Here is a 134,628-nt window from a genome sequence, read left to right as displayed (position 1 = left end):
AAATTACTGAGGAACACATGAAAAAGTTTTATTAAGTGTACTGCTTAGATATCGAATATATATATATATATATATATATCTGGGTTTTCAATTTTCCATTAAGAAATTGAGATTGTGATCGAGGTCTAGGCTGTCAAGTTAAGGCTTGAGCAATTGCTTTACTGCAATACACGATCAACAAGATAAAGAAACCTGGTGCCGTTTGATTCCCTTGTGAAGGTAGTGATCCTTTGTTTTTTCTTCCGGCGGTGGCATTAACTGAGAGCTCCGAATCTCATATCCCCATTGGATGCTTCTTAATCCTTAATGACAGCCTCCCTAGTCACAACTCACAAATGCCACACCAAACCCCAATTGAAACGGAAGTAATACTAGATAGTTGATACTATATTGTAGCATCTGGCCATAAACTCCCTTCTCATCAGACACTGGTTTTCTACATTTTGGTCTCGTGTTTCAGATTTCTTGATGTAACTAGAGACAGAATCTAGCTTTTGTCAAACTTAAAAGAAATTTCAGGTTGAAACTTAATTCTGAATTTTAGGTTTAACGAAGTGTTCCGAATGCATTCACTCTTCCTTCTACTTTGAAGCATCAAACATCCACTTGTATTCATATTTATATTTAGCTTTTTTGGGGGGTTAATTAGCCTGTTCTTGACAATTGGTTTTCACTTACCCTTGTGAAATACAAGCCGCCATCGGCATGCCTATACATTGGTATTAGAGGGTCGCCTCCGTTGCCAAAGAAAGGTGTCCCCTTGATCGCTTGGTGTTTTGAAGAAGAGGCCTATCTCCAAACCTTCCTCAATCTAATGAAAAACCTTCTTATTTGACCTATCATTTTCAAACATTCTTAAAGCTTTGTATTTGAATTTTGATTAATGCTTTCGTTGAGTATGTCTCAGGTTAAAAAACCAAAGCAAGGTAGCCCTTGGCTAAAGCAAGGGCCAAATTTTCCTTTCCCCTTTTCACGTAATTTGTTCTCCTTTGTTGAGAAATGGCTGGCTTCATTGGTACCCTAAAAAATAAGTTTGTGTTGCTTCAACGTAGAATACTGACGAAGTTGCTAGTTACCTCGGACCGTCTAGCACGTGGCATTATTAAATACTTCCGACAACTTCTTGGCCTCCAATTTACAGTGGGTCACGGAATGATGTTGTTGGGCCTGTTTACTGGTTTTTCATCTATTTTTATTAGTATTTGTTGAAATGGGCGTGGGGTTGCTTAAAGTTAATTATCAGTATTATAATTAGTTGACAGTTAATATTTTATAATATAATATAATTACAAGTAATATAATTATAAAAAAATAATATTATAATATTTAATATATATAAGTAAGATGATAATTAAAATATTAAAAAGATAAGATTGTAGCGTTTGATTTATAAAAATTTTGTTAAGAATGTAACATTAATTTTTAAAATTATTTTTATTTATTAAAATATAACTTTACTATACTAATATTTTTTAGTATTAAATTTTATATAATATCATCTTTTAAATATATTTTTTAATATCATATATTTTATTTTTAATTTTTAATATAATTTTATATATTTTATTTTTACATTTTAATAAAATTTTCTACATTATATATTTTTTTAATTTCTATTTCCTTCAAAAGACATTATAAATTTTATTGATTGTCACAATAACTACTAAGAATAATAAAAAGACATCCTTAAAATCTATAAAAAAAATAAATTATAATATTATAAAATTTTTTTAACCAAATAACAAAGTTAAAAAATAAAAATATCTTTAAAAACATTATAGAGTGTAATGTAATCTAATTGTATTGATTTTAAACTGTAATTATATTACATTATATCCATTAACTATAATGTGATTACATTAAAATAATATATTATAGTGATTTATTATAAAATAAATATTATAATATAATTTAATTAAATACATTAAAAAAATTATACTTCCACTAAACGTTACTTTACCGTTATAGTTACTGCTGCTATATTTTCCTTTATTCTCAGCACCCAAACTATATATTTTTTTAAATATTTTTAATTTATTTTCCTTAGGGCCAGTAATGTTGAAGATGGAGAAAGATACACTCAACTAGGAGTGTGCGGCGGTCGGTTGGGACCGCCCAACCGACGGTTGTTTTTTCAACAGTCGATTGTTTCGATCGACCTCGTCGACTAATCGGGTCGATCGTCGAGGGGGACTCCTTTCTCCTCGAATCGATCAAAAAAACTACTAAATTATTAATAAAAAAAATAACTCATCGAGCCCTCGCCAGCTCGCCCCGAACCTCACTAATTCCCCCCTTCCAAGTCTCGAACTAATTCCCCCCCCACCCCCATCGCCGCCCTAACTCCTTCCCCCCCTCGCGAATCCAGACTTGATTCCCCCCACCCTCCGCGAGTCTCGACCTGATTTCCCCTCAAAAATCAACCGAAATCAACCGAAACCAACTTCTAAAAAAAATCGACCAAAATAGACTTTACATCATTGCGGTTCGGTCAATTATATTGTAAAAATTTTTGATCGATTTTGACGAAAAACCAACTCGAAATCGACCAAAACCGACCCATGCACACCCCTACACTTAACACACATCAAGATTCTTATTAGCAAACAGTAATTTAGAGTGGGACATTGGGCTTTGAGCGTGTACGGCTATTGTGTCCTGTCTTTGGCTAATAAGCTTGTTGAATGCGTATATATAGAATCCTGCTTGTTTGCCCATCTTATTCTTTTGCTCTGATTTAATCCTCCCTTTTGAAGATTTCTTCAGTTGAGGGAAGGGTGAAAAAAAAATGAAATAATCCTGTTCTAAAAAAAAGTCAAATAATATAATTAGTTCTTATATTTTATCAAAATTATAGATTTAATTTTTGTATAATAATTTTCAAATTTTAAATTTTAATTTTTTTTAAAAGTGACAATGTTAGTTTAATATGTTAAAATTTTTTTATTATTTTATTGATATAACACTTGATTGTATTGATGTGTCATTTTTTTGTTAATATGATATTTTTTTGTTGATATAACATTGAATATGAGGATATGACAATGATAATATAATATTTTAAAAGTAATATAATAATAGTATTGATATAACGTGACTAAAAATTGACATAGATTTTATAAGCATAGTAATAGAATTATTTAATGTGAGCTAATGATTTTAAACAATATTAAAAAATAAATAAAAAATATGAATAGGTTTCTAAGATTTAGAAAAAGGATGTTGTGTTATTAAAAAAATTGAATTTTTGTGCTCTATAATTTAAAACAATGAAAAAAACATTGTAAAATAGATAAAATCATATCATCATTAAGAGATCATTACATTTAATGTCATATTAGTAAAAATATAGTATTTCAATATAAATATAAAAAAATTAATATTGTTAACAATTGAACTGATATTATCAATTTTAAAAAATATAAAATTTAATTTTTACAAATTATTATATAAAGACTAAATCTATTACTTTGTCAAAATATAAAAACTAATCGCATAATTTAATAAAAAAACTATATTGTACTATACATATCCCTTATTGTATGATATGTTTTTGATATTTAATTAAATATAATATAACTGTTAATACATGTTTTTTTTATTAACATCATATCATACGATATTGATAATTATAATAGTTAATTAAGATGTACAGGCAAAAATTAAATGGTCCAAAGAAAAATGTACATAACATATATGCCCTTAGCTTTTTAAATTCTACAAATGACATAATTTTAGGATCTAGATTGCATAAAGAGAGGATTAGAAAATATTGTCATATATCATGTCAGGTCTAGACTCTTGCGCCTGTTGCCCACTTGATTTAATTACAATTTAACAATAAATAAAAAGGTTGGACTCTGCATTAATTGGGCCTAGCCGCGACTATATATGGCACTAATTGTTTGGTAATTTGGGCTGCAGCACCCATTGGGGAGCCATCATATTTCCTTAATTGATTGCCCAACCTAGGCTAGGCTTTGCCAAATTTTCCTGTAAGTTGAACATTAATTTTTGTGTACATCGTCCGTAAAAAGGGGAAAAACAAGACCAAACTCATTAACTTATTAATTAGTACCTATTAATTTAAGAAATAACCACATTTTAAAACAAAAGGAGAACTTAAATAGGCAATTTTTTTTCCCCTCAAGTTCCAAAAGCACTGCCAGGATTCGGGAACCCGCTCTCTGTCTTAATTTGAGGAACTTTTCTCTCTTCACTGGAGACAGATGAGGTACGTGGACCGACAAAAAAACAAAAAATCATAAAATTTTACAAAGTTAACGAACTTCATCTTAGGTCCCCACCCGCACTCCACTCCCACTGCCAATGCCAAATCCCTAATCAAATTCTTGCCTACTTGTCTAGCTTTCTAGCTCTGTCCACCCTAAAGAGAAAGTGCCTTACACTGTTCTGATCTCTAACCCTGGTGGCGTGGGGAAACAGAATGATTGCGGTTGACCCTGCTCTATATCTTTTCTGCCCATATTTAACCGCAAAAAAATTAAAAGTAGTCGTGCTCCATCAGGGACACTTCGTAGTTCATGCATCTACTCTTTCTCCTTTTTGCCTATCATGCTCATTTTTTGGGAATATTGGATTGCCCAATTTTGCTTTCTGGATATCGTTCCTCCTCTAATTGTAGATGTTTTTCACTTGGACGCTTAGCGGTTGGAGATTGGTTTTGAATATTGTGGATTTTAGGTTAGCCTCCCTGCTATACTCTTCTTTTCTTTTTAGAAGTTCAAACATCCATTGTGAAACATAAAACACCCGTTGTGTTCAGGTTTTAACAGGTGGTGATTAATCCAAATGGTCGTAGTGATGACAACAAGCTCTCCTTATTACTGGCTTGATTTGATTATATGTGTTCTCTGTCTTATTCCCTGTCTTTTAACAGGAGGAAATGGCCAAATATCCATCCTGGGGATACAATAATTTACGAAATGAAAACTGGTCAAAATGGAGACAAACTCTTCTGGTGCGGCCAAAAGGAAAGACTTCGCCTCCCCTGTTTCTTATGTTTATGTTGGTAGCAATGCTTGACAACTATGGAGGTTAATGTTCAAGCCCAAGCCGGCTTCAAGCCCTCCAACAACATAGCGATACACTTTATAGTTATTCAAATACTTTTCGTAATGGTCCAGAACTCCACATCGATATGGAAATGGGAATATTGATCCCATCAAAATCCTCAAGGAATGGGACCATCAACCACTCAATCTATCCCTCAAGTGGTTGGCGGATGCCTTGTATACATTTATGCTTCCCCCCCTGTCCCAGCCTTTATTTACCATGCTATAACATCATTTTCATGACTTATCAGATCTTTTCTCATTTAATATAAAAAATATATATTTATTGTCTGAATTAAATCAATCATACCTGTTTTGATCTGCTGCTAACCAAGAATGATATATATAACAAAATTGTTCTTGTTGCCTATCAACTTGCCAGCGAAAAAGTAGAGTGTATAGTCCGAAGAGAAGAAATTATTATTTTTTATTTTATGGGGAAAGATAGTAAACCTCTCACATGACTAAGAAATTAGTAAGAATAATTCAAAGAAAAGGAGTGACATGTTTATACCTGTGAAAGCTTTAAATCAAAGTAGTTACGTAACAGTTTGTTCAAGCTGAAATAGTTTGATTTTTGTTACCATTTAATGGAAAAAAAATCTAGAAATATATGTGACCAATTGAAAGGATTTCATTTTGTTTGACTTCATATTCTTAATGGAGAAGATTTGACAAATCATGCAGCCAATCTGGTCTACATTTAAGCTTGACAATAACACTGAATGATATCAAACCATGGGATGACCAAAATGAATTGATTCAAATAAAGAAGGAACCCTACTTTTCAAAAAATTAATAAAGAAGGAATCAAAGATGCACTGGTCATGCTCTTCTTAATTTAATCTTTAAAATATTCATAATTAACGATTCATGAGGATTACCTTAGCAAGGTTGATTAGCTTACTCTTTGATCCAATTATAATTAATTTTATCCACCTTAAAAAAACTCAAAATGTGAGTCATCCTTTTGCAGTTTCTTGACTCCGTTACATATGAATCTTCATTTTTTTCCATAATTTTAATTAACCAAAATTAGAATGAAATTAGGGTCGTTGAACTGTAATCCAGTCTTCATTTTCAAGAGTAGATATTACTTTGATGAGGAATTCTCACCAGATCTACTCTGACCCCCCAGACTTCTCGTGAGAGTTGCATATAAGGCAACCCAAACACTTTCTCAGTTCTCCAACTCGATCCTCATAAAGCAGCACGTGAGCATATAATTTGAATTTCGTGGAAACTAGTTGGGCATCCCCAAAAGCAGACTCAAAAGTCAGACGTCGAATTTGACAAAATATGCCTTGGTCCAGTAATCTTTTAGTACAACCCCTCAGCTATTCTCTCCCTCTTCTGCCCATAAAATCTCTCAACCACTAATTTAGTACCAACAAAACAATTGGTTACTTATTTAAGTTTTATCGAGGAAATTAGTATCTTCCTGTTGCAGATACAAAGAAAATGGAGAAGTTGGCGGGCGGGCACTTTCCTTTACCTCTCTTGTCATCAGCGTCTGTATCACTCGAAATTCATTCCCCATTAAACATAGGAGACTTACGCCTCTTACATCAAAAGTCTGTTTTTTTTTTTTCCTGATTATTTAAGGCAATAATGTTTCAAAAGCAAAGATGGGACGTCAAAAATCTGATTCACATGTGTAATGATGGTGTTAATCTAGATTACTGCCTCAATTATTGTGGTCAAACTCATATTTTTTAGCTTTTTAAACAGGGAATCAGGCACTAGTTGCAGAGTCAAAGTCAAGAATATTGATTAAACCTGTTTCGGTGAACTAAAAAGAAATTGATTTAATTTCTTTAAAGATCTTTCCATGTGCATATTTTCAAGCACATAATAATTTGTAAAGTCTAAAATTTGAGAAATTGGATTTCAGTTAATTATTGCTTGTAAATTAAAGTTTGGATCTTCTTTTTTTGTTTTGTTTGTGTTTTTTGGACATTATTACGCTTTAATACTAAATAGTGATAAAATGTAACAAATCTCGGTTGATCTGGTCACTCAATTCAAAAGAGATGATTTAGCCTAACAAATCAAGTTGGTTTAGCCCTTGGCTCTTTTCTACATCTTTGATTCCTTTCGGCCGCTTACTTTATGATTGTCTTTGTCAGTGGTAAGTGATAAAACCCAGGGCTAAAGCCAAGCCAACAACCTAATAAAAAATTACCGAAAATATAGAATCGAAACTTCCCAAAAATTTCGAAACATTTTTTACTGTTTAACCTGAAAATGAAACAAGAAAAGTTGGAGGTCTAGATTGTTTCAAATGAAGGAAAATTTGGAAGTTGAAGGGTTAATATCCGAAGTTGCAATTTTCCGGTATAGAGTTTACGCTATAATAAATTAACATGGTCGCACGTATTCCAGGAAGATGCGTACAAATAGTTAAATCTTAAATTGTATATTGTATTGCTTCGAGAAGAGGGAAAAACAAATGAGATACGGTTGACAATGTGAAAACTCGAAAATTTTGACTTGGTTGCAGGCTAACTATTCTGCAAGGCAAAATGCTTGCTGTTCAAGTAAAGGCTCACCAACGAGCCATATAAATATGTTTGTAAACAGCTCAAACGCAAAGAGAGGCCAGAGCCGGCCACAAAGTTGGAATTAAGTGGACAACTCTGAATCACTGAGGGTGCTTCATCTCAACTACCCTTTTGAACTTTTGGTAGGTAAATGCTTCTCCGTGACTCTTTTCATTTTTTTTTTTTGAAAAGTATTAGATTTATTCGACTCTTTTCACTATTCTGTGCTTCTCTTTTTTCTTTGGTGAGTTGAGGGCCTTGTGGGATTTGGGTTATGCTCAAATGATGGCTTTGTCGATGGTATGTTCTACACTCAGCGTAACTATGATGAAGCTTTGTGTTGAAAACTTCAGCTTTAGCAGAGTTATTTTTATTTATATGGGAACTAGGGAGGAGTTGTTGCAGAGAAATTTTTTTTGTCAACAACAGGGGAAAGGTTTTAAGTCTTTTTTAGTTCTCTTCTTCTTACAATATGAAAGAACCTTTTCTCTTTCTTTCTCTCGTCCTCCTCTGCGATCTCTGTTGTCTGGTTTTTGCTGGTGGAAAAATTTAGTAGAGGTACTAAATTTCTACGTCCTCAAGAAAGTTTCTTGATTGTAAATTGATTTTCTGGGATTAGAAAAATGACCTTGATGGAGATTTTATCCCTTGGTTTACCTTTTTGGTCTGTCTGATTTTCCAGGACGTTGTAAAACATTGATTTCTTTTATCTGCTTTTGCTTTCATCTCTGTTACACATTTCAAACCTTGGCTGGTTAGCCCTTGGAGTTTGTTTGATGAATCCAAATCTGTGGAATTGAAAAACTGAGGTTGTTGAGTTATTTAAGTCAAAAGCTTTCAATACCAATGAACAGGGTATATATTTATTTATTTTTCTGAAGCAATTCTTTTAGCTGCTCATAGAATTAAAAATCCTTGAATCCCAAATAGCTAGTTTCATTCTGCCAAGAGTTTCAGATCCTTAGCTAGTATTTATGTAACAACCGTTCAGTTTTTCTGATTATTCTGGCTTTACTTTCACGGTTTTGACCATTTGATTCGATTGTTTCTTGCAGCCGCAATATATATCATATAGATTCTGAAGTTGTTGAGTGTCAAACTAATAGCAAGGGAGCCGCACAATGGCCGCTGAGAATGGCTTCAATGGTCATACTGACTTGCATGAGGCCAGCACATCAAAAAGCCAGGAAGAGCCAGAGAAAGTCTCTGGCGTGAATGGAGAAAATCAAGATTCAGAAAGCAGCAAAGGAGATGAGAAAACTAGCACGGTTCCGTTTTACAAGCTGTTTGCGTTTGCCGATTCAACGGATATCTTGTTAATGATCATCGGCACGATCGGTGCCGTTGGGAACGGTGTATGTATGCCCCTTATGACAATCCTGTTTGGGGATCTTGTTGACGCTTTTGGAGAAAACCAGAGCAACAACAAAGTGGTTGATGTGGTCTCCGAGGTACTACAACTTGTTGCATAAACTTAGCTTGTAAGATTTATAGCAATTTAATCTTTGCTTAGAAAGTTTTTTTTAAAAAAAATTATTTTAGTTTATTATTTTGTTGAATTTCTAAAATGAAGACATTAATAACTGGGTACTTGGAAAATCTTAGATTGCTTTGAAATTTGTCTACCTGGCTGTGGGGTCGGCGGCAGCAGCGTTTCTCCGTAAGTACAGACCTCGTTTAAACCTATGGCCTGATGTTTTATCACGTAGCTGAAGTATTTAATGTGGGCACACTCCGAGCCTGAAAAGCTTGTTTTTGTTATTTTCAGAGGTGTCTTGCTGGATGGTCACTGGTGAGAGACAAGCAGCACGAATAAGAGGATTGTACTTGAAAACCATATTGAGGCAAGATGTTGCTTTCTTTGACGTGGAAACAAATACAGGGGAGGTTGTTGGAAGAATGTCTGGGGACACCGTTCTCATACAGGATGCCATGGGCGAGAAGGTATCATGACTTTGTGACGATTAGAATCCTTGGAAAGTAAAAAGTACCACGGAAATCATCGTAAACATTTAATCATGGAAATATTTGCCTATTTTTTGCAGGTCGGGAAGTTTTTACAACTGATATCCACATTCTTTGGAGGCTTCGTAATAGCGTTTATCAAAGGATGGCTTCTTACCCTCGTCATGTTGTCCTCTATCCCTCTACTTGCAATATCTGGTGGAGTCATGGCCATTCTAATCTCCAAGATGGCATCCCGTGGACAAACTGCTTACGCTAAAGCAGCCACTGTAGTTGAACAGACAATTGGTTCAATCAGAACTGTATGTTTTATATCACAATATTTGCAGCAGAGTTTGTCAATTTTTGCCTTTTTTTTGGGTGAAAATAATATTACCAACTATTTGATCTGATTCCAGGTTGCATCATTTACTGGTGAGAAGCAAGCCATAAGCAATTACAACAAGTTTCTTGTTACTGCTTATAGATCAGGCGTTCATGAGGGCACTGCTGCTGGACTAGGTCTTGGCGTAGTTATGCTAATTATATTCTGCAGTTATGCTTTGGCCATATGGTTCGGTGGGAAGATGATTTTGGAGAAAGGGTACACTGGTGGTCAAGTACTTAATGTGATTATCGCTGTATTAACCGGTTCCATGTAAGTTAAACCTTGAATTTCGTTTTGTCTGATACTATTATGCGTGTAATGCTTTGAGGCCTAAATTCGTTTTACTTATGGATGTTTCAGGTCCCTGGGGCAGGCATCTCCATGCATGAGTGCATTTGCTGCTGGTCAAGCTGCAGCATTTAAGATGTTTGAGACCATCAAAAGGAAGCCAGAGATTGACTCCTATGACACTAGGGGAAAAATATTTGAGGACATTCGTGGGGACATAGAACTAAGGGATGTTTATTTCAGTTACCCTGCCAGACCAGATGAGCAAATTTTCAGTGGATTCTCTCTTTCTATTTCAAGTGGCACAACAGCTGCTTTGGTTGGACAGAGTGGAAGTGGGAAATCAACTGTGATCAGTCTGATAGAGAGATTTTATGATCCACAAGCTGGTGAAGTTCTTATTGATGGCATTAATCTCAAGGACTTTCAGCTTAGATGGATCAGGGGAAAGATTGGTCTTGTTAGCCAGGAACCTGTGTTGTTTACATCAAGCATTAGGGATAATATTGCGTATGGAAAGGAAAATGCAACCACAGAAGAGATAAGAGCTGCAGCTGAACTTGCAAATGCTTCTAAGTTCATTGATAAACTACCTCAGGTTTTAATTTCTAGTGCACATGATTATTTCTTATTTTATATCTCAACTCTTATAATTATATTTGAATTGTACATTTACTTTTGAACTTTAAACTCCATATATAGGGACTAGATACCATGGTTGGGGAACATGGAACCCAGCTTTCTGGTGGACAAAAGCAGAGAGTGGCAATAGCAAGAGCAATTCTGAAGGACCCACGGATTTTGCTTTTAGATGAAGCTACAAGTGCACTAGATGCAGAATCTGAAAGGGTAGTGCAAGAGGCATTAGACAGGATAATGGGCAATAGGACTACTGTCATTGTTGCTCATCGTTTGAGCACTGTGAGAAATGCAGATATGATTGCTGTAATTCATCGTGGAAAGATGGTTGAAAAAGGTATTGTATTGGATATTACAAAAAGGCATGCAGATTTTCATCATCATCACCATCATCATCTACAATAATTGGACATTTTCTAAATTAGAGTCTATATATTGAATATTATAAAACAAGTTTGGTAAAACAATCGACTTATTCTTAGTAGTTCTTAATTCTTTCTTGCACTTTGCATAAGCATAACCATACTTTGCTCCACATCAAAACCGTTGTTGACAGTTGATAACATTTTTGCCAACTGAGCAGGGTCACATTCAGAACTACTCGAGGATCCTGAGGGAGCTTACTCTCAGCTTATTCGATTACAAGAAGTAAATAAAGAGTCGGAACATGTGGCAGATGTATCAGACATTAATCCAGAATCGTTTAGACAGTCAAGCCTAAGAAGGTCATTGAGGCGATCAATCAGCAGGGGATCATCTATAGGAAATAGCAGCCGCCATTCTTTCTCTGTGTCTTTTGGTTTACCTACTGGAATGAATGTCACTGATCCCGCAACGCTAGATACAGCAGACCATGCTGAACTATCATCAGAACGGGCTCCAGAGGTCCCCATCCGCCGGCTTGCTTACCTCAACAAGCCAGAGATTCCTGTGATTTTACTTGGAACTATAGCCGCGGCTGTCAATGGTGTGATACTTCCAATTTTTGGTATCCTAATTTCCAGCGTAATCAAAACATTCTTTAAACCACCTGATGAACTGAAGAAGGATTCAAGATTCTGGGCACTGATATTTATGGTCCTTGGCCTGGCATCATTATTGTCAAGTCCAGCACGAACATACTTCTTTGCTATCGCTGGATGTAAATTAATCCAACGAATCAGATCAATGTGTTTTGAGAAAGTGGTCCACATGGAAGTTGGTTGGTTTGATGAACCAGATCACTCAAGTGGTTCAGTTGGTGCAAGGCTCTCAGCAGATGCAGCCACAATACGTGCCCTGGTTGGAGATGCACTAGCTCAGATGGTCTCAAACATTGCATCAGCAGTTGCTGGTTTGGTCATCGCTTTTGTTGCAAGTTGGCAGTTGGCTTTTATTATCCTAGCACTAATCCCTCTGATAGGGGTTAATGGATATGTTCAAGTAAAATTCATGAAGGGATTTAGTGCAGATGCAAAGGTATGCTCAAAACCAAGGACTTTGGTATCTAAAATTTGCTATTTGAATTTTACTATATTACTTTCATAATTTTGAAAAAAAATGGTAAAAGCAATATGTTATCAAGCATATTATTGATTTAGATTTAAATATAAATGGTTGCAGTTGATGTATGAGGAGGCCAGCCAAGTAGCTAATGATGCAGTTGGGAGCATAAGAACAGTTGCTTCCTTTTGTGCTGAGGAAAAGGTGATGCAGCTCTATAAAAAGAAATGCGAGGGTCCTATGAAAACAGGGATAAGGCAGGGGTTGATCAGTGGATCAGGATTTGGACTTTCATTCTTCTTGCTGTTTTGTGTTTACGCAACCAGTTTCTATGCAGGAGCTCAACTTGTTAAGCATGGCCATGCAACATTCACAGATGTTTTTCAAGTGAGTCTAACTTCCAGCTCTATCAAGTCTCTCTTAAAAACGTTTTAAGACCTTCAATTTACTATGCTTGTTCCTAAGATACTGAGATTAACATTATTTTTCAGGTTTTCTTCGCTTTGACCATGGCGGCTGTTGGAATTTCTCAATCAAGCTCCTTTGCTCCTGATTCCAGCAAAGCCAAGACTGCTGCTGCTTCCATATTTGCAATTATTGATCGTAAGTCTAAGATTGACCCAAGCGATGAGTCTGGGACGACGCTAGAAAATGTGAAAGGAGATATTGAGTTTCGTCATGTCAGTTTTAAGTATCCACTAAGGCCGGATGTTCAAATTTTACGAGATTTGAGTTTGTCTATTCATGCTGGCAAGGTAATGATCCTAATTTTGAATTAAATTTCTCTTCAAACAGTCATGTCAACATTTATCAGAGACCAATTCATGCTAACATCAATCCTTCTTCTTCAGACTGTTGCTCTGGTTGGAGAAAGTGGGAGCGGGAAATCTACAGTAATCTCATTATTGCAGAGATTTTATGATCCTGATTCAGGTCGTATTACTCTTGATGGAGTTGAAATCCAAAAGCTCCAATTGAAGTGGTTGAGGCAACAGATGGGTCTTGTGAGCCAAGAACCTGTTTTGTTTAATGATACAATCCGTGCCAACATTGCATATGGAAAGGGAGGAAATGCAACAGAGGCTGAAATCTTAGCCGCATCAGAGTTGGCCAATGCTCACAAGTTCATCAGTGCCTTGCAACAGGTTAGAAACTATAAACAGTTCCCAGATTGGCTTAATAATGCAACTCTTGTACAAAACTATCTAACCTCCGTTAAACCCTTTCTAATAGTACAGAAATCAATTTGAAAACATGCTATATTAGTTCCTAAATGCTAATCCTTTTTCCTTAAAAATCTATAATGCAGGGTTATGATACTGTAGTAGGAGAGCGAGGAGTTCAAATGTCAGGAGGACAGAAGCAACGCATAGCCATTGCGCGTGCCATAGTTAAGAGTCCAAAGATACTGCTATTAGATGAGGCTACTAGTGCATTGGATGCTGAATCAGAGAGAGTGGTTCAGGATGCACTAGATAGAGTCATGGTCAACCGCACGACCGTCGTAGTTGCTCATAGGCTATCCACAATCAAGAATGCAGATGTTATCGCTGTGGTTAAAAACGGCGTCATCGTAGAGAAAGGAAAGCACGACGCTTTGATAAACATCAAAGATGGTTTCTATGCTTCCTTAGTTGCACTCCACATGAGTGCTTCCACTGCATAAACTTCTTCTGTAATTTTTTTTTACTCATGTAATCATAAACTTCGGTAAAGGGTCCCTTCCTTAATTCTTTTCCTGCTCCAATTTATTTTGCAAACCGAATCTGTACTATCAATTATATAATAATAAGAGAAAAGCGAAAAGTATTTTAGCTTATGACGTAACGTTCAACATGTATGCTTTAAGCTTGACTTCAGCCTGATGCAGCAGACAGCATGATCGCTATTTGACTCATCTGATATTCTGCATAATTATCGAAAGAATATGCCAGGCAGGATAAAAACAAGATATTAATGCCAGAACCTGTTGCAAACGTCATGGATGATGGCACAGATGAGATATCCATGTTCCATTCTCACACGTACCCTTTTTCATATTAAATAGATTATGGTTTAATTAATACATGAATCCAGTTGCCGTAAGCAACGGCTAATTAGCTGGAAATGCTGGCACAGCCATTTGTCTTGTACTTTAGAAGAACGTATTAATTACAGAAGTAGGAAAGATTTGAGTGATAAAGTATTGGAAACCAAGTTAAGTAGCGCCGAAGCTAGATGTACTGAATATTTAAAACCATCGGCATCTATGGAGGTTGGGCAATTAATAAATATATTTTTAGAAGAATGTAGAGGCTTTGACTATAACTTTTGTGTCCTTAGGAAAAACGACAGCCATTGTAGGTGTTGACCATATTTGTCAGCTTACGTTAAATGCTGTAGTAATTCCTGTTTAGGGCCGATTATATTATCCTCTTATAACCTAAATTAATATCTTCTAGAAAGGCCCGATTCCGTAACAAATGTAGATCCATAATTAATTAATTTCACCTTCGAATAAATTAATAATTAAATATATATAATTTGTAAATAATTAAAATTTGATATCTTAAAATTTTTAATTCAGTAATTGATGTATTATTCTTCTATTTAAAAATTAAGGTTCAATTTTCTCTTTTTTCAAATCAAAAGGAAATTAAAATTTGATTTAGTGGTTTAAAATTTTGAATTTTTAAATATTGCTTCATTCAACATTGTAAATCTTCATTAATTTTCCTTATCATTATTAATTGGTAGATCTTCATAGTCTGCCTAAAGCTCAAAACTTTGATCCAATCTAAAAAAATAATCAAACTGATTATTTCATGTTGGTGTCACAGATTCTAAATGTGTTAGATTTTAAATTTATTAATAAAAATCTTTCTTTACTTATTAAAATTGAAAATGTAAATCAAAATATCCAACTATTCCCTTACTTGAGATCTCCAAAAGAAATATCATAATTGAATTAGGTCCAAATCAATATTATTATTTTTTTCTATAAATAAAAAAGCTCATGAAATTGGTTGAAATAAAATATTAAATTTTTCTCCATCTAATGAATAAATCTTTTAAATTAAAAGTGTAAATTCGTGAAGCCCTTAACATTGCAAGATTACCCCCTATGGCTAGTATACGCGGTTGGTTGTCTAACATAAGCACGTGAACAATCAACCACTTCCTTTTTATTATTTGGAAAGGAAAGAAAGAAATTTTGAGAGATAACTCTCTTCATAAGTTTAATTCAAAAATATCTTTCATTATAATTTTAATATTTTTAGCTAATTTTTGACATGACTTGATAACAATACCTTTTAAATAATTTTAAACAAATTAAAACGATTTCGATTTTAATTTCAAAATTAAATCTTGATTTCTCTTTCTTGCTAAATATTATCTATCTCACCATCTAATTCTTTCTCGTCATCTTAAAAAGCAGAGATGGCATCCAACTCTTTCTTATTTGTTTTATTTTTTTGGATGGTGGATCTTAGGGTTCTTAATGGCAATGAACAACAATTTTGCTCTTCTATGATGATTGCAATTAGCATGATGAATGTCGTAACTTGATGTTTTCTCATGATAACTTCCTTCAAAAAGTGTGCTGCGATGGAGATGCCTATGTTGATGAGTTAGATCGAGTTGGTTAAGATAAAAAGTTCAAGGAAAAGGAATAACTAAAACATGTTTGATGAGTTTTATTGTAATTCATGATTTTGTTGTGTTTGAATTAGGATGATTGTTAAGCATGGGGATTTTATTTATTTTGATGAGATTTTGAGTTGGAATTGTTTAAAGAATATTTTGTAACGAGAGTATATTTTGTTTTTACACAAAAGGAGTGAGCAAGGCCCTTCCAATAAGGATATATTTTATCTTACTTTGGAGGATTATGAAATTTTGTAACCTCTCTTTTATGAAATGCACAATTTCATGGCTTAAGTAAAAAAAAAAAGTGTTTTAGGTTATTGGTTTTATTGGTTTATTCATATAATTTCAAAATTGAGAGATTAAAATTGATTATATATATTTGTAAATTAGAACACTGTGTGACTTTGACAACTTAAAACTGACTGCGAGCAGACAAATCAATTAGTTATTAGAAATTGTATTATCAGTTTTTAAGCATTGTGTCACTAGTTTTTAGGTATTGTAAAACTAATTTTTAGACATTGTGTGACTAAATCATTACGTCTTTAATTTTTAGACATCGCATGATTAGTTTTTAAACATTGTGTGATTGATTTTTGACGATGCTTAAGTCACACAATACCTTGCTAACTAGTAACGCAATGTCTTACTAACAAGTCACACAATGCTTATCAACTAGTCACACAATATCATATTAATCAATCACGCAATATTTAAAAATTAGTAGTGCAATACTTAAAAACTAATCACACAATACCTAAAAATCAATCACACAATTCTTAAAAATTAATAACATAATGCCTAAAAACTACCAAAATTATTGAATTCTATTTAACAAAATTAACAACTTCAAACAATACACCATATTCCATTTGACAATATAATCAACAAATATATCTACTTAACGAAAAATGCTTAAAATGTACAAAAGTTTTTCTTTATTTATCAAAAATCACTCCGAAATACTTAAAAATGTTCAAAACGTTCAAAAGATTTTCTTTATGTATCAAAAACTACTCTGAAATACTCAAAATGTTTAAAAGTTTTTCTTTTTAATAAAGAATACTTTAAAAATGAATAATCTAAGAAAAAAAGCTCAAAGAATATGAATTAGTTTAAAATGCAGACTTAAACATATGGTCAATTTTATTAAAAGTAATTTTGTTCAAAGTTAATTTTTTTAGCTAAAATAATTAAAATTATAAACAAAATATTTTTAAAAATAAGGAGTATTTTTTAAAAGAACTCAAAAGAACGTACTTCTGGTTATTGTGGTCGTTCATAAGTTAATTATTCCACGCAAACAAGGACAAGTTCCAAGAGACAAAAGGAAAAAATGCCCACGGCCCCACGGCCGACCAACATGGAAGCCTAGCATACCAAAGCTTAAACTTCGGTTTTAGTTTGTTTTCTTTACTGAATTTCCACACCTTGCACGTCAAGGTAGGACGATTCAAAAAGCCTTCCTTGAGATATTTCTTGGGGATGAATTATAGGCGAATGGTCCCCGGAAAGAGATTGTTATAATCGAAGAGCGAGAAACAGATTTATTTCGTTTGCATTCTTGTGTATTGGCAGGAAAAGGATTTGAGGCGAACAGTCAATATCGCAATCAATCCTTAATCTCTTATACTCTAAAAATTAATGATCAAGAGCACTGTATCGACCCTCCAAGAGGCAGAAATACCATAACCAATTTGGCGGGTAAAAGAACTTCAGGTTTCAGCTCTCCTTGACGGACAACATGTTCATGCAATTGCAAGGATGAAAAAAAAAAAAGAGAGGAGAAATTAAAGAATATCAAGTAATTGCGACCATGACATTACACTTTGCCCAATAGATAAACAATAATAATGACATCACACTGTAATGATAAACAATTTAAGGTTGTTGCATACACATTGCCCTCTCTGTTTTGTGTCCTTTGCCCGATAGATAGCTAATTGGTTCTGATTTTTGGATGGTTTATTATCTGTCAGTAGCAAAAATTGGGTGCATATGGAGAATGAATGAGTGTCGCTTGGCATCAGGTATTTGTTTATGAAATAGTACATTTACATAGTGTTATGATGGAGGCTTTTGCCAAGGGGTGATTGACAATGCGTTTTGCTTTTGTCTCTGTTGTAAATTGAGTTTGTAGGAGCTAACGAATTCTTGAATTCTCAACGTGCTTTTGTTTGCTTCCTTGTCAGTTAAGCAATTTAGACCTTGGAGTCATCCTGTTGAATTTTCAACGATGATGCTGATAGCCTGATACCCTTTGTTTTGCTTTTGGGAGCTAACCTGTTGAATTTTCAACAAAGATCACTGCTGATGGCCTGATACCATTCAATCAAATGTTTTCATGGCCAATGAAAAGTCTTATTATCTTTAGATTAGAAATGCTCTTGGATTTATAAACCCTTCAACCGTCCAACAAGAAACCCTGAGTACTTGGTTCCATTTTTTAAAAGACTTTGATCCTTGGATAGCATTTTCCTACTGCCCGTTGGTTAATCTATTTTGACTTCACTGATAACTTGCTAGTTTTGGCGCATTAATTGTTCCTTGCAGACGCAATATTAGCTCTAAAGCTTTCGGAAGAAATTAATGATCGAAGTAGTATCTTGGGTGTCATACAATGGCCACTGAGAATGACTTGAAAGTTGACACTGACTTCAAGGAGGCGAGCACATCAAAAAGCTGCAAAGAGCCAGAGAAAGGCTGTAGGATGAATGGAGAGAATCAAAAGTCAGCGACGGGCAAACCAGATGAGAAGACTAACACAGTTCCATTTTACAAACTATTTGCATTTGCTGATCCAACAGATATTTTGTTAATGATTGTTGGTACAATCGGTGCCATTGGGAATGGTTTAAGTATGCCTCTTATGACGATATTGTTTGGGGAGCTAATTGACTCTTTTGGAGAAAACCAGAACAACAACGAGGTGGTTGATGTGGTTTCCGAGGTATTAATACGTATCATGAACTAAATTTATGAGATTTATTTCAATATTCAGCATTGCTAAATGTTTTATTTTTACTAATTCAAGTGTAAATTGCTTTCCATTTGTAAAAGGATAAATGCCATCTTAAAATTTTCATTTAGTGGAATTTAGTTTGTCAAATCAGGGTTTGCTCCTAAATACCTGTCTGTTTTCACCTTTATTGGGTCAACTTGTTGTATTTAATAGTTTTCTTCCTGGAAAAATGTTAGGTTGCTCTGAAATTTGTCTACCTAGGAGTAGGGGCTGCTGTGGCAGGATTTCTCCGTAAGTGCATCTTGCATTTAAAACCTCTGTCAGGTATTTTATTTAAGACATAGGTGCTTGTTATGCATTGAGAAACTGAGAAGCCTGTGTTTTTGTCATTTGCCAGAAGTAACTTGCTGGATGGTCACAGGAGAGAGACAGGCTGCAAGAATAAGGGGCTTGTACTTGAAAACTATATTGAGACAAGATGTTGCTTTCTTTGATGTGGAAACAAACACAGGAGAGGTTGTTGGGAGAATGTCTGGTGACACTGTTCTCATACAAGACGCCATGGGCGAGAAGGTATAATGTTACTGTGAAAACTAGACCCTGCAGGGTGAAGAACCACACTAAGTTTCATTCATCTTGTCTGTGTAATCATGGAGATGTCTGCTTGATTTTTGCAGGTTGGAAAATTTTTGCAGCTGATGTCCTTATTCATTGGAGGCTTTGTAGTAGCATTTATCAAGGGATGGCTTCTTACCCTTGTTTTGTTGTCCTCTATACCTTTTCTTGTAATAGCCGGTGCAGCGATGTCCCTCATTATAGCCAACACAGCATCCCAAGGACAAAATGCTTATGCAAAAGCAGCAACTGTTGTTGAACAGACAATTGGTTCAATTAGAACTGTAGGTCTTATAGCCAGAAATATATTCAGCATTGCTGTTATTTCTTTAAGTTCGTAAAAATATGACCCACTATTTTATCTGATACCAGGTTGCATCATTTACTGGTGAAAAGCAAGCCATAAGCGATTACAACAAGTTTCTTGTTAGTGCTTACAAGTCAGGTGTTTACCAAGGCTCTGTTTCTGGATTGGGTCTTGGCATGGTTATGTTAATCATGTTCTGCAGTTATGCTTTGGCTGTATGGTTTGGTGGGAAGATGATTCTGGAAAAAGGCTACACTGGTGGTCAAGTAGTTAGTGTGATTCTTGCTATTATGACTGGTTCCATGTGAGTTAAACATTTAATTATTTGTTGTTCCTAGTAAAATGCATTAATTTGCCAGAAGGGGAGTAATTCTCTGTATTTGCCTTCTATGATGATTCAGGTCCCTGGGGCAGGCATCTCCCTGCATAAATGCATTTGCTTCTGGTCAAGCAGCAGCATTTAAGATGTTTGAGACAATTGAAAGGAAGCCCAATATTGATGCGTATGACACAAAGGGGAAAATATTGGAGGACATTCGAGGTGATATAGACTTTAGGGATGTATGTTTCAGTTATCCAGCCAGACCAGAGGAGCAAATTTTTAGTGGGTTCTCACTTTCCATTCCAAGTGGCACAACAGCTGCTCTGGTGGGACAAAGTGGAAGTGGGAAATCAACTGTAATCAGTCTGATAGAACGATTTTATGATCCACAAGCTGGTCAAGTTCTTATTGATGGCATTAACCTCAAGGAATTTCAGCTTAACTGGATCAGAGGAAAGATTGGCCTTGTCAGCCAGGAACCTGTGTTGTTTACATCAAGCATTAGGGATAATATCGCGTATGGAAAGGAAGGCGCAACAAGTGAAGAGATAATAGCTGCAGCTGAACTCGCAAATGCTGCCAAGTACATTGACAAACTACCCCAGGTTTTAATGTCTTCTTTAAATGACTACTACTTATTTCATACCTTAATTCTTACAACTATATGAATTGTACCTTACTTATGCATTCTGAACTTTATACGTAGGGACTGGAACCATGGTTGGTGAACATGGAACTCAGCTTTCTGGTGGACAGAAGCAGAGAGTGGCAATAGCAAGAGCAATTCTAAAAGACCCACGGATTTTACTTTTAGATGAAGCGACAAGTGCGCTAGATGCAGAATCTGAGAGGACAGTGCAAGAGGCATTAGACAGAATAATGGTCAATCGAACTACTGTCATTGTTGCTCATCGTCTGAGCACAGTGAGAAATGCACAGATGATAGCAGTTGTTCATCAAGGAAAGATGGTTGAAAAAGGTATAATAAATCTTGGCCATATAACTCAACGTATTCATGTCTGGAGCAATGTAACGAGTGCATGTCACCCATTGCATAGATTGTTAATCAACTAAACTTGTCTTGTTATGCATATTGGGGCATATTCTCCAGATCTTTTTTTTTTTTTTGCCCAAAATATTTTGCAGATGATTGTGTGGGACCTAAGTATTTATCACAGATATTCTAAAATATTTTTGAAAAGCTCTGAATTTGTTCGAGTAGTTCCATCAGAATCAAATTTATTCTTTCTCGCACTTCTATCAGCATATCATACCTTGCTTTTCCAAAAGAAAAGCATTTTGAAATTTGATAACATGGTTGTCAATTGATCAGGGTCTCATTCAGAATTGCTCAAGGATCCTGATGGAGCTTACTCTCAGCTTATACGTTTACAGGAAGTAAATAAGCAGTTACAACAGGTACCAGATGACAAAAACGGATCAGACATTACTGAGAAATTGTTTAGACAGTCAAGTTTGGAAATATCATTGAAAAAATCAATCAGTACGGGATCAACTGGTTTACCTAATGGACAGAATGTGGCTGATAGTGTGCTGACAGATGCAGAAGCTCCTCCTACAATACCATCAGTACAGGCTCCAGAAGTGTCAATCTGTCGGCTTGCATCTCTCAACAAGCCAGAGATTCCCGTGCTTCTAATGGGAGCTATAGCTTCAATTGTCAATGGATTTATACTTCCAACTTATTCTCTGCTTCTCTCCGAGGTCATCAAAACCTTTTACAAACCACCTAATGAACTCAAAACAGACTCAAGATTCTGGGCTCTGATATTTATGGCCCTTGGCCTGGCATCATTATTGGCATATCCTACAGAAACATACCTCTTCTCTGTCGCTGGATGTAAATTAATCCGGCGAGTAAGATCAATGTGTTTTGAAAAAGTGGTTCACCTGGAGATTGGTTGGTTTGATGAACCTGAGCACTCAAGTGGTTCACTTGGAGCAAGGCTCTCAGCAGATGCGGCAACACTGCGTGCTCTAGTTGGAGATGCACTATCTCAGATGGTTCAAAGCATTGTATCAGCAGTTGCGGGTTTAATCATTGCTTTCGTTGCAAGTTGGCAGTTGGCTTTGATTGTCCTTGCACTTTTTCCTCTGATAGGGATCGATGGGTACATTCAAGTGAAATTCATGAAGGGATTTAGTGCAGATGCAAAGGTATGCTCAAAACTAATGACCTGCACCTAACATTAAGAACTGCAACTTGCATCACCAGACATAGTTGTAAATTCTCCATAAAATAAAAGCAGTATGTTTTCTCTTAATGTAAGTATAATTTGCTGCAGATGATGTACGAGGAAGCCAGCCAAGTTGCTAATGATGCAGTTGGGGGTATAAGAACCATTTCTTCTTTCTGTGCTGAGGAGAAAGTGATGCGCCTGTACAAAAAGAAATGCGAACGCCCCATGAAGACAGGGATAAGGCGGGGGTTGATCAGCGGAATAGGATTTGGGCTTTCATTCTTCTTAATGTATTCTGTTTATGCAGCTAGCTTCTATGCAGGAGCTCAACTTGTTGAGCATGGTCATGCTACATTCTCAGATGTATTTCAAGTATCTCTTCTATCTCTATCAAGTTATTTCTTAAATCCTTTTCAAGACTACCAAATTCTTTCAATATGTTTCGTTGATACTGAAGCTAATGTCCATTTTCCAGGTTTTCTTTGCTTTGACGATTGCTGCTGTTGCAATTACTCAGTCAAGCTCCCTTGGTTCTGATTCCAGCAAAGCAAAAACCGCTGCTGCTTCCATATTTTCAATTATTGATCGGAAGTCTAAGATAGACCCAGGTGACGAGTCAGGGGTGACATTAGAAAATGTGAAGGGAGAAATTGAGCTTTGTCATGTGAGCTTTAAGTATCCATTAAGGCCTGACATTCAAATTTTCCAAGACTTGTGCTTGGCTATTCCTGCTGGCAAGGTAATCATCAATTGCATATTTGAGCTCAATCTCTGTCAACTTTCAAGCAGTTAGCTGTTTCAAAAATTAATCCTTGGGTCTAAATCTTATGGTGTGAATCTCTTCTCGCAGACAGTTGCTCTGGTTGGGGAAAGTGGGAGTGGGAAGTCAACCGTCATCTCATTATTGCAGAGATTTTATGATCTTGATTCAGGTCATATCACTCTGGATGGAGTTGAAATACAAAAGCTCCAATTGAAGTGGTTGAGGCAGCAGATGGGTCTTGTAAGCCAAGAACCTGTTTTGTTTAATGACACGATCCGTGCGAACACTGCATATGGAAAGGGAGGAAATGCAACTGAGGCAGAAATTTTAGCTGCAGCAGAGTTGGCCAATGCCCACAGGTTCATTAGTAGCTTACAACAGGTTAGACATTCTAAAGCATTCTCCTATATCATTTTGGTACCAAAAGAAGCAATTCAGTTGGCTTCATGATGCAAAAACGGAGTTAAATTATGTAAATTACTCTTCAAAGATTACAAATAGACATAACTGATTTGCAGATGTGCTTACTAGTCTGCCTCTTTTTTCCCCCTTATGTAATACAGGGTTATGATACTGTAGTAGGGGAGAGAGGAGTTCAATTGTCAGGAGGGCAGAAACAACGAGTAGCCATTGCGCGTGCCATCATTAAGAGTCCAAAGATATTACTATTAGATGAAGCCACAAGTGCATTGGATGCGGAATCGGAGCAAGTGGTTCCGGATGCATTAGACAGAGTCATGGTGAACCGCACCACCGTTGTAGTTGCTCATCGGCTATCCACAATCAAGAACGCAGATGTTATTGCAGTAGTCAGAAATGGCGTTATTGTAGAGAAAGGAAAGCATGAAACGTTGATAAACATCAAAGATGGTTCCTATGCTTCCTTAGTGGCACTCCACCTTAGTACTTCAACCGCATGAACGACTAGAGAGTCACTTCCATCACTTTCTTATTCTTTTTGTTGTAATTAATTTGCAAATCGAATATGTCTAAATTGATTCATAGAGGGAAAGGGTATAATAGCTTTGCAATTGTAGCTAGTAGTTCTTTGTTTAAGCGGAAATCTGTTTTTGATTTTCAACTTAGTGTACATTAACTTCCTAGGTTTCAGACTACCTTGATTAAAGATGTCTTAAAGCATGTGTGGTGTGTTTAGCAGAGCAAGGCATGTGCTGTGCGTTCAATAGGCTAGAAACAAGATTAATGAACTGTATCAATAATAGTAACTCCAGAATAACAGAAATAGAAAGATTAATCATCTTCACTTTCATCACTGTATGAAACAAGACCTGTCTTAACAACATCAGGGGCCTTATCGGTATCACCATTAAATGTGTTCACTGAATTTGGAGTTTTCAATGTATCAACATTAGGTGCTTTCATTGTGTTTGGCAGTTCTTTCTCCTGGTCAATTTTCGCTTTTTTTGCTTGTGGCTTGACTTTTATGATCATACCTAGAGGGCGAGCTGCTGGATTCTTCCTCCCAACTGACTTTTGTTCCTGCCAGCAGAAACAAGAAGGGTTAACAAGCAGCTGAGAAGGCTAATAACTACTACACAATAAGGTAAAATAAAACTTGATTGGAGTCAGGCCTTCGACATTAGGGGCTTCACTGGGTGATCAATATATGACAAGAAAATTCAGGCAAAGTTGCAAAAGGTTACTAATCAACTTCAAGTCATAGAGAACAGAAAACAATGTTAACTGGATTTCAAGGAAATGAAACCTGGAAATTCATAGAAACTGATTACTCAACCATATGGCATAAAAGCTGCGTTAATTCCAAAGTAGAATTCAGGTCCAAATATAACGTTCATGAGATTAAGTACAAGCATGCTACTGGTTGACTTAAAACCAACCTGGCCAGCAGGAACAGGTGGTGCCTCTTTTAGTTCATGCACAATATTTGACTGTGCTGCCACCGCTGCCTGAAAACGAAAACAAGACACTATGGTCTGAGATGAAATATAAATCAAGTAAACAATTCAGAAAATGCTTTTACAAAAATCCGTATGGCTAACCTAAACAAGCAACATAAGTATTCACACTTCTCAAGAAGATTTTTTTGCAAGACAATAGCCACAGTTATAATCCCATATATTGTAACAGCACTCTGAAAAACTTACACTACATGACACTAGATTGTAGTTATCTGAAGAATACAAGTTATACAATTTAACATCTTAAATAAAGAGTACAATATAAATCTTGAGAATCCTTCAATCAAATATCATCATGAAATATTCAGTCTTTACTGACCTGAATGGAAAATATACAGTGTTTAGGTGAGCATATGGATTTTAAAATCTAATGGTCAAACATTAGAGATAATTGCAGGATTCTTCTGTTGAATATGATTGCTGTTTGAACTATAAAATCAACTCATCCTTAAGAATTGAATTTTAAATTGCAATCTTGTAAGTTTAAATAATTGGTAATCTGGCAGTCCTATGTGTGATCTCAGAAGAAAACTGTAAACTTCAAGACTCAAATTATCAAGGAGAAGGGACAGGTTGATCAGCTGAGTACAACAGGATTGCAGATACTTAGTTTTTAATGCTTCTTCATGGTTACATTTGTGACTCAAGACAGGCTAGAAATTACTTGGAAACTTCGCAACTGTTCAGCTTCATCATCTGCCACTTGTCGTTCATATTCCCTTCTTGACTGCATTAACAAGAAAAATATCAGAAAATTAGAAAGCATAAGATATGGAAAGTGATCAGTTATTCAGGAAGGGGCAGCAGCAAATAGAAAAAAGAAAATTATATTGTAACCCTTTAACAATTGGTGAACTAAAATTATGATTTTTCCAGCATTCAGTCGATACATCAAAATTAGAGGTCAATGCTATCAAAAGGAGAGAAAAACAATCAGCATTCATTGCCAAGGAAAAAACAAAAAAATTTATTGGCATCAACAGCTTCCATGGTATTTAATTAGTCATCATTGCCAACATCAAATCAGTCCTCACCGTCTCCAAATTATCCAGAAACTCAGTTTCGTCTTCATCCAAGGCTTTGGGTGGCCCTGCAAACGAAGAAATTGTCTAAAGTTGTTGTTCTTAGCTACATTATCAAACAATAGCAATTTGAAAAGTTAAGCACTCACTATGTTTGAACCGTTCATTAAATTCTGCATCTTTCTTGTCTTTATTCTCCTTCAAAATCTGCATTAAAAGGATTTTTAAAAACAATAAAAGAAAATACACATTTTTTGGGCTCCATTGGAAGGTGTCGAAAACAAAAACCTCGTAGAGAGGCCTATCCCTTTGGGCAGTGCCATCTTCAATTCGTTCACCTCTTGTTCTTTTTGCTTCATCTAACTGCCATAGTTACCCACCCAGACCAAAATTAAAACCGAGAAATTAGATTTTAATCATAATCAAGCAATATAAAAAATTAGGGTTTAGCATGAATGAGTGGTAAAATAAAATCACCTGTTGCTCCGAGACGAAGTTCATCAACTTTATTGAACTCGATGATTCGTCTGCCATTCCTTAACTTCGAGCTCCAACTCAACAGAAATTCAAATCACTACACCTTCTAAAATTTACTTGAATTTTATTTTATTTATTTTCCTTTCGAGGCAGTGAGTTGCTACAAATCGAAATCTGTTTTTCGCTCCCAGAGCTTCAACGATGTTTATATTTGAAACGTGGCGAAACACTATAGGCGATGGAATTGGCATCCCTGATGTAGAAACCGCATAATCGGTTTCACCTTTGGGCCTCCTGACATAATTGTTGGGCCAATTAAGCCCACAGATCTGGACCTTGGCGAAGCCTCTACCGAGCTTGCTTGCCTTCCCTACGTCGCTTGCTTTTATTATAGAAATGAAAACGAATAAAACATTATTCTAACAAATACTAAGCAAAATTATCTTTCATACACCTATACAAATAGATTTAAAGGATTATTATATGTTTATTAGACTATATATAAAAGGATTAATTAATATTAATAATTATTAAATTGACATGTAATAATTTTATAAATAGTGTTTTATTTAAAAATACGTATCGATTTTAAAAAATAAAACACAAATTGAATTGAATTTGAAATTCTTAAATATAATTTTGATATATACACCTTGAAATTGTGGATATGAAAATATAAAAAATAATTTAATGAGTAAATTATTATTCATTTTATATTATCTTGACAAATGCATAACAGACATTCTCAAATTATTTTACATGAAAAACAAAATCAATTTTCTTATTATTTCCATTGGATTTAATGATAACTTTAAAAAAGAAAATATATAATAGTACTTGATACCTTGGTCAAACAAATTAGTAGGGAGGTTGATTTAATGAACTAATAATAATTAGTGGATAGATAAAGATATTTAATTTATCAAACTAATTTTTCTAGATTTTTCCAGTTAAATATTAGAGAGACAATGGCAATTATTGAGGTAAAAAAAAAAAACAAATTGCCTTACAGTGTTGAAAGAGTTGTTTCATATTTAGGATACACGTGAAAAAGATGCGCTGCCCAATATTCCTTGGCCGTTTCTTTATACGAGAAGGACACGAAGTGCTCGCCTCGCGCCTATGTGGCAACAAAGGCTGAAGCATATTGCAGCGTGGCAGAAAAGAAAAGTTGAGCTGGCACAATCTGATCCATCGTTATTTAGACGATGTCATCGCACCGCTGATATTAAAAAGAAACGCATGTCAAAGACTCCGAAAAGTGTGGCAAACCGAAATCTTCACGAGCGCGCCACCGCCTAACGAAACCAACCGTCCACGTCAGATTTGGCTTTAAACCAACCACTCATAACCAGCCACGCATACTAGTTCCTTTCCTTCCTGGAAACTAAGACCGTTGTGGAATCGGTATTTGATGCTTCCCTCCTTATTTCTCTTGGCTGAACCGGAATTTGTAGCATCGGATTCATAGACCATGGAGACCACCGGCATCGTTTACAGGAGAGTTCCAAGGTTGGCGGGGATTAGGGTTGATTTTGGTGGTCGGTTTTCCAGGGAATTGAATCTTGGTGTTGGAGATTCCAGGGTTTCTGTTAGGCCCAGGAATTCTTTCGGGAAATTGAGTTGTCAGTTTTCTGATTCAGGGCATATCCAGTATTATGTATCGCCAAGGGCTGGTGCTGCCAAGAAGAAAGAGAAGGAAAAGAGCGGTGAGATTAAAAGAGTCAAGACGAAGTTGAAGTTTATTAAGAGATTGTCCAAAGACTTGTCTATGCTTCCTCGGATGGCTGATGGAGAGGATATTGGCATTGGATTGATGGGTGAAGTTAAGACGACGATGATTTCTGTAAGAAATTGATTTGGCGTTTCTTTATTTACTTTTTGTTATTGTTTTGATCTGGTTCATAGCCTTTTGCCTGATACACATGTTCCTAGTTGCTTTTAGCCCTTCGGTTTATAGCAAATATTGGTGCAGATAAACTATGATTCTTTCTTTTTATGGGAATTGAGAAATATATCTAGTCTTTCTATTTTCTTTTTTGGAATTAGGGTGTTTATGATATATTGGATTGAAAAACTTATGTGTGTTTTGTTCTTGCAGGAAGCAAGCGATGTTTTACTGGCACAACTGCAACAGTTGAGATCAGAACAAATAGAGTTGAAGGGAAAATTGAAAGAGGAACGAGCCCGGCTCAAAGCCACTCTGGAGAAATCAGAATCATCATCTTCCTCCTCTGAGTCAAGTGACAGCGAATGTGGGAAGGTAGTTGACATGAAAAGGCTGAGAAGCAATGTTTTGAAACCATTACAAGACATAGAAGCACCGAGTGACAGTGCTTTGAAACGAACAGAAGACATGGAAGCAGCACCGACGGCGACTGAGGAAGGAACATTAGCTAACTCAGTTATGGAACTAGGAAACAAGCATCAAGCACCAGCAGACATGGAAGCACCAATGGTAACAGAGGAAGCAACATTAGCTAGCTCACTCATGGAACTGGAAAACTCAGATTCAAGCCCCCAAATTCGGATACAAGAACCTTGCTCTGGATTTGGTAGTGAATGTTGTAGTTCAAATGGCTTCAAGGATGATATAAGTAACAGAATTGTGGAAGGAGCATCGACCAAGAAGATTGAAATTTGCATGGGTGGCAAGTGTAGGAAGCTGGGAGCTGCTGCCTTGTTAGAAGAATTTGAGAGGAAGGTTGGTGCAGAGGGCAGTGTTGTTGGGTGCAAATGCATGGGGAAGTGCAAGACCGCTCCAAATGTAAGGGTCTGTAACTCTCCGAGTGGAATTGAAGCAAGAAGCAATCAAGACTCAATCAGAATTGGGATTAACCCTACATGCACTGGTGTTGGATTGCTAGACGTGGATCTGATTGTTGCAAATCTTTTAGGCAAAGACATTGATGATGAATGCCTAATGCTCTCTCCTTGAGTCTTTGGTCATTTTGCTTTCTCCTTTTATAGGAGTCACATATTTGAGTGAAAGTGTTTGAATAGGGGATAGAGTGTCTGTGATATTGGCATAGAAGTAACGCCCCTGTTTCTAGGCTTTAGCTGATAATGTACATATAAATGTTTTATTTTTCATTTTTAAGGGAAATATTGATGCACCAAGCATCCAAAATTTTCCAAAACGTCAGTCTATCGAGATTGGTGCCAAATTTCATATTTAGCCTTCTTTCCTTCTTCTGTTAGGCACCTCAAGTTTTTCATCAGGGTCTCATACGCCATGGCTCTGCTAAATTCTAATGCTAGGTACTGCATTTTTTGGCGGTAAGCTCTTTACTGATTCACCTAGAAAGTTGGACTGGTGCAAATGAGTAAATGATGCCACAGAGCAGCTCATGCTCAAGGCAGAGAGATGAGATTGATATTTGATGGTAGCACATTCCACATCTTCACCAATGCCAACGTTTTGACCGATAATCAAAACACATTTTTACTACGCCTTAATAAAATGGTAAACCAGCTCGCTTTACGAAATCCGCATGAACTAAGGACAAACTAATTACAACCACATATCACTCAAACACTTGAGCTATGAATGAAAAATCATATTAGCTTTAGCTTTAAAGCAGGTTAACTGCTAAAAAAATGCCGGCATTCATAGATTTATTGTCATAACTACAGGGATTGAGACCACAAACTCACAATGCCCCAGACACTAGCATGTCACGCTACATTGGTTAAAGTTTCTCCCAAACGCTTTTGCAGTTCTAAGAAGTAAGAACTGTGCGGTGCTCTTTGCCAAATTTTTGGTACTTTAAACACTGTGAGAAGCCACATGCATCAGAAAAATGGCAAAACACAGATGTTATTCCATGGAAGGCTGCTCCAATCTTTATGACTACCTGCCCAACCGTAAATAGAAGTAAATTAAGATACATAATCTTCTGGATCAGAATAAGTTTCATACAAATGTAAAAGCACACTTAAAACTCAAGTACATTTCACTATTATTTGATTGAGATGGCATGCGGAGTTACTCAATTACACCTTAAAAGGCATGAAATCAACAAATGCAACCATAATTCATCAAAGACTCCTGTTTAAGGTACTACTGCATCTAGAGCATAGTATATTCCACAGACCCAGTTGTGTCCCCATCAACTGCCCCAGCTCTCCTTTGTCCCTCTCCTTTCACCTCCCATGAATTTTGGTTCCTAGAACTATCAATGGATCAGCACCAGTAGTACACTTGTGCATTCTAGAAATAACATAAAAGTTATAGTATTACTGTCTATTAATCTACTTCCATTCCTACATTAGTATTGTGATATGAACAATAACGTTGCCAAGAAATTATTCTAAATGATTTGGCAAGTTAAATTGTTTTATAAGCAAGACAATAACACCATATATGGTAGGAGTGAGGGATGAAGGCCGAAAGGGAGTGGAGGAAAAACTATATTTCTTTCCTCCCTTTCCTTCAATCGGCAGGAAGGAAATAGGGAGGTGAAAGGAAAATAGATAAATTTGCACATTTCCTTTCCCTTCAAATCTAATCTTTCAAAAGTAAAACACTCTTTCTACTTAAGTTAATCATTTTATTCAAAATTTTATCCCTAATCTCTTTATTTCCCTCTATTTTCCATCCTTCACAACAAACACAAGAAGGACAAAACAACTTTCCTTTCTTTCCTTCATCGTTTTTCCTTCACCTTTTTCTCTTCCCTCTGTTTTATTTCCTTCTAACCAAATATAGTGTAAGTTTCATCATGATGCAATTAAACTCACAATCAGAATAATTGATCCAGTATGCAACATTGAAGAAATATTGTTCTTCCCTAGCAATAAACTCAGCACAGAATTATCTTTCTACTGGAACAGAGGAATTAATAGAAGAACTACCAACTGGGTCTTAAGTTTCAAAATTATATGTTTCCATTGAAGTAAAAGGGCAACAGCAATCAGCTTAAACAAACAACTAATGCTTCTTAACAGAAAACACTGCATACAAAACTCCGACTGGCAACAAAGTCAAAAGTCATACCTCTTCATTCAATCAAAAGCATTTTGCAAGTTTTCCCATCCTCAACTAACCGATTAATAGCATCCCTAAATTTCTCATAATCCTGCAACGTATTATAAACCTGATGAGAAATTCTCGCATATCCTGTAATAAACCCGTCCTTATCCCTAACTGCCTCCTCCCCATCCTTCACAGCCTGATAAAAAATTGGAACTTCAACCTCATAACAATCCCGTAAATGCGACCTCAACCTCAAGGCATCCTCCTCACTATTAAGACACAACCTTGAAGGCAAACCAACCATAATCATCCCCGCACACATCTCTGGAGGCGACCCTAGATTTGTCCCCCAAGACTCTGCTAACATCTTTCCCATTTTCACCACTTCCTCATGGTTCCTCTTCATTATCCCCTCAATCCCTCCTTCAAACCGGTTGACAAACTCCAAAACTGCAGAAACCACCAACTGAGAACTATAATCCCTCGTCCCAATCCAGGCGCTTTCTATAGGCAATCCATTTCCATACTCATGTGAAACAACAGGGTGATGCATATCAGATGATAAATTAGATTTCTTACAATATAAAAATGCTACCGAAGGCGGGCAAAAAAACCATTTGTGTAAATTACTAACATAAAAATCAGCTCCAACTTCTTTAACATCCACTTTCACGCTCCCAATCGCATGAGCCGCATCTACAAAAACCTGCTCCACTCCTTCCGCTCTACAAATCCTAACTAATTCTTTTACAGGAATAACAACCGATGGCATTGATGTAATATGGTCGATAATAGCTAACCTTATCTTTCTACCGTTAGATTTTCCTTTCTCGATTGATTTTTTGAATTCGGAAATGATTTCTTCCTCAGAATTTACCGGGAATGGTAACCGTACCTCGGTGATGGAGCCACCGGCACGCGTGACGTACGCTTGGATTGATTTTTTAACGGCTTGGAATGCGCAGTGGAGCATTAAAACAGTGTCATTTTTCTGAAACTTTCCCTCTGCAAAACTACGGCCGATCTGTTGGAGGACGATGGCGGCTGCGGTTGTGGCGTTGTCCACGAGGGAAACCTCGTCGACGTGGTCGGCGTTGATGAGGTCCTTAATGATTTTTCGCGACGCCGTTATTCTGTTACGAAGGGTATTAAAGTAAAAATCATCAGGTTGTCGGAGGTACTGGAGCTGCCACTGGCGTTGGGCGGCAAGAACCGAACCGGGGCAGCTACCGAAACTCCCGTTGTTGATTCGAGCGACACGTGGCTGGTGGTGAGAGAACTCGTCTCGGATATAGGATTCCGATATAAACTTGGAGGAAATTTTGGGTTTTTTGGAGTTGCGGTGATTCGACTCCCCGTTTCGAGGGTCTTCGTGCTCCATGGGCTGAGATAGGGAGCGAATGGAAGAAAATGAAAGGAAATTAGGGTTTCGTGAGGAAGATGGGCATGATTTTTTGGAACTTCGACAGAGCTCACACGGTACGAACTCAGAGTTTTTAATTTAACAGGTTTTTTCTTTTTCCTTTTCGCCCCCTTTTTCTGCCTTTGTTTTTGCCTACGATCAAATGTTATCGCATACAGAGCAGTAAGTTGGACTGCGAATGAAATATGTCGTTATCGGCTACTTATATAGACGAGATAAAAGGGATCAGCGGCTTGAAACAATTTTATAAACATGGCCCTTCGATTACGAGAATATCCCTTTTAGGAATATAAAAACAGGAGTACGCATCCCCGAGGGTCGGCGCATGTTAGCTATTTTCTCACCGCACACGTTAGCAAGCCTAACATGCCTCTCTTGTCCCCTTTCTTTTCACCTTTCCTTATTGATTTCTACCGATTTTATTGTCATTTGGTTGGAAATTTTCATCTTATTCCTTCTTTTTTCTTTATTTTCGGTTTTGATTCCTGCCAAACTCTAAGTTGGTGATGGATGGGTCCAAAAAACCAATTCATAGTGGAGGAGATGATCAGAGCTCTTTAGTCAAGAGACTGTTTGAAAAAAGTGAAAAGAAAAAAGCTTGAGAGAAAAGAATATTTATTTCTAATGATGTGTTTAACAAATGAACATAAAAAATACTTATAGACTTGTTAGCTCCTTTATCTAACTTATTTACAATTTAAATTCAAACTAAATAGTTAAAAACATTCAAATTGAAATGTTTACCCTGTTTACATTTAAATTTAAAATTATTTCAATTTATCTACATTTTTCAAAAGAGTGTGCAGTCATTTTTACCACTTGGTGCAGGCCAATCAGTTGGCCTATTTAGGCTACTAACTTGCCTAGGTTACCAGCATGTTGGCTTGCTTGGTTTGTTAGTCTACTTGGGATGCTGGCCACTCAGTCCATGACACCTTCTCCCACTTACTTCAGCAATGCTTTCATTGCTAGGAAACGAGCGTCTTTGTGTTGTGCACTGCCACATTGCGTGCTATCATCTCACAAGACTTTGCCTCGAATGACCTTGCTCGGTGCACTTCTAGCCCAGGCTCTTTCGCGCTGCATGTTGCCTCAACATACTTCTACTTCGAACACCTTACCTTGCACACTATCTCGTCGCATGTTGATCCCTCAGATATCACTATTTTGACACTATTGTCCTACACACACTTCTCTCATATGGGTTATCTCTTTTGACACTTTTTGCAGACCAATCCACAATTGCCTCGACCTTTTGGTCTCACGAGTTCTAAATAGTTTCACACTGATATCGTGAGCCTCTTGGTTCGATTATGGTGGTCTTGTCGCCATTGACCTTGGTATCTCTCGAGCCCTACGACACTTTGTTGTTGCTCTTCTTGGTACAACATGATGTTATCCAATTTCAGTGTATCCCTAGACTCTTCTGGTCATAGACGGTGGCCTTCCCTGCCACAACACTGGCCCTTCCCTCAAGCTATCTAGGCTTCCTCCCTTATTGTGATTGCTTTTCAAGTCTTTCTACGCAGTAGTCACCACTTATGTTTGCCTAGATCTTATTTGTCCAACAAGATAACCACGAGCTTATTACACTTGGGTAATCCCTCATCCAATGCGGTCTCTTGCACAAGAAATATTTGGTCGACTTTCTTTCCTAACCCTTCCACTTGGCGGCTACCTTGGTCCAGTGGCATATCAACTTTTCTTCGACTTCGTCCTTTTTAACACACTATCTTTTTCTCTCCTACCGTTATCCTTATCCTCTGGTTGAGATGAATGGAACTTTATTATACCCTCGACTATCAACCATGTGAGGTGTTCCATGCTTTAAAATTAAAACTCTTGCTTCGGTCATAGCTTCAACTCATCCATAATGAAACTTGTTCATGAGTAAAAAGAAAAAAAGAAAAGATAAGATGAAAAAGGTTAAAAAGAAAAACACTAATATTTAAAAAAAATTAAAAAAAACAGTTAACTTTCACTATTTACATGGATGAATGTAAGAATTATATATTTTTCTCATGTAGCTGTTCAAAGCTTGTTGGGGCAAAAATTCCTGCATAATTCTACTATCCTAAGGGCTTTAGAAGGTTGGGAAGAGGAACTTGCTTGGACGGTTCTCTCTCTTTTCTAAAGCAAGCTTGGACAGTTTATATACTTTGTATTTAGAAAGAGCGTTATCCTACGAAGCATACTGTGAAGCAAAATCCCCAGATGTTATTTTGCAACAATTAGTGAGAGACATTAGTATTAGATTTATTACTGTATCTCTTGTACTGTCATTGATTTTTATAGAAAGTAAGGTCTGAACCAGTATGTTTAACTAGCTAGGTGCTATTTCCAGAATATCCCAGCTACTCACTAGCTAGGTGCTATGTCTGGAATCTCCTAGCTTCTCTCCTAGTAGTACAAGGTTTATACTGTTTCTTTGATGGTAGAAGTAAAAAATTTAATTAAAAAAAAAAAGAAAATCAGGGGCCCAAAAATTTGACACGTAGGACACTCAACGGCAACGTTTCGACAAGAACACGTCATAGGTCGTGCTGCCAACATCATTGAACCAATCAAAGGAATCGATCGATCCAGCAGTGCGAAAAGCGTTACCGTGGGTGGAGTGGGTGCGTCAATGGTTACTAATTACCAAGCAGAATACAGCAAAGAGACAATGGGCTCTTGTTTCTGGGGCTCGCCTCGCGTAGCCCGTGTCGGAAGCCTAACCATTACCCAACACAGACGAAGAAACGGAATTTAAAGACTTGATGATGAAAATGAAAAACGAGTCAAAGATTATTACTTCTATGATTCCAAGTCTTTGATAATTCAAATAAAAGACTCTTCCGTTCTATCTAATTTTCCTTTCACATCAGGTATGGAAATTTCCTTATTTGTCTATTCTTTTTTTATTCTTTCTCTATGTACCTTAAAACCCTAGATTTAATTCCAGTTGTTATCTTTTTTTTTCCCTTAATTTTGAATTTTAGATTGAGTTCTGGAAGAAGGGATTATATTGAAGCTTGAATCGAAGTGAAGATAGAGACCTAAGTGATCAAGTTCCTTTCTTTTTTTATCTGGGAAGGTGAGTTGTGGTGAATTTATGGGGGGTTCTTGGATCTTGATTGGCTTCTTGCATTTGATGTGGATATCTTGAATTGGGTTTCCTTCAAAATCCAATCTTGTTCATTATATTTTTATGGGGTTTTAAGGCTTTGATTGGGCTTTTGCTCTTGTGAACATTGCAATGAAGTTCTTGGCAAAAGCTTAAAACCTGCACCTTTTCTTCTCTTCCAAGAGCTGGAATTTGGTTGGCATTACTTGATATATCTCTGGTGTTTCACTGTTCTTGATATTCAATTAAGAAAAGTTTTCATTTGCAATGGCTACTCCGCCACAAGCTTCTCCTGGATACTCTAAGACTATTACTCCGCAGATTGATTCTCCTTCACCTAATCCTGATAGAAGTCCAACTGTTCCTGCCACTTCCACAATCTCGCCTGGAGCGCCTAGATTTCCTCCGCCCAATTTACGAAAAGATCAGATCCCTTCCCCTTCAATAAAAAATCCTACTGTGCTATCACCGGCAAATGGGGTCAAAACTGGAAGCCCTATTCCCCATCTGAGTACTCCACCTGGCCCTCCTGTATTTACATCACCTGTACGGCCTGCTGCTGTGCCTTTCCGGACCTCTCCCGCAACTCCTCAGCCAGTTGCTTTCTCATCAGGTTCATCTTTGCCCACATCTTCACCTCCTCACTTTTCAAATGGGTCAGTTGAGCTGCAACAGCAGCTTCCCAGTGCTATAGAGGAATCTTTGCCCAATGGAGAGTCACCATGCGTTTTATTCTCAGCTCAGAAGGTATCTTTCATTCTCTGTGGTAGGAAATGAAAAGCTAAATTATTTTTATTGGTCTATTTCTATGATTTTGATACTGAAGTCTCAAATTCCTTTTTCAGATTTTATGATGGTAGATAGTATTAAATTTTACAATATATTTAGCTTTGCAATTATATGCACTATTTCTACTTATTATTTATTTGTCCCCCTCTTCCTTCCAATTTTATATTAGGTGTTGAAACAGAAGAAACAAGCAAATGTACCTAGCTTAGGTTTTGGAGTATTAGTTTCTCCTGGGAGGGAGACTTCACCAGGTCCTCAAGTGATACAACGTGACCCTCATCGATGCCATAATTGTGGAGCTTATTCAAATCTCTATTGCAACATACTAATTGGCTCAGGCCAATGGCAGTGTGTAATCTGCCGGAATCTGAATGGAAGTGAAGGTGAATACATAACATCAAGCAAGGAGGATCTCCGTAATTTTCCAGAGCTGTCATCACCTTTGGTTGATTTCATTCAAACGGGGAATAAGAGACCAAGTTTTGTTCCGGTTACTGATTCAAGAACATCTGCACCGATTGTTCTTGTCATTGATGAATGTTTAGATGAGCCACATCTTCAGCATTTACAGAGCTCCCTGCATGCATTTGTCGATTCAGTTCTACCAACAACAAGAATTGGAATTATTTTGTACGGTCGCACAGTATCAGTCTATGACTTTTCAGAGGAATCAATAGCATCTGCTGATGTGATTCCAGGTGGCACTTCACCAACTCAAGAGAACTTGAAAGCATTGATTTATGGAACTGGCATATACTTGTCACCAATGCATGCTTCGAAAGAGGTGGCACACCAGATATTCTCTTCATTGAGGCCATACAAGTTGAATGTGCCAGAAGCATCAAGAGATAGATGCTTGGGTACTGCAGTTGAGGTTGCTTTGGCTATTATTCGAGGACCATCTGCAGATATGTCTCGAGGTGTAGTTAAAAGGCCAGGTGGTAATAGCAGAATCATTGTGTGCTCTGGTGGACCAAATACTTATGGCCCTGGATCTGTCCCTCATTCTTATACTCACCCTAATTATCCTCATAAGGAAAAGACAGCATTGAAATGGATGGAGGGTCTTGGTCATGAGGCTCATCAACATAACACGGTGGTTGACATTCTCTGTGCTGGAACTTGCCCTGTAAGAGTTCCTGTGTTGCAGCCTCTTGCGAAAGCTTCAGGGGGTGTTTTGGTTCTTCATGATGACTTTGGTGAAGCCTTTGGTGTGAACTTACAACGGGCATCTGCAAGGGCAGCTGGTTCGCATGGTTTGTTGGAGATACGCTGTTCTGATGATATTCTTGTTACTCAGGTTGTGGGTCCTGGTGAAGAGGCACAAATAGACACCCATGAAACCTTCAAAAATGATATTTCTCTCTGTATTCAATTGCTGAGTGTCGAAGAAACACAATGCTTCTCCATATCGATGGAGAATAAACATGACATCAAGAGTGATTATGTATATTTCCAGTTTGCTATTCAATACTCAAATGTTTATCAAGCTGACATAGCTAGAGTGATTACTATCAGATTGCCAACTGTGGATAGTGTTTCAGCCTATCTTCAAAGTGTTCAAGATGAGGTGGTTGCAGTCCTAGTTGCCAAGAGGACTCTCTTGCGAGCAAAAAATTATTCTGATGCAATTGACATGCGAACAACAATCGATGAAAGAGTTAAAGACATTGCATTTAAATTTGGATCTCAAGTGCCAAAGTCAAAGCTTTATCGGTTCCCAAAGGAAATCTCTTTACTACCAGAGCTTCTATTCCATCTTAGAAGGGGCCCACTGTTGGGAAGTATAGTTGGTCATGAGGATGAGAGGTCTGTACTGCGGAATTTGTTTTTGAATGCATCTTTTGATCTTTCAGTTCGCATGGTTGCCCCTCGTTGTTTGATGCACCGAGAAGGAGGTACTTTTGAAGAATTGCCAGCTTATGATCTTGCCATGCAGTCTGATACAGCTGTTGTTCTAGACCATGGTACAGATGTCTTCATCTGGTTGGTATGTAAATAACCCATCTTTTAGCTTTGCAATGTTCTATATCTGCTATATTTGCTTTTTGCCTATTTTTGTTTCTATGTTATTCATCTTTGAGCAATGGAGTCTGGCATGCATGTGTGTGCTATGTGGGGTCCATTTTTTGCCTTGTGATTGAACAGGAGATCCAAGGCAAGTTGCAAGCGAAGAGCTTAGCACATTTGTTCCTAGATATATGCAACACACACACACACACACACACGCACACGCACGCACACACACCCTGTGATAATCTGACCCTGGATGTATGCATTTTCTTTCGCAATGTTCTTCCGCCTGTATGTATTTGCATGGTATGTTTGTGTTCTGAGAGAAAGGGTGGTGGATTACTGTGTTTAAATTTGTATTTATAAGCCACGTGTATTTATGAATTTAGTTTTATGGGAATAAAACTGTGTTCCTGTCGACTGCTGGCTTCAGGGTGCTGAACTTGCAGCTGATGAAGGAAGAAGTGCAGCAGCTTTGGCAGCTTGTAGAACATTGGCAGAAGAGCTCTCAGAGTTACGATTTCCAGCTCCACGGATCCTTGCGTTCAAGGTTCTTTTTCCCTTGAATGGTCCCCACATTCTATTAATTGTGCGTTGTTGTGTTTTTATTTTGTTAGCCATCAGACAGAAGAACCTAATGATTTGGTTTTATTGCAGGAGGGGAGCTCTCAGGCTCGTTATTTTGTTTCTCGGTTAATACCAGCACACAAGGATCCTCCTTACGAGCAGGTAAGGAAAATGCAATGGGAATCCTCTTAGCTTTTAGCCCTAATAGGTCTATTTGTTTCTGTGTGTATTTACTGGAAAATTAAGGACTACATATTTTGAAAAGTTAAAGTAATAAGTAACGTATTGGGTGACACTAAATGCAGGAGGCAAGATTTCCGCAGCTTCGAACCCTGACAACAGAACAGCGGACAAAACTGAAAAGCAGTTTTATTCATTTTGATGATCCCAGCTTCTGTGAATGGATTCGGAGCTTGAAAGTAGTGCCACCAGAACCAAGCTGAGAGATTTTTTTAAAGTTTTTTGCAGTTAATATTCCTCCAAAAGGAAGCACCGGGGAGTTGCATCCAACCATCATTTATTGGAATCTTTCTACTCTTCTTTTTCTTCTTCTCCCTCTAAAGGGAATGTAACTCCGTTCATCTTTTCTCTTTATTATTATTTTTTTCTTGTCTAGCCCTTACTTTACAAAAATCCCCCTTCCCTCTTTTGAACTACAAAGAAACAGTTATACTTGATAGTAACTCCCCTCCCAAAATTAACATTGTTGTCTCATTCTTTAGTTGAAAATGCTTTGCTAGAGCAATAGTTTTAATTTAACTTTGTATCATTCCTGTATAAGTTATGCCCTTTTATAAACCTCTTCCAATTGGTATCCCTACTATCACTGCAACATATCTAGTTCTGGGCAAAGTCTAATACAAGGAAGTCAAGACTCAGTTTTTGCTCTGGCTTTGTGCACCATTGAGCCAACAGATAACAGATATTGCATTCGGTGCAGTCAAATTTGGTTTGATTGAGAAGAACTGATGAAAAGATTGACTGTCAAGTAAAATTTTGTGTCGGTGGCCAAGTTAATATGCAGATAATGCAATGGGAAGCAATGGAAGTTTCCTTGAAAAGAGTTAAATGTAAATCTCTCCATCAACTCTAGCTATGATGATAGAAAAATTAAGTGGGTACACAAAATTATTGAAACCAAACAATTTATTTTTATTTAATTAGCATTTTGACCACCATCCCACCGCTCCTAAAGAATCAGGTTTAGGATCGAACGGACCCGTAATGGGCGGCTGTGTTGTGGGTTACTCAGCTGGTCTGACTCGGAGTCACGACGAGTATTTGGTATTTACCAACTAAACGGGTCCCTCGTATCCCAAGGAATAAATTATTAAAAAACGAATATTGTTTCTTGTTCAAATCCAGGGTTTTACACACTCTATCAGCACCTTTCTCCCTCTCGCCCCAGCCGATCTTCTTTTTTCATTTCTTTTTCTTTTCTTCACTGTGTCGGGGGAAGAAGCCAACGCAACCAAAGAATCCAAACCATTCTCGGTAAGCCTTCAGTTCTTCCCCTGACTTCCATTTTTATTTACTTTCCCAGTTTTTCATTTCTATTTTTTGTTTTCTTACTTGGAAAATTTTATCTGCTCTTCTAATTCTAATTCTAAAATCTGATATAGTAAGCATTTCTAGTTTGTGGGCGATTTAGGGTTACCCATCTGAATTTTGATGAGAATGCAGGCATCCTGCTTATGTTTATGTTGTTTTGTTAGAAAGTCAAAGAGACTTCGGACAATCCAGGAAAAATTACTTTTAAATCGGCAGGTGGTAATATCTTCTTGTCTTGATCTGAAAGTTAGCCAACGCGGTTAAAGGATAATTGCTTGTTCACTAACAAGATACTTGTTCTGCAAGGATTTTATAGCATGTTCGGGACCCAGCATAAATAGGCTTAAACGGATTTTAAACTCATTAAGTTAAGAAAAAAGACTATAGTTATATGTGCAATTAGTAGGGCAATGGCTCTCTTTTCCCTTATTCGGGCTAGTAGTGTTCAAACTGATTGAGATGCACTGTTTCTAATTGTTCTAATTTAAGTTTTATTTTAATTGTACTTGAAGTTGATGATATGGCTGGACGGGAGCAGAAAAAGTCTGGCGGTGGTAAGTATTGTTTTGCTCAGATTTGTTAGATTTCATTGTTAATGCATGCATAAAAGTATGGCTGTTTCTAATTTTGCAAATGACGTGTTGTTCATATTTTAGGAGGGAAAAAGAAGGAAGTGAAGAAGGAGACTGGTTTGGGTCTCTCCTTCACTAAGGATGAGAATTTCGGGGAATGGTACTCCGAGGTATATTTTGTTGCAATGGTTTAATTGATTTGTGATTGTTATACTCATTTAGCGAGATCTTAGTATCTTATGATTATCAGAATTTTTTGGCTTTTGTAGGTTGTTGTCAATGGTGAAATGATTGAGTACTATGACATTTCTGGCTGTTATATTCTGAGGCCATGGGCAATTTCAATTTGGGAGAACATGCAAGTAAGTCATATTATATTTATGTTCATTGCAGCTTAATTAGTAAATAACAAATTTTAATTAATTACAAGGGAAAAAGGGCCACGGATGCCATTCCTTGATCTTTTTTTTTTCTTCCCCTTTACTTTCATCGTTAACTTATCCATGATGTTAAATTGCAGACATTCTTTGATGCGGAAATCAAGAAAATGAAAGTCAAGAACTGCTATTTCCCTCTCTTTGTATCTCCAGGTGTTTTGCAAAAGGAGAAGGATCACATTGAGGGTTTTGCTCCAGAGGTGAGAACTAAGTTTTTCAGGCACAATTGGCCTTGCGGAATGTGCTTCAGCTTGAAATTGTTAATTTCTGTTTTTGTTAAATTTTTTGAAGCCATTTGAAACTCTTTTTGTCCCTAAAATTTTCTGCCCTGTTTTTTAATGATTTACTTCATTTTGTGGAAATCCATACTATAGTTTTTATCTTGGAATTAGATTTTATCTAGCGCTCAAATTGGAGTTAGTTTTTATCTCGGCCTCAAAATTGGAGTAAGTTCTTCCTGATTTGAGCAAGATACTTTCATTAATATGCTGAAAAAATGGCAATATTTCAATGTTTATAGACTTCTTGGCACTGGACTGAAGAAACACTTATCTTTATAATTTATGCATTTTTTACTGGGAATGTTTTGTGATTTAATGGAAAAATGACCAGTGAATGGCTTTGGGATCCTGGTTTAATCAGGTTGCTTGGGTGACCAAATCTGGGGAGTCTGACTTGGAGGTGCCAATAGCAATCCGCCCAACTAGTGAGACAGTTATGTATCCCTACTATTCTAAGTGGATAAGAGGCCACCGTGACTTGCCTTTGAAACTTAACCAGTGGTGCAATGTCGTTCGATGGGAATTTAGCCATCCCACACCATTTATCAGGTAATTTGTCTTAAACTTGGTCAACTTTCACTTTCCAGTGTCCTTTTCCCCCCTTTCATTCCACCCAGTGGATGGGATACGTATGCCATACATTTAATGAGATGTTAATTTCCTGATAATTTTCTAATCTTGGACCAATTTTGTTAGCCTTATTTATTAATGTTCATAGATGTGCAAAATGTTTTCTCAATTCTTTTGATGTCAATTTAAAATATTGTTTTAAAATGATTTGATGGTAGATTGGTCACTACTAACTTGCTTATTGACTGTAGGAGTCGCGAGTTTCTCTGGCAGGAAGGGCATACTGCCTTTGCAACAAAGGAAGAGGCAGACACAGAGGTACCATAGACTTAAAATTTTTATTTCTGACCAATATCACTGCCTTGGAGAGGTGAAATGTGTCCATTTTACTATTGGTGTATGATGGAATAGGGTTTACTGAAATTTTGCGTAGCTGTTCCTTTTCTCTTCTTCCATATTTATAAGCAATTGATTTTAGTTTAAGTTGGCTGTTAGAATTGCTGAATTTAGCATTGAAGTAAATGTTTCAGAAATTTCACAGGTGATCTTATTTTGAATAATGTCAAAATTTTGTTGGTCTCTGCACTGTGTCAAAAATCAAATAGCCATGATTCATTGTCCTTCCAAATGTCACTCATGTTACCTTTTGCAGTACCATTGAAAAATGTGCCAGATCCTTAGAACCTTTTACTTGTGTTTCTAAATATGGATTTGTTGGTGAAAATATTATTAAAGGATGAGTGAGGTTCCAAAAATAACATACTGGGTAATGTGTACTTTGAATTACTTTGTGCGTGGTGAAATTTGGACTTTAGCTCCAACATCTAGTCCCTCATGCAATATTGTTCTGAAATATTTTACTTCTCATCAGCACATTATTTGTCATATCTTATGCTCTTAACTAACCAGGCCAAAAGGGGAATTAGTAACTAATAACAATGGTAGAGATGTCACCTGCTTTTTACATATATCTAAATTTCATTATATTTCAGGTTCTTCAAATATTGGAACTGTACCGACGTATATATGAAGAATTCTTGGCTATTCCTGTTATAAAAGGCAGAAAGAGTGAATTGGAGAAGTTTGCTGGTGGACTTTACACAACTAGTGTTGAGGTATAGTATAAACTTTCATTCCTTTATGCATGTAATAATGATCTTTACTCTTTGTCATGATCAAGGAACTCAAATTGTCTGCTTGAGCCATGTGCTTTAATCTAAATTAAGTACCTTTTAATCTGTTCATAATTTGATAGGCATTTATTCCAAATACCGGGCGTGGTATTCAAGGTGCAACCTCCCATTGTTTGGGTCAAAATTTTGCAAAAATGTTTGAGATAAACTTTGAAAATGAAAAGGGTGAGAAGGCTATGGTCTGGCAGAATTCCTGGGCATATAGTACTCGAACGGTAAAACTCTTCATCTCTTTACTTAGAACGATATTGGCGTTTATTATTTCAAGTCCTTTGTCATGTCATCCCTGTTATCCCTGTTATTTTGAATGATTACATGAGCTTGCAAGTCAAATGAATCATGAACTACTCGTATAATTCCCGTGCTATCTCATGCTCCTTATACCTGCTATTCTGCTTATGTTTTCTACTGTTTTTGAATTTTTCATAGATTGGGGTAATGGTGATGGTTCATGGGGATGACAAAGGCTTGGTGCTGCCTCCAAAAGTAGCAGCTGTGCAAGTTATTGTGATTCCTGTGCCTTACAAGGATGCAGATACTCAAGGGATTTTTGATGCCTGTGCTGCCACTGTGGCAAGCCTGTCAGAAGCTGGTATTTCTGCTGAAGCTGATCTTAGAGATAACTACTCACCTGGTTGGAAGTACTCAGACTGGGAGATGAAAGGTGTTCCCCTAAGGATTGAAATAGGGCCTAGAGACTTGGCAAATAATCAGGTGAACCCCCATCCCTTTCTTTGAATGCTTCTTTCCTTCTATTCTTTGATTTACTATTTTCCTATTGTATCTATACAGTTGAAACTGGAAAAGTGCTTTATTTGACAGGTGCGTGCAGTTCGCCGTGACAATGGAGCAAAAACTGATATCTCTAGAGTATTTTTGGTCGAACAAGTAAAAGGAATGTTGGATAAGATTCAACAGAACCTGTTTGATGTTGCGAAACAAAAACGAGATGCCTGCGTTGAAGTTGTAAAAACTTGGGACGAGTTTGTAACAGCTCTTGGTCAGAAGAAAATGATCTTAGCTCCTTGGTGTGATGAGGAGGTATGCTTTGAATTGGCAGAATCCATACTTTTTAGAGGCTTTATTATTTAGTATTTAATCAGTGTTATTTTACTGCTTTCTTTTTACCCTTTATCTCTGCATTGCATCAATCATTAACCTGAAGTGTTTTAAAAAGTCATTAATTTCCAAGACTCCCTGCCTGGTGCATCTGTTGGTCAGAATGGATCTAGCGCATTTTCTTAAAAGACTTTTTGTGTTTTGTATTTCCGTAGGATGTGGAGAAAGATGTGAAAGCACGAACAAAGGGTGAGATGGGAGCAGCTAAGTCTCTTTGTACCCCATTTGAGCAGCCTGAACTCCCAGAAGGTACCTGACTACATCTACGCAGGGATCACATTTTAAACAATAGGATGCTTTTCCTCTCTCATAATGCAAGGGTTATTCTATTTTATGGTAAACTGGTGTGCATCTGCATGCAGTGATCAGGAACTGACAAGAATCTTAATTTGTGAAAAAACTGGGAAAAGTTATTGGAAATTTAGAGAAATCATACTTTATAGGGAGGAATAGGAGATAATATCAACCAATTGTTCAATTAAGTTGAAGGATTAAGTAAAAGTCAGGGCAGCCAGTGAGCCTGGTTTAGGTGAGGATGTGATTGCATGTCTCATGTGAATAGGGATTAAAGCTTCCTAGTTCCTATTGTCATTAACATGCAGTCTTTTCTGACAGTATGAATTTTGTAAAGCTTGCACTAGTATGGATGAGAATCATGTGTAGATGCAATTTGATTATCTGTAACTTTACATCTATCAAAAAAGTAAAGAATGGGGGACAAAAAGAGAGCAGATTGTATGACTTCTGCGGAATTCTTTACTCATCTGAAAAATTAATGCAGGTACTAAATGCTTTGCTTCTGGGAAGCCTGCAAAGAAGTGGACCTATTGGGGCAGAAGTTACTAAGATCATTTTCTTTTACGACCATCTCCTTCCCATGGTCCTGTGGCTGATGTCAGCAGTGCTGGTGTGTCTGGACCATTCAAAACATGGAAATTTTCAATTTAAAATTGTTATAGAAAACTAATGAGAAGTCTCAGTTTTGTTATCATATTGTTAGAACTTCTGGGATTTTTGTTTTTGGCAAGGTTGTTTTGTTGAATTGTAGCTTTGCTGCCATTGATCTACTGCTTTATCCTGTGTTATTACAAACTGTTAGAATATGATTATGATTACTTGAAAGTCTTGATATTTAATCTTTTGCTTTGGCATTATTTACTAATGCTGCTACATAGTGGATTGTTCTTTAATTACGGTGTTGAAAGAGAATTCCACATAATCAGTTTGCAAGTACAAATGTATAACTGGAAGCATACATGAGGGTGGCAGAGTCAGATGCCATGCCCCACTGGCCTGCATTTGTGCTGTTGAGGTGCTTGAAGCAAATGTAACATGAATCATTGTATTATTGTAAACATCTTTGACCTTTTGGAGTAAGAAATTTGGATCGAAATACCATGAGACAGGGTATAAGTTGGAACCTCTCTTGCTTGCTTCATTTTAATGGCACCGGTGGCAACTCATTTTCGTACAGTTGAGAGGAAAGGAAAGAAGGAATTCCATTAAACTAAAAAAAAAAAAAAAATCTTTTGACAGTTATTCTTCTTCCAACAAGATGGGAGAAAAGAAAGAACCTTTAACTAAACTGCTTGCAACTCGATGTGGTTGTGTTAAAAGGGGAAGGGGCTTGACTGTTTGATTGATTGATGGTGGTACGCAACGCCACATGTTAACCATAAGTTTCAATGACTAGATTCCCCCATGATGCACCTTATCCCCGCAACCTCTCACTGTCTTCCTTCTCATCTTCTCTCAACAATTAAAGAAAAAGCAAAACAGAGCATGAAAACAGAGCACCCTTCCTCGCCACCTTCTCTAACCTCTCTAGTTCCTCTTCCTTCACACCGTCTTCGCTTCTCATAACTAAATAATCGCAAATCCACCCATTTCCCAGTAGTCGAATCTCTCCTCAATAATGGCAACACCCTTCTTCGACTCCACTCTGGTAAACCACCACTCTCCCTCTGTTTCACCATTTGCTTCCAAATTTATCTTTAACTACAGAAACAAAAACTACCCTCCAATTCTCCATGCGGGTTCCTCGTTCTTTACTGGGAAGCCCCTTAGAGTGGTGGAAATTGGAGCGGGAACACCCAGATTGGGAAGTAGGAGGAGGCGGAGGATGGGTGTTAGGGCTTCATTGGGAGGTCTTTTGGGTGGGATTTTCAAAGGTAATGATACTGGAGAGTCCACCAGGCAGCAATACGCAGGGACTGTGACGGCTATTAACGGATTGGAATCGGAGATGGCTGGGTTAACTGATGCAGAGCTGAGGGAAAAGACTTTTGCTTTGAAGGAACGTGCCTCTCAAGGCGAATCTTTGGACTCTCTTTTGCCAGTAAGTTTGAATCATTTTTAAGAAATAAATGTTTTTGAATGGGAAATGGTGGATTACAATTTCACTAGTATTTTAGTATTCTATAGTTAGATAACGTACAACGTTCAAAGCAAAAGTTTAAAAAATTTTCTTCTAATTTTCAGTCTCATTTCGTCACTTTGTCTTGGTTTTTTTGGTATGATACACTTTGGTTTATAATTAAATAAGTAATTTTGGTGCAGGAGGCATTTGCTGTCGTAAGAGAGGCATCCAAGAGGGTCCTTGGCCTCCACCCCTTTGATGTCCAACTGATAGGTAAAGTCTTATGTTCATATCTAACACCTGGTCAGAATCCATATATACTAATTTGACTCCATCTGACCTTCTAAACGGCAATGTCCAGTCCTTCTAAACGTGTTCAATTTGATGCTTGTTGCTGATTGCTATTTTGATTTCTGTACCAAAAGTTTTAGGTGCCAAGTAACTGTGGCAATAATATATCTGCTAATTGAAAACGTTATTGGGACATTGGGACTACTTCTACACAAATCCAATGTAAAGTGCTTGCTTCCACCCACATTTAGTTTGAAGCATAACTTGTTACTATCAATTATGTTTGAATTGCAGGTGGAGATAAGTGCCCACTTCATGTGTGAATTGCAATCTTGATTTTTAACTTATTTGGTCATGTAGGTGGCATGGTTCTTCATAAGGGAGAAATAGCTGAAATGAGGACTGGAGAAGGAAAGACCCTTGTTGCTGTCTTACCAGCTTATTTGAATGCATTAAGTGGGAAAGGAGTTCATGTGGTTACCGTCAATGATTATCTGGCCAGACGAGATTGTGAGTGGGTTGGTCAAGTTCCTCGCTTTCTTGGGTTGAAGGTTGGCCTAATACAACGTAGGTCTCATTCTTTTGCATGTATTATACTCTATGCCCCCCGCCCTTTTGCTTCCCTTTTCTTTTTTTTTCTGATCTTCACTTCATCTTTTACTGAAGGCAGTCAATCAGACCTCAGCAGATTTGAGCTGCATGTTGATTTGTAAATTTAATGATCATTGTAGTATAACAATTAACTATTTTTTTTTCTTTTGGCAGAGAATATGACTAGTGAACAGAGAAGGGAAAATTACTTGTGTGACATCACTTATGTCACCAATAGTGAGCTAGGTTTTGATTACTTGAGAGATAATCTTGCCACGGAAAGTAATTCTTGTCTTGCCTTATATGCTATTTTTATTTTTGTTTTTACTAGTGGTTGCTTCAATTCAATCAAGATATTACTTAATAGCATTTCGACTTTCTGAGTGGACTTTTTGCTATATGCAGAGTGTTGAGGAGCTTGTTTTGAGGGATTTCAATTATTGTATCATAGATGAGGTCGATTCCATTCTTATTGATGAAGCAAGAACGCCTCTTATCATATCTGGGACTGCCGAAAAACCTAGTGATCAGTATTATAAAGCAGCAAAAATAGCTGCTGCCTTTGAACGAGATATACATTATACTGTAAGGCTGCTAGCCTGTATTATTTTTCTTTAGGCTGCTAGCCTGTATTATTTTTCTTTAGGCAGCTAGCCTGTATTATTTTTCTTTTTCTCATAAAACTAGTACAATCTAATTACTAGGACTGTTTTTCTTCGATCAAACCAATCCTCTTATTACTGTTATTGTTACATCGGCAAAAATTATTATAATACTTAGAATATTGAAGTTGGAGTCTCGTTATATGGTTCTTGTAAATTTATTGGTGTAAGGGTGATTCTTAATCGTTTGTTTTGGTCAATATAAGCATGATTTCAAGTTGGCGTTGTGCTGATTGAGAATCACTGCCAACATAGATCCAAGGACATGAAAGAAATTAGAAAGTGGGATTTGAAAGGGAAAAAAATTAAAGTCCCCTTTTAGTAACAAGGTTGTTTTTGCAGGTAGATGAGAAGCAGAAAACTGTTCTTCTTACAGAACAGGGTTATGAAGATGCTGAAGAAATTCTGGATGTGAAAGATTTGTATGATCCACGGGAACAATGGGCATCGTTTGTTTTGAATGCTATTAAAGCAAAGGAATTGTTTCTTAGAGATGTAAATTATATTATCCGTGGCAAGGAGGTGCTTATTGTAGATGAATTTACTGGTCGAGTTATGCAGGTAAATCTATTTCTCTGGCTTGCTTACTGAATCAAGAAAATGTAGCTAGCAGTTACTTTTAATATCAGTTGCATGAAAATAAAAAATTTAGGGAAACAATTCAAATTTATCTATAAATTAGGACATTGAATTGTATATATAATGTTGTTGTCTTTCCATCAGGGGAGGCGATGGAGTGATGGACTTCATCAAGCAGTTGAAGCAAAAGAGGGTTTACCTATTCAAAATGAAACTATAACTCTGGCCTCAATCAGTTACCAGAACTTTTTTCTCCAGGTTGGAGAATTTGTTCTCTCAGACAATTTAGTGGAACTCTTTTGGAATTTATGTTCATTCGACTTCCTAATGCTTATGCATTTGCTCAATAGTTTCCAAAACTTTGTGGAATGACTGGCACTGCAGCAACTGAAAGCACAGAATTTGAGAGCATATACAAGCTTAAAGTAGCAATTGTCCCCACAAACAAACCCATGATAAGAAAGGTGCCTTCTAGTTTGCCATCCATGGTGTATATCTTTTTGAATTGTACTTCAGGTCCCTATATGAAAGAAAGGATTTTGAAAGAAAAAGGGGAAAAAACCTTAAATGTAATTTTTCCAGTTTGATCTGAATCTCAAAAGTCTGTAGTTTCATCCTAATCCCGTTGCACTTTAATGTCTTTCTCAGGATGAGTCTGATGTAGTTTTCAGGGCAACTAATGGAAAATGGCAGGCCGTTGTTGTAGAAATTTCTAGAATGAATAAGACAGGTCGTCCCGTACTTGTTGGCACAACAAGTGTTGAGCAAAGTGACTCCTTGTCAGAGCAATTGCAAGAAGCAGGAATTTCCCACGAGGTAAGGCCTTTTTTGAGTTGTCAATAAGGCTATTAAATTTGGGAGACTGCAGATTACTTAAACATTAAAAACAAAGACTTGTCTCTGAAATGAAGGGCGTTATTGAAGTCTTTTTCAACAGAGCTGTTTAACTTCGTCTCAAGCTTTGAGGAAAAGAATGTCAAACATAACCTAGCCACCATATTTAATGGATTCTGGGTGAGAGATTAATAGCTTTATTTGTAAAGGTTCTCAATGCGAAACCAGAGAATGTGGAAAGAGAAGCAGAGATTGTAGCACAGAGCGGTCGTCTAGGGGCAGTGACTATTGCTACCAATATGGCTGGTCGTGGAACAGACATAATCCTTGGTGGCAATGCAGAATTTATGGCCAGGCTGAAGCTACGTGAGATGCTAATGCCAAGGTTCTATCTGATATTCATTAAATTCGTTTTTCTTGTGATGGTTTCTAGGTTATTGCTGTGTGGCTCAGCCTCATAATGGCTACTTGCATCTTGGAAACCGGATTACATTGTCTCTAAAAGTGCATATATGTTGCAGAGTTGTTAAGCCAGCTGAGGGAGTCTTTGTCTCAGTGAAGAAACCTCCTCCAATGAAGACATGGAAGGTTTCATTTGTATTGCTATATGAAACTAACTTTGATTTTGGTAGATAAATTTAATTCATATTAAAATTGCTGCATTCTTGACTTCTAGCTTTCTTTGGATAGCTGGTGTTAATTATTACTTCATATTCCAGGTGAATGAGAAGTTATTCCCTTGCAAGCTATCCAGCAAGAATTCCAAGTTAGCCGAGGAAGCTGTAGAGTTGGCCGTCAAAACCTGGGGCAAGAAATCTTTAAGTGAGCTGGAAGCTGAGGAGCGCCTGTCTTATTCTTGTGAAAAGGTGTACTACGAATGAAAGAGATTTTTCTGCATATGTTATATGATTTGTTCACTTTTAAACCTCTTGTTACCTGTTAAGAATTATTGAGTCTATTAATATACTACCAAATAGTAGTCATTTTACTTTTATATATACAGGGCCCTGCTGAGGATGAAGTTATTGCCAAGCTGCGAAGTGCGTTTTTAGAAATTGTAAAGGAATATAAGGTCTACACTGAGGAAGAGAGGAAGCAGGTTGACTTTTCCCCACTGAATAAACTTATAATTGTTTTTATCTCTTAGTGTTACTGGTAATTTCCTAATTTCTATGTCACTGCAGGTTGTGGCAGCTGGGGGCCTTCATGTGGTGGGGACAGAACGTCATGAGTCACGACGAATAGACAATCAGGTTAATTTGAAATACATTTATAAAATTTAATTTGGCAATTTGATTGCTGCATTGTCCGTTTGACTCAAAGGGCTTTTCCCGGTTCTTTATTTTTGTTGTTTCAAAATGAGAGGGAAAAAATAAAAAAGGAAAACATTTCTGCTTTCTTGTTATGTTCAGTTTGCATAAAATAAGCTTCCGTAGTGTATTTTCAAATGTAAATTGCATTTGTCCATGCAGCTGCGTGGCCGAACTGGCAGGCAAGGGGATCCTGGAAGTTCTCGCTTTTTTCTTAGTCTAGAGGATAACATCTTTCGTATTTTTGGGGGAGACAGAATTCAGGTTTACCCTCTGTTGCAGTTTTCTAGTTTTTGTTCACGATTTGATATGCTTGTTAAACTTTTTGATGTCAACACTTGAAGGGCTTGATGAGAGCTTTCAGAGTTGAAGACCTACCAATTGAATCCAAGATGTTGACTAAAGCACTTGATGAAGCTCAGCGGAAAGTGGAAAACTACTTTTTTGATATTCGTAAACAATTGTTTGAGTATGATGAGGTCTTGAACAGTCAAAGGGACCGTGTCTATACAGAGAGAAGACGGGCCCTCATGTCCGACAATCTTCAATCTCTTATTATTGAATATGCTGAATTGACAATGGATGACATCTTAGAGGTGAACTATTTGTGAATTGGGCTAAATCTCTCTCTCTCATGTCTATCTAGGTTCTAATCAGGTCTCAAGGAATTTATTCATTTTATTCTTATGACTAATAGGCGAATATTGGTTCGGATGCTCCAAAGGAAAGCTGGGATCTTGAAAAGCTCATTGCAAAACTTCAACAGTAAGAGTCTCCTTTTGTTCTCTGCTTGATACTAAAAAAGATCCAAATGCACAAGCAGCTAGTGACAGGAATTCTGTCTAATTACTTGGAGCAATGTGCACTTATAATCCGGTCTACTAATTGCAACTATTATTCTAGCCTGCATCCTTTTCATGGTTTCAAAACAAAGATTTACACTTCTGCACTTAAAAGTAAAAATTGCCTGAAGGCCGTAGGATATCGTTCATCATGATAATATTCTGGATCTTTTCGTGTTTTATGTGGAAACATTATAATTTTTCTGGCAAACATACTGCCACAACTTTAGGTATTGCTACCTGTTGAATGATCTGACCCCGGATGTATTGAGAAGCCAGTGTTCAAGTTATGAGGAATTACAGGATTACCTTCGTCTTCGTGGTCGTGAAGCATATTTGCAGAAAAGGGTCAGTATATTAATCTTTTGCAGATATCAAGTTTCTGCTGAATTGTTGTGCATCGTGAACATGTGTAACCCTAGATGGAATTTGTATATTAGCACATCTAAGCTTCCAAGTATCAACATCTTTGCTTGGTTTGTGGATAATTAGGAGTCTTGAATGCTTAAACTGTTTTTTCTTGGGTGCCTACACAAGATTCAAGCATATATTATTCTGTATTTTGCTATTTCATGGTAGTGATTTCCCAAAAATTTTGGATTTAGGATTTCGTGGAGAAGCAAGCAGAAGGGTTGATGAAGGAAGCTGAAAGATTCTTAATTTTGAGCAATATCGATCGCCTGTGGAAAGAACATTTGCAAGCTCTCAAGTTTGTACAACAAGCCGTAGGCTTACGTGGATATGCTCAGCGTGATCCACTGATCGAGTATAAGCTTGAAGGCTATAATCTCTTCTTGGATATGATGGCACAGATAAGACGAAATGTAATATATTCAATATATCAGGTATGAAACGGAAACCTGGACCCAAAAATTATGGAAGCTCTACTTTTTCCATACATGGCACGTCATGTTAACTAGTTCTTTGTTCACAATTTGTCAGTTCCAACCAGTGATGGTAAAGAAGGATCAGGAGAAGTCGGATAAAGTTGTTACAAATGGTAGTAGTAGTCAGAGACCTGAACGAGTTGGTGCAGTTGAGTCATCTTCGTCAGCTGCGAGCCCCCAAGCCAGCGCCTAATGCTCGTTATCTAAGTACAAATCTTTGGATCATTCAAGGGGCATAGTGATAAATTAGAAGGATCCTTTTGTTCTAGTATATGATTGTGTCAAGGCTGCATAGATCTCAGTTGAAAAACGAAAAAGTATGTCCTGTTTATTGTACCATAGAGAACCACACCGCTCAGATTCTTAGGAAATGAAGCATTTTTCCTAAAGGTCATGTAACTCACAGTCGAAGATCAATGAAAGTTTTTTCTTTCCTTTTCCCCCCTTTTATTATTGTCAATATCACTGATCTACCATTTCTTTGAGGTGATTAAACTAGGCAAAATGGCAAAATAGTATCTATTTCTGTAAGTTAAAAGTTAATAATTCTAGAATAGACGCCTTCATTTACAACCGCCGTCAAGAATTACCTCATCAGACATCTAACCAGGGAAAATGAGCTCTCAGGATTTACAGCCAAGCATTTCCAACTTTGCCAAGTAGTGAACCCCTGGTTAAGTTGGGTCATCGATTCCATTCTACTCTGAGGGCAAGTAATTGGCAGGCAGGTTACTAAACATTGTCGCCAAGGCATCTCAATGGACTTCAAGCAATGCTCCATCATTCACTTCATCACCATCAAGAATTTCCTCGATTATCTGATTGATTGCATTTCCTTTAGCCTGCATTTAGAAGACAAATATTTCAGCAAATAACAAGAAATACCATGGGAATAGTAAGACAATCTGCAGATTAAAACCCCTAACCTTCACTCCAATTGCAATGGCTGTCTTTAGCTTGACGAGCTCACCCAATCTTAAAGACCCCTTTTTATTATCTTTAACAAAGATCAATGGTACCTTTCTTGATGAAGCCAAGGTTGGCAGGTGCTTCGTTAACCACCGTGGATTGCAATCAGCAGCTAACAAAATGGCCTACAAACTCAACAACAATAAACGACTACATACTGCATGTTCTAAAAACGTTGGCAGATCACTTAAATTTCAAATTTACAAACAGGGTAGCCAACCTGAAGCCTAAGGCAAGGGGCTTGAGCAGAGCTTCCCTTGTCAGCAATGGGCGCCATCCGTTCAAGTACACGTGTCACATCATTAATACCAATTGCAAATTGTTGCTAATAACAGTGACCCAAATACATATAATCAAATTTTAATTAAACCACAAAGTCAAAACAAAAAAATATTCAATAAAGCATTGAATAAGGAATTAAACCTTAAGCCATATTTTTTCAGGCAAGGAGTTTCCAGCCAATACTCTTGCTGACTCTACCCCTCTGTTCATAGTAATAATTTTAAATCATTAAATAACAAGTAGCTGAATACCCAAAAAAAGGGTATTTTTTTTTAATTATCGATAATGAGTTTGAATCATTTACCTTTGGATTGATTTAAGCACACGAACGAGACGTTCCCCTTCATAGCAACTGCCAGGACAAATAAATTAATTAATTAATTAATAAAGGAATTAAATCAAAGACCCAGAATTTGTATAAAAGCAATAAAAGCGAAGACAGACTTACTCTGGCCGCTGAGGAAGAGAGCCATCGACTATGTCTTTGGCAGCCTTGTTTCTAATCGGCATGCGTCTCTCAATAGTTCGCGACTCGTTTGATGAAAAGCTTGAAAGAATGGTTTTGAAAAGTGTAATTCGCCGGAGACGACTTCGATTAGCCCAAAAACTGAGTAAAAGCACATTGGGCTATCAAACTTTTTTCTGTATAGATGATGATAGGCCTGGAATGAGCCCATTTATTAAATTATCAAGTTATTAGGCCCACGGCTAGCTCCAGCTTAGAGCTCTTAGTTCATTTTCCTTTCTTAATGTTCTCCATTTCTTTTGGTATCATAAAAGGGGAAAAAAAAAGGAAAAAGAAAATACTAAACCCAATCTAATGACCTCCCAAAAAAGGACAAGTAAAAGTTCAGTCTTACGATACAAAAGAAAAGGGAGGAGAGGAATAAGAAAAGAGTTGGGGCTATGGTATCATCATCAAGTGTAAATAAAGTGTAAAGCAACAGGCAAATTTCATGTGTACGGACACATATATATATATTTCTTAAAATTTTGGTTCCAGGGCCCATCAATTAAGGAGGAAGGGACAATTTCCAGTATTGGTCCCATATCCTTAGCATGTTTTGTGCCCAATATGAAATTATTGGAATAAGTTCCCAAAAACATAAAAATCGAGTATCAATGCAGTAAATTATTGTGATTAATTCGTTGTAAAGCTAAAATAAATGAAAAATCAAGCAAAAAGATTGGGTGTGGTCCTCACTCGAAGATCTTGGATGGAGTCAAAAAGAACTACTATGAGGACACACTTGAGACAATACAGATCCAAAGGGACAAAAAAAACCAAGAATTTTAAAGTGATTCTTGTAGAGAAATTGGGATGGTCACTGCCTTTAATCCAATGTTATGCCAAGTGGGGCTATGCTACATCATAACCTTTTTTTAATCAATTAATTCAATAATCATCGTACCAACATATTAAATATATCATCATCAACAATGGGTCAACGGCAACGTTTCTTCTAAGCATTATTCATTTTTGATAATTAATTGTGTAATGCATAAATCCAGGCACATAGCATCTATTAGAAAATGGTCCTACCAACCAGCAACGTATTGGTGTTCTTGTTTGGTTTGATTTGTTTGTTTCGGGTGATGCTATAAGCCCGAGTCTCTTTGCTTCAGATGAGAATGAATCGTTTCGTTTTTGACAAATTCTTTACAGAAGAATATACCCATAGGCCATGGCAGCTCAATGAGCCAATGGGGTTAGATGAAATTCTCTTGTTTGTTTACATGTAAAGTCGATGTCCAAATCGTCTTAACTAGTGATGGTTTAACTTTGTATACATTTTACTTCGTATATTCTATTGTAGAGGACTATCATCAGCAGTGATTAATGACCATTAGTCTTGTTTCAGTTACTGCAGACTGACATGCATTGTAGATGGGGTGTAGCCTCGTAGATGAAACGATGTGTGAGGGTCTCTACCACATGGAAACGTGATGCTTTAGCCTGCATTATTATGGTGAAGTATTATTATTTATATACAACTGACAAGGAAGTGGGTGGGTTTGTTGCTAAAATGGTGGACCATTAAAGCTACCTGCCAGTCTACTGTAGAGAAGGAAAAACCATTGTCAATATTGTCAAGTTTGTCCTGTGGTAATGATGCACAAGAGAATAAAATTACTACAACATCGTTTCTTTTTGTTGCTTGTTCTGTTAGTACTATTTCTTTTGGCATTTTATAATCAGGATTCCCCAAGTCCTCCACCCATCAGATACTGTTAGCTTCCATGGAGGGAGAAAAAAAGGGCTAAACCGATTCCTGCAGCAGTCTACATAGCACCATATGGTTGGCGAAATGCTCTTTCTTTCCCAGATGGAATCCAAAAAACTTCAAAAAGGGAGCATAAAGAAACCTAAGAAATCTAATGATTCTCAGAAAAAGGTTGGCTGAAATCAATAACTGTTTTTTTTTCCGTTGCTGACAGGGATGGACTACTGTTTCTAGTAAAATATGTATATACTTTGTTTGCTTAAATTGTTTAGGAATGGTCCATAGACCCATACTTTAAAGGGAAATTCAATCATGCCATCACCTAATGAATCGACATGATGAACTGTTAATATTTTAATGAATACGAGTCATACCAAATGAGCATTAATTAGACATTATATTAGTTTGTATCCCCAAATACTCTCTTGGCACTTCAACACCTACATGCTTGATAAAAGAGTTCAGATCAATTAGGTAGCTTGAGTAAGGGCACGCCGAGTTAAATGTTAATTAGAAATAAACCCAAGTTAATTATTGCTATTAAGTGTTGATTATGCGTGTAGGAGTCAAATAAGCCATATTATTAACTCAAAGTTGCAGAGCTGTGAAAGTTGGTCCAAGAAAACATGAGGAAATGGTCATGATGTGTAATGAAAATTCGTTGGCCAAAGTAAAAGCAAAAACCCCTTATTCCTTGAGAGTTTCCTGTAACATTGTTAGTTAAGTCTAGCACATATTAATGGTCCTAGATATGAAAGTTGCTTGAATTGTCACTTTCATATATGTAATGAATGGAGTTGTTCTTTCGATCAATAAAATTTCAAACTATCCTATTAAATCTTACTCCAAATACAAGATTACCTTCTCCTATACAAAATCATGATTGATGTGGAAGAAAGGAGGTCAGAAACCAGAACAGGGTTAGCACACATTCAATGTATTTCGTTGTCGTTCCTTTTCAACGAGTCAAATGCAATATATAAGGCAAAATCTGAGGAAGATTTTGCTAAAAAATAAGAAATAGGTAAACATCGAACTTGAAGCAAAAAACACACACCGAAAACCCTTTAGTCCCACAAATGAAGTGGCTCGAGCCTTGCAGGCGGGGAGCCTGCAGCATGTTGACACTTGACAGTCACAAAATACACTTGAGAGAACTGTTTTTAAGTGTTTTGGTTTGAATGGTCATTGGATACCTGACTTTGGAAACCTTTTCGTTTTGCATTACCGTGATCAGGACTTCCCCTTTGTCTCTCTCGTCCTGCCCCTGGGACTTTGTCCCCTTCTTTCAAGACATTTTTTCTTATTTCCTTAATATTTACAGTTAGTACTTAGTACCTTCACGGATTCACAGCCATGAGATTAACACAGAATGCTTTGTAAAATCTTTATTAAGTAGTCAGATGGTCAGTTGGTCACTGCCTTTTGCTCACTGTCAGCCTGTTTTCTATGTTGTTTTGTTGAAGCTAAGTTATGAAAAACTATTGGGACCGGGATTCTTGTCTGGGTTTTTTCTGTTTCTCTCAATTAGTAAAAGAGAAATGTTAGTCTACTAATCATGATGTTTCAAAGTAGTTTCATAATTTCGTCCGTAAGACAGGAATGAGAATGAGACATAACCTCGTGGAGGTGGAACCGAGGAGTAGACTTTGTGACATGGGATAGTATATTTTTTTAAAACGTTTTACATAAAAACAATAAAAATATTGTGAAAGTGGAGGCTTAAGCTCTACCTGAATGCAGTTTATTTTGTCAAGGAAAAAGAAGAAGAAAAAACAGAAAAGGGGGAAGGCATGAGTGAAGAAGGAGATGTGGAAAATGATTTTAAGGGCATCATAATGGCCAATCAAATGGGATTGTTAAGGTTTCCCTTTAGGGGTCAAACGATCAAACCCCCTGAGTCATGGAGAGAGAAAGAAAGAGGTGGTCCCTGCTTCCAAAGCCTGTGCTCTGACTGTGTGAGACTTCACCAAGCCCACTGGTTTAAACCGCTCCGCTCCTGTTTAACTGGTCAAGGCCGTTTGGGTCAAACAAGCAAAGCCGCATGTGAACATTAAAGAAAAATTTGACCCACACCTTGTTATTATTATTATTATTTTAAAATTTTTTAATGTGAGGATGAACTCGGGATTAGTGATACCAAGAGCTATCCATGTTCGTCAGTTACGAAAGGGGGCTATCTCCAACAAAAACAATTTGGACAAAGCAAACGACGCCGTTGCTGTTGTGAATTGTAATGCTTTCCCCGGCAGGAACTACATGTCCCTTCCCAAAATCAAAACTTTGTTGTATTTCCTTATCAGCTCCTTTTTGTTTTGTTTTATGCATAGTTATGTCCTGCCTTCGGTTTTATCAGTTTATGTATATTGGAAACTACTAGTAGTAAAAAACACAAAAACAGAAAAAGAAGGAAACGGCTTTATGGAAATCCCTGTTTTGAATATGTGATGGCGGAGGTGAAATTACTGATGTTTTTTGTTTTTTTGGTGTGTATTACCTTTTTGACGGATTTTACGAACTCAAATTAAAGTAAGAAAGATTTGTCACATGAAATGAGATAGGAACATGGATGGATAGAGATAAAGTGAGTTTAGCTAGGATGCCTTATCTCATGCAAGAGTTTTAATCTGTGTGTAAGTATAACTCTTCCAGTCCAACCCCACTACGAAGACTTTCTCTTTCTATAGGGAAAGGTCCCTCTGTTTCTCTCAAAATAGAAGCCAACAGTCGCAAACGCAAACAAAAACAAGCCCCAAAAAGCTCACTCACCCTTCACTTCTCAGAACATATATACCAGGATACCAACCACTCCCATCTTCGATTTCATCGAGTTTGTACCTATTTTCAGCTTCCTTAAAGCTTTAACTTTTCTGGGTAATCCTTCATTTCTTCTCATCAGTTTAGTGTACAGAGCAAAGACAGAGAGAGAAAGAGTAGTGACGGAGCAGGTGAAGACATTAGAGGGACCTACTGCTTAATTTTTGGCGGGCAGCAACGGTCACTTTCAATGATTTTTCTTTGGGTGGTGGTGGTGGTTCTCTCAATGACCCATCCAATCACCCACACTCACACATACACACACTGCCTTATTGCTACCTAGCTAGCTACAGAAAGGGGATCTTATTCTTGATCAGAAAAATAAAATAAAAAGAAAAAAAAAACCAACCCTTCCTCCTCCTCCAGGTGTTTTCCTTCGCCTTTATTTTGTTTTGATCAAACAAAAAGGACAGGGCTTTAGTTGGAGAGTGAGGTCTTTGTGGCATCTGCGAGTTGTCTTCTTAGGTGCTTGGGCTGAAGGGGAAAATTGCAGATCTCATTCATATGAAGAGATCTTTCAGTGTGAGTTGTTTGATCATTGCTTCTCCTGCCCTTGACTTTCTTTTCTTTTTTTTGTTGTTTTGAAAAAAAAAAATTCTCTGTTGAATGGGGCTTAATTTGTCCCTAGTCATTCTGCTACAACACTAAGTGCTTGAACTTTGAACAAGATCTGAACAAAATGTTCAAAATGTGTTATGGGAGAACAGTTTGACTCATCTAAACTCTTTTACACTCGTTACAAAATTGATTAAGAACATTGCTGGGATCTAAATGAGCGAAATGGATCTTCTATTTAGCTTTTATGAGTGTTGTAGACAATTTGTGGTTGTGAGTAATATTTAGATTCTTCTATTTGGGATCAGCTGTTGCTTAGATATCCTTTTTGTAAAATGTAGCCCAGCTTCATCGACTTTTCTGTCCTTCTGCTAGTTTTATGGCATGAAATCTGTGAGTCATTTATTATCCATGACTTGGTTGATAAAGTTACTCGCTCACTACTTTTGCATGTTTCTCATTACCTATTTTCAGACTTCTTTGTAATCTGGCTTTCATTTTTATTTGAACTCCGAGTTTGTTGAATGATCACACTTGTCTAATTACTTAATCAGTAAATTGCCCATATCTACCTGTCTCGGTCAATCAGGAGTAACTAAAGAATAAGGGGAGGAAAGCTGCTTAAACTCTGATTCAACATTCATGATCAATTCTAAAATCATTTCTTTTCAGCTGTTGGATGTGCTCCTGCTACTTGCATTTGTCAGTCATACTACATGGGCTGTCAATGGCAGCTTGCATTGCAAACAGACCAACTCAGGCGAGACTCGGCCGCACAGTGTCACTATTACTGAATTTGGCGCAGTTGGAGATGGTGTCACTCTCAATACGAAAGCGTTTCAGAATGCCATCTTCTATCTCAATTCATTTGCTGACAAAGGTGGGGCCAAGCTTTTTGTCCCAGCTGGCCGGTGGTTGACAGGAAGCTTCGATCTCATCAGTCACCTAACTTTGTGGTTAGATAAGGATGCAGTAATTCTTGGATCAAAGGTAAGTCCTTAACTTATTTCAAAAGAATATTTACCCCTAAGATATGAAAAGAACATTGCAACCTGGTCGCGTGGTGTTTCCTATGATCCCCTTCTGGCTAGAAATTTTCTTGTATATGGGAACTGTTTTTACAATACTATGCAGTCAACGTGTTGACACAGGAGAATTTGCATTCGGCTATCTGTAAGCAAGTCTATGCTCTATATGGTGAACATACTAATTTAATAATGCAAGAATAACATCTCATTTATGATCATTGATGCTCTGCTGCTAGTCTATATGATATTTTTCTGCCTATGCCCAAATTCAACTGGGCATTCCCATCTGTTGTAAGCCTACTGCTCTTGATGCTTTCTTATCACATATTGAATAATAGCTTATCTTCTGGGTGTTTCAGAATTCTGATGACTGGCCGGTTGTTGATCCTCTGCCTTCATATGGCCGAGGTAGGGAGTTACCTGGAGGAAGGCATCGAAGCCTCATATATGGACGCAATTTGACTGATGTCATAATAACAGGTTAGTAACATTGATGAAGAATGCTCTTCCCTGAGCATTTTATTTCATTTGTTGATGCCATTGGTTCTCCGTGCAGGTGATAATGGAACTATTGATGGCCAAGGCAGTGTTTGGTGGAACTGGTTCAGAAGTAAAACTCTGAATTATACTCGGCCCCATCTGGTTGAGTTGATGAACTCAACTGGGGTTGTAATAACAAACTTGACTTTCTTGAATTCACCATTTTGGACCATCCACCCAGTATACTGCAGGTTTGTGCTCTTCATTAATATTAGCATGCTCTTCTTGTTTGTTGCAATTAAAGTGTTTACATTACCATTTTAGAACAGAACTATTAAGAGTGAAAGCATTTATCAATTAAGTGGAGACTTTTATTTTTCTTGATGAACAGCCATGTTACAGTCCAGAATGTCACAATTCTTGCTCCTCTGGATTCACCAAACACGGATGGGATTGATCCAGGTGAGTTCTATATGCAAACCTGGAAATTCTGAGTATTCTTGAATGATTGCAATGGCAAGCAATTAAAGCTGTAACAACTTTAAAATGTAACAAATTTTGCAAGACACAAGATTCTACTTTGTAACACATGTTTGTATCCAAGTGTAATCAACATTTTTGTCTCTATTTTCTACTCCATTTTGACCTCTTGCATCTTTCTTACTGATATGTTTGAATACATCCAGATTCTTCTGATGATGTTTGCATTGAAGACTGTTATATAAGCACCGGTGATGACCTAATTGCCATCAAAAGTGGGTGGGATGAGTATGGCATTTCATTTGCTCGTCCCAGCACAAATATTACCATCCGCGGGCTTGCTGGACACAATCGAAATGGCTCTGGGATTGCAATTGGAAGTGAAATGTCTGGAGGAGTTTCTGAAGTTTATGCAGAAAACATATATTTTTTCAATACCAGCACAGCTATCATAATAAAGACAGCTCGCGGAAGGGGTGGCTATGTGAGAAATATCTATATATCAAACGTTACTTTGGCTGGTGTAGACACAGCTATAAAGTTCAATAGTAATTTTTCTCAGCATCCAGATGAGTTTTATGATCCAAATGCTCTCCCTGTGATAGAAAGGATTACGATTAAAGATGTTATAGGGGATAACATAAAAGTTGCAGGCCTCCTCAAGGGCATAGAAGGGGACAGTTTTCGTAATGTTTGCTTATTGAATGTTACTCTCAATGTAACCTCAGAGTCTTCTTGGAACTGCTCTAATATTCGAGGATACTCTGCCTTGGTTTCCCCAGAAACTTGTGAACCTCTGAAGGAAAGTATCTTCCCGAAGCATTATTCAGACTGTTACCATCTATCAAATCATTTGTGGAGTTCAGGTAATGAAAACAGAGGTTCTTGGTTGCTTTCTTGGTAAATAGTGGAAACATAGCATTTGCTTTACGGTGAAATCACCCTCTTTCATGAGTTTTGAAATTTTTAGTGGGAAATTTGATTCTTGCCATTTCTCAACACAACAGCCCATCACCTCGCCAAGGAAATGATGCTCGACATAAGAAGTTGATTGGAGTAGCTGATAAGAGGTTGTTGACTTGTGAGATGGTGTTGAGAGATTGTTTCTTGTAACTTTGTGTGCAGTAACAAATAATTGAGTGATTTGTAAGAAAAATGCATAGATGAGTATGTCTCTGAAAGGGTTTTTTTTTTTTTTTTTGCTTGTCGCAGTCTGAAATCCCAACATATTAAATTTTGGTATGTTACGAAGGTCAAGTTATTCAAAAGCTCAATGAAAACAGAATCACAGAAAATTTTACATAAACTGTGTAATTTCTTGAGGTGTCTTTCATTGTGGTGGTCGTCAATCCAGGCTGTTTCCTGGGAAGTTGCATCCTTTGCATGAAATGGAAAGGCAATTTCCATGCTTTGGAAGGTTATGCAGCGGAAGTTCTCAGGTAATATACTACAGCAATTACGTGCCCGACCCGTCCTTGTTTTTGGTACGGTACAAGATTCGTTGCATCAATGTATGTGCTAAGTTAGGTGCAGGTTCCTCAACTGTATTTGTATTCAATAATCTAAAGAGTATCCAATTATAGTCTGTGAAAGAGATGAAAAAGAAATCAAGTACACTTGTAAATCTAATGAGATGAGAATGCTTCGTCAAGAATGAACGCAGGCAACCAACGAATCTTTCTCAGAGGCTGAGAACCTTGAAATTCAAACGTCTTTATCTTGGAGATGCCTCACTGCCATCCTTTTTAATAACAGAACATAAAACCTGCCTTGAAATGTATGTTTCAAGCTCCTTGGAAACCTCCGTCAACTTCAAATCGAAATTGCTTCTATATTTTTGTTTTGGTGATGGCATAGCACTCGAGAACAGAGTAGTAGAACCAGAAAATCGACGCCTTGGGCTTGAAAACCTTCCTGGTGAACCTGGAAGCCTGCCTTTGGAAATGAGAGGCGTTGTTGCTGTTCCTGAATTGGCTATGTTTCTCTCTGGGTTCATTAGTGGGCCACGTTTTGTCTCCAGCGGTAGTGGCTTCAATGGATCAAGTTCCACCGCTGGCTTTGGTTTCATAAGCCTTTCTCTAGCCTTCTCCGCAGCTAGAAGAGCTTTCTCCTTGCTAAGATTTATCAGTTTCCATGGGTTAATGCTTACATGGAACCCTTGTTTCTTGCTTGTTAAGTTGGAAGCTTCAGGATCTCCATCAATTCGTATGGACAATCTTGATGGGTTCTGAAATTGTAACTGAACAGTAAGGTGAGCCTGCTCAAAATCATTGGACAAAGTTTAAGATGGAATGTCTTGTATATACCTGAGTTCTCTGTCCTCTGCACAAAAACCTTGACACAAATGTTTGTTTTTCAGGTGAATCAAAATCAGAACTATCATCTGACGAGATATCTGAGTCGTCAAATGGGTCTATTGTAAATTGGTTCTCCTCTTTCATTGCCAGTATATAATCATAAGTTCTCATTCCCTGTAACAAGAATCAACACATACTATTGAGACTGGAAAGAAACTAAACAGCTAAAGCCTGTGTAGTAACAAGTTAAAGGCATTGATTCCGAACCCTCTTCACTGCATTCAAAGGCATTGATGCAGCAAGATATGCCACAACTCAAGTTGAAAGCACGAATAAAACAAATAACCAAAGTCCTCACATTTACTTAAAAACTGCTAATTAACTTAGCATGTGGGTACATACGAACATAATAGTTACTATATTTCAAATGTCAAATTGTTGAGACAGGCAAGAACTGCGAAAGTGAAAAGTTCATTGGGCTTCGAAATGACGCGCATGCTGAGATAGTGACAATTCGAATCCTATACTGAAGAAACGTAAGGAAATTTTCTTCAAGGACTGGGGCATGAAGATAACAAATGCATACCAAAGTTTAGCTGATGCGAAGTGACATGCTCGAAATTGTTATAATTGCAAATGGGGTACACTATAAAAACGACAGAAAATTTCCCTTATTTCTTAGCTTTACAGTAATGATTGGAATATATAATTCATCAGCATAGGAAATGCAAAATGATTTCCTAGCACGGAACGGAATGATAATGGAGTGACAATTAAATGACTATGACTCCCACCAGAACCACATCTTTTCTTGTAAATTGACCATATTGGAAAGAGCCTCATTCATGTGCATAAAGTTGCAGTGGTGATGTTGAAGGGAGCAACTGATGGGAAGCTTGAAGTAGAAACGACCAAGCACGTAACTTAGTACAACAAGGTTTCTATTTTTTACCTAACCAAACTGACATGGCATCTTATTTTTTCAAATTACTGTATTGGGTTTTACAAATTAATCCGAAGAGGGAAGCTATAGCTTACCTTTCTTATCAGAACTACATGAAAGAAGAAAAGTTGTCCCATTGCTGCCGAACCATAAGCAGTAAACAATGCCAACAAAATCTGTTATAGTTCCAAGAGTTATTACAAACCCATACCAGAATTTGTACTCCAAATATAGCTGTAATGTAAGAAAGATAATATTTACTGTGATTGTGGCAAGAACTTCTCTAGGAAACTCCATATAGAGCCTTTTCTCCAGCTCCTGCTCAATTCCTTTCTTATCAGCAAAGCACCTGACGAATATGGCAATAGCAGTTCCTCCTTCTAGGATTAGCTGTAAGAGTAAAGATTCAATTGTCAGGGTAAATAGAATTTCAAGCCCTTTTAGAGGTAAGATGCAGCATAATATAGTTGTTCTCTAGCAATTGAAGGACATAAAACACCACTTACCATTAACAATACAAAAATCATCAGAAGAATGAATGTCGTATAATTCCTTTTCCCTACACAATTGTTCAGCCACTGACATAAAACAAGCAATTCCACATCAATGCACAGCAATTGCTTTCTAAAATACACTACAACCTGAAAATAGAAACGAAAAAAAAAGGCCCAAAATAAGACTCAAAACCCGGTCCTTACCCTGCAATGATGATCAAAACCTTCAACACACCGGTTGCAACTCCTACAGTGCTTGCTATGTTTTTTCACCTAAGATAAAGTAGAGAAAGTTTTAAAAGACAAAATACAAGGGAACCCATCTGTTATTATTATTTCTTATAAATGTTACTGGCACAAATGCAAACCTCAAAATCACAGAGAGAACAGTAGGAGATGTCATCCTCTTTAAGGTCAGGTGAAACTGCATCATCTTTCATGACAAGGGGAAATGGTAGCAATGGTTCCATTTGGACATTGGTTTTCAATGGATCCAAATACTTCCTCCTTATGAAAGTCCTAAGAATCTTCTTCTCCAACCTCCTAAAAAACCTTACAACAATCTGGGTCAATATGAACCCGTAATTGAGCTTCAAAACCCCTTTAGATTTGTCTCTTTTCTTCTTCCTAGAGCTGGTTTTATCAGTAGGGTCAATAGCAGTACACCTAATAAACAGGAACATAACAGAGAGTGCCTGGAATTGGAAAACCAAATTAAAACAGTTCATTAATTCTCAGTGAGTTTTGGGCTATCAAAACTGATAAGAAGAAACCAATAAAAAGGTTCAAACGTTTTGCTTAGAGATGATTACCACAAAGGAAAAGATAGTTGTGACAATTATTTCTGCAATTCTGTTTCCAAGCAAGAGACCTAGAAATGTGTAAAAGGCCACAACTAGAAAGCTGTATACCGCCATTCCCACCATCTGCAAATCCAATAATTTCAACTCAATTCAAAGTCTCAAACCAAAAAACAAATGGTCAGCAATTCTAAGACAATAAAAGAAAAGGGTCTAAGTTTGACATTTACCTGTAAAGGATGGAGAGGTCGCTGCCAACCATGGCGTCTCATGATCCTCATGGCCTTAAACTTTGCAGCTTTTTGAATCCAAACAACAACAGATTTTTTCTTTGTGTGTTAAATTAATTTAAATTAAGGTACTTAGCAATCCATGGGATTTGCTTTCAAAGTCCTAAAGAGCAGAAAAGTTCTCTTTTGTTAGCTGTTTTTATGTGTTTCGTGTTTTTTAATGTTTTCCCTTGAAGTTCACGCTTAGCTTGAGGAACAGCATCCCCTCCCACCCCCAACGGTCGAATGTCGATAAGGCGGTTTGAAATTTGAACGGCCATTCTTGATGCAGATCTAGCCCCATCTGACGGCTGCGAGTTCATCATCATTGTTTTCTTTTCCATGTTTTGGGCCCGAGAAGGCAAAAATATTTCTGCGTGGGTCCATTGCGTTAGTGCGACTAAACATTCCATGGGGCACCAACCGTGAACTCAGATTCCCTACAATGTTGACCTGTTGAAACTTTGGGAATGCTAGGTTAAATGGTCAATGGATGGGCCTCAGAAGTTTTAGCCCATAAAACCCAGATTGTGACATACAAGGCCCAAATACTTGAGACAATGGGTTTCCCTGGCATTGCAGGGGATTTGAACTCGTATTCTTGTTTGTACTCCTCAATGTGACCATGCGACGCAGGTGCCTGTTGATTCTCACATCACATCAAATATGTATTAAAAGTGATTTTGAGCTTAAAACAGAAGAATTATCACTTCAACTAGTTTTCCAAGTTGAGGCTCTGTGACAAATGCATCTTCGTCATCATTGAAAGAAAATTGGGCAGCATCCATGAGTTCCTCCAAACTCTTCAGTGAGTTCTTTGATATTAACAAATAACGAAGCACATGATGTTAAAGTACCCCATCATTGAATAAGAAAGTATACCCTTTTAAGGGATTAAATCCGAAAAGAAATTGGTAGCTAGTAAAAGGTCTTTTGGTTCATAAAAATAAAATGGTAACAACCAAAGCATCACCTGTTGCATAAATAACCCATGTTTTTGAAGGCAAAACTAGACCAAAACCAAAAAAACAAAACCGATTAATGCGAAAGCGAATTGCAAAGGAAAGCACGACGCTGAAAAGATTAATCACTGAATCATCTGGAGGAACTCAAGGTTGGCACCAAACGTGCGGTTTCTTTCTTCTTCTCGACTTCTGACTTGAAAGCCATTAATATTGTCTGTTAGGTTGGATAGCTAGCTAGGCTTGTTTTTCATTTGTCTCTCGAAACCGGTTATGATGCTGCTTATATAGATAAAATTGCACCTTCGAAACTGAGCTTCCCAGAGCCAGAAGACGTCTCTCAGGTGCAACTGGCGAATCTTTTTTCTTTTTGGATGATAAGAAAAGCCCCGTGCCTAGATGAACGTGGCGTTTTTTCCTGGTCGGATTCGTTAAAAAACCCAAGGAGATTCATTGAACTTGGACACTGCATGGTGCTTTATTCTCATGCGTGTAACTTGCAAGGAGACGGAATCTTATCTACACTGACAACCCTGTGTTCAGTTTAACATGTTGTCGAGGAAATCCTTTGTCCTGAGTTGATGAAAACGCGTGGAAAAAGGTTTCCTGGGTAAACCCTGAACATATTTTCTACATAAGCAGCCTTTCTCCCGGTTGATTCGTACGATATCATTTATGTAGCGTCTGCTGCTTGAGCTCCTCCTCCTCCTCGGATTGGGTAGCTGGAGTCAGACTCTGGAGAAATTGGAAAAGTACCGGCTCAGGATCAATAATCTATGTCAGGATGAGTAGGAGATATTTCCATGCATAGGTTACAAGGCGACAGAAATATCAACATCCATACGTTGAAAGATGAAACCAGAAAAATGGAGCAAATTAATTAAACCGCTAGAGGAAAAGAAATAGGAGGACAAAAGAAGTGGATTAATTTGTCCTTTGCATCGCTCTTTATTAGGTAGAATACACATATAGTAGAGAAATTAGGTGGAGTATTATTTATGTATTTTTTTCTTCTTTATGCCGCTTAGCAATTAATGCCATTTGACATAGGCTTAACCCAAAATCTTAGCACCAAAACTATAACCCTTTATAATTTATAATTAGAACTAGCTTTCTAGTTGATTACTAAGAGCCTGTTTTGTCTAATTTTTTTAAAACTTAAAAATTATTATAAATCTTTTATATAAAATAATAATTTTTAAAATTAAGTTAAAGTTGTTTAATAAGCTGTTTGATAAAATAAATTATATAAACTCTAATTTCAGTTAAAATTATTATAAAAAGCTATTCATACTATCTTCAATCGCTTAATAAAAATAAGTTTGTATAGAGTTTATATACGATTTTAGATATTAAAATAAAAAAATTTATAAAAAAATGAAATAACTTTCAAACTTGTATAGTAGTAATAATATTAAATTTTTGTTAATCTAACAAACAATCAGACCATAATACTTCAATTCCCTAAAAAAAGAAAAAAAAAGATGAAATGATGTATTTGATATTAAAATCCTTTTTAGTGAAGAAGAAAAAAAATTTTTAAATAGTATTAGCTTTGAATTTTGGGTCTTATTTTCTCTTAATCTTTTTAAGAATAAAAAAAAATCCTAAATTTTGCTATTTTGATGCTAGGTCTTGAGTTTTTTTTTTTCTAATAATCTTTATAGAGAGAGGTAGAAGAAAGGAAGAACGCGATTTGCGTTGAAAAAAGTTGATTTGCATAGGAAAAGAGAGGAAAGAGAAGGGTACTTCTTAAAAAAAGTGACATATTTTTAAAAGAAGAAAAGAGAAAGCTCTTCTTTAGAGCTTTATTTAAACTCTTTTTTTTAAAATTTTATTCTTTAAACAAAGTTACTTTTTTTTTAAAAGTTTCTCAAAAATCTTATTTAGTATGGCTTTTACTTTTAAAAGATAAATAAGTTGAAAAAAAATCAAGTCAAATATGCACTAAATGAAAGGAAGAATAGGAATTGAGATTCAAAAGTTGAAGAAATGAATTTGATTAAATGTAAGACCTAGCTACTAAGCTCCCTTTATCTTCAAATTATAACATGCTACTATATATAAGTCAAAAGCTGATTAGTATTGTGAACGTATTAAGTATATATTTGATTCCTTTTGATGTCAAATGTCAATATTAATCATTTAATTAAAATATGAAACAAAAATTATATATATATATATGACTTGCTTTAGTCAATTTTCATTTTTAGAAGTTTGAATAGTCTATGTTAAGTAAAGGTAAAAGCATCGTTGAATAAGTATAAGGATCTATGATAAACCATACTCCCTCTATTATTCTTTGGATCCCAACTATATATATATCAATTCTAACTCACATCTGACATTGGTGGATTGAGTTAATTTTGAGTTAAGTTTTGTGGAAAAACTAATTCCATTAATTTTCCTCTTTCTCTTACTTTTCTAATCCAACCAAACGAGGAAAAAAAATTGGGCTGCTATAGTCTTATACTAAACTAATAAACACCTTGTAGGACGGGCATTTCTTCATTTCGTTTTTTTCTTCTTAAAAAAGTAAAATTATATTAATAATTACCTAATATTCTGACTATTTATTTTCAATTAGTGAATAAGGATCAATATTTTGTTTATTAAAAAACATCTTGAGATTAGCCCCTAAATTAATTAATTAATTAACTAGCTGATGGGTCATTCTAGTCACACTAGAGATTTAGGTCAAGGGTTTTTTTTTTTTTTTTGCAAAGCAACTTGTATATTCATTCCATCAAGAGAGCTGTAAGTCTTTTCCTATGGGTAGAAATAGACTAAAAGCAGCAAATTACAATTCTCAACAAGCTCGAAATTAAGAGATGAAAAAAACAGTGCCCGGAAATTACAAGTGACCAAAAAGAAAATCGTATTTGGCCAGGGTTTAGCAAGCTTCTTCCTCTAGCAATATATGTATGCAGTAGGTATAGAATGTTTTAAAGTTATGGCAGTAAACAATAATTAAAACAAGGGAAACAAAAACTTCAACTCAAGCAAATAATTGCTAGTATATAATTCTGCAAAAGTTATATAAATCCCTTTCACTATACATGTATATCTCTTCATACTTATTTAATTATGTACAAAGCAAAATCATCTCCAACAAAAGAAATACTTAAAAATTTTGTCCACCAACTCATTGTTACAACCCACTCTAAGCTTTCAGTATGCTTACACTGCATGTGATAACATATCATATTCTCTACAGTAAAGAGTATCGAAATATTTGGATTAGGAAAGGCGGTAATGATCAGATTCTGAAAGTCTTTTCTTACGGCTATAGCGACGCGCAACTGCAAGCCCGAACCACGAACCATCGGTACACTGTTGTTGATCAAAAGAGTTCACTATGATGAATTCTTCTACATATAACCCGGATCAGGTGTAACAACATCTACGTGCACGTCAAAGCTTGCTCCATATATTCTACTGCTCTGATCATAAAAAAGATGGGTTCTTCTCTCAAACTGTCTACTTAACAAGCAAAAGGTTATGCAAAAAAGTGATAAATTACCTAAGAATGCGAAGACCCAAAAGTGCTTATCACCCTAGCTAGTTAGTGGAGAAAGTGGTGCAAGACTGCGGAAGCTGTGGTGATCCTGGAAGACCAGGCACCCTATTGGAGGCATTGCTATTCCCACCATTGTTAATAGTGTTTCCACTGTTGCTCGGTGGTGCTCCCATAATAGTCGAAATAGCTGCAGCCAAGGCTGCGGTGAAATTCGGATCAGAAGCAATGGCTGCTGTAACTGTGTCAACCATAGAAGCAGGACGTTGCCCTAACTGCGTTACCGGCAATGCAGATAACTTGGTGGGAGAGAACATAGAGTGCCCTAAAAGCTGCGGATAGCCTTGCAACGGTAATGGAAATGTAGCTGTGGAAGGCGGGGGACGTAAAAACGGAACGGCGTTTGGGCCCTGAGTTAAGTCAAGGGTTATGGTGGGAAAAGGGGCAGAGGCAGATAGGGTGGCCATCGTTGATCCATAAGGTAAGGAAGGGAAGTAGCCAGAACTCGATAGGCCATCCTTGCTAGTGGTTGAACCTGATAGCAGCATGGCTGCTGCAGCTGACGTAGTGTTAGCCATAGCTGTGGCTGCTGGTGGAAGAGGGTGATTGTGATTTCCTTCATACGTTGTTATGAGAATGCTTTTATCCTCAGAGCATCTTTGCACCTGTCCGAAAATAAGGTAAGTTTAAGTAGTTGGAAGTGCTCAAAAGAAGGTAAGTTTTAAGTAGTTAAAGGTTTTTCAGAATAATCGAGCGTATTTTACTCTCTTCTTATTCCCAAAATAAAAAATATTAACTAGAAGAAAAAGACAAGTACCTGCTTACGAACTGGGCAGCCAACAGCCATGGTGCATCGGTAGTAGGCGCGTGGACAAGGGTTGCCCTTGGCCATCTTTTGACCATACTTCCTCCACTGACATCCATCGCTTATCTGCGCCAAAGAAAAATAAGAACCATCGTTAATTTCCACATATTCTTTAAAGTTCTTTCATATAAATAAGGAATTAAAATTGTACAGTTGCAAAATAGTCCTTACCAAGGGAGCTTCTGACCTCGCTCTAACCGACACCCTGGCCTTCCTGAAAGGTACTTCAGAGACTTGCTCTTCATTCTTTGACTGTTCTACCTTTGGACTCTTGGGCGACCCCCAGCTTTGAGACGTTCGATCAGTACCATCTTCAACAGAAACGTGCTTTCCTGAAATTCGAGTCATTTGATGGTCGCGTTCCTTTGACACGACTTCCATAGTGTTTACTGGGGATACCGACAATTCCTGCGTCTTGTCGTCAGATGCCGAAGGCGCATTGACATCCAAGGCAGCCGATGGTCGTGGGTCCATGACTTGTTGTACTGACACTGGTAGACTTGACATGCCATTAACTGCACCCTTCTGTTTGAAAACCAACCATTTGATTAGTCTTAGCCTTGGATATTGATATTCCTCAGTGAGAGAAGAAAAATGCGACGAGCTTAATTATCAACCAATCTTCTTTACCTCTAAATATCAAACGGCAAAATGTTTACGGTACTTCTCTTTATGCTAATCCCCAGATTACTTCTCTTTAACCTAGATACATAGGTTATGTTTCTCAAAGAATCTCTTTTAAAATGTTTTGAAGCAAGAGAAAAGATCCCTTTAGGTTGTCCAAAGTGCACACGAGGGGGTGCAAATAAGCCTAAATAGGCAAGCAGTTGAGCAAACGCCGCCTATTCTACAGTATGCTTTACTCTATTATCGTTTACAAGGACCACTGCAGGCGCACGGTGAATCATATTAGATAGGGGGATCGAATAACCGTGTATGAAATTTACTGAAAATTTCTTTTTGAAGATAGGAAGGAGTCCAAACTTCAATGTGGTTTTGCATAATAATAAGGCGAAAACTGATATTAGCAAAGATATATTACGATTAAGATATTGAAAAAAGATGATACGGGATCAAGAGAGCACACTTTCCAATTCTAGTGAAGCACGTTAACCAATTTTTTACGGATTAAAAAAAAGACACATCCAATATCCAGATCATACTGTTAAATTTTAATGGATAATAAAAACCCTCTCTTACTTTAATTTAAACCACAGGAATCACCTAGCAAACTGATGTATATATTCGAATCTGTTGTGCTTGACCTTATGGTAACTTAATCAAACTTAAATTCACCTGTTCTCCTTGATTTCCATGTGCCTGTTTTTGCACCGCCATGAACAGTTGACCTTGTAGTTCGTTATAGTTTTTGGTAATCTGATCCAACATGCTTCTCAGTCTCCGATTCTCTTCGTGCAACCTTTGTAACTCGATTCTAAGAGCACTCATCTGAAAACCCAATTTTCCGTTTATAAGTTTAAGCTCACAAAGCAAAAAGAAATGAAAACATTTACATGGTAAAACGTTTTTCATGTACAAATTTCTCTTCGGAAAACTCACTTCAGAATTGGGTTTCTCTTCATTAGTTGTCCTTGAAACTCTCGGGCTTGAACTGAGAAGATTTAATCCAGTCTGAACAACAAAATTTTAGTCAATGAGAAGAAAACTCAAATTTCCATAATAATTCCAACTAGTATTTCCATATCACCCGATAGGTTCAATGAATATATAAACATAATAAAAAAATTAATAATAATCCAAAACCTTACGTTTACACCCGAATCAAACAAGGAAGATGATCCATTATTAATCTTGCTCTCTTGAAGAGGATCATGTGGTTGATTGTTAGTAGAAAAGAAATCCATTTCCTTGATGGTTGGCTTCACATGATCACTAGAATCATCAAGCGTCCGATCATGCAGACCAGAATTCGGCCGGAGGAAGTCACCAGAGCGCAAGAACGTCAATTCTCGACGGTGCTTCTTCTCCATGACTAAAGGTGAAAGAAAGAGAAAAAAAAAAGAAGAAAGAGAGAAAGAGAAAGATAGAGAGAGAGAGAGAGAAGAGAGGAGGAGTAGTTATGGAGCTTTTTCAAGCTTTCAACAAGAAGAAAGAGTATTTTCACTATAGTCGTTATATAATAAATCACTAAGAATGCCAAAGAAGAAAGAGGAGAGAAATGACTTAGCTATAGGGGTGGTCCAAAAAAGATTAAAAAATAAAAGAAAGGGATCATTAGAGGGAAAGAGTAAGCGAAGACCAGCCGTTTTTTTCGCGGAAGATATGACGTAACAGTTGATGTAGAGGGGGACGTGGCAAATTCTGGTTGAAGCAGGACTAAGCAAGGAGTGAAACGACGGGTGAGGGCGGTGAGACGGAATGGCGTTAAAGATAACGGAGGATTGAGGTACTTAGCGTTTTTAGTGTAAAGGAGAGAGATAGGGTACGGGCGGTCCACGTGGGGGCGTCGTCTCGAGGTCAACGCAGTTGACGGCACGGCTCTATCTGACGGTGGTTAGGGATTAAAAAAAAAAAGAAGAATGAGGAAAGAAGGGGAGGGGTCCACCTAGGGGAGGATACCTAATCCCACTTGACTTATGAAGCCAGGCCCCCCACGTCAATTTTTTGGATCAGTCCACGTCCCTCCCCCGGATGCTGGCTCACCTGGCTAGCTCGGCTCCTTTCCGCTCTACATGCGCTCAACCACCTACGCTTTGTTCTCATTGAATATCTTTGCGACTTTTAATCCTAGTCTAATTACCCCGTTTATGTATATCACTTTCATTTCCCTAGAATATTATTAATATATGTTTATCGGTGCTTCAATTTTTATGCACATTTTTTTACATAAATCAATTTCTTTTATTAATGTATAAATTTTAATTATCTATTTATATGATACTTGATATGAATATAAAATAAATCAAATTTCACGTACTCTAATTTTTTTTATTTTTATATTAGTCAAATGAATATGATATACGAATTTAAAAAAAAAAGTGAAAAAGGAATAGGGGAGATGAAAGAAACTCCTCATCACGGTCATATCATATATGAGAAAGGGGAACAAGAGATGAAGAAAAAGAAAAAAGAGTGGGTGAAACTTAATATTAGGCCAATCAAAATCAATTAAAAGGGTTGAACACCCATAATGACAAAGAATTAGTTAACAGGACCCCTAGCATAATTGTACAATTGAATTATTGCTCTTCGGTATCAATCAACTTCAAATAAGCACGTGTCGCCACAAATGGATATATTACCTCCCTTCCCTCCATGCAATTATATTATACAAATTGCCGGTGGTAAGGGTTAGTCGCCCCTAGAAATAATAGTTTCTTCTAAAGACATGATAAACCTAAAGAAATGAAAGTTAATTAGTCGACTTTAATTAGCATGCTAATTATGTAACGAATGTCGATATGGGAAATGGGCAAGAAAGAAAGGAAAAAAAAGAAAAAAAAAATCATGACTAAGCAGAAACTTTTGACTTGTACTTAGTCATCCTTGAGTTGATTCGAATGGAAGACCAAATTATGTACAAAAATGGTCATTAGCTACAGCTACCAAGTTATTCTTTTTTTCCCAAATATATGAGGTGTGGTTTCTTACTTCTTTCCACAATTTCGAGCAAAGAGCTCATCTCTTTATAACTGAATTGTTGGGGTACCGTAATCAGTCAAGATTCTAGAAGTTCATTAATTGGATACCATTGGCAAAACTTCTTTGCTTTTGCTTGCTAGCATCATTCCTCTTTTGCCATAAATAAAGTCCATTTATTGTAACTGCAAACTTTACTAAAATACTTTTTCTTTCCACCAAGTCTATTAAAGAAAAAAACGAAAGAAAGAAAGAACCTTTTCTTTTTAACAAGTCTTTAATTAATTCATTGATAAAGGGGTTACTTAAAACTCATAACCCTCCATAGGTACACAAAAGTTCGTCCTGTATTCCCCCTCCCTGCACAAAAAGAAAGAGTCATAAATGTGTTTATTTGTTTTCAAATTTTATAAAGAAGTTAATGAAGTTTAAGCTTTGAGTATTTATTTTATTGATTGATATTTTTATTTAAAAATAAGATTTGAATTTTTTTATTTAAAAAAAATTAACGAAGTTTAATTAAACGGGTGAATGTAGTGGAAAGTGGGGGTGCTTGCCTATACGTCTAGAAGTCGGCATATTCCAAATAGTAGCAAACAGGCACTCATTAAGTACTCTTCACTCTTTGAGTCTGTGTCTCTTTCCAAGTGGATGCATGTTTGATTGTTGGCTTTTTATTTTGAAATTGGCTTAATAAATCTTACTATAAAATTCAAACAAACCATTCCTCCTTGTCTGAATAAGAGGGTTTCAAATTCAATTCTTTAAATAGAAAAGCATATGATTTTTTTTTTTTTGGAAAAACATGATTGAAATTTTCAGTAGAAAATAATAGATACAAAATCTACTCTTTTAAGCAATAGAAATGCATAATCAAACCAGAAAATGAAGAAACTAAGTAAAAATGTCCTTTAAGATCAAAACAGGTACCCTGACGTATTCAACAAGCCAACGAAATAAACAAACTTATCCGTGAACATCCCATAATAATATATGACATCTATTGAAACAAATGTCAGAGTAACTTTTTTTCATATATATATAAAGGGTATACTAAATAATCAATTACATCATTCTAAGTCATAAAATGTTTAGCGTGCTTGTCCAAAGATAAGAACTAATATAAGATTGCGGAAAATCAAAGATATGTAAATTCAACTGTAAGTTCTCGTAATGTATAATTATTAAATCAACACATTGATTGACTTTACGATAAACGTGAGTTAGAAAACAGTTTTAGTCTTTTTGAAGTAAGTTCCTAACACATCCAAGGAGATGAAAATAAAAATTTTCAAATGATATAAAGAGAATTTTCAAATTGTATTTTATATATATACACATCATTTTGTATCACTTGGATAATGCTACCTAGACTATAATCTCAATCAATCTTCCAAAGAATTCATTTATGTGTACACGGTACCTAAATTTTATATTGACTTTGGCTAACATTACAATATATAAATATAATAGATTGACTAAAAATATATCAATGTGCATACGCATGACAATTGTATTCCAATAATTATAACAGCTATTATGAAAAAGGATAGTTGAACTTTTTTTATTCATCAGCAATCAATGTGATTCAACTTCTCAAGTCTTTTATATATATATATATATATATATATATATATATATATATATATTCCATAAAACACATTGATTGACAAGTTCAAAAACAAAAAAATAGTTGAAACGTGGTAGGAAGTAGTCTATTTTTTTTTTATTTTAAGCATTGCTAAGTGGAATCTATTGTTTTTCTTTCAAGTTAATATTCACTACAAGAAATCCTACCTTAGGCAACGTTAAATGAGGAGGCTGAAAATGTCTATCGTCATGGCCATAACCTAAGACCGCAACTTAAAACTAGCAGCTTCACCCCTCCCTCAAAGTAGCGACCAATCTTGTGATCTTAGGTTTAGACCAGTCCGACTTTGAATTCGCAGCCAAAAGTGAAACACTTAAAGCCACGGTTGATTAAGTCATTTGAAGGGAAGTATGTTTAAAAAAAAAAAAAAGAGAATGTAATTGAAAAGTCACTAAAATTTTATGATGTATAATTAAATTTTCAAAAAATTAAATGAAGCTTCTCTCATTTTCTTGACAACCAAATAAATGATTTCCTGTTTCAACAATTTTAGATCCTATGAAAATTGCGCTTCAATAAAACTCTTTTTCTTAAAAAATATATATATATAATTAAAAAATCAAATATTAGATGATAAATAATTATATAAAAAAAATGAGGACAAATAAGAGATTAGGATTAGAGAAATAAAGGGTGTCGTTTTTCATAAGCTTTGAAGAAAAATGGTTGCCAAAAACTTAAAAATTCTTGTAGTGATTGTGCACAAAACTTTCCGAGTTCTAACCATGCTACCACAAAATGTGCATTGTTTGGAGTAAGGTGCTTCCAAACTATGATTAATAATTAATTTAGGTAAGACTAAATTACTAGAGAAACTGTATATCATTATTGGAGGAAATTGGATTATAAAACAATACCTTATTATGGTACTGAATTTCTACGATCTAATTGCTTGTAGATTGGGAATAAGGAAAGAAAAAGTGGTATTTCTCATTTGGCGTATACTGAAAGTTGGTGTAAAATGCCTGGTCTTGAAGCTATGTTTTCCTACTGGCCAGAAAATAGACCATTCACTCACCTATTAGGAAATTGGGTAGAAAGAGTTCATTAAATATTTCTTCTTTGATAGAGATGGAACTATTTTCTTTGAAAAAAGAAATTCTGGCATGCTATTTGATTTCAAAAATACTTATGTATACACACACACATATATATATATATATATATATATATTTAATTCTCTCACTTTTGTTGATAATTACCTTACCTGTGTTTATTGAACCTGAATTTAAGTTCCCTATTGATTTTAAAACATGAAATATTGTAAGGTTAATGAATAAACCGTATTCAGCTCTTCAACCAATATAAGTGAGGAATCAATACTAATTTTAACTCTATTCGATTCTCCTTTCTCCCATCCATGCCATGGATTAACCTCAAAATTTCCAAAACAATTTTCAAGTACTTGAATTTCCAGCTGCTAATTGCTACTACCATTTAGCTAGTTTTCGTTCGAGAATCTTATAGCATTTGAATCAGGATATTAGCTTCCCCTCCTTAGACCTTTATGCTATATTTGGTTTTCTTTTTTTAAAACATAAAGATTAATAACACATAAATCATAATTAAATTTCTAATTTTGTCTTCAAAATAAAAGAAAAATTACCACACTGTATATATATACACCACCTCTTCCAGTTTTAAAATGTTGTTGTCAACGTAGAGATATCATGTAATCAACACCATATTTTTATATACAAAAATCTCAGCTTAATTAGTCAATAAGTGGAAAAGTTTGGTCAATGGTAGAAAGATGCCCCCTTGATTGTGAGAACCACAGCTGGAAGGTCCCTCTCTTTTGATTTATATATAAAAAAATATACAAATATTGAGAATGATCAGATCTCCAGCTTTACACAATCACAAGGCCTAGATGTGAAGGATATCTTTCAAGTCAATGATAAACTAAACAAATTTAAAAGAGTAACCTCCTATTCTTCCTTCTTTGTCCTTTATTTTGAATTTGTAGGCCTTTCAAACCTGGAAGTATTCATCCCTGATTACGTCGTGCCTACCAACTCGATCTTTTCGTCTACACACCCAGCTGCATGCTGATGTTGAAGAGGGCTTTTCCCTGCTTCCTTCCTGGAGTTTTAATTGAAAGCAACCTTTTTATTTGTTTAATTCTATATGTAATTAAAATTGGATCGTTCAAAAGCGCTGATAACTTTTTCCAACCAAAAGGGAGACAGAGAAATTAAGCTGACGAAATTCTTTACGAAGTCCCCAGATTTTTCATTCACACATACAAGGGGTGAGATGAACGCTCAATAATCGTTCCTTTGAAAATAGTAATCAAAAGGGGCAAATCTTTTCGGCAATCATCAAGAAACCAACACATCAGCTTACATCAATCAAATGGTTAATTATTATCTGTCAAGCAATTACTGATCATCTCGGATCATGTGTGATACGCAGTAGTTATCACTAGCATCCAAAAGAAATCTCCAGTTTTCATCATGTTTTGTGATGAACATCAAATTCAGTAGCTGAGGCAGGATTTTAAATTTCAGAAAACAGTTGGAAACCCAATTTTTATTTTATATTTTTATATAATAATGTAGCCGTCTTATATAGGTTCGTATGGTGGCTAGTTAGGCATCTAGCTTGTAGTTGGTAACTGGGAAAAAAGATTCAAGGAATATATTCTAATAATGGGGTCGTGAAGGAAGGGGAAGTCACATGCATGATGCATCTTGGGTTTACTAGCTTTCCGGTTACGAGTCAAAACATCAAAGAGAAAAACAAAAGAAAATTGAAGCCAAGCAAGCACGTTAATGGTGGAGCGGCGCTTGCAGCTGGCTGGCACTGAAAGCACAGCCAAAGCCGCGTGGGAGCGGCTAGAATAACCAAATAAGTACAAATAAGTGGTAACCCAGGATGACGGAACCACGTTTGCCCACGCGTTCAGCCCCCGCTCTCTCGTCCCTTCCGCCCCAACCGAAAAAAAAAAAAAGCATAAAATCGGGCTTCCCGTGTACATTAACACTGGCTGTTTCTTTTGTCTCATTATTTTTGTTTTTTACTAACATTTCATATATAAATTTTATATAATATTTTTAAAATAATAATTAAAACTAAGTGTTTTTTGACAGAAAAGAAAAATACAAAATGGTAGCGAGGAGTATTACTCACGTTGACAGCTCCTTACAGAGTAAAAACCCTAAACACACTCTAGAGTCTAGCTTAGATGAACAGCCCCCCGCACCCTACCGTTGCGTTTTGGCCTTTTGCCTCAAAACTTAGGTCAACCTACGTTCGCATGACGTTTACATATCTATTTTCTAGACGCTACACTGTAAGTATATATATATATATATACATATATATTCATTAATTGATACGTTATTTTTAAGTAAAGAGTAAAATTTAAATATTTTTTTAATTATATAAAAAATATATCTATACATATATATCATTGATATCTTAATTTTATCTGAATTCATGTTGGGAATTGTTCTTTGGTTTTCTTGTCTTTGTAAACCAAAGTAATAACATTATGAATTTATCAATACACGAACCAAAACTACAATTTCATCACATGTTTGTTTATTTAAAAAAGGGAAATTAATAGTTAATTATATAAAAATATTTGTTGCAATTTCATTTCCAAATTTCTGTTTATAGCAATCCTTGATATATATCCCTAGCTCTTGTTCTCTAGAAATAGTTTATCATTGGCCAAAAGACAAAAAGAAACATGATGCTGGTGATAAAGTGCCTGGAAAAATAAAAGAAATGAGGGGTCCTCAACTTGGCTATTCTGCTAAGTTGCACGTACAAACTTATATATATATATATATATATGGATTATTCTAGTTATTAGCATATTTAATTAATGGAAAGGTTTTCAGGGTGGGAAAAGAGGGGGAGAAATAGTTATATGGTTAAGGGTTTGGTTCCGTGTAGAACTCGTCCAAAGTGATGGAAGCTGACAAAGAGATGCTTTTGCTTTCCCTTCTGTTTTAGGTTTAGTTGTCGTTTTCTCATAGCAAATGGGAGGCTGACTTTGTTTTATCCCAAAAGTCACGCTCTCCCATGGGACCAAACTTGAAGGGATTAGCTATCAAATGGGCCAATCTCCTCTTAGCAACTTTGAAAAGGGCGCGACCTCGGAAGAGAGAGAGAGGTACTACAAACTATATATAAGGACACAAGATGATGATCAAAGGCTGGGTGGTTTTCACTTTCTTTCAAGCTTGTAGACTTTGAAGCCCCCTCCTGATTTTTGTTCTTTAATAATTGAATTTTTTCAATATCGCTCTCCCCTTTCCATGCTTATTTTGTTTGTGTGTGTAGAAAAAGGATGAGGCTGTGACTCACCTAACCTAGCTCTCCAAAATCTTTTTCAGCTCAGCTTTAGGCTTGAGCTTAGAGTAAGCATTTCACACCTAAATTACCCAAAGAAAACAAAAAAAGCATTCTCTTTCAGATGAATAACACAAAAGCAAAAGCAAAATATCTAGTGGCAGAGGATATGATTAAAAACTGTTAATCAATGTTGTTTTTACTGATAGATGGGGTGGATCGATAGTGTAATTACTTTACTTTAATCTACAGATATAAGGGGAAAAAAGGTAACATGCACTTGGTAATTCTAGTTGGGTTCCAAGAATGAATGTTTGATATCCCGTTGAGCAAAATACGACGTGCCACAAAGCGAGTGGACAGCCAGTAGAACATTTCAATGGAGCCAATACTAATCAATGCTTAATTAATAAAAATTGCTTTCTAAATATATATTTCAATTAATTCTTTGACTTGTAAATTCAATTTCAAATAAAGTCGGCACATCTTCATCTTGCACATAAAACACATTTCTCCACTGTTTGAAGTCTCCATCTCATATGGGAAAAATCAAAGGGACCACAGCACCATTGAAAGTTTGATATATAATGGAACTATTTTTTTGAAGTTTTGATCCAACCAGAAAAGTTTTACCAACAAAACGTCGAAAAAGAAAAAAGGCTAAACATTAATTACGAGACCAATTAAGGATGTGGGCCTGCGTGGTTATAAAAAATTTTCTGCTTTAGTTTTTGCATTAGCCTGTGTGGTGTTGAGAGATTACATGCAGCGCAAGTAGGGTTCGGTAAGAGAAAACGAAAGTGATTTTAGTAGAAAGCAATAAAGGCAGGCAGATGGGTTGTTTGGGCTTAGAATAAGTGTTGAAGAATGGTCTTTGATGGGGACGAGATGACTCTATCAAAGGCAATGTAACTCCCACGTTACTCCATTCAAAACTTGCAACTATGCTCCTTGATGGGATGGCTTGGGATGGGCCTTTTCCCCTGTTTTGTCAAGACGAAACCAACTTTCTTTCATTATCCAAACCAATTTTGTTCTTGTCTTAACTCTACAAAGACAGGACCACTTTTGTTTAGCGTAAAAAGTCCTAACCAGCCTAGCGCCTTTCCCTCTAGCTCTCGTTAGTCTTTGGGCGATAGTGGCGTTTCAAGAGGGAAATATGAATGAAGGAAATACTTTGAGAGGGTTTCGATTTTCCGGTCCTATTTGCTGGTGGGGTAATCCATTTTCAGCCCAGATAGAAGCTTCGGGTGCAGGCCGCTCTTCTACCAAAACTTTGGGCTCTCATTGCAAAAGAAACAGGCCTAATTAAGCTCAACATGAGATGTGTTGGGAAAACTTTGATTAGTGTTACGTGCTTTTACGTATTAATCCATGAAGAAGTCAGATCCGCCGCCCCTTTGAGCCCTGGTTGGCAGGACTTGTGGGAATATAACTGAGCAACTGGGGCTGATTCTTGGAAGTCCAATTCCTTTGGTGGGATTAGTTTGATGACTATGTTTAGGACTTGGTCCAATTATTATGTTCACAACTTCTTTTTCTCTCTTTTTTTCTTAGGATTTTGTGTGTTTTCCTCCTCCAGGTCATCCCATTTCGTCTTTGCTTGGAAAACGTTGGGTGTTAGAACTTGTAAAAAAACAGTTTATTAAACCGGAAAAGGGTGACAAAAAAAAAAGAGAGAGAGAGAAAGAATCCATTATTTGCTGCCTGTAACTACCTAAATTCTGCATGTATACCAATGATAAACAGAAGAAAAGAGAGGAAGAAGCCTTGATATACATAATGAAAGGAGGTAGACCGTACGTAGAGGAGCTTTTCTCTTATGGTTCTTGGGTAAACTCTGTTCTTCTCTGATTAACTACTGTTCCGGGCAACTTCAACCATTTTGGGCTTTTAGCAAGTCAACTTTTCACCAAACAACTTTAAAAACTTTGATTCCATTGCATCATCACCGGTCAAAATAACAAAAATGCTTGAAATATTGGACCTTTTTTAACTGGTCTTATACGTCCCCAACCCCATCTTACCAATTACTACTACCATTTAGCAGAAGTACATCTTCGAACATTCACCTTTCATACGGATGCAAATAAATTCCTAGTTGATGCTGAAGAAATGTCAAGCTCTCCCTTAATGTCAAATGCAACTTGAAAATTGAAATGTTCATATAACAAAAAGTTTCGAAATTTAAGTAAAAAATATATAAAATTTAAATCCTGATAATGGTTTTCTTCATAGAAGAGTACGGATTTGATTTTGTACTTTTAAAATTTTATGATAAACATTTAATTGATAATAAACCAACAAAATTCTTTATTATAATAATTTACTTCCAAATTATGAACGTCATATGCGTGGTGTCGACATTGCCACTATATATGAGTTGAGGCTAGTTGTATCAACCGATGACAGTGCCCTGGTCAACTCTTACAAGCATCTTAATGAATTGACCGGTCAAAATGACTTTTTTTCTTAAAGTTTAATTAGCTATATTTCTCAATCCCAATTGGTCAGGAAACCAATATTATTAACTAATATAAGAAAAATTATAACAAGTCAAAAACTCGGATGGCTGACTTCGTTCTGGTACATAAAAAAACACCCGCCGTGCCGACTGGAACATCAGGAGGACGTGAATGTATAAATAATAGGAGTCTCTTCATCATTTCCCCACACAAGAAACAATTATGGAATCCTCTTCTCGTATCTCCCTCTTATTAATCTTCTGCTCTATTCTCCTTTCCTTTGCATCAAATGGAGTTGAAGCTCGAAGACTCCCAGCCATTTCATACTTGATTAGTGAAGATCTCTTTGCTTCTATATTCCTACACAAGGATGATAAGGCATGCCCTGCTAGAAATTTCTACACTTACAACTCCTTTATTCAAGCCACGAAATGTTTTCCAAGATTCGGAAACACCGGGGATTTAGTCACGCGGAAGCGTGAAATCGCAGCTTTTCTTGCTCAAATATCCCACGAGACGACGGGCGGATGGGCTACTGCACCCGATGGACCATACGCTTGGGGTTTGTGCTTCAAAGAGGAAGTGAGTCCTCAAAGCAACTACTGTGATTCTACCAACAAAAAATGGCCTTGCTACCCTGGAAAATCCTACAAAGGAAGAGGACCCATTCAACTGTCCTGGTAATATTACACTTTTCCTAACACGTTGCACTCCTTAAATCGTTTTTCAGTGACTTCAAAGGCAAAGCATTTTAACTGATTATGTCGTTATTGTTAAACAGGAATTTCAATTATGGACCAGCTGGCCAGGCGTTGGGTTTTGATGGGCTAAGGAACCCAGAAATAGTAGCCAACAACTCCTTGATTGCATTCAAAACTGCTCTTTGGTTCTGGATGACCGAGCAGAAGCCAAAACCCTCTTGCCACGATGTCATGGTTGGTAAATATGTCCCCACGGAAGACGACTTGGCAGCTAACCGGACGGCTGGATATGGGTTGGTAACCAACATAATCAACGGTGGGCTTGAGTGTGGAATACCCAACGATGGACGTGTTAATGATCGAATTGGATACTTTCAGAGATATGCTCAGTTGTTTAACGTTGATACCGGACCTAACCTAGACTGTGAAAATCAAAAGTCGTTTTAAAGGGTTTCCTAGCTTTGTTTGCTTGTTATTAGAATAATACATAGGGGCTAGGGCAATGCTTGTGATGAAATTGTAATTTCTATCATAATGCTTTTGGACCGAAGGCTTCTCAATGGAATTTTCTGTTTTGTTTTATGTTATCCCTGATTCCCGGTGATATTTGATGTTTAGAATGTACTCTTTCTATCATCTTAATGCTTAAACATGCCAATAACACTGTTCCAAGAAGAAAACGTCAAAGCACAAGGTGACACTGATTTGGTAAATCCTTTGTCTGTAGCTATATCCTGATTGAATTTAGGCCTATAAATCCATTCAAATTGGGGCCGAATGGGTTCTACGTTACTGCTTCAGTCACATAATCTATTGACTGCAAATGAATTCAGAGCAGTTAGAATACAAATTCCATTAAATCAAAGATGGCCAAACAGGGGGAAAGAATGCGAGATACCCAAATCACCATTTATTTTGTTCCTTTGTTTTCCTTGGATGTAACAATGGTGAAAGCATAGATGCTTCCTGGCGCGAACAATGCCAAGGTCAGGCAAATACTGAGCCGGAATTCACTCTGCAATATCAGAAAATAAAGGACTTACCTTCACCAAATAGTTTTTCCCTACTGCCATTATAAATTTATAACCTTCCTTTTCTATCTTAGGTTCATTATTTGCATAACCCAGCAGCTTCAGAGTTATTTACAGACACAGGATGATTATGTGGACTATGCATCTTAATAAAAAATATACGATGCCGTTAAACAGGAAATATTAGCCTCCAGCTTGGACATAAAGATACTTAACCCTTTAGAGGAAACTTCAGCAAAATGAATTTTAAACTGAAAGAAGCACTATTGTCAAGGGGAGTACATTAACTAAAACTAAATCCTGCCATTCCTCAAGGCATTGCCTTCATTTGTTCAGTCTGAATTTAGGTAGCAGTTGCTAGCAGTTACAATGAAGGGTATTGATCACAGATGAAAGAAAGGAAAGAAATGTATATACAGAAGAAACAAGTGGCTGTTAGCAGAAGATCAAATTAAGTTGATTTGAAGTGGACGGTGACAAACCTTAGTTCCTCTTTTCCTGAAAACTCCAAGAGGAGGCATGATCAATGCCAACGTTAAGTCAAGGCACCCCGCATCTCCCACCAAGTCTCATGCTAGACATATTCACATGGTTAAACAAAATGGAGGTTAGTACGGTCGGATCAGCAGGGCTAATTCTTTGGTCCGGAGGGGGCATTGAGATATTATACAGGAAAGAGAGGCTGCGTTACTACCTGGAGTGACGAATGAGACCAAACATTTGCAAGACGTAAACTAAGGAATCAAGAAGAAAACATAAGGGCCCTTGGTCATGTTAATTAGGTTGTGCTCACCAGCTCATTTTGTATCAAGTTTTCCTTCCAAAGAACAGGTTTAACAGTGATAATACTAGTGACAATTAAACAGGAAGCAATCCAAGTGTCAATTCAATGGTTTGTAGCTGGAGAATTAGATTCTGTTCTCTCCATTCTGTCTGAATTGAGACAGGTCTGCTCTGGAGTCCAATATGTACTTAGGCATCCATTCCCCCACTTGTTCTCGTGTTTCTCATCCGCAGAAACTAGGCTTCCCTTTTTGCCTTGGACTGTTTTCTGCTATTGCTAAATTATATGAATATATGATGCTTTCAGCTTCTATAAGAATCACTGGGAAAGTCTTAATTTCTAAATAATTAAAGGGTAATTGCCTTATTTAATTCAGAACACAAGCAAATATCTATATAATCTTTAGATTGGATGATAAATTACACTATCCATCAGCTTATTTCTCTCGTCACTGCATAATTGCATAAGGAGTCTGATCAATTTGGGTCGAAATGGCCTTATAAATCATAGGAGATCTGAGGTTTAGGCCTTGGGGACAAATACTTGACCCATTGGGCTGAGAGAACACTGAGCTTCTTTTTGGGCGGTGTTGATCTCAGCACGTTGACGTATGCATGGTGATCATACACTAAAGAACGGAATCAAGGGGATGGAATTTGAAAAGATTAAGTACTTAACCAGTTCTTCTTAATTAATTGCCATCTCTTATAAATTATTATTAGCATCAAAGAATGAGCTTAACGTGAGTTATAAAAGTAATTAATATTCTATTTTCAATTATCTTTTCATTACTATACAATGCAGTAGATTGAAAGTCTATTAAAAGCAAAAAGGGAGTCATGAACACTATACATAGTGAGAGAAGGAATTTGTTCTTTCACTTTTCGTTTCTGTCTATTGGAAGGATAAGCTAATATAATAAGGATTAAGGAGAATTTAGACAGCTATTATGCCCTAGAGATGAACTTATGGGCCACCCTTATCTGCATGAATGGACGAACCCAAATTGGAGAGAGTGTTGTCACGCACTTTTTTAAATGTTTTAGTTTTCATATCATTTATCTAGGAATTTACTAATAAACTAGTGAATTTATTATTTTTTTGCTAATTTTATAGAAAGTGAGATCAAAGACTCTAAGTAAAAATGATTTATAAAAAGATAATTTATGTATTAATATTTAAATACTATAAGCAAAGACAAAAACAATTTCTTTTATAATTTAAAATTTTATTAAAAAAGTCAAAATTGAAACTATTCTTCTATCTAAAAATTCAAGTCCTTCCTCTTCCTGATCTTTGGTTATGTTTTTTAATCTCTCTAAATAATTCATCTAAGCTTTAATTGTAAGAAATTTTCAATCCAAATTAAGTTTTTAACTACATATTTTTTGATTAGTTTAACAATTTAGGTTCATAATTACAATTTAGATAATAGAAAATAGTATTGCATGTTAAATATTATCTTGAAATTGTGAGTCTTTTTTTTATTTATTTTATAAATATATTATTTGATTATTTGATTTTTATTTTTAACTTTATATGGTTTGTGAATGTTTATATTTAATTTTGATCAATGACTAGAAAATTAATATGGTTAATTATTGAACCTAATAATTTGTTATGTAAGATCAAATTTTATTTAATTCTAATAATTGTTAATAAATTTTATAATTTTAAATAAATAAATCATGAAAAGATATTTAAAAAAAAATTATCTCACAAGATTCAAATCATGAGGCAACGACAAAATTCTATGAACCATAATACTCAATAATATTCTTTTAAATAAAATTATGTTAAATTTGATCTAAATACTCTCTTCACAGATTTTATATCAAAATAAAAAAAAATTAAATATCATCCTAATGACATCACTTAAAAAAATTTTTGAATCCATCCTAACTGAACGAGAGGTGCCAATTTGATCCTCTGTTAAACATAAGTACTTCTCATTATTGGTACAGCGACTAATCAATTTGCACTAAAGTAATAATCGGGAAAGTGAATGAAAAGTAAGCCAAAAATTTTCAAAACAAGAACAAGAAGCGACCTTTATTCTTGTTTGAGGCATTCAAGAACACAGGATTCATTCACCCAAACATTATATTCATGGTCAAAATTAAAGTTTATCTTGTTCACTTGATTTCCTTGTTTGTACCTATATCACCCGCCGGTAGACGCTTCTTGGCACGAGCAACGCCGTTGTCCGGCCAACACTCCATGCCGTTTATACAAAACGTGGAGAAAAGGTTCAGCAAGACATACAATAAAAGAGAGGAAACCCTTCGTCAAGTACGTAATCTTTTACAGTTCGATGTATAAGGTTATAAAGTTCAATTCGAAGATATGACAATGACAGCATGGACGCTTCCCGGCACGTACCCAGTCACCGTCAGAAATACGTTAGTCCAGAAATTGCCCTGCAACTCAAAAGCAAATGGAGGCAGCCAGATTACTCGTTTTTCTCAACTTAATACAGCTAGATGAATGTATAGGTGCCAGCCTAAATATCTTGTAATTGATTAATGAATTAATTAAGTTTAAAAGAAATGTGGGAATAAAAGGAGAGACTAGTTACCGAGCAGCCTTCCTTTCTATATATCCCAGCTGGAGGCAGCAAGATTGCTAGGATCACGTCAAGGCAGTCTGTTTTCTTCTCTTTCTTGCTTGCATTTCTGCAGCAAAGGCATCGCCATAATTTCATGCAGGTACACATGTTGATCGGCCTATATATGCTTGAACCAGTGATTGTTTACGAAGACGGAGTCGTCTACTTACTTTTATAGTATCCAAAACGCTATGCTGATTTTCTGTTTGCTGCTGCCTTTTTTTTTTAAAAATCAAATTCCAAACAGACAGAATCAAATTAACGAGTGGTTGATCTTGAGTCTCGCGGACATCGCTGGATAGCATGAATGATGGGATTGATGAGTTCAGGGATGACATTCGCAAGCTATTGTCACGATGCTGATTTCATACTTACCATAGGTGATACAAATTTTAGCTTGACTTGTTAATTAAGGTCAATTGAATTAACCATCTTGTGCTTTTACAAGATGCATGCCTGGGACACTTTAGCCTTTGTGGGCATCAAGCCGATCCATTTTGTACGTGTTTTACAGAATGCTCCCCGATCATGGGAGTTAATATTGCATGCCTTCCTGAAGTTCCAGAGCACTTGAAAATGGATAATTTGGGAAAACTCTTGCTCTGGTTCTAGATATCTCAATTGCTACACAAGTGGGAAAGAGAAAAGAATAAAGTTGACACATGCAGCACGTGAGCTTCCAAATCACACTAGAAATCATTCGAGGTACTCTGCCAAAGAATACTTTGCTTTCCGTCTCCACTTTAGAAGGAAAATCAACGGCACTTTCTGAACGGGGCTTGTGAAAGTCAAGAGAAAGGAATTTGGTTCTGTCTCCTTCTCCCTCCCTTTGGAAGTTAGCTAGATTAAAACAATGCATTTTCCAAAAGTCCACACAAATCTCTTTCATTTCCAATCTACTAGAACTATTTGAGTTTGCTTATCAAGCTGTACAAATGCTGCATTGTTGCTTTAAAGAAGCAGCCTAGGCAGACATATTTAGTTTTGTTATGGAGAAATAACGTTACAATGGGTTTAATTTTCATGTCTGGAAAGGATTGAGATCACAAACCAAAACACAGCCAGTCCTCTCGATAAAATCAGAGCATCAGGAAATAGCAGGAGCCGGCGAGACAGTATTTCAAAACCTTAATTGATTTGTTGGGCTCATCTAATCTGAAATTTAAAACCTGCAATCTCTATAGGTCCAAATCTGCAGCCAGCACTCCAATCGTGTTGGCCCTCACCTGCCAATTCCTTCTAAATGGGCTGCCGGTTCGATCTTGGGCTAGGAACAAGTGACAAAATGTCATTACTGTGATTAAAAACTTAATAGGCCGTTGTTATCTTCTGGTTTTGTTCATTTAGAATTTGCAAAATCTTCTTTTGAATTTTCAAGCTACCTCCGTTTAATTGAATAAATATTCAATCACATTTTATTGCTAGTATTTTGTTTTTTTGTTCTTTTTGGTTGGCTTAATATGTACTTCTCTTTTTTTTTCTTTTTGCCACCAAACTATAAGAAAATGTACAGCCTTCCATTCAATGTAAATTGAATCTATGAGGGCGCTTTAGAAACAAAAGAAAAAAAAGGGAAAGCATCACAATCATGCGCAAAAGATTTACAGCCCAAAGACAAAACTGATGCTTGTTACTATCATTTTAGTATGCGAATGTACATTCGAAATCCTAAACATATCCCACCCTATATTTTCTGCCTAGCTACCTAGTGATTTCCACTCCACAAAAGGCAGCAAGAGAAAAGAGAAAAAGACAGAAAGATTTTGTATCAAAATTCAGCACTTGGTGATCTTCAATCTCCTCACAGCTGACAAGAACATCCTACACAGAAAGCATTAGAAGAACAGATTCAGGTTTGGTATATAAATTGAATTTGGAAAATATGGGAATGTTTTTAGTGGAGAAACTGGTTTACTTACTCCCAAGGAACATCACCAACCATCATCCAATCCCCTTCCTTGTCTTCATATGTTAGCACATGATATTTCTCATAATGATCTGCATCCACCTCAGCCTCAGCCCCTGCATATCAAAAACATCACCCTCGATTTGTCAATATTTTTGTTCACAAAGATCAGAAGAAGAGAAAGGTAAAAGGAAATCAAACACCAAAGACGAAAACTTAACAGATAATGTTTGCGTTGAACATTTGTTCAAGAGTCTTTATCAGGTCATAGTAACTCTCGTGAGCCAACAGGTCTAGTTTTCTGCCAATAGGAATCCCTTCCATGTAAACCTTAACAAAGAAAGTTGCACTGTTGCACTCATTTTCATCTTCCACAAGCGCCTGCCGTAGCAGCGGCTTGATTGGTGGCCAATCCGATTGTTGCTCCCTGATATATACATGTAATAATTTACCCATTAATCCAGAACAAAAACTACTGAGAGATAAAAAAACAGAAGAAAAGGATTGTGACAGAATGAACACCTTCCATAAGAAGGAGAGGTTGAAATGCTAAGACCAAGCCTGAGATCAGTGCTGAGGTCCCTCTGCGAGGAAGAAGAAGCGCCGGTGTTTGAGAAAGCAAAGTGGTTGCTGCTCTCGATAGAAGATGAAGAAGAACTGGTTGCCCTGTCCATTTTCGGAGGAAGAGTGAAGACAAATGAGCCGCCACCTTGGGTTTAAATAACCAGAAAGCGTAGGGGAAATATTTTTTATATTGGAAATCTACCAGTAGTACTAAATTTTTGTTGGGAGAACCAAGGGAGGCAATTCTTTCATATTACTGGCTCTGGTTGGGCTGATATGTTGTCAGGGCAGCCGACATGTACACGTGTCCTCTACGAACCCAACTCGTATTAATCATGATTTTTACATTTTTTGGACTTTTTATTCGACTTCATGTGCGGGTTTATGTTTTGGGCTGCTTCTGTTCAAGGATTCACGAGTAATTCATGGCAGTTATTTGCGGCATCCGTTGGTTGAAAAAAGTGTGTGAACTGCATTTAAATTTTAGTTCTTTAATTGATGGTTATGTCTCTCTTTAAAGGGAAAAAAGAAATAAATTCAAAGTCATTTCCACAGCCAATTAACACAACAAGGATTTACTAATTAAAACTGTTTTACCTGTGGGATTCAGCATGAATTGAAACCACAGCTAGCAGAAACAAGTCGTGAATGTTAGATAAAAGTTTTAGGGTCATCAAGCTTGCTGCCTTATTTAAAGCTATAACCAGTTAAAACGAATGCAAGAATTTTGAATCTTTGACAAAGCTAATGAAAGATTCTGCACTGAATAAAGCTACTAATGGCAATACAATATTGACGATCAAAAACATGGAATATATATTTCCAGAGTATTGGTTGAAAGTAACAGCAGAGTAAACGCTTGAGAGGAAATGAATGTAGACAGGTGATGAACAATTTCAAACAGGATACAAAAGCATCGAAGTTGGAAACGTTTTACATGGGAAGAACACGTAAGGTAAGGTTCCAAATCCTGTCCCAAATCAATGTTCAATGGATAGAATCATCGTGCTGCGTAAACATAATTAAGGGGGGGGTATTGGTAATGATGAGTCTCAGCTTCTATATTATATACTACTGTTGCTATGCAGTGTGTCATGTTTTAATAAGATGTTTAAAACAGTGCATAATCAAACATACCCAAACCATGAGGGGGTTGCGAAACTCAACATGCAAGAAAGACATCAAACGTTAAATTGTCTGGGATGTAGGAATTGATGGGTCCCTAGTGCTTCACACAGGAAATTTTGAAATCAGTTCATTGCATACTTCTCTTGCCATCTTCTTTGCATGTCTTTGTTCGGAAAAGGGCTTCATCGCACGTTCCTCAATCATCACAATACCAAGTTATACGGCGGGTTTGATCGGACAACATCTCTCACACGTAAGAAGGAGAGATTTTCCTAATTCTCTGGCTGTCCCGACTAGATCTAATTAATAAAGTGTTAAACTTTAGGAATTATAAATTAAATAAAGATATTAGTATACAGTAGAAACAAAAGGTTGTTTACGAGCTCCTATTCTGTTGTACACTTTGCTGCTAATGACTTGTCCTTAAAGAGAGAGCACCTAAAGATCCCATCATGGAGATATGCAATCAACTCAATTTGCAAGCACAAGAAAAAGAAATGGTAGAAAAGAAGAAAAGACACAAAGGGGCAATTACCCTCAATCAAATCTTTCCCCACGTGTCGAAGGTAACCCTAATCTCTCTTCACAAAGAATCAAACTGTGGTTGATGATTTATATTAATCCCCCACGTTGAACAAACAAAAGAAGGGAACAAGAAATGTTGCTTACACCAAAAGAAACGCCGATTGCGATCCAAGGTAAAGAAAACTAGTAACAAGTAAACAAAAAACAACGAGGAGAAAAGCAAAAGCGGATGTCCCCCACCAGCCCTACCGAAATGTTTGCTTCCGATGGCCATCGAGGGGGAAACTTTTTACTGCTCCAAAGACTTTTTGGTCTCTCAAAAAAAACACTAATAAACGTTGAACCTAAAGCTTTTAAACAAAAGACGCCCACTTTTCTCCAGAAGCCTCAAATCTTCAATTCTTTTGTCAAAATTCTTATCTCCCTTCCATGAAAATCTCCATCATCGTGTCTACGCCTGTATGGGTTGGCTTTGGTTTGGTGGTTTTTTTTTTTTTTTACAGTTGTTTTTGTCAGTCAAACTTAGGATTGCTTTTATATTTGTCTATGCTGAAATGTCTAGCGTATAGGTCCCGGGGGTGGGGGCATGATCCCATTTTCGGTCATTGCTTTTATCAACTTTTTTCTCTCCCTGCGCTTGCCCATAATTTTCCCTCATCACTTTTGCTTTGATGTTAATCTGGTTTTGTTTTACATGTCAATCAACCTAGGCGCCTTGGTTTTTACCAGTCAGGACAAAAGATACATAAGAAATCGGCCGCCTAATCAGTACTAGGCCAAACATTATGCTCCCCTACTGTCCAAAGCGGATCAAAGTTTCTTGTCTAGACTCTTTTTTTTTGGCATTTACTAGAATAATGTCTTTTACACATTTTTAAGTAGATTCTATATATGCCTGCGTGGGCGTAGCAAGATCTTCTCCCCAATTTCATTCATTTGGGTTAAACCAGGATTCAGATTTACTGCCTGGCATCAAACAGAGTAATTACCCTGTCATTCATTTGCAACTCTTGGTTAAGTGGGGACTTGACTGACTCCCATCAAAGGATTACTCTGATAAGTGGTGATGATGTTTGTGCTTAGGTTAATTCCATCACATCGTCTATAGGTAAAATCTATCTAATTAAAAGGTTTGGTACTGTAATGCATCACAGGAAGTACAGTAAATTAATTAACACTACTATCACTATTAAAATTGTATTGGTCAAAGAAAAGAGTGGAATGATTACTTTGGGCAAAGGCTTTTTATATAATTGGACTCTCTCCTGGAGTCCTCATTGCCGTTTAAATGAAAATAAAGAGCAGAGAAGAGGCTTGCCTAAAAAATTAGAGACAAGGCTCTGCCAAATAGCATGTTATTCTTCGTAATAATTGTAGAATGACTCGTTATTCGCTACCAAAAGAATAAATACAACAACAATTAAGGACTTGCCGTTGCAGTAAAAGAAATAAATAGCCATGGTAAGGGTGAAAGTTGCTGGAAATGAAATAAATAGCAGAATCCCAGGTCCGGGGGCACCGCAGCAGAGTTCGCCCACCCAGAGGGAACATAAATGAAATGGAAGAGACCAACACTGTTCAAAATTTGGCTCTACCGCAACCATTTTATGATTTGTGACCGCTCGTGACCCGTCACCTTTATGGGTCCTCTTTTTACCGGCCCATCGTTAAGTTGGACCACTCAAAACATTTTTAGGGGAAAGCTTCAAAGAACTTTCATTAGAAAAGGAAGTGAAACATTAATTCCTAGCCATCTGCGTCTAATAACTCACGAATAATACCACTGTCTTGAGTGCAACTGATGTAACCCACTGGATCGAGAGGATTTGATGCCTGACCAGCTCACACCAATGAGTCCCCAGGCCTTCTAGAAGGCAAGGGGACTATGCCAGAAGTTTCTCAAATGCAAGCATAACCGTTTTACACCGCGCGTATGGTCATGAATAGTTGCACAGGTTACAGGAAGACGAAATGTTTTAAGTTTCATGTTCCAAATCTTAATGCGCCAGTCCATGTGCTCCTCCAACTCCAAGGCCAGGTACTGATCATGGGACAAGAAAATTAAGAATGGTATAACTGTTGTCAAGAATGATATTGCAACATGATAATTAGTAGTATTTTACAAATATAGAATGCTAACGAAAACTCCTAAACCTGTCAAGGAACCGCATTTTGATCAAAGGCTATCTAAAATTTTAGCTAAAGAGATACCAGCCAAAAATGCATTTCTACACATGCAGCCTCCACCTAAAATTCTACATTATTTGTATGCATATTGTGATAGGAAGTCCTTCACTTCAGCCGCAACCTCGTATGCACCTTCCACACATCGTCCTAATGCCACACCAGATATGTAGTTGCCCCCTAGAAACAGCCCATGGAACCCAGAATCCATGAGAGCAGTTTTGGCAGTATCAAGGAGATCCAAATGACCAACCAAGAATTGAGGAATTGCTTGTGGCCATACTCTCACTCCCAATACATGGGGACCCTTTGCGTTAGGATTTATAAGCATTTTTCTTAAATCACGGTCAACCGCTTCTACAAGTTCACCTTCAGTCTACAGGAAAAAATTCAGTATTAGTAAAAATTAAAAATAATAATGGGAAAGGGAAAAAGCTTCAGAGGATATGATTTGCCATACAAATCCACCTAATTACATATATTAAAAGAAATGCAAGAGTAGTTATTACAAGAATCAGGCAAGAATTTAGTTGGCTTATGCAGACCAAAAACAAGCCAATTCATTTGAGCAATGAAGTCCTAATCACAGAAAACGTTAATTATAGTTTTACGTGACAAATCATAGTTGTGATAAAAGTTGAACCTGTCACTAATTTTGACCAACATATATTTAAAGTTTGTTGCACACACTTGATAACTAGTCATTGATTATGACAGGTTCTTAATATCTTCAAGATGGATTACTAGAAATAGCATTGTTCTCCCTATATGGAGCATAGAAAATATCTCAGACCTACCATTCAATGCTTCCCTATACATAGTCACATTGTCCACAATGAAACTTTCAAATTCTATTTCTTAAAAGATGTCTACCTTGGACAAAATTCCAGGATTGGTAGCTCCTCCAATGTAGTTCAAGAGCAAAACTCTGCCAGATGGAGCTCGATTGGGGAAAAGTGATGAACTGTATATTGTACCTGCGAGTTTTTTACTAATCAATCAAATTTCTCAACGAAACTTTTCAATGCAAAAACATTCAGCATAAGACCGGGGTATGCTACTTTCAGGAAGAGTAGAGTTACCTAGAGTTTCAATGCCTTGGCTGCGAGGGTGCAATTGGCCAAACCCCTTAAGCTCACCGTCAATCAAACATTCTCTTCGAATAGCTTCTTTTGGATATGAGACTGTGACTGATGCAACTGGTGGGTAATAAACTTGGGATAGTGCATCAGCAGCAGCAGCCTGCATACAGAATATAGAAATGGATCAAAGAATTATACTAAAATTCTGAACTAAATCAGTAAAAGAACTAGAACATGGCCTCAATTAGTCCATTCAACAGCCATTTTCTTCAGATATCTTCCGTTGTTAATAAAAGATCTTTTTAGGTATCCATATACATTATTAGTATCAGGAATTTCTTACAGATCCATTAAACCACAAATCATGCATGGAAAATTTCTCAAGAAACTAGATTTTGACTAGCTTGAGCGAATAACTTGAATGACTCAGTGGGCTAACACACCATATAAAAGATGTCCAATTCGTAGTCCAAACTTGGCCAACAGTGTGTTTTATCAAATTTAGGAGAACAAACATGAGCAGATGAATACATGCATGCTGCACATAAACCAAGAATATATAGATAATTTAGCAACCCAGACAAAACAAGATAAGGGAGTGAACCTTCTATGCTGGAGGTTACCAAAACGTCATAAAAGGATGACCTAGCAAAAAAAAGGTGAAAATTGTAACATACCGAGAGAGGATGCAACAGGTTACTTGCAACATGGGATGGAATGGTCATGACAACACTTCTACTCTGAAGAGAGACCATTCCTTCTGGTGTTTCATAAGTCAAACTATACCCTCCATTTTCCAATTTAGTAATGCTGGAGAGCTTCCATGACAATTTAACGCTGCCAACCAAGCTGCCAAGTCAACACAACTAATAAGGATCCTGAAACCTGAATATGGGCCTACATGCATATTGACACTTTAGAGCCACTATGGAGGCTTAAATCATAGCTGAGATGGTGACCAGGCTACCTAGTAGCAATTGCCTCAGGCAGCATGGCAAGTCCCTTCCTAAAAGATCCAACTGTTTGGCCCTTGGGTTTCGGTAGACGCCTACAAGATAACCATACTCAGCAGTACGAAATAAATATCATTAAAAAACCACATCAAAAGCCTCGATATGTGTATAATTACGGGTCCCGGGGAGGCTTAGGTGTTTTATTTCTCTCCTGGATCGTCTTGAAAGTGCCACCAATGATGCTACCACCAATCTGTTCAAGCTTCCATACTCTGCCGAATGCTGCTTTCATGCTTAATTTTGAAGGATCCCCAGCATAAACGCCTGCAAGAACAAAAACATTTCAAGCATACAAATATCTTAGTTAAAACAAAAACTATATATTAGTACTAAGGTTCGAAAACTTCTAAATCAAAAGATGCTGATTTGGAAGAAACTGCTTCATTATTGCCCTAATATATAACTCATCGACTGAAAATGAATGGCCTAAGACAAAACATCATTGCAGATAAGATAAGTGAATACATAATAAAGACTGGAATTATCACCAAAAGCAATGTAAAATATTACATAAAGGGAAACTTCAAGAACTGCTATTATTTCAGCAATGGCAACAATGCAAAGGCAGTCACCATGCTAGCATTTGCGACAAAGGCACCATTACTTGTATGAATAACTAAAGATAATAAGGACAAATAACATGCCCAGTTGACAAGAGGGTTTAGTCCAAACAGAATATCTATCTAAATAGTTGACATTCTTCACAGACTGTGATTAAATAACAAATGCTTTGCACACATAAAATACATGAACAAGATAAAATATAATTGACAATAATGATTGTTAATCATCACCTGAACAAAATGGTTCAATCAAGCGCTCAAAAACTTCAGCACCAAGATTACGACGCACAAACTCCTCCACTGATTCTTCATGACCCTGTCACCTTTGTCAAACTTTTCTATATGAGAAACTTCATTCAACAAAAATTTTATGTAAGCACAAATATGACATGGAAATTCAGTAGCTTATAGGAAAGAGAAGAGGACAAACTGGAGGAGGAGGCCGAATGCCAAGAGCACCCAATCCAGCCCTAAGTTTTCCACCGATGCTCATTAAATCAAAAACCGGTAAATCAGTTGGCTTGGAGGGTACAGGCCTTAATTTGCCCTCCCATATTACAAATCGCGGCGCATCAGGGTCACCTAAAACTAAATCATCCTTCAATCCACTATCCACCTATAGCAATCAACAAACATTCATTTGAAAAGTAACACCAATAGGAACCTAAAATTCCCGTTATAACGTAGTTCAATTAAGCACCAAATTATAAGCTAAATGGCATAAATTAATTAACTATAGAAATAGTTACAAAAAATGTAATTCAGGAACAATGTGGATTAAGAGGAAGCTACCGCCATGGTGAGAATAGGATCAGACGGCTGGAAACTGTTAGGCCCTTCTTCCCACAGATATCCATCTCTCTCAACGGTAGTGATGTTGCCACCGACCCGGTCTCTGGCTTCCGTCACGATCACATTGGAAGCGACGTCACGGTGCTTGGTGGCAAGAGCTTGGGCAATGCACAGCCCGCTGATGCCGCCTCCTACGATCACACAATCCGCAATTGTTGATTCTCCGCCTTCGATCTTCGATGAGGAAATTGTGGGCCCCTCCGCGATGGAGCATCGGAGCTTGAAAGGTTTGTAAACGCGGGGCAGAATTTGGTGTCTGGGTATGGAGAAGGGAAAAACGAAGGGCGACGAGCGGAGAAGAGAGATGTCCGTTAGAGCGATCATGGCTGACGGGGCCTAGCGAGCGAGAACGAGAAAGGAGACTGTAATTAAAATAAGTGGATATTCACCGATGTGCGCGGGTGAAACGACGACTTGGGCTAGATTGTGTTATCTTCAAGAGGAAATGTAGAGTGTGACTACTCACACATCTGAGTCGGTTGATTTTCTCTTTTCCATTTGGGCAATCAATCTATATCAAATGGTAATACTCAAGTTCTTAGGGACGGTAGTGGGTGCTTTATCATATTTGAGTATTTTATAATTAAATTTAGATAGTAATTTTACTATTTGTATCGGGCTTGAGTAAAATTTAGATACAACCTTTGAGGACCTGTTACTTGAAATCAATTATGTTAATATATATTTATTTATATATATTTTATTATTATTTAAATAATTAAATTAAAAATAATTAATATTAATATATTTATTAAAAATTAATAACTATATTAAAAAATATTATTACTCCAATTATTAATATAATAATATTAATATATTTAAATTAAAAAATTATTAATTATATTTAAATAATATAAATATCATATCATATTACAAAAGAATATAATTACTATTATATATATACTTTAAATATAAATATATTTATTTTTTATTTTGTATTAACATTACAAAAATTATAACTTATAATATATATACTTAAAAGAAAGTCTTGGAGATTATAATAGTTTTAGAATTTAACTATTTTTTTAATTTCATGTAATTAAAGACAAACTCATATATTTAATTAAATTAATTCATTAAATTATTATTATTAATTAATTTATAATATTTTTTAATATATACATTATATATATTGGATTCATTTATAAGAAATATATATACTATGTTATATATACACTAATACTTTTAGTATATATAAACTTTAAATATAAATATATTTACTTTCTATTTTATATTAACATTACAAAATTTATAACTTGTAAAATTATTAATTATAATATATACACCTTTATTTGTATAAACTTACAATTTACAAATCTTAAGAGAAGTTGTGAGATTAAAATAGTTTTGAGACTTAGTATTTTTTTTAATTTCATGTAATTAAGGACAAAGTCATATAATTAATTAAATTAATTTACAAAATTATGATTATTAATGACCTTGTAATGTCTTTTAATATATTTACTTTATATATTTTGAGTTCATTTATAAATAATATAATTACTAATATACATATAGTAAAATACTTTTAGTGTGTGTACACATATATATACTTTAAATATAAGCATATTTATTTTCTATTTTGTATTAACATTACAAATATTTTAACTTATAAAATTATTAATTATAATATACATATTTTTATTTATATAAACTTATAATATATAAATTTAATTATTTAAAAAGAAGTTGTGAGATTACAATAGTTTTGAAATTTAGTTTTTTTTTAATTTCATGTAATTAAAGACGAACTCACATAATTAATTAAATTAATTAATAAAACTATGATTATTAATTAAATTCTAATGTTTTTAATATCTATACTTTATATATGTTGGGTTCATTTATAGAGAATATAATTACTATTATTTATATATATTAAAATATTTTAAATATAAATATATTTATTTTTTATTTTATGTTAACATTATAAAAATTATAATTTATAAAATTATTAATTATAATATATACAAATATATATACACGCATACTTTATAGTATATAGCTTGTAATATCTTTTAATACATACATTTTATATTATATATTATGTTCATTTATAAAGAATACAATTACTATTATATAAGTTAATAATTACTAAACAAGAAAATTATATTGATTTATATTATATATTATGTTCATTTATAAACACACTTTATAGTTTTTGATTATTTAAATTTAAATTTTATTATTTGTGTTTTTATTAATTTAATTAGTAGTTAATTATATAAAATATATAAGATAAATATTTTTGTATATGGATATGAATTTAGATTCGAATTTGATAATGGAGTACCCTGAATAATATTTTAATAATTTTTTTATCTGATCGGGTTTTTAAATAGATTAGGGTAATTATAAGATAGTAGGAATGTAATAGAGTTAGAGTTAGGGTAATAATTTTTAAAATTATTCAAATAGTTAATAGTGTTCAAGTATTTAATTTTTTATAAGATTAGGATTCAGATATTTCAAAATTAATGAATACTCTACACGTTGATAACTAATAGCGCAATATGAAATTAAAAGGTTGATTGTGGAATTGTTTATTAAAAAGTGAATTACTGATTATCAGTAACCTTAATTCTGAAAAACTAACAACTTAAGTATAAGGAAACTATTTTATTAGTCTTCATATCCAAATTCTTGAATTTCAAAATAAAAAGGATACAAATGATAGGTAATTTATTAATAAAATAAATTTTCTTTAAATTTTTTTATTTTTGTTGAATCAACTAATCAATACAATTAGTTAAAATATTATTTTGCAATAATATTTTTACTTTTAATAAAATAATTAATGATTAATATCACAAATTTTAATATAATAAAAATCTATTACCTAAAACGATAATTTGAAAAATGATTTAAAAGGATATTGATAGTAAAATCTAATTAGTTATAAATAAAAAACAATTATTATTGTTGGTAATAATTGTTGATCAATGAAAAATTAAACAATTGAAGTTCTTTCTTAAAGGATGGTGTTTGATGTAAAATTATTTGGTTGCGATGTTTCTTAAGTGATGTTATTTATGATAATTTTACATTTAATTTAAATATATTCAAAATATGATAAAATATATTTGAAAGTGAAAAAAATACTAGTATTTGACCATAATTATTATATAATAATATTAATTTAAGTTGTTACTCAAATTCGACCTTAACTTGCATGGCAAGCATATTATTAACTTGTTATTTATCATTTTTGATAAAATCCTTTTTAAAGTTTTAAAAATTGAAATTGAAATTTATATAAGAAGACAAAAACTATTTTCAATGTAGATGAAATGATAATAATTTTTTTTAATTTTAAATAAATGAAGATTCTAATTTGATTTTTTAGAAGGAGTGTCAAATTTAAAATACTATGTGCATAAAAAATTTGCCTCCAAATTTCAAGCTTAATGGGTTTAATCTTAAAATTTTGTTCCATACATTGAGATTTTAAATTTTTTTCGCAAGGTGACAAGGATAGGAAATCTGCTCGGTGGGGCCGCAGCCTCATCCATTTGGACATCCTGATTTGATGGTAATAAGAAAAGCATTACAGGGGCAATTTGACAATTGACTGCACCAGTGACATGGGCAATGCGCACGCCATGTGCGCTAAAATATTTGGGCCGTTTCAGTTTCGAATCTGAAGACGCTAAGAACAAATTGCCCTTTTCCCGCCTCTTTTCCCGATTCGCAAAACTCACCTGAAAATTCACCGCACTCTTTTTTTTTATTTTTTTATTTCTATCATTATTACTCTACAATCTTTCTCTTCACTTCACCTTACTTCTCCTTATTTTTTTCGTTCAAAATCCCCAAGAATAATCGAAAACCTATCGATCTTCAAGTATCAGCGCGAGATCGTCCAGTAAGAAATTACATTTCTCTCAATTCCAATTAATTTCGCTTCGGATTTTTTAAACATTATTTCATATTTTATTAAGTTTAAATTTCTAAAACCATGGGGAATTTATAGAGGCGCTCTCCCTGATTTCTCTTTTCGAATTTCACGTTTCCATAGATTTTGCTTCCTACTATATGATCTTAGAGGCTTCGGTAATCGCTGGGAATTCGATTCTACGATATTGTTTTTGCTTTTAATTTTTATTGTTCAGGGTTTTTCTTGCGGTTGTGATAAATTAGGGTTTAAGAATATGCGTTTCATGTTTTTGCTGATTTTTTTTTTCATCTTACTTCTTAAAAGCATGGGTTGATTTTCTGAGCTGCACATATATACTTGTTAGTTTCTTTCCATATCCGACGATTGGGTGTTTTATGCCTTTTCTTTCCATTTTTTTCGGCTAACGAGAAAATATAAAGGGAGAGGAGAAAAAACAGTTCAAAACCTGGCATCTGATGAGAAAGTAGAGAGATCTCCTAAGCTTATCTAATAATTCGAATAAAGTGAAGTTGAAATATGAATTTGTGTTTTTATGTTTTTCTCATTAACCAAACAGAGTTTTAGAGATGTACTTTTACTCTATTTGTTTCTTCTTCTAAACTTCAATTGCTCACTCTACGTGCTGCTCCCCAGTAGATGTGTCCTTTTTATGTAATTCTAGCTAAAATTGCGAGAATGGTAGATGTGAGGCGAGCTTTACGAGAAGTGAGTAGGAAACATGCCAGTTTTTAAGCTGCATTTTCGTTTGGTTGAACCATCTTACCTCTTTCTTGCTCCAAGAGTTTGCATTCCATAACTTACATCTCTGCAATTTTTGTTGCTAGCAGTGCCTGTTTATTATAAGTTCAAGTGTTCTACTTGACTAACAAATTTATTTTAAATATATTTCATATTCATTTAAGTTGTACATGGTGGTGCATAATAGTAGCTGACTAATTTTCCAGTTTTATTCATTTTTTTTGCCTTGTTTTTCCTTGAGTAGATTCATTTCCAGTTCTTGCAATTTGTAGGTCTTGTTTTCCTGGTACGTGCAAGTTACATGGTTTTGGACTCTTTTGAATACGAATTTAGCTTAATTTGCTTAGGTGTACAAATAAAATTCATAACAGTGAACTAGTACTGGTATACTGCATTCACTATTGCAGTTAACTTATTCGAACCCCAATAAATGCAGCAAGAAATTAAGTGTTTGATGCCTTGCAGATTTCTATTTCAGGATCCAATGAGTGACTGTCGAAGTTTTGGCAGCAATTATCATCCATCCAGCCAATCTAGAAAGATATCAATAGGAGTCACAGTAGACTCCTTATCTAAGAGAAAAACTGGAACCACCAAGGAAAATGAGGGTAAACTGCCAAACACAGAAAGAACCAAACCTAGCACTGGAATTTCCACTGAGGGAAAAACCAAAGGGGAAGCTGTCAAAACTGCCAAGGGGAGGCAAACTGAAGATGCTGAGCTGGTTAAATCTCCATGGATTACTCCTAGATCCTTTCATAAAAAATCTCTTGCTTCAGAGACTGTCTTTTTCCCAGAAGAAACTTCTAACTGTAGACAGAGGAAACTTAATGCAGTGAAGGATGTGGCATTAACACATTCAGTTCAGTTTTTTCCAAACCAAAACTTGAATCCACAGAATGTTGGTAGCAACCAGAATAAGCGTGATGGTCTCACCTACAAAAGGAAAGGAGGGAAGGATGGCAACTCACAGACAGTTGAGGATTTCAAATTTTCAAATGCACATAGAGAATTTCTTGAGTCAGATAAAGTGGTGGTAGAGGACAAAGCAGATAAAAGACAAAACGTTCAAACTGAAGCTTTGAAAATCAAGCTGCGGGAGTTATTGGGAACTGCTTCTTCACCAAAAAGTCAGCAATCTAGCTCACAGTCTCATGAGTTCAATGCCAATAATTTAAGACCAGAGATAATCACTAATAATATGGGAGACACAGTTGCAAAGCCCAGACAAAATTCAGATACTATAGAAACTGATTCAGACAATCCTGATAACACTATTAAGAGGCCAGTAACCCGTTCCTTGACTCGAAAAAGAACTGCAGCCAAAGTGCAACCAGACAAAACTAAAGTTGGTTTATCCTCCAATCAGAAACATCGAGAAAGCATCTTCTCTTTTGGAGAAGGAAGGCCTACAAAGCTAGATGGTTCTGCCAATAGTGGCTCATCCTTGTCCGGGAAAATGAAAATTCAGAAGAAAAGTTCTAACATTGATCCACGTAGGATCTGTTTTCCTGGAAAGGATAATGCAGATGAGATTCAACAAACAACTTATAGGAGTGAAACTTCGGTGCCTGCAGAGAAGACTTCTTTACTTGGCAATAAGATTGAAAGCTTTCCTGGCTCCTTCAATGAGAAAAGTAAAGAAAACTTTGAAAAGGTTCAAGACAAGGACCCTTTGTATTCTCCAGTGATCAACAAGACAAACCAGCAGGTTAATTTTGACAATCCAACATCCCCAGAAAGAGGGGAAAAACAAGAAGATTTAGCTAATATATCTTTGAGGAATGTTGTGCATACACAACATGATTTCCAAAGTCCAACTTTTGAATTCAGAACACCTACTTTAAATACTTCTCCAAGCCCAACACCAAAAACTGTAGATATAGAGCAAGGTGATTGTAGTTTTGTACCATTAGAGAGAGGATTTACCATAGGAAATATCAGGAGCTTCAGGACTTTCCAATGTTCAAGACCAGTTTGTAATAAATCCATTGCACAATCTCAGTCACCTGTATCCTTAACTATTCTTCAAGATTTTAATATCGCAGTTGAATATATGTCTAAACTTGAGCATTATCTTCACTGCCTTTGCCCTTCCTTATTGAGTTCAGGATGATACAGAGAAGCCTATCGATTCATCACTCAGGAATCCAATGCCTATTGAGGAAAATGTTGATGCAGTAAATGAGCATTCTGAACCATCATCAGAAGAGAGGTGGTCAGAGAGCTTTGAAGAAGGATCGCCCATTATTAAAAGATATGACTGTAAGTGTCTAAACCGCTTTTCTGAAACATGCTATGTACATTCTTCCAAACATTTATTTGCAGAACTCCATTTAGGATGTGATTTACCATTAGTTACTTCTAAATAATTAGTTGATAAGGTGGTACATTAGACATTATTTCCTTCTTTTGTGTTCATATATGCCCTTCGGATTCACATGCTTACAAGACATTCTAACCTGATTTACTGCTGCTGACTGATTTCTTATCAGTGGGCTGTATGTTTCCAAAAGTAGGAAAAATGAAAAGTTGCAGTTTTAATTTTGATCTCTCTTTTTGATATTGCACCCTCTGCTTATGGCTTGTTGATTGGAAATTTTGTTTTCTCTTTGGTAAACTCTTTAGAGCAAAGACCACATCGTTTTGTGACTGTGGTTAGTCTTTTTAATATTGTGCCAGGAAATTATTAGCCTGCTCTATTGCATGTGTAATTCTTGGTAACTTATCACTTTGGAGAAGAATTCTAGGTAACTTGTCACATTTGGCTTTTGCTCCAAGATCAATTAATCTACTTAACTTTGTTTCTCAATTTGCATAGCTTAACTGCCTTCACAAGGTCTGACCAGTCTGTATTGTTGTATAGTGTGATGCATCAGCATAGACTCTTCTTAACTTCATCTTCTTTCTGATTTATTCATCTAAACATTTCTTCTTAACGGAAGCTCCTTTGGTTCTTTATCTGATGGTGTGTTAAGGTCACAGAGAAAATATAACCTCACCAGAGACAGTTATTGCTGAGAAACCAAATTTGGTGCATTGTCCAATCAAACGACTTCAAAACCATGAAGATTTCAGACTTAGTGAATTCAGTCCCACCTCACCCTCTCAAAAAGGCACAGCTTCATAGCATTGAACAACCACTGCTCCTCTAATTATCCTTATATTAGTTTCCTTCTAAAGTAGTTTCTTTTCTATTTCTGTTCAGTAGGGGTTGGGGATGGAGAAAGTTTTTGGTTCCAGGAACCCTCAGAACAGGATCAAGAAGATGAACTGACAAGGTTCTTATTTATATATAAGCAAAGATTAGGAAATACCTGCTGATACTATCTGTGTACCATCACCCGTATTCTTGATTGAATTGGGTTTTGCTTGACAATGTTACAGGGCTGTTACATTGTTTGCTTTGGCTTTAGAAACTTTTAAACAGAAAATGGATTCAGCAACTAGAAAGAAGTCCTCTGAGATTTTGATGTCCATTTCTGAGGAGATTAAGTCGTTGCTGCTAAATGCTGAGTCTCAGATTGAATCTGATATGTAAGTATTTCGAACTGAAATCTTTGCTTATCCAACATGTTGGTACTTAGCTTTTGTTTTCATAATCTTTCAGAGGGAAGCTGACTAGTCTCAGTAAAACAAAAAGGAAACGCCTGGAAACAAGATTTCAAGGTGACAGTTTCTATTAACTGAATAGCATCATTGACTTCAAAAAAATGTCATCGACTTCTATTTGTATTGAAAGTTGCTTATTTGTGTCATGAATTAGACTAGTATTATTTGTTTCTGATATTTGTGTTATTGATTAACAGCCCCAAATAAGTGCCTATATACTTGTAGTTTGCTGGTCTGGCACATGGAGTTACATTGAGTCTTGGTGTTTGTTTGTATGTTCATTATGGGTCTGGGATGACTAGGCATCACAGGCAAGATGGCTGCTATTTAGATGTAGTTAGATTTGATACATTAGCCATCTTACTCATGCTTTTAACAAAAAGCATGAGTTGGATCCTATTTTTTGTGATAAACATGATTATTGATGTGGTGGAAAGCAAGCCATGCTAGAGTGTACCAAACACAGTTTCACCTTTTCTTTTCTTACAAACTTGCAGCAGTTTTTAAAATAAACTTGATACATGAATGCTACTGGTCTTTTGGATTCTCAGTATTTAATTACTATTCTTGGTAATTTAACTCTCAAGGAGGCTTGACTTGATTTATTTTCTATTTTATTTGCTTTATTTTTTTGCAGAGAAACAAGAACAATTGAAGCTGATACTTGAAAAGTTCATGGAGGATATACATCACCATCTTTTGGGCTGCAGAAGTACCCTTGACGGGATGGAAACTCACCAAATTGAGTTGAAGGGAATCATGAAGAAACAAAGTATGGGAACTCTATATATTTTCAATAAATTCCTTATTGATGACTGCTTTATTGCTGTTTGTTTTTGTTGATGTTTCCATTTAGCTTAAGCAAAAATGTGAGGATTGTGTTATAAAATGTGACACCATTTGCTTGATTATGAGACACATGCTGTCCTTGTCAGTAACATGCAGTGAAGCTAATTGCATGAAAGTTTTCATTGGTGGATATGGAATATTTTTGTGTGGAATATTTCTTGGGACAGCGGGACTCACTGCGATATTGATTCAATCCATGATTTCTCATGCAAGGCTATGTCAATTTGGAGACACTACTTTAGTCATTGAGGTTCTTGGGTATGACATCATCTAAGATATTGTGATGCATCCCAACTGTGAACAGCGGACTCAATGAAATTTTTATACTTGATTTGAGAAACACTGCAGTGTTTAAGGTCCCATTTAAACACTAGCACTACCAAAACTTGGCATTAGTGGTTGCATTGAGGAATATAGTATTTACAACCTTCACTAGCTTATTCTTGTATTTTAAAATTATTTATGGGAGTATGAAAAATTTTGAATCTGGTTACACTGCAGCATTAAAACTACTAACTTGAACTAATATCAAGCAGCGAACTGACAATTAATTCTTTCAAACGTAGAACTCAGTGCATAGTTACAGATTACATTTGATAGTCTTTTGTGATTGTACATATGTAGCTGGTGTTATGCTTAAATAATATTCTGGTGTATGCTGAATGCCTGAATCTGTCTCATATTTACAGAAGCATCACACCAGAAGCTTCTCGTGCATGTGGAAGAAGCAGTTGAAATCCAAATTAATAATGCTGAAAGAAGAATCACAGCTGTCCACGAGGCAAGTTCGCTGTTTCTGTTTATAATAAAAGTTTAGGGCTAGCTTTTCTACAATTCAGGCACAGCGTAATCCACAAATTGTGTGGGGCATCCACTGGCCGAATGCTTGGTTCTGGGAATATAGCCATTCAGATATCAAACTTTGGTGAGTTGGTAACTAAGATACATTAATTGGGAGCCACTACACTGTAGATTTGTGTGGGCTTCAAATATATGCTGTTGGGTGTACATCATGCTTTTGTGGTTCGCTAACTAAGTACTGCTTAAAAAAGAAGCCTGTGATATGTAATTTTTTTGCAGCTCTAATCTTGCAAGGCTTGAACCTATGAACGTCTTCATAGTCGGGTGGGATCTTTCTGTTGCTACCAACTTTATGTTTAGTCCTCATACTTGAGATAGTCTTAAGAGACCATGCCTTGTAGCACTTAAATCTTCATTACAATTCGGAACTGAATGTTGTGAATCCTTAATAACATGCATGTTATAATCCTAATTTTTATGCAGTCGGCAAGGGAAAAGATGCTCCAGCTGAAACATGTAATAGCTGAGTGCTTGAAAGACGGTATATACTAGCATGACGGAGGCCTGAAGATCACATTGTAAGTTTTGAATGTCCTAACATTTTCCTAATACCTTATCCTACTTAGCCATTGATAATTCATCTTTCAATATGTCCAATAGAACCTTATAGGTAACAGTGGAGACATCAGATATTCTTTGAGTGGCCTGTAACTTGAGTTCTTGATGCCCATGGTACTTTGAGTAGTATGATTGGATTGAGACAAATATGTAGAGAATTTTGGACAATAGGGAATTAGATTTATGGCCCGCAAGTATTTTAAAATGATTCTGATGTGTAATTGCATTATATCTGTAGTAACTCTTTGTTGGCTAATACATGTGAACCGAGATGATGCCACTTGTATTTTCTGAAGATTTGGTCGGTTTTATTCTAGATTACCGTAAATGGCGGAAAATGATAGTACTATTTTCTTGTTGCGTACTGCATGAAATGGATATGCATGTTTTTAATTTCGTTGTTTGTCACTGCACATTTGTAAACACCTCGCGGTAAGCTCAAGAATCTTATTGTTGGCATTGTATTTATGGTGTTGGGTTTATTTAAACTTATTTAACTATCTCTGTCCCAGGGGCTGATGTTATTTCATGTTTTACGCAAGTCTACATACACCACAATCAGCGTGAGAGTTGTCTTTAATTTTTCTTTCTTTTACATCGGTATGATGTAAAGGAACTGATTACCCATTGTGGCCTTTCTTCTTCATCAGAATTGAATAGACAAGAAAAGAAAAGAAAAGAAAAAATAAAACAGCATGTCGCCTTTGTTAGGTGGCACACAACTATGAGAGAGCAGGGGCAGCATTTTCTGGGGGTTCTCACACAGACACGCCAGTATTGAAAGGGAAAGACTTTAAAACCTCTCGGGCATATTCTACGTGGGATTGGGTACTACTTCTGACACCATTTAATGCTTCGTTGAGTTTGTGACTTTCAATATCCTCATCATTGTGGTGGCCTGAGTCCCTCCCTTCTCAGCACTGTCGCTGTCTGTTTTCTTCAAGGATTGGCCACGGTTTTGTTTCGTCGACCCCGGAAGGCAGAAAAAAACTTTTCAACTAAAAGAATAATAAAATTAAAAAAGTACAAAGACAAGAAAACATAGTGGCACGTGAACCATAGGTGACCACGTGAAGTACACGCTTTTCTCTTCCAATCTCTCCCTATGCGAGGATTTGATTCGATGGTGGTTGACTAACTGATTAATTGGGTTACATGTCACCACTGGGCGGTGGCTCCACTGAGACTGTGGCTAGTCGTGGTCGTGAACCCCAGGCCACGTGAGTGTCTTGGATGCCTTCGTGGGCTCGAACAAAAAATTTTGGTCACGTCCTTGTCACGTTTTGAAGCTTCATTTTCAATTTCAAGATAATGAAGATAATGAAAATGATCGTCACTGTCCGTTCATTGGCATGCTTTTCCTCCTGGCTTATTTTCAATTACCCACCAACTTATGGTATGGGTTTCATTCTAATCAACTATTATAGTAATTAATACTAATAATTAATGTACTACTGCATCATCAGACCCTTTTTTGGTCATGTAACTTAAATTCCATTCTTTGATTTTTTTTTAAACTTATTTGATTGTATTTTAATGTCTAAAATAAAGTTTTTTAAAGAGCAATAACCTAGTCGGTGATTAAAATTTTAATACAAGATATAAAGTAGTTTTTTTTTGTTTAAATTGATAATTTGAATTAAGGGAGTTTACAATATTTACGTACTATCATAGTCCAGGAATAAATTATATGCCCTGATCCTCAACTAAGTGTGAAATACGTACTTGGGTTGAGAGAAACATGACTTATAAGCATTTCAAAGCATATGTGAGAATCAATAATCCCAGTCAAAAATTAAATGCTATTATTAGCAAGATACTTATAAGTCGAAAGGCAGTTAATATCAGTGTACATCACGATTCAGGAATATCTCTTTCACTTCTATCTTGCTTCCATTCTGCCTTTTCTTTCTTTCTTCCCTTTTTTTTTTTTTGTTTTTTGGGTGATACTTCTATCAGCGTAGAAACAAAGAAATGGTCCAGGTGATTACATTGATTTTCCCCAGGGAATGGTCTTGATTGAAACACCACGACTCCAGTGGTCCCAAAAGTCTCCAGCCTCTCGAAACAGCAAATTATTAGGTAGTCTTCTTTGATGGTGGGGCAGTGTATGTGGCCCACCTTCTCCACCGTGGATACCCAACCTCCACGCAACAACATATTTAAGATTAGACAAGCTTCAACTCATTTTTCAACCCAGCAATCTTCCAATCTACCGTGTTATCAGTGTTTATAATATTTTACAAAGGATCCGACTCATCTCAGTGCTTGATTGATGCTTTTTTGGTGGCATTCCAATTTCGTTGATCTCTAAGATTTCGAGTGCAACAGAGGCAGCTCTTAGCGGGAAAGAGTCCCTTGTAAATATACCTATGTGGAGTTTACTTGTTGGTTTGGATAGTATCAGGGAATCCTATCTATGTTCTGTTCTGGCAATTTTTGTTTCTATCCCGCATCATCATCACTGTTCTTCATTTGAAAAGTAAAAAAATAAAAATAAAAAATGATTCGTAGTGATGTAGATACTGGAGTAACATAAATTGAAACGAACATTAATTTCTTGGCAGAATCAAATTGTTGAGTATTATTGCTTGTAGGTTAGGTAGGCTACATTTAGGTGCGACTCCAAGGTGTAACAACAAAGGTGTGGACTGCTTTGCACTAATAATTGTCTGATTTTCTTCTGAATTATCAGTAACTCGATCGAACACACATTCTGGATCTCATTCAATGGCAGAAGAGGCCTCTGAATCAATCCCGCCGAGGATGCCAAACCACTTGCCTAACTTAGCATCCATGTACGTTGTTCAAGCTACTATATCTTTGCATTTTCTTTTGATATATTCGTTTCCTATGGATTGATGGAGTTTCTAGCGCAGTGTGATCCTGAAATCCTGGAGCTGGTATGGGAAAAGGAGAGATTCTCATCGAGGTTGTCGTCCAAGATACTAAAGAGAGTCGTTTCCCGCTCAGGTATTTTTCTCAAACTTCCACCGCTCAATTCAACGTGAAGAAGCAACCTCCACTGGAAAATAGATCAAGGCTGGGGCTGCAACTACGTTCGGCGATCCCTTATCGGGCCTTTCAGGTCTGACAAAAGGATCGTCGTCAATAAGAATAAGGTAAACTCTGGAAGCTGGTTACGCGACATTTGTCAGAATTGTATGAAGATATACAATGTTGTTCTCGAACCCAACAAAAAGTGCTACGATAAGGAACTCATAGATTCTCATATTGTTCCTGTAAACAAATTCAAAAGTTTTAAACAAAGCTACATGTCCAAGCTCGTAGAAGAGATTCCCCAGCATACCATGAATAGCGATAGCGTGGTACCCCAGTCTTCCTTTAAGCAATCTGAAGCTTCTGTTCCATTCATGAGATCGAAGGAGCAAAACCCAGGAAATGATGAGAAAAGGGACAAGGTGAACTTTTCCATCTTTTTAAGATCTCCAGCTCTATTTAAATCTACCCATCGAAGCTCTGGTGCAACAAGACCTACTAGCAGCAGTCCAGGTTTAGCAGGAGCTGATGAGGCTATTTTGGAAGGCAATGTGAGATCTGAGGATTTAAAAGGCAACGTCGGACCTGCGCCAAGAACTAGCAATCCCGTTGACAACATGATTCTGGTAGAGCCAACTAATGGCTCAAATATATTACAAGTATTGAAAAAGAAGGACACTCTTTGGCAAGCAACATGAAGCCAATATTACCTGATTCTGAGCCTCAAATGATTCGCTCCTATAGCAATCTGAGGCCGTTGGCAATAAACATACCCCTTTAAATACGAGATTTCCTAGTAAGGTTCGCTCCCTGTCGTCAAATTTAGCGCCAAATACATACATTAAAGGAAATCCTGGTAATGGAAAACCTATTGAGCAAATGGTTGCATCATCTTCGGTATGTTCGCTTGGGGCTTCAAATTGCCCAACATATACTTTGAAAAGGAGATATGAAGACAGTGATCTCAGTGAAGTATGTAAATTTCATCTAATTAAAGGCATTTTTTTGGTATGTTTGATCTCTTTTGATAGCTTATCCCCTTTGAGTCTAAGGGTGTTCACATATACGGTGCAGAATGCAATGGACGAACCCGAGGGTACGACAAAAGCAGTGCCATCACGGGGAAGCAAAGGTGCTAAGAGAAAGCGAAAAGCAGAAGTTCACAACCTATCTGAAAGGGTAAGCAATGTCAAAAGAAAAAAAAAATGGAGACCTTTGTTACAATATACAATCTGATAAGCTGTTGGGGATTTTTGCACGCAGAGGCGAAGAGATAAAATCAACGAGAAGATGCGAGCATTGCAAGAGCTCATACCCAACTGTAATAAGGTTGGCAGATTTTATCATTCCATCACTTTCTCGACTACGAAATCGAGACCCTTCATCCCTTTGTTCCAAACTTTTGGATTATCTATCTTGGGTCTCTATTGATTACTCTTCCTACGTGTGACTTTTTTAGGTGGATAAAGCTTCGATGCTTGATGAGGCAATTGAGTATTTAAAGACCCTTCAGTTCCAAGTTCAGGTAGCCTTTCCAGTTCTTCGAATTACAACTATTGCTTCTGTTCGAATATGCAAATAGTCAATTAGACCTTAACCATGGGATCCGTGGAACAGATGATGTCAATGGGAACTGGGGCTTATATGCCTCCGATAATGCTGCCTACGGCGATGCAACAGATAAATGCACAACATTGGCCTGGTTATTCTCCCATGGCTGTTGGGATGGGTATGAGGATGCAAATGGGTCTTGGGTGCAGCCCAGAACAGTTGCCAACAACTTTCCTATTGTCAGGAGCTGCCGCAGCTCTGCCTGGGATCACAACGGAAGCTAGACTCAACATGCTCGGGTTCCCCGGTCAGGTGTTATTAATGTCGATGTCACGTTCACCTTTTGTATCGGTCCAGGCCCCAGCTGGGGTATCTCAACCTCCTGCCGCGCAAGTGGAACTTGCAGGTGCTGCTATTTCCCTATCTACACCAAAGGGTCCAAATCCAACATGTCATTAAACTCCAAAAACACTGAACCGCAAATGAAATCTCAAAAGTTCGGAAGACCCCGATATCCCGTCAGGTTTACCCACTTGCCATATAGAAATTTTATTTTTCTAATAATATAAGAATTTGATACTTTTTTTTTCAATTAAAAATAAAAGTAATGAAATAGAAGATAAGGCAATCATTCATGTTGCCGGTTTTTGCTCAGACATAGAAGTCTAAGTCCAATTGAAGAAAGATAACCTAACTCAGTAAAATAACCATCCATATATCTATAAATAACTTAATGATAAAATCAATTTTATATCATTTATATATATAATCATCGTTTTAATGTTGGGAGGTTGTTGATTTATATTTTATGCCACTATATTTTAACACCCTTTTCTAGCTTAAGCTTAAAGACCAAAAATTGAATATCAAAACCATTAGACCAAAGAGGTTTAGATGCCATAGCTTTGAGTTGAATGCATTATTTTAGGTCTTGAGTCTTGACTATTCTTTATGAATGTTCTTTGTTAGATTTGAAAGATGTGTGTATGGCGCCTATTAAATTTGCCTATTAACTGTTTTGGATGGTGCCTTCTCTTTGTCTGCTGCTACTTGTTGTTGGGTTTTAATACATGCTTCTGTGACAGAGAGCTTTCCTGAGCTCCTATGCTCTGAAAAAGTTTATGACCTGCAGGGGATGAAAGACTCATAATGATTATATCTCCTCTCTTACTTATCCCTCTGCCTTTTTTTGCTTTAGGCCTGGTTGTGGTATTTTGCCTGTTTTTTTTGCTATCAAATATTTTATACAAGACTTAGTTTTTGCTGGCCAATTTTTATACGTCAGCTCCATTTGTTAGGTTCCCTTTCTTTTTGTGTAAATGGATTTCTCCTTTTGATATGAATACATCACATATTTAATCTTCAAAAAAAAATAAAATTTAGTAGTGTCATTTTTGTGGCTCACTCCATGGCGGTAGCCTGTTGGTTATCCAAGACCGCCTTTAAATCACCCACCTAAAAGACACCTTTAGCCATTTGGCATTTCATTCTCATTACCGATGAGATTTTGTGGTTCTAGTTTTTCGATGTTCCTTTGCGTTTTCTAAATGCCGAAAATGAGAGAGGCTAACCATATCACAAACAAATATTGCAGCTTGCAGGGGCCGGACATCAAGCATTTCTTGAACTAGTGAACGATACATGGGAGACGCTTCAACTGACAAAAACCTCTTGCTTCTTCATATCTCGGCTTGTTCCTGCCCTCAATTCAACGATGGGCAACTCAGATCGTATGTTGCCTTTACAATCTTTTACTGAACAAATAGGATGCGATCACTGGCCCCATGAACAAACAGGATCCGATGATTGAAATTGGGAGAATTACAGTCATGGAACGAGGTGTATCTAGGAGTCACCCTTTATGAGCAAGATTTGTAAGCTATGTCCAGCGCGATTGAAGCATGAATCACCTTTTCTCCCAATCAAAACAGTGAAGGAGTCAGGACAAGTATTTTCTGAAGAAAATTTCAGTCCAGTAGCAGTTAATTTGCAGCAGGTTGCTGCTTTTTCCATATCATTACATTACGACTGGAACATACAAACTTCATTTCTGCGGCAGTTGGAGACTTTTTCTTTCCAACATGAGAGTTCTTTCTATAGTGATGATTCACTTGGATTTGTAGTCTCATCAGTTTGGCTTCTCGAATAAGTTACGTTTTAGCTCACCAAAAGGTTGGTAAGCCATAACTTTTTTCAAATCCTTTATTTTGGTTTTAATACCGAAAGTTCAAACCCTTGCAACATTTATGTATATATAGCCAGCTCTCACGTAACAAAATTAAAAAAAAAAAGAAAGAAAGAAAGAAAAAAGGGCATGTCGGCAAACCTGTAAATCTAGCAAAACAATAGTATATGCTTGACGTTTCTTATTGGAACAAGAAATATTTTGACAGTGGAAATTCGTGAACTGTACATTTCAAAAAATAAAGATGAATCTTGGCAGCAGGAACCAAGCTAAACTCAGATTGTACTAAGCTCACCAGGCTTCAAATTAGTTCATCCTTAGCATAATCATTGTCAGATGTAGATTGTTCGCCCCCCCTTTTCAACTCTTTTGAATGATTGCCCACCCTGAAGTCTGCTGGTGGTTGCTACTTCCTACACGATCTGTTTTGCTTGTGCGCATTGAATTGTTGACAGTTTCAGCCAACATCGAAACTCATTAGATCATTAACATCATGCAGAAGATCATCGGATGAGAAACTTGGATCAGGCTTATATCCTTCCTTCCTCATCTCCAGAAACAGGTTTTCCAGAATGTGCTGATGGTTATTTAATTTGGATTGTGCAGCATGGAACATAAAAATACTGGAACCTACCTGAATCCAGCTACTTCCAGGTCTCTTTGGCAGATGCTTCTCTTTTATCATCGTTCTGACCTTCAGTGCATCTTTCCATCTTCCGGTGGAAGCATATATATTGGATAACAGGGTATAATGGCCTGAATCTTTCTGCTCTTTCTGTAGAATGCGCTTCTCTAAACACCTAGCCAGCTCAACCTTATTATGAACTCTGCAGGCACCAAGTAAACTTCCCAAAACATTCATGTCCGGTTCCACTGGCATTCTTTTGACAAGATCGTAGGCATCATCAAGTTGCCCTGCTCTACCAAGAAGGTCCACAATGCATGAGTAGTGTTCCATGTCTAGTGGAATATTGTAATCGTATATCATGGAATGATACAACGACCAGCCTCTATCAACTAGACCGGCATGACTGCAAGCTGTCAAGAGTGCAATAAATGTGACTTTATTGGGCCTAATTCTTGCCTCCTTCATTTGCTCAAAGAACTGAAAAACGTGTTCTCCAAGTCCATATATCCCATGAGCAGAGATTATTGTGTTAAATGTCACAATATTTTTCTCCTTCATCTGATTGAAAATGCTTACTCCAAGTTTAAGGCTCCCACATTTGCAGTACATATCTATTAGAGAATTTCCAACAGAGACTGCTGTCGCAAGACTGCTTCTGATTGCATAGCCATGGATTTCTTTCCCATGTTTGAGACTTCCAATTTTTGTGCAAATTGGAAGAATGCTAACCAGGGTTATGGAATTTGGTTTGAGATTGAAATCCCATATTTTCTGAAAAGTCCAAAATGCGGTATCAACCTCACCATTCAAAGAATATCCTACGATTATAGAATTCCAAATTGTGATGTCCCTATGTGACATAATTCTAAAAATGTGCTCTGCTTTTATCATTGAATCACAATTGGCATACATATCAATCAGTGCACTTCCTACAAAAACATCAGATTCAAACCCTTGTTTAAGGATGTAGCCATGCATCTCCTTTCCCTGCTTCAGTAATTTGAGTTTGGCCAATCCTGGAAGTACACTTGCTGCAACAATGGCATTTGTTCTTATTTCTGCATCCTTCATCATGAGATACAGGTGAAAACTCTTGTGGTACTGGCAATTCTGTGAATAACCAGCAATCAAGGTACTCCAAGAGACTACATCCTTATTCTTAAAGTCGCAAAATATAGAGTAGGCAGAATGAGTGGCACCGCATTTACAATACATATCCATCAGAGCATTAGAAACGTACAAATCACTCTGTAAACCACTCCTTATAGCACATCCTTGAAGGGTCATTCCCATGTTCAAATCTTCCAGTCTGCCACAAGCTGGAAGAATAGCTGCCACAATAACTGAATCAGGTCTTAGCCCTTCTAATCTCATCCTTCTAAATAGTGATAATGCCTCAAACCATTCTCCACTCTGCACATTCCCACATATCATTGCGCTCCAGCAAGCTAAATCTTTCTCTTTTATTCCTTCAAAAATCAGTCGTGCTTCACTTAGACTACCGCACTTCGCAAACATATCTATCATGGCACATTCAACATAAACATTGCATTTCATATAACTCCCATTCCACAGAATAAAATCTCGAACCTTCTTACCTTCTTCGAGGTCATTCAACTCAGTACAAGCTTTTAAAACAAGTGGGTAAGTGAAATTATCAGGAATCAGCCCTTGACTAATCATCAAGTGATAGAATTCAATTGCCTTGGAAAAACGACCCACGTCAAGAAAACCTCTAAGAATTCCGTTCCAAGCAAGATTAGTCCTTTGGGGCAGCTGATCAAACACAAAAAGTGCATATTGTAAACAGCCAAAGGTGACGTAAACATTAACAAGCTGTGAACCAAGGACTCTATCACTATTACTGGGGTTAAACAATCCATTGACAATCAAAAGAGCATGTAATCTTTTGGCATCAGAAAGATTTGAAGGTGACTTAAGTTGAGAAAATAGGGAGCTACGCAAAAGATTTTGATGATTGAATGACTGTGGCAAAGAAGAGATATTCGTTAGATGAAAGGTTTTGTCGGCTTGGGCAGTGCATTTATGAGATGGGTTTGAGTTTTGGGAGAGGGTTGAAATGGGTTTGCCTATGACAAGTGATAGTCCAGTTGGTAAATGGAGTACATGTTTGTGAACCCTGGAGGATTCTCTCGTTATTGTTGGCAACATTTTCTGTCCAATTCCAGGGCGTGATGCTGGAGATCTAGCATTTTCTGGGATGTGTTAATTTACGAACATTGGATCATGGATTCGTTTAGCGTTTTAAGAGGAAGAAACGCCCGGGTGGAGGCAACCTGCAGTAGGCTGCTTATACGCGTTAATGAAGTCCTTGGCAACCTTAAAAATCTTCCAGAAACTTCTCCCCAACCCTTATAGAAAAACCCTTTTCTTCTTTGATGATGATAACGGTGAAGAAGGAAACAAAAATCACTGACGCAATTATGCAAACACAGTCATGATAATTGACCAGGGACAGGGTAGCTTTTCATACAATGTATCCAACTGCTATCCTTTGCAGTCCATTACCATGATTGAAGCTCTGTATTCCTGCTGGCCCAACTTGTAGGACTGCTTAAGCGTTACAAAGCGATTTGCCTATTGTGTGGATGCTGGTTTTTTAACCCAGCAGATAAAAAATATTGGGTGAGAGGGACGGTATCAGACATAAGTTCAAAAGACGTCATTGCATATTCACATTCTGAATTAAAAATCGTATGTGGACTATTAAGCCAAATGCTCAATTGATGGACTATTAACCACTGTTCATTAAATGATTGACAGTTATCGCAAAATGGTCATAATCAAAACAGCAGATGGATATTTATGCAGCTTCAAACATCGAGCTGTTTGAATCCTTGTTCTTAGCTGGTACCCCAAATTTCTGAATTGCTGATCCCTCGGGAGCAGCATCCACTAGTTTTAGATTTGACAAAGCTTCAGTCAATGATTCATCAGAGCCTGTCGTATCACTAACAGCAGCTTCACAGATCGGATCCTTAAGGTTTTCATTTCCAACTTCCAACTCCAATTTCCTGAATTCCTCTTCAATATCTTCATCCTCAATGCCTGAGCATGGAGCTGATTCTATAACAGTCAAAAGAGAACATGTTAGACAAGAGACCTAAGTAACAATATATTATCAAGACACCACGTAACAGCTTAATGAAAACTAATTGGTATGTTCTACTTTCAAAGATGTTAAAAAGGATGATTAATAAACTATATATATACCTAGCGCCATTTCAACTTGCTTCTGTGAATCAATGCTCTCATCAAGCTCTTCCAAGCAGAGCTGAACTTCTTCCACACTGATCTTATTTTCCTTTATTGCTCGCGCTCCAATCTGGATTGCTTCAGTCACCTGCCATCAAAGAATTATGCATCAGCTTATTCACTATCTTCTGCCATGAGAAGCCTTGTAAACCAACTTTCCCAATAGCTAAAACCCAAGTCATTAAGCTCACTTTCATTGGCAAGTTTGAACAATTTCGCATAGCCTTGGAACCGCACAAAAATTTTAAGAGGTTCAAATATGTTGTGTTTAAAACCAAAACTTAAGTTGTAGTTGTCTAACCTTTTTTGTTGATTCAGCATTTGCAATAACACTTAAGACTTCCTCCACTCTGTTCAGAAGTGAGGTACATTTTTCTCTATTCTCAGTGCCCAACTTCATCTCCCTTGCGTGTCTCAGGGCCAATTTCTTGTTCCCAGATTTCAAAGAAACTAATGCGGACTGTCTTGACCTGCAAAGAATAACCTCAACCATGAGCCAGTATAACTTGACTTGAGACACCCTATGCATAACAGAAACAAACTGCTTGGAAAAGAGGAAAATCTAAGATGCAAATATGGTTTTAAAATCAAAACTCTCTGCCTTACATATTGCTCACTCATTGTCTCTGAATTGCTCATGGCTCAAAAGAAAGTTAACCAAGATTTTCAACCAGGAACATAGTGCAAATGACTAGTGTCCTAAATGGTTTAATCACTGATAACATACGAATCACATTCCATATCTCTCTAGAAAGCAACCATTCATGCTAGTCAAACTTCATGGACATGTGAACTCCTTATCAGTGTTTTTACCTAACCCTAAATATCCTTGAATGCATTATTCATAGTTCACATTTTCATAGGCATGGACTATGAATCAAGACAGTTCAGCATTTAAGATAAGTACAAAGAGTCAGAGAAAGGTTACTTTTCCCAGCGTCGGTCAATCATGTCAAGTTGTTGCTGGAGTTTTTCTTGAGTCCAAATCAGGTGCAGAGTGTCAAAATCTAAACTCGAGACACTAGAAACCACTGCTGATGAAAGGGAAACTTTTATGCCCTGCAGTAATTTAATTACCAACAAGAAACAAAAATTTACAAATACATATAACTCAAACAGGTTCATTGACACAAAAAGCTATACCTCAATTAATTCTTTCTTATAGGTCGAGAGATACTGTCCTTTACCACACCCTGACAAATAACTCAACACTGCATGCGCTTCCTCTTGTCCTCCACACATGCTCTCAAACTTCTTCCTCGTAACAATGCAAGACAAAGTCCAATGACTTTCAGACAAAAACTTAACGACCTCATCAGCTCTTTCCTAAAGACAATCAAACAAAACAATTTAACATTCCAACTTTACTAGATTTAACAAAAACTTGTCACAAACATCATTACAAAACCTTTAGCAATGTTGTAAGAATGACGCGATCTTCAAGAAGAATCCCTTCTGAAGTCATAGTTGATCTATTCATCAAACCTTTCACTTTCCTAAACAGCTGAGACATTCTCCCGCTATAAGGATCCGCCACGTCCGAAATTCGGGTTATTTCACCTTCATTATACATCACAAACTGAAAATTTGACAAAAAAATAAAACCCAAAAATTCCCCAAACAAAAGCCTAAAGCTGTAATCAAATTTGAAAAAGAAAGAAACATAATTTAGCTCACCAGTACGTGATCAAGGCACAAAGGAGTCAACCCTCCTCGATTAAACCACTCATTTTTTACCTTCAAATAAACGATTTACTAAATAAATAAAATTAAAAAAAATTAAAAGATAGTGAATTTGAGAAGCTGAGAGAATTAGAAAATTCAAAACCTGGGAAGGTGAAATGACGAAGAGACCAACGTGGCGGGAGATTTTGATGATCAAATCTTTCCAGAAATGGAATTTGGGTTCCCAATCGGATCTTTGACCGCTAAATGCTTTGAATCGGGCCGTGGCCATCAATTCGTCATCCCAATCCGGTACTTCTTTTCTTATGAATTCCCTCACGGATTTCGAATCCATTTCCTCTTGGCTACTGCAAATATCGGACTTCAATTAAACTCCCGCCCAATTCTTCCGTTTAACTAGGGCTGCTTTTCCTTTTCTTTAGAAGGGCTTCGCTATTTCCTCTCCAAATTTTAATTAGTAATAATTTAAATAAAAAGAATGTTGAGTGTAATTTACATTACTCGATCTGATTAAGTATGATTAAGATATCTTATAATTGAGTTTAATCTTACAGTACTTACTATTTAAACTTGATTATATATGATAATTTTTAATATTAAATTTTAGTTTTATATGTTAGTTTTTGTTTATAAACTTTTTATACTTAATGCAATACCTACTAATATTCATTAATTGTTCTAAACATGGTTTTAAACTTAATTTACTTTTTTATGAACTAAGTTTAATTTATTAACTTTTGTTAATAATATACATAAAAATTGATTTGAAATTTATTTTAATCGGATAAACAGGATTTGCTTTTTGTGGTCTCTATGAGAGACTTTGAAAAAATCCTATACTTTTTGAATAATAAAAAAAAAAAGAACTAGAATCATTTTGCAGGAACTAAAAACATAAAAACCAACAAAACGTATCTTAGCTATAAATTGATGGCTAGCTGGAACAGCTTGAACAATGGGGCCAAACCAAACGGAATATAGTAATGGTCCATGGGTGTCTAATCATTTAACTTGATAGGCATTTCATTAGACTTAATAATTTTAAACACGATACGTTACTATGACATGAAAAGATACCTAATTAAATAGATTTAGATTTACGTTTGACGTGTTTCGTATCCAATCATATCTAATACGTTTAAAATACAAAAATTTTCATATCTTAATATGTCAAATATGAATATTACGTTTAAAATATATTTAATTAATTATGTTAATTTTGTTATCGTGTTTAAATGTATAAACGTGTATAATCGTATTATCGTGTTTAAATGTGTATACATGATACGTTTATCAACTTGTTAAAAATTAATAATTAATAATTTTAAATAATTATTTTAGTAAGATTTTTAAATTTTATAAAGATAATAATGCAATTATATCATTTCCAAACTCTAATTTTAAATTTTATTTTATTATATTTGATGTTATTGTCATTTTTTTGTTATAATTGTTTTTAAAAGTATTAATTTTAAATTTAAATAATAAAATTATATTTAATTATAAATATTTTTATTTAATTATGTTATTAATTGTATTATATTATATATTAAAATATTTAATAAACGTGTTAATCATATCGTGTCGTGTTATAAAATTATTAAACATATATATATTTTAAATTCAAAACATAAATAATATTTATATTATATTTATATTTAATTTTAATATATTTCATATTTAATCCTATCAACACATCTTAAATACGTATCGTGCAAGGAAGAGAAGTGAGGGGTTTCAGGATAAGGTTAAAACTAGTTAGTATATACCTAAAAAGAGTTGCCTTATTATAAGCCATACGTGCCAATTGCCAAGCCAAGGCCGCAAAAACTGTCCCCCACATACACCAATGCTCCATTTTCTTGCCTCAGCAATGACCTCACTGTCATCCACGGGGCATCCCTGCATGAAAGGACCAAATCCCAGTCTCATCTGTTAAATATACCACAAACGAGCCATTCGGCACTAGCAAACCAACATCTTATTGACACAATCTTTGCCCCACTGATCCCAAAAATAAGCAGAGGAAAGACTGTCAGGATGGATTATGTTAGTTTGGCGTTGAAAACTGCTGTGGCGGTTGTTCTAGTCTCCAAGATTTTGCAAGTGTTTAGGATTGTTGTGTGGAGGCCAAATGCCTTGACGAAATGCTTCAAGAAGCAAGGAATCAGAGGGCCACCATACTCTCTCCTTAGGGGTTCTCTCGATGAGATAAACAAGTTGAGGAAAGCAGCCGAAGAAATTATATTGGACACAAACTCGAATGATATTGTTAAGCGTGTTCTCCCACACTATTACATATGGTCCTCAGAATATGGTCAGCGTCCTTCTTATAGTACTACTATAACCTAGTAATTCCTTAAATTTTAGTGCTCCTGTGTCTATGTGCAAGTTCTACTAGATTTTCGTAGACTAACCAGATTGAGTGATTAACACTCTTATCATTCGGATTAACCAGCTTTGCATGTTATTTTCTTCCACACAGGAGAGACATTTCTGTATTGGCATGGAACAGATCCCCATCTTTGCATTTCAGACCCCGAGCTGGCCAGGCAAATACTATCAAACAAGTTTGGTTACTACAACAAACCCCGTGCGAGACCTTCACTCGAGATGTTAATAGGGAAAGGATTGGCTTTGATTAATGGACTAGACTGGGTTAGGCGCAGAAGAATTCTTAATCCTGCTTTCTCCATGGACAAGATTAAGGTTTCAAAAAATTCCGAATAATCCTATTTGCCTTCTTAATTGAAACAAAGATTAATTTCTTCATCGTTTTGTTAATATCTTGGGAAATATATCAGCATTTCCATGTCCATGGCTTAAAGGGGATATATGGATCTTACAGGTTATGGTAAAGAGAATGGTAGTTTGTTCGATATCCATGTTTGAAGAGTGGAAACATCAAGCTGAGTTAGCTGAAGACCACTGTACAAAGATAGAGATCTGCGGAGAATTTCAAAAGCTCACAGCTGATATAATTGCACACACTGCTTTTGGAAGCAGCTATATCCATGGAAGGGAGGCTTTTACGGCACAAAGAGAGCTTCAAAGATGGTGTGCAGCTTCAAGTGCCAATGTTTTCATCCCTGGCAGCCAGTAACAATTATAATCTTACACCTAAATTTCTTCTCTAAGTTTTTAGATTTGTCTTAATTTTTCTCAAATCTTTCAGATATCTCCCTACTCCATCCAACCTTCAAATGTGGAAGCTTGACAGGAAAGTAAAGGGTTCACTCAGCCGCATCATAGAGAGTAGATTGACTTCCAAAATCAGCGGTGGTGCAGATTGTCCTTACGGAGATGATCTACTCGGTTTGATGATGGCAGCTGCGGAACCTACTCAATCTAAAGGAAATCTCAAGTTGCACATGGATGAAATCTTGGAGGAATGCAAAACATTCTTTGTCGCAGGGCATGAGACAACTTCCAATTTATTAACTTGGACAATGCTCTTGTTGAGCATACACGCAGACTGGCAGGCAAAACTCAGAGAAGAGGTCTTGGAGGAATGTGGGATGGGAATTCCAGATGCTGATATGTTGGCTAAGTTGAAATTGGTAACATTTCAAGAACAAATTCATTCTCCTAATTAAAACATTGTCTTAAATGTTTCAAAAACCTGAATTGGATAGCACTAATATCAGGTGAACATGGTTCTACTGGAGGTCTTGAGACTATATTGCCCAGCCATAATGTTGGTGAGAGAGGCAACGGAAGACATGAAGTTGGGGAATCTAATGATTCCGAAACACACACTTCTAACAATTCCAGTGGTGAAGATTCATCGAAGCAAAGAATATTGGGGAGAAGATGCAGATGAGTTCAACCCAATGAGATTCATGAATGGGATCCCCAAAGCAGCAAAACATCCGAATGCATTTATGGGCTTTTCAATAGGTCCAAGAGCTTGTATTGGGCAAAATTTAGCGATGCTGGAAGCAAAAGCTGTGCTTGCGCTCATTCTTCAGAGGTTTTCCTTCTCCCACTCCCCTGAATACAAACATGCTCCGGCAGACAACGTTTCTTTACAGCCCCAACACGGTCTCCCTATTATTGTAAAACCTCTTAACATGTGAAATAGTTTTTATTGCTAAGCCATCGACTATTTCAAAGATTCAATAAGTCAGTGGGGTTACATAAGTTTGTAGCCTTACATAGGAAACACAGAGTTCGACCCATATAAACCACCCACCCTATACAACCATCGCCTGAACCATCTCTTACAAAATGAAAGCCGACTCAATACAGTTCCAATCAATACCAGAAACATTTCACCAAAAACTTTTACTTAGCCAGAAAGAGTTTCTAAGTCATCAACAGATCATGTGAAATACTTGCAGAGAACTTGCTTAAGATTATCGAAAATATTCTCTGCAACTAGCTTCAAGGTTGTATGTTGTATTGATATAGTACTTTAAATTTTAATGGGCCAAAAACATAAACAAATCTAATGGGCATTAATAATTTTTATTTTGCTTTAGGTTCTGTTTTATCTTTACATGATTAGCCCAAATGTTTTAAAATTAGAGATGAAAAATATGGACAATCGATTAAGGCCAATCGTGAAGTGACCTAGACCATGGTTATGAAAATATTTTGTTGAAGAAAATAGAGAAAATTATGAGAGATATCCTTTCTCATAAGTCTTATTCAAAAATATCATTAATTATAATTTTAATTATTTTTAATTAATTTTTAACATGACTTAATAATAATGCTTTTTAAACAATTTCAAGTAAATTAAAATGATTTCGGTTTTCTCTATCTTATCATCATGATAAAAATTTTAAAATTAAATCATTATTTATCTCTCTTGTCAAATACCGTTTGTCTCACCATCCAACTCTTTCTCGTTATCCCAAAGAGTATAGATGACATCAAGGTATATGTTTTAAGTTTTTAGATTTATTGGTTCATATTCATTGAACTCTAAAGTTGAGAGATTGAAATTGATTAGATATATTTGTAAATTAGAACACTATATGACTTGAGCAACTTAAACCTGGCTATGAGCAAGTAAATTAATTAGTTATTTTTTTTTGAAAGTGAAATTTATTGATTAATCAAACGTGGAGTACAGACTCCCATTATATCCTTCAAGAGTAGACAGGACACCCTTTCTAGTGGATAGTCATACAAAGAAATATCAAAATTTTATCTAAAGATGAATAGTCTGATGAGTAAAGGTCAAAGGATATGAGTTGGTTAAGGCATGGATCTAAACATATGAATCGATATCATTAAAAATAATTTTATCTAAAATTAAATTTTTTAATTAAAAATAATTAAAAATATAAAAAATTATTTTCAAAAATATCTTATATATAAAAAATATTTTTAAAATATCCGCCTTACATGCCGTTGATGGCTGTACACAATCATCACCATCCTTGTAGGGTTTGTATTGCTTTTCACTATATGAAACATGACAGCTTTAATTGTCTCTCTTCCCTAACAAAAACAAAATGTAAGAAAAATCTCTCTCTTGTATTTTTTTTTTGAAAGGCAAGGAAGAGTTATTTTATTAACAAGTCTTATAGAACAACCAGCCCTGCAAGTGAGTAGGAAGACAAAAACAAGAGGCATACACCCCCAGAAAAGCTGTAACCTGTGAAAGTGAAATGAACCCAAAGCAAAAAATCTCAGTTTGCAGATGGAATCAACCTCCTGAAAACCTTACAAAGACTCCCATAGAAAATCAAAAAGAACATGGGGTCAACAATACTCATCTCACCACAACAAAGTCCTTAAATTCTAGAGACTTAAGTCAAGACCACTCTCGAGTGTGAAAACCTTTTCCAAGCCAAGACTCGAGACAACAAGAAACAAGAAACTGCTATAACACTCTTAGAATATCTACTTGTAGTAGGACTCCTTCTTTCACGAGAGTGTCAGCTCTTTGGTTTGCCTCCCTCAAAACATGCCTTATCTCCCAACCAAACAAACCTTTTTTCATTCTCTCCATTTGAAGCAACCATTTTCTCATTCTCCACGGTGCTATACTGACATCTGTAGTCCACTTAACAGTGTTACTTGAATCACTTTCGATGATAAGCCGTTGGTGCTCTCACCACTGTGAAGCTGAAAAAATAAGAAAAGTCTCCCTTATTACTAAAATCTCAGCAAGATTCAAATCTACTGTGCCAATACTCTTTGAGAAAATAACCTTCACCTCTCCATTCGAATCTCTCAAAATACCTCCTATTCCTATTGGTCCCGAACATCCTCTCGTTGCCCCGTCGACATTAAATTTCAAACACCCTTTTTATGGTTTCTCCCACTCCATCCCTCTTGCTTGTCTTCTTGGCCGTTGGTTTTGTTCAATAGGTTGCTGATAAACGTCCAGAATAGACAAAAACTCCATTGGCCACTTTGCATTTACCCACTCAACTACTCTGATTCTAGCCAACTCAAAACACTTTTATGAATCTCACTTTTTCTCTCTGAAAATTGTCTCATTCCTATCTTTCCAAATGGACCAAACCACTACAAAGAAAGCCATCTTCCAGGTTCTTTTATCCAAATTCCCAAGTTGGTATCCGTTCCATAATTTAAGAATCCCCCTAACATGTCCAGGGGATATCCAATTCAAGCCTTATAGTTTGCACCACCCCGCCTATACTTTCCATGTCTTATTACATTTAACAAATAGATGGTCACAACATTCAGCCTCTTTATTGCACAAGACACACAAAACATTGTTATCTAAATGAACTCCTCTTTTGGTGAGTTCTACCTTCATCCCAATTTTGCCATGTACTAATTGCCACACAAACATCTCCACTTTATGTGGCGCTACATTTTCCCACATAAACTTCCAAATCTCATCAGTGTTATTAATATTGTCAAGGATATACTTACAAAAAGATTTTATAGTGTATTTCTAGCATGTTTCCCTTTTCATAAAAGATCATCTTTGAGTTCTTTGCTCAATTGGAACTTGCCCAACACTATTTGAAGCTAATCTCTCTCTTGTATTAAACCAAGAGTAGAAAGAATCTCAAAATTTTCTCCCCATCTAAACCAGATGATGTTCGGATTCGTCCCCTCTTTACACTTGTCATCTGACTGGAAATTAATAAAATTCCTATGGCTACAAGGTCCTCTGTTGATTGATGTAAATAGTGATAGGGACCTGGAAACTGTGTACTTGCTTCTGCATTTTGATGGTTACGGTTAGATGGTAACCTCTCCATTCTAATAAAATTTTATATGGTTTATCATAAAAAACAAAAATTAGAGCTGTTGGCTTCTTTTCCCCTTACCCACCATTCTTCAAAATCATTTTCATCTCTAAACGACTAAAATTCTTAAGAAAATCAAAGATAAGAGAGCTTTAACTTAACTAGTAGTAGATGTTTGGATTTGATTATTAATATATTATTTTTATAGGGAATTACATCTCGGAATTAGTAAAAAACTTACATCACCACTCTGGACAGTAATGAAAACAACCCACGATTAAGTGACAACATTCATCGAGTATTTTGACTGTTTAAACGTTCGAGGGAGTTTGACTTAACAACTTAAATATTGAGGTAGTGAAATGATATTCTTTTTAACCTGCCCTTTCTTCTCATTTGAAGACATTATTGAGCAGACCACCACCGCCATGGTCTTCTGGGTCATGCAGGTTACGGTGAACAAGATGGCAACATGTACCATATCCGTGCTTGAAGAGTGGAAAAGTCAAAGCTACTATACCCGAGGGACAATGTAAATAGATAGAAGTGATTGGAGAATTTGAAAAAACTATGCACTGCATTGGAAGTAGCTAAATTCATGGCAAGGAGGCCTTCCAGGCACAAAAATTGCTTCAACGTTGGGTTATGGCTTCATATGCCAATATCTTCTTCCCTGGCAGCCTGTGATTATTAATTCATATACTCTTAACTTATCTTTTCTTAATTTGGAATTTGCCTAGGTTTTACTGCTAAGCAAAATGCTTAACATATAACAAAATTTACTTGCATATGTCTTCCCACTTCATCAAATCTCCAAATATGGAAGCTTGATAGGAAAATTAAAATCTCACTGAGGAGCACCATCCAGAGTAGATTGAGTTCTAAAGCTACCAGCAAATCCGAATCTCCTTATGGAGATGATCTAGTTGGTCTTATGATTGCAAACTCAGAAATTAACGACTGTAAATGATGGTACAAACTGACTATGGATGAAGTCATGGAGGAGTGCAAAACATATATTTCACAGGCCACTATTAGAACGCCAATTTGTTAATTTGGACCATTTTCTGTTGAGCTCACATCAAGAATGGCAAGCAAACTCAGAGAAGAGTTGTACAGGAGTTTAGAATGAAAATTCCAGCTGCTGATATGCTGGCCAAATTAAAATTAGTAAGTTTACCTTAAATATATTATTATCTTGAATAATTACCAGAAAGTTTCACAAGTCGGAATTGGCCTAAGCTGTTTATTTATTAGGTAAACATGTTCCTGCTGGAGTTTTAATGCTGTATTGCCCGCTCCTAATGACGATTAGAGAGGCACCAGAAGACTTGGAATTAGGGCATCTAATGGTGCCAAAATGCACGTGTTCAATCAACTGAGGTTCAATAAATCTGATGATTCATCATAGCAAAGAATATTGGGGAGAAGATGCAAAGGAGTTCAATCCACTGATATTCAAGAATGGAATCTCCAAAGCAGCAAAGAAACCCAACGCATTTCTCGCTTTTGCAATTAGCCCATGGCCTTGCATTGGGCAGAATTTCGCAATGTAGGAAGCCAAAACAGTGAGCTCCTTGATTCTTCAAAGGTTTTCCTTATTCCTCACTCCCTTGAGAATAACCATACACATATCAACTGTCTTTCCCACACCCACAATCTGACCTTCCCGTATTGTGAAACCTTTGGACGTGTGACACAAAACCGCAGTGTTGGTGTTATATCGGAACATGTTCAAGGTTACTGCAAACTTATGGCGTCTAGTTGACTCTTCTTCCAAATTTCTACCGAGTCCATGGTTTCATTAAACTCTTTCATCCTGGTAAATAACACGATAATGCATCTTTTAGCTTGAATATTATAGATTGTTTAGTGTTGCTATCAGTTATGAGTACTATGACAACTGAGAATTTGGCATGCAGTTGGCCTTCTCCGTAATGAGTTGGGATGGCAGTCTCAGAGTCATATGACTTGGCCTACTTTGACTTCCCAGTTCCCAATTAACATGGCCCTACCCGAATTCTCCCCGGCCTCTCTAATATAATTATTCACCATGTTTGCTAGTCAACTACTTTATTAGCATTATTAAAAAGAAATTTGTTGTCGCCAATGGAGATTGAAGCAAGATATTAGTAAACAAATCACAGCATACACAGTAACCATCATTAGGCATTGATTAATGGGTATATGTTGAAAGAAGTTAAAACACAAAAATCCTAATTTTATACGGAGCCTAAGGCAACAAACTTAACATGTTCAAACTAACGCCTTCTATGTCTAGTGTACACTTTGCTATCCCATTATATATCATCTTTCCCAGAACCACCCTTAACTGGGATTTTCCTATCTAACAATCAGATTCGCCTAAACTCCTGGTGAATTCTATCTAGTCCAGTATATTAAAAGGAAAGGCTCAAAAGAATGAGAATCCAACCCTTCACTGCCCGCAAGATGTCTCCGAGAAAACCTGATCAGGGGAAAATATGGTCTCAATCTCTTTATCGTCCACAATCTTCTTGGGCTCATTTTTCTCGGCAGCGAAGGAACCCTTACGTTTCCTTGGGGCTGGTGGGCATGTCAAGGGTTCAGGAATCCGATGCTCTTTAGAAGTCGGAGTCCTACAAGTTTCACTGTCAGCAACTGGAGCTGCCTCGCCGTTGCACTCTCCTTCTTCTACATTAACTGTTAGCTTTGCAATTTTGTCAGAAAGAATTCGTTGCGTGTCTTCTTTGGTGTAAACATTGATTACCATTTTTCTTGTCTCTCAACTGGGATTTGTCGAAGACAGAGATCTGATTGGGATCTGGTAATAGGGTGGGGAGAAGAGAAACAATGGGAAATTTTTAGGGCAGACAAAACCAAACAAAGGAGAAGGGTGGGGGTCCACGGTTTAGTTGAGTCTGACTTTTGTTTTTTTTTTTTTTAATTTAATTTATAAGCAGGCGGACACTATACCCAGGGCTTAATTAAAATCATATTTATACTAAGATATATCTCTGTCGATATTACAAGCGGCCGGACATTATACCCCGTATTTTATGCGAAACTTGTTGGTTATTAAATCATATTTGTACTATGATATATCTCTCTCGATGTTAGTAAAAACTACATATGTACTGATAATTGTATTATATTTGATTAATTATTGAAAATGTAGGTATCCTACAATAGGAATATGATACGTTTTTTATAAATTTAATTTTATCATATTATCAAAATTTATTTTTTATTTATTTTTAATTGAAATATAAAAAATATTTTAAAGAATTTCAATATATTTAAATTTTAAATAAAAATACTAAAAAAATCAAATTTCTCTTTTTGATTTCAACTTTTGTTTTTTAATTTTTAATTAACAAATAAATATAAAAATGTATATTTTATTTAAAAATATATATTATTCAAAATATATTGAGATTTTAAATTAAAAAATAATCATCTTATAATCTTCAATTCAATTAATAAATAGAATTTTTTTAATTTTTTTATTTTATATATGTAAATATTATTTATAATTAATTTTAAAATTTTTTACCATAATTTATGATACTCAATATTCAAAAATGAAATTTTGATACGCAATATATATATATATATATATATATATATTGATTTAACGATTATAGTTGTTGTTACTTATGAATATTTTGACTAAAATTATGTAATAAATTAAATTAAAAAAATCAAAACCAATAAGATAGACTATAGTTGAAATAATATAAAATATTAATTTAAAATTTTGTTTAATTTCTATTATGAAAATATTTTTTTATTTAGTATATAGTAATAAATAATGTTTTAATTAAAATTAATGTGTGTAATTTTCAATTAATTTTTACATATAATTAATTTTATTTTTATTTAATAACTTTTAATAGAATTTAAAAATTTCCATCTGAAATTTTTTCATTTAAATCTTACTTGAGAAGAAGGAAAGTATGGTGAGGGAAATGTAAATTAAAGAACTAAAGAAATTCTCAAACGATAAAATTTAAAGGATTTATAATTACATACCCCCTTCCTCGAAATCAAATTGTAAGCGTGGACTTCAAAATTTCCGTCCTGAATTCCCAATGATCAATTAGGTATGTGGAATGATGAGATTTGCAGAATTGTTTCAAGAATTGCAGAATTGTTATTCGCCAAAGACAAACAGAGTATCCTGTTATGTCGACAGAGTCGCCGATGAGGGTTCTTCGTCCGCCGGAGGCTGAAAGGTAAGCCTTCTAATCATATAAAACATGATGTAACATCTGTCCAATCTGAATTTCCCAAGGCAGCGTGCCTGCCTGTAAAGAAAGAGAGTAGCTCAATTATAACTCAATTCTTGATTATTATGGGTTTTTAATGCGCATTGTTTATTGTTTACCATGCTAATTTCACTTTTCAGATGCAGATTGATTCCATTTTCATGATTTACATTGACAGCTAAAGATGCTGCTGCCTTTTCCTCATGCTTGCATCTACTCGTCCCATATAGCCTGGTTCATCACTTACAAGCTTTCAATATGTTCTTCACCTATCTCTGACCGAATCAGTCATGAAAAAATCAAAGCAAGATATTCATGTTATGGTTATGGAAACGCTGCTACATTTTAATTTCTCAAGTTGCTAGAAACCGTGCAATAATCTATGAATAAAGGTGGTTATTTCTAAAGATCCTGAGCACCATACGCAAATGCAACACAATTACTTGGAACAAGCCAACAGAGCAGCAGATAACTGAAATGGTCCGTGTAACCAAATCATTGGTTTTCTAATTTACAGTGAACCTCCTAATAGTTTTAGCTTTCAATCTTCTAGTTGGCTTGGTCCGTCTGTCAACCCAGAATTTGTGTGTAAGCCCAGTCCGACCTTCAATCTAATCGTTTGTGTTTCGTCTTTCGTTTGGTCTCTGCTCTTTCACCTAAAAGAAAAATTAAACAATAATACTGCATTAGCGTGACGTCGGCCATATATCATTTCAGGCAAAGCTGAATTGGTATTGACGAGAGGAATATATAAAAAAGTACTTGTAGGATATGTAATCCGAGTTTAGCTTCCGCTGAAAGTTCCTTTTATGCCTAGACAAATACTTTGATCATCATTCAGTTGGCTTT

The 134,628-nt window shown here is 36.2% G+C and overlaps 21 protein-coding genes and 2 pseudogenes across 33 annotated transcripts; 13 read left to right on the top strand and 10 right to left on the bottom strand.

The window, feature by feature from the left end:
• Nucleotides 1-7,626: 7,626 nt before the first annotated feature.
• LOC110413192 (ABC transporter B family member 11-like) lies at nucleotides 7,627-14,178 on the top strand. The gene is made up of 13 exons (XM_021423941.1): nucleotides 7,627-7,761; nucleotides 8,674-9,069; nucleotides 9,224-9,278; nucleotides 9,387-9,562; nucleotides 9,664-9,885; nucleotides 9,982-10,220; nucleotides 10,311-10,836; nucleotides 10,941-11,214; nucleotides 11,461-12,335; nucleotides 12,480-12,746; nucleotides 12,851-13,114; nucleotides 13,211-13,504; nucleotides 13,669-14,178. Exons 2-13 carry the CDS (start codon nucleotides 8,740-8,742, stop codon nucleotides 14,023-14,025), a joined length of 3,879 nt encoding a protein of 1,292 aa, XP_021279616.1. The 5' UTR covers nucleotides 7,627-7,761; nucleotides 8,674-8,739; the 3' UTR covers nucleotides 14,026-14,178.
• A 4,181-nt stretch (nucleotides 14,179-18,359) lies between these two features.
• On the top strand, nucleotides 18,360-24,403 carry LOC110413451 (ABC transporter B family member 11-like). The gene is given in 14 exon segments (XM_089783070.1): nucleotides 18,360-18,939; nucleotides 19,188-19,242; nucleotides 19,349-19,524; nucleotides 19,629-19,850; nucleotides 19,939-20,177; nucleotides 20,275-20,800; nucleotides 20,902-20,914; nucleotides 20,917-21,174; nucleotides 21,529-22,373; nucleotides 22,502-22,768; nucleotides 22,872-23,135; nucleotides 23,247-23,540; nucleotides 23,723-24,019; nucleotides 24,022-24,403. Coding segments are annotated over 14 exon segments (3,828 nt in total). The 5' UTR covers nucleotides 18,360-18,609; the 3' UTR covers nucleotides 24,064-24,403.
• Nucleotides 24,394-26,815, bottom strand: LOC110413450 (NEFA-interacting nuclear protein). Its single transcript, XM_021424255.1, has 7 exons — nucleotides 26,599-26,815; nucleotides 26,410-26,484; nucleotides 26,271-26,328; nucleotides 26,134-26,189; nucleotides 25,764-25,826; nucleotides 25,019-25,087; nucleotides 24,394-24,659 (listed from the first exon to the last, which is right to left on the bottom strand). Exons 1-7 carry the CDS (start codon nucleotides 26,653-26,655, stop codon nucleotides 24,411-24,413), a joined length of 627 nt encoding a protein of 208 aa, XP_021279930.1. The 5' UTR covers nucleotides 26,656-26,815; the 3' UTR covers nucleotides 24,394-24,410.
• A 1,159-nt stretch (nucleotides 26,816-27,974) lies between these two features.
• On the top strand, nucleotides 27,975-29,776 carry DGAT3 (diacylglycerol acyltransferase). Its single transcript, XM_021424406.2, has 2 exons — nucleotides 27,975-28,444; nucleotides 28,700-29,776. The coding sequence occupies exons 1-2, from the start codon at nucleotides 28,073-28,075 to the stop codon at nucleotides 29,534-29,536; spliced, it is 1,209 nt and encodes a 402-aa protein (XP_021280081.1). The 5' UTR covers nucleotides 27,975-28,072; the 3' UTR covers nucleotides 29,537-29,776.
• A 407-nt stretch (nucleotides 29,777-30,183) lies between these two features.
• LCD (Pyridoxal phosphate (PLP)-dependent transferases superfamily protein) lies at nucleotides 30,184-33,237 on the bottom strand. The gene is made up of 2 exons (XM_021424405.1): nucleotides 31,598-33,237; nucleotides 30,184-30,455 (listed from the first exon to the last, which is right to left on the bottom strand). Exon 1 carries the CDS (start codon nucleotides 32,955-32,957, stop codon nucleotides 31,602-31,604), a length of 1,356 nt encoding a protein of 451 aa, XP_021280080.1. The 5' UTR covers nucleotides 32,958-33,237; the 3' UTR covers nucleotides 30,184-30,455; nucleotides 31,598-31,601.
• Nucleotides 33,238-35,630: 2,393 nt separating this feature from the next.
• Nucleotides 35,631-40,254, top strand: LOC110413725 (Sec23/Sec24 protein transport family protein). The gene is made up of 6 exons (XM_021424657.2): nucleotides 35,631-35,866; nucleotides 35,981-36,852; nucleotides 37,064-38,884; nucleotides 39,341-39,457; nucleotides 39,565-39,636; nucleotides 39,780-40,254. Exons 2-6 carry the CDS (start codon nucleotides 36,373-36,375, stop codon nucleotides 39,915-39,917), a joined length of 2,628 nt encoding a protein of 875 aa, XP_021280332.1. The 5' UTR covers nucleotides 35,631-35,866; nucleotides 35,981-36,372; the 3' UTR covers nucleotides 39,918-40,254.
• Nucleotides 40,255-40,715: 461 nt separating this feature from the next.
• LOC110413726 (Class II aaRS and biotin synthetases superfamily protein) lies at nucleotides 40,716-46,339 on the top strand. 2 transcript variants are annotated; one of them, XM_021424658.2, is made up of 13 exons: nucleotides 40,716-40,968; nucleotides 41,538-41,579; nucleotides 41,682-41,767; nucleotides 41,867-41,959; nucleotides 42,118-42,234; nucleotides 42,677-42,864; nucleotides 43,137-43,203; nucleotides 43,878-44,000; nucleotides 44,141-44,293; nucleotides 44,508-44,792; nucleotides 44,901-45,119; nucleotides 45,353-45,446; nucleotides 45,979-46,339. In XM_021424658.2, the coding sequence occupies exons 2-13, from the start codon at nucleotides 41,546-41,548 to the stop codon at nucleotides 46,041-46,043; spliced, it is 1,524 nt and encodes a 507-aa protein (XP_021280333.1). In that variant the 5' UTR covers nucleotides 40,716-40,968; nucleotides 41,538-41,545; the 3' UTR covers nucleotides 46,044-46,339. The 2 variants fall into 2 exon arrangements, with proteins under 2 accessions (XP_021280333.1, XP_089639377.1); XM_089783251.1 differs by lacking the exon at nucleotides 40,716-40,968 and having other exon boundaries at nucleotides 41,538-41,603; nucleotides 41,685-41,767.
• A 591-nt stretch (nucleotides 46,340-46,930) lies between these two features.
• AGY1 (Albino or Glassy Yellow 1) lies at nucleotides 46,931-54,002 on the top strand. The gene is made up of 20 exons (XM_021424656.2): nucleotides 46,931-47,535; nucleotides 47,757-47,829; nucleotides 48,208-48,414; nucleotides 48,613-48,716; nucleotides 48,844-49,023; nucleotides 49,443-49,661; nucleotides 49,824-49,937; nucleotides 50,030-50,143; nucleotides 50,328-50,495; nucleotides 50,723-50,898; nucleotides 51,035-51,101; nucleotides 51,233-51,379; nucleotides 51,517-51,612; nucleotides 51,698-51,766; nucleotides 51,986-52,087; nucleotides 52,168-52,419; nucleotides 52,521-52,588; nucleotides 52,896-53,013; nucleotides 53,271-53,510; nucleotides 53,608-54,002. The coding sequence occupies exons 1-20, from the start codon at nucleotides 47,113-47,115 to the stop codon at nucleotides 53,743-53,745; spliced, it is 3,075 nt and encodes a 1,024-aa protein (XP_021280331.1). The 5' UTR covers nucleotides 46,931-47,112; the 3' UTR covers nucleotides 53,746-54,002.
• Nucleotides 54,003-54,057: 55 nt separating this feature from the next.
• Nucleotides 54,058-55,413, bottom strand: LOC110413727 (Ribosomal protein L7Ae/L30e/S12e/Gadd45 family protein). The gene is made up of 6 exons (XM_021424659.2): nucleotides 55,252-55,413; nucleotides 55,108-55,155; nucleotides 54,945-55,005; nucleotides 54,742-54,846; nucleotides 54,479-54,646; nucleotides 54,058-54,394 (listed from the first exon to the last, which is right to left on the bottom strand). Exons 1-6 carry the CDS (start codon nucleotides 55,311-55,313, stop codon nucleotides 54,308-54,310), a joined length of 531 nt encoding a protein of 176 aa, XP_021280334.1. The 5' UTR covers nucleotides 55,314-55,413; the 3' UTR covers nucleotides 54,058-54,307.
• A 4,291-nt stretch (nucleotides 55,414-59,704) lies between these two features.
• LOC110413787 (Pectin lyase-like superfamily protein) lies at nucleotides 59,705-63,694 on the top strand. The gene is made up of 7 exons (XM_021424743.2): nucleotides 59,705-60,367; nucleotides 61,073-61,390; nucleotides 61,788-61,908; nucleotides 61,985-62,159; nucleotides 62,300-62,370; nucleotides 62,595-63,254; nucleotides 63,396-63,694. The coding sequence occupies exons 1-7, from the start codon at nucleotides 60,350-60,352 to the stop codon at nucleotides 63,437-63,439; spliced, it is 1,407 nt and encodes a 468-aa protein (XP_021280418.1). The 5' UTR covers nucleotides 59,705-60,349; the 3' UTR covers nucleotides 63,440-63,694.
• Nucleotides 63,695-63,922: 228 nt separating this feature from the next.
• On the bottom strand, nucleotides 63,923-67,408 carry LOC110413786 (DHHC-type zinc finger family protein). Its single transcript, XM_021424741.2, has 9 exons — nucleotides 67,153-67,408; nucleotides 66,935-67,048; nucleotides 66,491-66,817; nucleotides 66,327-66,395; nucleotides 66,135-66,206; nucleotides 65,890-66,018; nucleotides 65,724-65,804; nucleotides 64,695-64,859; nucleotides 63,923-64,615 (listed from the first exon to the last, which is right to left on the bottom strand). The coding sequence occupies exons 1-9, from the start codon at nucleotides 67,201-67,203 to the stop codon at nucleotides 64,103-64,105; spliced, it is 1,521 nt and encodes a 506-aa protein (XP_021280416.1). The 5' UTR covers nucleotides 67,204-67,408; the 3' UTR covers nucleotides 63,923-64,102.
• A 3,737-nt stretch (nucleotides 67,409-71,145) lies between these two features.
• WRKY47 (WRKY family transcription factor) lies at nucleotides 71,146-74,721 on the bottom strand. Of its 3 annotated transcripts, none has more exons than XM_021425466.2 (7): nucleotides 74,305-74,721; nucleotides 74,096-74,167; nucleotides 73,832-73,984; nucleotides 72,707-73,057; nucleotides 72,488-72,601; nucleotides 71,677-72,335; nucleotides 71,146-71,596 (listed from the first exon to the last, which is right to left on the bottom strand). In XM_021425466.2, the coding sequence occupies exons 1-6, from the start codon at nucleotides 74,524-74,526 to the stop codon at nucleotides 71,715-71,717; spliced, it is 1,533 nt and encodes a 510-aa protein (XP_021281141.1). In that variant the 5' UTR covers nucleotides 74,527-74,721; the 3' UTR covers nucleotides 71,146-71,596; nucleotides 71,677-71,714. The 3 variants fall into 3 exon arrangements, with proteins under 3 accessions (XP_021281141.1, XP_021281140.1, XP_021281139.1); XM_021425465.1 differs by having other exon boundaries at nucleotides 71,146-71,591; nucleotides 72,707-73,060; nucleotides 74,305-74,718; XM_021425464.2 differs by having other exon boundaries at nucleotides 72,707-73,060; nucleotides 74,305-74,717.
• Nucleotides 74,722-84,645: 9,924 nt separating this feature from the next.
• Nucleotides 84,646-85,927, top strand: LOC110413992 (Chitinase family protein). The gene is made up of 2 exons (XM_021425043.1): nucleotides 84,646-85,239; nucleotides 85,341-85,927. The coding sequence occupies exons 1-2, from the start codon at nucleotides 84,782-84,784 to the stop codon at nucleotides 85,705-85,707; spliced, it is 825 nt and encodes a 274-aa protein (XP_021280718.1). The 5' UTR covers nucleotides 84,646-84,781; the 3' UTR covers nucleotides 85,708-85,927.
• Nucleotides 85,928-89,099: 3,172 nt separating this feature from the next.
• On the bottom strand, nucleotides 89,100-90,738 carry LOC110414187 (uncharacterized). The gene is made up of 2 exons (XM_089783211.1): nucleotides 89,654-90,738; nucleotides 89,100-89,495 (listed from the first exon to the last, which is right to left on the bottom strand). The coding sequence occupies exons 1-2, from the start codon at nucleotides 89,789-89,791 to the stop codon at nucleotides 89,409-89,411; spliced, it is 225 nt and encodes a 74-aa protein (XP_089639337.1). The 5' UTR covers nucleotides 89,792-90,738; the 3' UTR covers nucleotides 89,100-89,408.
• Nucleotides 90,739-91,293: 555 nt separating this feature from the next.
• On the bottom strand, nucleotides 91,294-92,331 carry LOC110414134 (auxin-responsive protein IAA20). The gene is made up of 4 exons (XM_021425201.1): nucleotides 92,112-92,331; nucleotides 91,811-92,016; nucleotides 91,603-91,705; nucleotides 91,294-91,504 (listed from the first exon to the last, which is right to left on the bottom strand). Exons 1-4 carry the CDS (start codon nucleotides 92,261-92,263, stop codon nucleotides 91,459-91,461), a joined length of 507 nt encoding a protein of 168 aa, XP_021280876.1. The 5' UTR covers nucleotides 92,264-92,331; the 3' UTR covers nucleotides 91,294-91,458.
• A 3,536-nt stretch (nucleotides 92,332-95,867) lies between these two features.
• On the bottom strand, nucleotides 95,868-99,956 carry LOC110413754 (Flavin containing amine oxidoreductase family). The gene is made up of 9 exons (XM_021424698.2): nucleotides 99,441-99,956; nucleotides 99,079-99,264; nucleotides 98,880-98,964; nucleotides 98,202-98,349; nucleotides 98,040-98,120; nucleotides 97,750-97,921; nucleotides 97,073-97,232; nucleotides 96,864-96,967; nucleotides 95,868-96,366 (listed from the first exon to the last, which is right to left on the bottom strand). Exons 1-9 carry the CDS (start codon nucleotides 99,822-99,824, stop codon nucleotides 96,067-96,069), a joined length of 1,620 nt encoding a protein of 539 aa, XP_021280373.1. The 5' UTR covers nucleotides 99,825-99,956; the 3' UTR covers nucleotides 95,868-96,066.
• Nucleotides 99,957-103,160: 3,204 nt separating this feature from the next.
• ASY3 (asynaptic protein) lies at nucleotides 103,161-111,507 on the top strand. Of its 9 annotated transcripts, XR_002445029.1 has the most exons (11): nucleotides 104,499-106,147; nucleotides 106,248-106,401; nucleotides 107,115-107,252; nucleotides 107,345-107,417; nucleotides 107,524-107,673; nucleotides 107,747-107,805; nucleotides 108,386-108,520; nucleotides 109,287-109,378; nucleotides 109,882-109,976; nucleotides 110,529-110,579; nucleotides 110,667-111,507. XR_002445029.1 is itself a non-coding variant. In XM_021425716.2 (10 exons), the coding sequence occupies exons 2-10, from the start codon at nucleotides 104,621-104,623 to the stop codon at nucleotides 109,948-109,950; spliced, it is 2,397 nt and encodes a 798-aa protein (XP_021281391.1). In that variant the 5' UTR covers nucleotides 103,161-103,365; nucleotides 104,615-104,620; the 3' UTR covers nucleotides 109,951-110,501. The 9 variants fall into 9 exon arrangements, 8 of the variants coding, with proteins under 8 accessions (XP_021281391.1, XP_021281390.1, XP_021281386.1 ...); XM_021425716.2 differs by lacking the exons at nucleotides 110,529-110,579; nucleotides 110,667-111,507 and adding an exon at nucleotides 103,161-103,365 and having other exon boundaries at nucleotides 104,615-106,147; nucleotides 109,882-110,501; XM_021425715.2 differs by lacking the exons at nucleotides 110,529-110,579; nucleotides 110,667-111,507 and adding an exon at nucleotides 103,161-103,365 and having other exon boundaries at nucleotides 104,602-106,147; nucleotides 109,882-110,501.
• A 1,370-nt stretch (nucleotides 111,508-112,877) lies between these two features.
• On the top strand, nucleotides 112,878-113,738 carry LOC149527370 (uncharacterized; annotated as a pseudogene).
• Nucleotides 113,739-113,741: 3 nt separating this feature from the next.
• On the top strand, nucleotides 113,742-116,299 carry LOC110413110 (transcription factor PHYTOCHROME INTERACTING FACTOR-LIKE 15). 2 transcript variants are annotated; one of them, XR_016351055.1, is made up of 6 exons: nucleotides 113,742-113,988; nucleotides 114,091-114,195; nucleotides 114,280-114,345; nucleotides 114,476-114,541; nucleotides 114,634-115,090; nucleotides 116,162-116,299. XR_016351055.1 is itself a non-coding variant. In XM_089783083.1 (6 exons), exons 1-6 carry the CDS (start codon nucleotides 113,896-113,898, stop codon nucleotides 116,191-116,193), a joined length of 702 nt encoding a protein of 233 aa, XP_089639209.1. In that variant the 5' UTR covers nucleotides 113,765-113,895; the 3' UTR covers nucleotides 116,194-116,295. The 2 variants fall into 2 exon arrangements, 1 of the variants encoding a protein (XP_089639209.1); XM_089783083.1 differs by having other exon boundaries at nucleotides 113,765-113,988; nucleotides 114,634-114,973; nucleotides 116,162-116,295.
• Nucleotides 116,300-116,732: 433 nt separating this feature from the next.
• LOC110413108 (pentatricopeptide repeat-containing protein At2g03380, mitochondrial-like) lies at nucleotides 116,733-119,923 on the bottom strand. Its single transcript, XM_021423809.2, has one exon. It carries the CDS (start codon nucleotides 119,550-119,552, stop codon nucleotides 117,210-117,212), a length of 2,343 nt encoding a protein of 780 aa, XP_021279484.1. The 5' UTR covers nucleotides 119,553-119,923; the 3' UTR covers nucleotides 116,733-117,209.
• Nucleotides 119,924-120,048: 125 nt separating this feature from the next.
• LOC110413109 (SNF7 family protein) lies at nucleotides 120,049-123,291 on the bottom strand. The gene is made up of 8 exons (XM_021423810.2): nucleotides 122,485-123,291; nucleotides 122,334-122,393; nucleotides 122,065-122,235; nucleotides 121,800-121,982; nucleotides 121,585-121,715; nucleotides 120,958-121,126; nucleotides 120,615-120,744; nucleotides 120,049-120,467 (listed from the first exon to the last, which is right to left on the bottom strand). The coding sequence occupies exons 1-8, from the start codon at nucleotides 122,674-122,676 to the stop codon at nucleotides 120,205-120,207; spliced, it is 1,299 nt and encodes a 432-aa protein (XP_021279485.1). The 5' UTR covers nucleotides 122,677-123,291; the 3' UTR covers nucleotides 120,049-120,204.
• Nucleotides 123,292-124,151: 860 nt separating this feature from the next.
• On the top strand, nucleotides 124,152-126,825 carry LOC110414115 (cytochrome P450 709B2-like). The gene is made up of 5 exons (XM_021425177.2): nucleotides 124,152-124,659; nucleotides 124,828-125,051; nucleotides 125,191-125,441; nucleotides 125,518-125,902; nucleotides 125,990-126,825. Exons 1-5 carry the CDS (start codon nucleotides 124,383-124,385, stop codon nucleotides 126,419-126,421), a joined length of 1,569 nt encoding a protein of 522 aa, XP_021280852.1. The 5' UTR covers nucleotides 124,152-124,382; the 3' UTR covers nucleotides 126,422-126,825.
• Nucleotides 126,826-127,216: 391 nt separating this feature from the next.
• On the top strand, nucleotides 127,217-131,193 carry LOC110413311 (cytochrome P450 709B3-like; annotated as a pseudogene).
• The last annotated feature ends 3,435 nt before the right edge of the window (nucleotides 131,194-134,628 follow it).

The sequence above is a fragment of the Theobroma umbraticum genome, unplaced genomic scaffold (assembly GCF_002168275.2).
Source record: "Theobroma umbraticum cultivar Fairchild unplaced genomic scaffold, ASM216827v3 scaffold_4.1, whole genome shotgun sequence".
NCBI classification, from domain to species: domain Eukaryota; kingdom Viridiplantae; phylum Streptophyta; class Magnoliopsida; order Malvales; family Malvaceae; genus Theobroma; species Theobroma umbraticum.
This window is presented reverse-complemented; position numbering and strand designations above follow the sequence as displayed.

Coding starts and splice junctions, on each gene's coding strand:
- LOC110413192 (XM_021423941.1), top strand. CDS start 8,740: ATGGCCGCTGAGAATGGCTTCAATGGTCATACTGACTTGCATGAGGCC. Junction 10,837..10,940: donor TCATTGATAAACTACCTCAG/GTTTTAATTTCT, acceptor CTCCATATATAG/GGACTAGATACCATGGTTGG. Junction 13,115..13,210: donor TGTCTATTCATGCTGGCAAG/GTAATGATCCTA, acceptor CTTCTTCTTCAG/ACTGTTGCTCTGGTTGGAGA.
- LOC110413450 (XM_021424255.1), bottom strand. CDS start 26,655: ATGGCAGACGAATCATCGAGTTCAATAAAGTTGATGAACTTCGTCTCG. Junction 26,190..26,270: donor TAATGAACGGTTCAAACATA/GTGAGTGCTTAA, acceptor CTTCGTTTGCAG/GGCCACCCAAAGCCTTGGAT. Junction 25,088..25,763: donor AACAGTTGCGAAGTTTCCAA/GTAATTTCTAGC, acceptor TTTCGTTTTCAG/GCAGCGGTGGCAGCACAGTC.
- DGAT3 (XM_021424406.2), top strand. CDS start 28,073: ATGGAGACCACCGGCATCGTTTACAGGAGAGTTCCAAGGTTGGCGGGG. Junction 28,445..28,699: donor TTAAGACGACGATGATTTCT/GTAAGAAATTGA, acceptor TTGTTCTTGCAG/GAAGCAAGCGATGTTTTACT.
- LCD (XM_021424405.1), bottom strand. CDS start 32,957: ATGGAGCACGAAGACCCTCGAAACGGGGAGTCGAATCACCGCAACTCC.
- LOC110413725 (XM_021424657.2), top strand. CDS start 36,373: ATGGCTACTCCGCCACAAGCTTCTCCTGGATACTCTAAGACTATTACT. Junction 36,853..37,063: donor TTTTATTCTCAGCTCAGAAG/GTATCTTTCATT, acceptor ATTTTATATTAG/GTGTTGAAACAGAAGAAACA. Junction 39,637..39,779: donor AGGATCCTCCTTACGAGCAG/GTAAGGAAAATG, acceptor CACTAAATGCAG/GAGGCAAGATTTCCGCAGCT.
- LOC110413726 (XM_089783251.1), top strand. CDS start 41,546: ATGGCTGGACGGGAGCAGAAAAAGTCTGGCGGTGGTAAGTATTGTTTT. Junction 41,960..42,117: donor CAATTTGGGAGAACATGCAA/GTAAGTCATATT, acceptor GTTAAATTGCAG/ACATTCTTTGATGCGGAAAT. Junction 45,120..45,352: donor CTCCTTGGTGTGATGAGGAG/GTATGCTTTGAA, acceptor GTATTTCCGTAG/GATGTGGAGAAAGATGTGAA.
- AGY1 (XM_021424656.2), top strand. CDS start 47,113: ATGGCAACACCCTTCTTCGACTCCACTCTGGTAAACCACCACTCTCCC. Junction 49,662..49,823: donor TTACTGGTCGAGTTATGCAG/GTAAATCTATTT, acceptor TCTTTCCATCAG/GGGAGGCGATGGAGTGATGG. Junction 51,613..51,697: donor CTGAGGAAGAGAGGAAGCAG/GTTGACTTTTCC, acceptor ATGTCACTGCAG/GTTGTGGCAGCTGGGGGCCT.
- LOC110413727 (XM_021424659.2), bottom strand. CDS start 55,313: ATGCCGATTAGAAACAAGGCTGCCAAAGACATAGTCGATGGCTCTCTT. Junction 55,156..55,251: donor TCTCTTCCTCAGCGGCCAGA/GTAAGTCTGTCT, acceptor TTGTCCTGGCAG/TTGCTATGAAGGGGAACGTC. Junction 55,006..55,107: donor GTGCTTAAATCAATCCAAAG/GTAAATGATTCA, acceptor TACTATGAACAG/AGGGGTAGAGTCAGCAAGAG.
- LOC110413787 (XM_021424743.2), top strand. Junction 61,909..61,984: donor GACTGATGTCATAATAACAG/GTTAGTAACATT, acceptor TTCTCCGTGCAG/GTGATAATGGAACTATTGAT. Junction 63,255..63,395: donor AAATCATTTGTGGAGTTCAG/GTAATGAAAACA, acceptor TCAACACAACAG/CCCATCACCTCGCCAAGGAA.
- LOC110413786 (XM_021424741.2), bottom strand. CDS start 67,203: ATGAGGATCATGAGACGCCATGGTTGGCAGCGACCTCTCCATCCTTTA. Junction 66,396..66,490: donor GTTCTCTCTGTGATTTTGAG/GTTTGCATTTGT, acceptor ACTTTATCTTAG/GTGAAAAAACATAGCAAGCA. Junction 66,207..66,326: donor GTTTTGATCATCATTGCAGG/GTAAGGACCGGG, acceptor GTTTTATGTCAG/TGGCTGAACAATTGTGTAGG.
- WRKY47 (XM_021425465.1), bottom strand. CDS start 74,526: ATGGAGAAGAAGCACCGTCGAGAATTGACGTTCTTGCGCTCTGGTGAC. Junction 73,985..74,095: donor AAGAGAAACCCAATTCTGAA/GTGAGTTTTCCG, acceptor TTGGGTTTTCAG/ATGAGTGCTCTTAGAATCGA. Junction 72,602..72,706: donor CGAGGTCAGAAGCTCCCTTG/GTAAGGACTATT, acceptor TCTTTGGCGCAG/ATAAGCGATGGATGTCAGTG.
- LOC110413992 (XM_021425043.1), top strand. CDS start 84,782: ATGGAATCCTCTTCTCGTATCTCCCTCTTATTAATCTTCTGCTCTATT. Junction 85,240..85,340: donor GGACCCATTCAACTGTCCTG/GTAATATTACAC, acceptor ATTGTTAAACAG/GAATTTCAATTATGGACCAG.
- LOC110414187 (XM_089783211.1), bottom strand. CDS start 89,791: ATGTGTACCTGCATGAAATTATGGCGATGCCTTTGCTGCAGAAATGCA. Junction 89,496..89,653: donor ATAGAAAGGAAGGCTGCTCG/GTAACTAGTCTC, acceptor TTTGAGTTGCAG/GGCAATTTCTGGACTAACGT.
- LOC110414134 (XM_021425201.1), bottom strand. CDS start 92,263: ATGGACAGGGCAACCAGTTCTTCTTCATCTTCTATCGAGAGCAGCAAC. Junction 91,706..91,810: donor GTTCAACGCAAACATTATCT/GTTAAGTTTTCG, acceptor TTTGATATGCAG/GGGCTGAGGCTGAGGTGGAT. Junction 91,505..91,602: donor GTTGGTGATGTTCCTTGGGA/GTAAGTAAACCA, acceptor CTTTCTGTGTAG/GATGTTCTTGTCAGCTGTGA.
- LOC110413754 (XM_021424698.2), bottom strand. CDS start 99,824: ATGATCGCTCTAACGGACATCTCTCTTCTCCGCTCGTCGCCCTTCGTT. Junction 99,265..99,440: donor ATCCTATTCTCACCATGGCG/GTAGCTTCCTCT, acceptor TGATTGCTATAG/GTGGATAGTGGATTGAAGGA. Junction 96,367..96,863: donor ATCCTGGAATTTTGTCCAAG/GTAGACATCTTT, acceptor TTTTTCCTGTAG/ACTGAAGGTGAACTTGTAGA.
- ASY3 (XM_021425711.1), top strand. CDS start 104,567: ATGCAGCAAGAAATTAAGTGTTTGATGCCTTGCAGATTTCTATTTCAG. Junction 107,253..107,344: donor CACCTCACCCTCTCAAAAAG/GCACAGCTTCAT, acceptor ATTTCTGTTCAG/TAGGGGTTGGGGATGGAGAA. Junction 109,379..109,881: donor GAATCACAGCTGTCCACGAG/GCAAGTTCGCTG, acceptor ATTTTTATGCAG/TCGGCAAGGGAAAAGATGCT.
- LOC110413110 (XM_089783083.1), top strand. CDS start 113,896: ATGGTTGCATCATCTTCGGTATGTTCGCTTGGGGCTTCAAATTGCCCA. Junction 113,989..114,090: donor AAGACAGTGATCTCAGTGAA/GTATGTAAATTT, acceptor TATACGGTGCAG/AATGCAATGGACGAACCCGA. Junction 114,196..114,279: donor TTCACAACCTATCTGAAAGG/GTAAGCAATGTC, acceptor TTTTGCACGCAG/AGGCGAAGAGATAAAATCAA.
- LOC110413108 (XM_021423809.2), bottom strand. CDS start 119,552: ATGTTGCCAACAATAACGAGAGAATCCTCCAGGGTTCACAAACATGTA.
- LOC110413109 (XM_021423810.2), bottom strand. CDS start 122,676: ATGGATTCGAAATCCGTGAGGGAATTCATAAGAAAAGAAGTACCGGAT. Junction 122,394..122,484: donor TCGTCATTTCACCTTCCCAG/GTTTTGAATTTT, acceptor GTTTATTTGAAG/GTAAAAAATGAGTGGTTTAA. Junction 122,236..122,333: donor TGTGCCTTGATCACGTACTG/GTGAGCTAAATT, acceptor TCAAATTTTCAG/TTTGTGATGTATAATGAAGG.
- LOC110414115 (XM_021425177.2), top strand. CDS start 124,383: ATGGATTATGTTAGTTTGGCGTTGAAAACTGCTGTGGCGGTTGTTCTA. Junction 124,660..124,827: donor CATATGGTCCTCAGAATATG/GTCAGCGTCCTT, acceptor TCTTCCACACAG/GAGAGACATTTCTGTATTGG. Junction 125,903..125,989: donor TGTTGGCTAAGTTGAAATTG/GTAACATTTCAA, acceptor CACTAATATCAG/GTGAACATGGTTCTACTGGA.